Below are 144,179 nucleotides of genomic sequence, written 5' to 3'. Positions count from 1 at the left end.
TGGCATGGGCTTTTTGAAACCCCAGAGCCCCCCCCACCCCCAGTGACACACTTCATTCAACAAGGCCACAACTCCTAATCCTTTCAAATAGTGCCACTCTCTCCTGACCAAGTATTTGAATCTATGAGCCCATGGGAACTATTTTCATTCAAACCACCACCAGATTTATTCAAGAGTACACAGTGGTTGAGCTGCTTCCTGACTCCATTGCACATGTAGTTAACAGAAAGGGTTCCAACCTTCCATTCAAGTTACAGTTCCACAGGATTTCGTCATAATTTTTTTTTTTACTTATTCTTGCCTCTAAAATCAGCTTACTGATAGTAACACCTATTCACAGTATTTTAAGGGAGTCATTTATGTATTTAAGAATTTGAAAAAGGTTAGAAAGTGGAAATATATAAATGTTTCCTCATGATTTGAGGGGGCATATTAAATTCTAAATTATTATACTTGGGTCCTTTAACGTTCTTGGACTTCAGACCAAGAATTCGTAGCAATGACATAATCTTCCATAGATCTTAAATCTACCTGAATCCCAGCTGCAGCCTGTGTTTTGTGTAGTGTGTTAAGTGCAGTGTGAGTTAGCTCCTCAGATTAGTGGCAGTGCAGAATTTTGCACCGTGCCTCTAAGACTCTGTGCTATTACAACTGGAACAATTTCCATGTGTATTACTCTTGATTTTTATTTCTGTCATTAAGCAGAATGTCTGGTGTCATAAAAACTGTAGAAGGATCACAACTCATGGAGAAAAAGGAACAATCCTAAGATGAGGACACAACCCACGAACATTGCTATAAAAGAAGAAAAATCTTGGTCAAGTCATTTCATTTCCCTGGCTCTAGTTTCTGAGTGATAATCACAGCTATTGATATCAGGCTGTGTGCTGGCTCCATGCTTAACAGATGTATTAGCTGTAATCTTTCTGGTAGTCCAATGGTAAAACTTTTGTCAGAAGAAAACAGATTCAGTGGGGTGGAGAACAGTTGAGTCCAACTGAAGCTCCAAATTTACTTTCCTACTTGTGGTTCCACAAAGCTTACTGTGTAAAATAAGAAGCCAGGGCTCTGGCATCTCAGACAGTCTAGGATTGTGTAAGAAGACACTGGGAGCTTTGTTGACTAGTAACTTTTCTAGATCATTTTCTTTACAACTTTAAAATAGTTTTACTTATATAAATGAGATATAATGAATTGCCAGTCTCAAGGTGTACTTGGTTTCACTGTAGACTAGTTTATACTTTCTCGAATTAAGAAAAAAGGTAGTCTCTTATTATGATCCCCCCCAATGAATGATAATATTTAGCTGTTGTGGGATATTTGTACACATTAATCTGTATTGCTGTGCCTGGTATAATAAAAAGCTGAATGGTTAATAGCTAGGCAGGAGAGATTGGTGGAACTTCCAGACAGAGTTGGTGTGTTCTCGTATCCAATTTTCAAGTATTTTGTTGAGATTTTGTATGCATGTTCATAATAGGTATTGGTAGGTAGGGGATTTCTTTGGTTGATTTTTTTTACTTATCACCATAATTTCTGGCTTCATAAAATGAATTGGGAAGTGTTCTTTAAGTTTCTATCTCATGGTATAATTTAAGGGATATTGATGTTAGTTCTTCTTTGAGAGAATTCTCTCCTCAACACAATTCCCCCTGACACATTTTTAGTAGGGAACATTTTTAGTTACTGCTACTATTTTACTAGATATAGGTCTCTTAAACATTTTTTTGCTTCATCTTGGTTTAACTTTTGAAGGTAATATATATCTAGAATTCTATCCAGTTCTTTTAGGTTTTCTACTTTTGTGGGATGTGCAACATTTGATGGAACATTCTATGGTGTGTGTTTTTGTGGTCCTCCTATGGGTACTTTTTCATAACCTCTTTGAGATCCTAGGAGATTTTATATATATATATATATATATATATATATATATGTGCTATATGTGCTATTTTTAACTCATTGTCTTGTACGTCAGCTAAATTGCCTTTCTCAGGGAATATTACAATAGGGTTGCTTGCTGGTTTTTCATGTTGTTTGTCATTTTGAGTTGGAATATGAGTATCTGTAATTCTGATATTAATGTTGCTTCTGGACTTGTGCTTGTTGAGTGAGTGTTTGGGTCTTTTCTTGCTGTTACATAACTTGTCAGGCTGTGGAATAGCTGACATACCTCAATATATTAAAGGTACTTTACAAGACCATAGCCAACATCAACTTAAATGAAGAGAAACTCAAAGGAATTCCACTAAACTTCGGAATAAGACAAGTTTTCCATTCTCTCCATACCTATTAAATATAGTACTTGGAGACATAGAAGAGCAATATGACAAGTGATAGAGACCAATGGGACAAAAATTGGAAAGGAAGAAATCAAAGTATCTTTATTTTCAGACGATGTGATTATATTATATATAAGGACCCAAAAAATTCCACAGGAAATGATTACAGCTGATAGAGGTGATGGAAGATGTCCTTCTGTATATGTATTTATCATTTTGGTTGGTGAATAAAATACTGTTCAGACAATGCGGCAGGAAGATAGGTGGGACTAGGAGATGAAGATACTTCTGGGAAGGGAGGCAGGAGAGCGCACCAGAGATGAGACTACATGTAGACCACAAAAGAGTAACAAGTCCGGGCATTCTTCAGTAAGCCAAGACCATGTGGAAATACACAGATCAATAGAAATGGGTTAATAATTAAGAGAGAGCTAGACAATAAGAAGTCTAGGCATTGGCCAACAACTTACTAATTAATATGTCCTTGTGTACTTATTTGGGGCTGAGAAGGGTGGTGGGACCTGGCAATAAAAGAAAACTTCAGCAACATAAAGACTTTAGGAAATATGGCTGTTTAAAAAATTAATTCATAAACCTCACAACCCTCTTATATATAAGTGACAAATGGACTTAGAAAGAAGTCAGGAAAATAAGACATTAATGAGACACTGAAGAAAGAAATTGAAGAAGCTATGAGTAGATGGAATGATCTTCCACACCCATGAATCAGTAGGATTAACATAGTAAAAAAAAACCATCCTATCAAAGTAATCTACGGATTCAAAGGAATTCCCATCGTCATTTCAACACAACTCTTTACAGATCTAAGAAGGCATTTCTCGACAGAGCTTTCCATCCTGGCAGGAACCATGCACCCCAGATCCCAGGTCTTGTCTTCCACCAATGAGACCAGGGACCAGGGGGTCCAAGTAAACAAGGCCTCACATCCAGACATGCCTTCCAGTACCTGGGGACTCCCACAGAGCCTCCCATTCCAGCGGGAGCCAAGAACCCCAGATCCCAGGTCTTCTCTTCCACCAATGAGACCAGGGAAGCAGCAGGTCCAGTGGGACCAGAGGGACCATACCATGGGACCAGCGGGTCCAGGGGACCAATGCCTAGGGACTGCTACAGAGCCTCCAATCCAGGCAGAAGCCACACACCCCAGATCCCAGGTCTTCTCTTCCACCAAAGGGACCAGGGGACCTGGTGGGAGACTACGCACCCCAGATTGCCAGGCTTCTTATCCACCCATGGGACCAGAACTAGGAAGAGGAAGAGAAGAACTACCAGATTATTGGACTTGCTTGCACCCACCAAAAGAGAACTCTGGTCCCCTTACCATCAGACCAGTAAGAGGCTCTTTCTGCACCCACTAGAAGAAGAGATGGGAAAGAGACATACAAAAACACACCCAGCAACAGAAAAACAAATGTGACACCACCAGATTCTAGAGACTCCACACCAGAACGACTCCAACATTCCAATTCAAATGAAGCAGAAGAGAATGACCTTAAAACCACCTTCATGAAAATGATAGAGGCCCTAAAAGAGGATATAGGAAAATCCCTCAAAGAAATGGAAGAAAAAACAACCCTCAAAATGCAAGGAATGGAAGAAAAAACAATGCCAAAAACACAAGAAATGGAAGAAAAACAAACCAAAAAAGTTCATAAAATGTAACAAATGGATGAAAAGATAAACCGAAAATTGTAAGAAACAATTCAAACAGTGCAAGGGTTGAAAAATGAAATAGAGACAATAAAAAACATAATCTGAAGGAAGGCTGGAAATACAAAAGCTAGGAAAACAGTCAGGTACAACAGATACAAGCATTACCAACAGAATACAAGAGATGGAAGAGAGAATCTCAGGTGTTGAAGATACACTAGGAGAAATTGATTCATCAACCAAAGAAATCTTAAGTCCAACAAATCCCTAAGACAAAACATCCAGGAAATATGGGACACCATGAAAAGACCAAACCTAAGAATAATAGGTATAGAAGAAGGTGAAGAAAACCAGTTCAATGGGGGCAGAAAACATATTCAACAACATCATAGAAGAAAACTTTCCCAACCTAAAGAAAGACATACCAATGAAGGTACCAGAAGCTTACAGAACGCAAAATAGAGTGACCACAAAAAAGTCCCATCGCCACATAATATTCAAGACCCCAAATATACAGAATACAGAAAGAATATTAAGAGCAGCTAAGGAAAAAGGCCAAGTAACATATAAAGGCAAACCTATCAGAATTACACCTGACTTCTCCATGGAAACTCTGAAAGCCAGAAGGTCCTAGATAGATATTCTACCAACACTAAGAGACCATGGATGCCAGCCCAGACTACTATACCTGGCAAAGCTCTCAATCACTATAGATGGAGAAAACAAGATATTTCATAACAAAACTAGATTCAAACAATACATGTCCACTCACCTAGCCCTACAGAAAGTTCTGGAACAAAAACTCCAACCCAAGGAAATTAACTACAACCAGAAAAACATAGGCATTAGAGAATCCCACTCTACCAACAGTCAAAAGAATAAAGGGGTGGAATTTCAAACATAATTCCAACAACAGCAACCATTCCACATCAAAGATTAATGATCAATTAATGGTCATTAGTATCTCTCAATATTAATGGCCTTAACTCACCCATAAAAAGACACAGGCTAACAGAATGGATTTGAAGACAGAACCCATCTTTCTATTGCATAGAAGAAACATACCTCACCCTCAAAGACAGTCATTACCTCAGAGTTGAAGGTTGGGAAAATTTTTTCCAATCAAATGGACCCAAGAAACAAGTGGGGGTAGCAAACCTAATATCTACCAAATTAGACTTCAAAATAAAATCAATCAAAAGAGATGAAGGAGATCATTACATACTCATCACAGGCGAAATCCACTAAGATAAAGTTTCAATTCTGAACATCTATGCCCCCAAATGCAAAGGCATCCACGTTCGTAAAAGAAACATTACTAAAACTCAAATCACATGTAAAGTCCCACACACTTATAGTGGGAAACTTCAACACCCCACTCTCAACTCTAGACAGGAATACCAGACAGAAACTTAACAAAGAAGCAAAGGGTCTAATAGAAGTTATGACCCAATTGGGATTAACAGATATCTATACAAAATTCCATCCAAACACGAAAGAATACACCTTCTTCTCACCACCACATGGAACCTTCTAAAAAATCTACCACATACTTGGCAACATATCAAACCTCAGCAGGTACAAAAAATTGGAATAACTCCATGCATCTTATCAGACCACCATGCATTAAAATTAGAATTCAACAACAACACAAATTGTAGAAACCCTACAAACTCATGGAAATTTAATAATGCACAACTGCACCACTCCTGGGTCAAAGAAGAAATAAAAAAAAGAAATTAAAGACTTCTTAGAATTCAATGAGAATGAAGACACAATATACACAAACCTATGGTACACTTTGAATGCAGTGCTACGAGGGAAGTTCATAGCACTAAGTGCCCACATGAAGAAACTGGAGAATAGTTATACTAGAGAATTAAAAGCACAACTGAAAGTTCTGGAACAGAAAGAAGCAAACTCCCCCAGGAGGAGTAGATGCCAGGAAATAATCAAACTGAGGGCTGAAATCAATAAAGTAGAAACTAGGAAAATAATAGAAAGAATTAATGAAACATAGTGTTGGTTCTTTGAGAAAATAAACAAGATAGACAAACCTTTGTCCAAACTTACCAAACAGTACAGTGTGAACATGCAAATTAACAAAACCAGAAATGAAAAGGGGGCATAATAATGGACTCTGAGGAAATTCAGATAATCTTTGAAAACCTGTACTTCACAAAATTCGAAAATTTAAAGGAAATGAACAATTTTTTTGGATAGCTATCACCTGCCAAAATTAAATCAAGAACAGATAAGCAATTTAAATAGACCTATAACCCCTTTGGAAATAGAAGCAGTCATCAAAAGTCTCCCAACCAAAAAAAGCCCAGGGCCAGATGGCCTCAGTGCAGAATTCTACCAGAAATTCAAAGAACAGCTTACACTAATTCTTCTCAAAGTATTCCATGCAACAGAAGCAGAAGGGTCTTTGCTAAACTCTTTCTACAAGGTTTCAATAACCTTAATCCCCAACCCACACAAAGACACAACTAAGAAAGAAAACTTCAGACCAATATCCCTTATGAATACTGATGCAAATATACTCAATATATATTGGCAAATTGGATCCAGGAATGACTCAAACAATCCAGGGATGCAGGGATGGCTCAACATATGAAAATCCATTAATGTAATCCACCATATAAACAAGCTGAAAACAAAAATTGCAGGATCTTCTCACTAGATGCTGAAAAAGCCTTTGACAAAACCCAACACCATTTCATGATAAAGGTCTTGGAGAGATCTGGCATAACAGGAACATACCTAAACATAATAAAACTATATACAGCAAACCAACAGCCAACATCAAACTAAATGGACAGAAACTCAACCCAATTCTACTAAAATCAGGAATAAGACAAGGCTGTCCATTCTCTCCATAGCTTTTCAATATTGTACTTGAAGTTCTAGCTAGAGCCATGCGACAACAAAAGGAGATAAAGGGGATACAAATTGGGAAGGAAGAGGTCAAACTTTCACTATTTGCAGATGATATGATACTTTACATAAATGACCCAAAGAACTCTATCAGGGAAGTCTTACAGCTGATTAACCCCTTCAGCAAAGTGGCAGGCTACAGGATCAACTCAAAAAAATCAGTAGCCCTACTATATACAGATGATAAAAGGGCTGAGAAAGAAATCAGAGAAACATCACCCTTTATAATTTGCCACAAATAACATAAAATACCTTGGTGTTATGCTAACAAAGAAGTGAAAGACTTGTATCACAAGAACTTTGAATCTTTAAAGAAAGAAATTAAAGAAGCCCTCAGAAAATGGAAAGATTCCCCCATGCTCTTGGACAGGTAGGATCAGTGTATTGAAAATGGCAATCCTGCCAAAAGCAATCCACAGATTCAATGTAATCCTCATTAAATTCCCAGCACAATTCTTCACAGACCTTGAAAGAACAATAATCAATTTTGTATGGAAAAACAAAAGACCCAGGATAGGCAAAACAACCTTACTCAACAAAGTAACATCTGGAGCCATTACCATCCCTGACCTCAAGCTATACTATAGAGCTGTAATTCTGAAAGCATTTTGGTATTGGCACAAAAATGGAGAGGTAGACGAATCGAATCGAATTGAACACCCTGATATTAACCCATACAAGTATGAACATCTGATCTTCAGCAAAGAAGCTAAAAATACACAATGGAAAAAAGAAAGCGTTTTCAAGAAATGTTGCTGGCATAACTGGATGCTGGCATGTAGAAGAATGTGGATAGATCCATGTCTATTGCCATGCACAAAACTTATGTCCAAATGAATCAAAGACCTCAACGTAAATCCAGCCACACTGAACCTCTTAGAAGAGAAAGTGGGTGGTACCCTTGAACAAATTGGTACAGGAGATAGCTTCCTGAACTTATCACCAGTAACATAGACAGTGAGGTCAACAATTAATACATGGGACCTCCTGAAACTGAGAAGCTTCTGTAAGGCAAAGGACACTGTCAGAAAGACAACAAGGCAGCCACAGAATGGGAAAATTTATTCACTAACCCCAAATCTGACAGAGGGCTGATCTCCAAAATTTACAAAGAACTCAAGAAGTATGTCTCAAAAATACCAAAGGATCCAATTAAAAAGTGGAGTACAGCCCTAGGAGTTCCCTTGCGGAGTTTTTCAGGTCACTTATGTAAACTATCATATAATCTGCAAATAGTGAAAGTTTGACTTCTTCTTTTCCTATTTGGTATCCCCTTTATCTCCTTTTGTTGTCTTATTGCTGTAGCTAGAACTTCAAGTACAATATTGAAAAGATATGGAGAGAGTGGACAGCCTTGTCTTGTTCCTGATTTTAGAGGAATTGCTTTGAGTTTCTATCCATTTAGTTTGATGTTAGCTGTTGGTTTACTGTATATAGCTTTTATTATATCCAGGTATGTTCCTGTTATCCCTGATCTATCTAGGACCTTTATTATGAAGGGGTGATGGATTTTGTCAAAGGCTTTTTTCAGCATCTAGTGAGATGATCATGTGGTTTTTCTTTCACAGTTTGTTTATATGGTGGATTACATTGATAGATTTTCTAATGTTGAACCATCCCTGCATTCCTGGGATGAAGCCTACTTGATCATGGTGGATGATTTTTCTGATGTTATCTTGAGTCTGGTTTGTGAGTATTTTATTGCGTATTTTTGCATCGATGTTCATGAGGGAAATTGGTCTATAGTTCTCTTTCTTAGTTGTGTCTTTGTGTGGCTTGGGTATCACGGTAATTGTAGCCTCGTAAAAAGAGTTTGGCAGTGAGCCTCCTGCTTATATTGTGTGGAATACTTTGAGGAGTATTGGAATTAGCTCTTCTTTGAATTTCTGGTAGAATTCTGTACTGAAGCCATTTGGGCCTGGGCTTTTTTTGTTTGGGAGACTTTTGATGACTGCTTCTATTTCATTATGGGTTATAGGTCTGTTTAGATTGTTTATCTGGTCTTAATTTAGTTTTGGCAAGTGATATCTATCCAGGAAATTGTCCATTTCCTTTAAATTTTCGAATTTTGTGGAGTACAAATTTTCAAAGTATGCCTTCATTATTCTCTGGATTTCCTCAGAGTCCGTTGTAATATCCCCTTTTTCATTTGTGATTTTGTTAATTAGCATGCTCTCTCTCTGTCTTTGGTTAGTGTGGACACAGGTTTGTCTATTTTGTTGATTTTCTCAAAGAACCAACTCTTTGTTTCATTGATTCTTCTCAGTGATTAGTAGGATCATCATAATAAAAATGGCAATCTTGCCAAAAGCAGTCTACAGATTAATTGCAATCCCTATCAAAATTCCTTCACAATTATTCAAGGACCTGGAAAGAACAATAATCAACTTTATATGGAAAAACAAAAGGCCCAGGATACACTAAACAACCCTATACAATAAAGGAACTTCAGGAGGCATCACCATACCTGACTTCAAGTTCTATTATCGAACTACAGTCCTGAAAACACCTTGGTATTGGCACAAAAATAGGCAGGTAGACCAATGGAACCAAATTGAAAACCCTGATTTTAACCCACACACCTATAAACACTTGACTTTTGACAAAGAAGCTTAAACTATACAATGGAAAAAAGAAAGCATCTTCAACAAATGGTGCTGGCATAACTGGGTACTGGTATGCAGAAGACTGCAGATAGATTCATGTTTACTGCCTTGTACAAAACTTAAGTTCAAATGGATCAAAGATCTCAACATAAATCCAGCCACACTGAAACTTTTAGAAGAGAAAGTGGGAGATACTCTTCAACAAGTTGGTATAGGGGACCACTTCCTGAACATAACACCAGTGGCACAAACACTGATATCGACAATTAACAAATGGGACCTCCTGAAACTAAAAAGCTTCTGTAAGGCAAAGGACACAGTCAACAAGGCAAAAAGGCAGTCCACAGAATGGGAAAAGATATTCACTAACTCCACATCTGACAGAGGGCTAATCTCCAAAATTTACAAAGAACTCAAGAAGCAAGTCTCCAAAACACTAAAGGATCCAATTAAAAGGTGGGGTACAGAAATAAATAGAGAATTCTCAATAGAGGAGGCTATAATGGCCAAGAGACACTTAAGAAAGTGCTCAACATTCTTAGGCATCAGGGAAATGCAAATCAAAACAACTCTGAGATACTATCTTACTCCTGTCAGAATGGCTAAAATCAAAGACACCGAAGACAATTTATGCTGGAGAGGATGTGGAGAGAGGGGAATACTCCTCTACTGCTGGTGGGAGTGCCAACTCATACAGCCACTTTGGAAAGCAGTATGGACATTCCTCAGGAAAATGGGAATCAATCTACCACAAGACCCAGTAATTCCACTCTTAGGCATATATCCAAATGAGGCAAATTCATACGACAAGGGCATCTGCTCCACTATGTTCATAGCAGCATTATTTGTAATAGCCAGAACCTGGAAGCAATCTAGATGCCCCTCAACTGAAGAGTGGATAGAGAAAATGTGGTACATTTACACAATGGAGTATTACTCAGCAGAAAAAACAACGGAATCTTGATATTCGCAGGTAAATGGATAGCATTTGAAGAAACCATCCTGATTGAGGTAACCCAATCACAAAAAGACAAACATGGTATGTACTCACTCATATATGGATTTTAGACATAGATCTGGAGAGTGCCAGCCTACAATCCCATGACCAGAGAGTCTGGGAAACACAACCTTCATTCAATGGCTGTTGGATGCAGAGGCAGACTCCCACAGCTAAACACTGAGCTGAACTCAAGGAATCCAGTGACAGAGAGGGAGGACTGATGAGCAAAGGTGTTAAGACTGGGCTGGTTTAACCCCCAGAAACAGCTGACCTGACATGGGTTAGCTCTTGAATTCCAGACTTATGGCTGGGATTCCAGCATGGCACTGATCACGTCCCCCTGAATGTGGGTGTCAATGAGGAGACCTAGGTAATCTATTGGGCCTTGGGTAGTAGATCAGTATTTATCCAGGGTATACAAATGGACTCTGGGTGTCCTTCCAACAATGAGAGACACAGTCTCATCTTGGGCTCCCTGGGGATAGTCTAGGTCCTGCCCTGGATGAAATGACAGACTATGCACACCCCCATGAAGGGCCTCACCCTCCCTCGGGGAAATGAGGTGATATTGGATATGTTGGTGGGATGACGTGGGGGGGGAGGGAAAGGGAGTGGCACCTGGAATTGATATGTGAAGCAACCTTGTTTCTAATTTAAATTTAAAAATAAAAATAAAATAAAATCTGACCCCCCCAAAAAAAACCTTCTTTAGACAAAAGTATAATCGTAGTGGCATCTTGTCTTGTCAGTACACTTGTTGATGTGGCTACACCCTTTGGGCATGGATTTTGGCAGTTATTTACTCTTAATTGTATAAGTGATTCCCCAATAAACATCTATTTGTCATTAATCTTGGATCTGGTGAATTCATTTAGACCTCATCTTCAATATATAGACATTAGCCATGAAATATTGATAACCAACTTACAGCCAGAAGACCTAGAGAGGTTAGGTACAGAGGGTACTTGGGAGTATCCATGGATCTCACTGGGATGGGGAAGCAGAAGAGATTTTATGGGTGGACTAGATATGAGGTGGCTGAGAATCTGAGGACCATTTGGGGATGTAGAGGTAAAACAAAGAGAAAGTTGGAACTTAGGGTCTTATGAAAACTTCCTAAAATATATGATCATGATCCTAATGAGGTGTCCCAATAATAGGAAACTGGTCATTTCCTGTCACTGAATGAAGTTTCCAGTACTAGGACTTGGTTACATCCAATTGAGTTGTTGGTCTAAGGGATCCCATGGAAATCACTAGACAACCCACTCTGCTGACAATGAAATTGGGTTCTCTCTACAAATTGACAGTCAAGGACCCATTGCTGAGTACCATACTCACATACTAATTGAACGAGGAGAGCAAGAACTGCTGTCTCCATAGAACCTTCACCCCTGTGGTTTAATGCCTTTGGTATGGGAAGGAACTCAGTAGGCTACAAAAACCAGAAATATTTACATATACCCAGCAGCAGAAACCTTTGAACTGCAATGCTGCCCTGCCTGTAAAATATGCTAAGGCAATGGTGGTACAAAGGTTGTGGGCGTGAGCAATCAATGTCTGATATGACTGAAGACTCACTTCACCAGATAGAACCTATCCTGACACTGCTTCTGTGACCAAGGACCAGACTTACAGTAAAACCAAATACTGCTGGCCTTAAAAAATACTGATAAAAGACTCCTAAAGGGTCTTGACCACCCTATGTCCTTTGCTTGACATAAATGTAGGTTCTGTTTAGTCCCAACTCCCCACATCCCCTCCCTGGAGCTTCCTGGGTCTCCTCTACTTGTAGTAAACCCACTCTGGCAGCCCAGACCATCCGGAATTTGCCTGTATCACTGTCTTGCCCCACCTCCGTTTGAGGTGAGTATGGGCCCAACTCAGGTCCAACTCTCCTCATTCCCTCCTTAGAATGTCCCTCATCTACTCTGCATGTAGTGGACCCATTCCAGCAGAACAGACCATCCAGAGTCTGTCCATACTTCAATCTTGGGCCCCCCATGCCCTCTGCTTGAGATGAGTGTGGGTTTGACTCAGGCCCAACTGCCTGTATCCCCTCCCTGGAGCTTCGTGGGTCTGGTCCACATGTAGTGGACACCTCTTCAGAGCAGACCAACTACAGTCTGCCCACATCACAGTCTTGGCCCTCCTACACCCTCCATGTGAGTTGAGTGTGGGTCCTGCTTGAGCCCAGCCCCCTCCATCACCTTCTTGCAACTTCCTGGGTCTACTCAGCATGTAGTAAACCCTCCTCAGCAGTCCAGACCATCTGGAGTCTGTCCACATCCCAGTCTTGCCCTCTATACCCTCCGTGTGAGAACACCAGGAGAGGTTGGACCACCCAAATTTGCAGACGTCAAAATCTTGGCCCACCTAAACCCAAGGGAAGACAGAGAGAGAGACCCCCACCTGTACCCACTAGAAGAAGAGATGGGAAGATGACAGTAGAAGAACACATTCAACATCAGAAAGACCAATATGACTCCACCGGAATCTAGGGACTCTGTAACAGCAAGACCCAAACATCCCAACATAGAGGAAGCAGAAGATAAGGACAATAAAACAATTTTATGAAGATTATAGAGACCCTCAAAGAGGAAACAAGAAAATCCCTTTAATACATGGCAGAAAAAAAAACAAAAAGTACAGGAAACAGAGGGAAAAAAACCAAACCAAAATATTCAAGAAATAAACAAACGTCTTAAAGAAAACAAGGAAAGCCAAGAAAAAAACAACCAATCAACTGAAGGAAGCAATTAAAATAGTTAAAGGTTTGAAAGCTGAAATAGAAATAATAAAGAAAACACTGAATGAGGGAATTCTCGAAATAGAAAAACTAGGTAAATGATCAGAAACAACAGATGTAAGTATAACCAATAGAATACAAGAGATGGAAGAGAGAATCTCAGGTGTTGAAGACACACTAGAAGAAATAGAGTCATTGACCAAAGAAAATAGTAAGTTCAACAAATCCCTAATACAAAATATCCAGGAAATATGGGACACTATGAAAAGGCCAAACCTAAGAATGATAGGTATAGAGGAAAGTGAACAAATATTCTACAAACATTAAGAGACCATGGATAACAGCACAGACTACTACATCTAGCAAAGTTTTCAGTCACTGTAGATGGAGAAAACAAGATATTCCACCACAAGAGTAGATTTAGACAATATATATCCACTAATCTAGCACTACAGAAAGTACTAGAAGGAAAACTCCAACCCAAGGAAGTTGACTACACTCTCAAAAACATAGGCAATTGATAATCCCACTTTACCAAACACCAAAAGAAAAAACAGGGGGAGAGGGAATCCACACACAATACCATCACCACCAACACATCCAAAACAAACAAGAGTAAACACTTAATGGTGATTAACGTCCCTCAGTATCAATGGTCTTAACTTGCCTATTAAAAACACACATGCTAACAGAATGGACAAAAAGACAGAATCCATCCCTTCTGCTGCATACAATAAATACACCTCAATTTCAAACACAGACATTACTTCAGAGTCAAGGAATCAAATGGACCCAAGATATAAGCTGGTATAGCACTCCTAATATCTAACAAATTAGAATTCAAACTAAAATCAATCAAAAGGGACGAAGAAGGTCATTTCATATTCATCATGGGAAAAGTCCCTCAAGATGAAGTCTATGCCCAAATACAAAGGCATCCACATTCCTAAAAGAAACATTATTAACACTTAAATCACTCATAAAACCCCACTCAATTTAAATAGACCTATATCTCCTAATGAAATAGAAGCAGTCATCCAAATTCTCCCAACCAAAAAGAGCCCAGGGCCAGATGGTTTCAGTGCAGAACTCTACTGGAAATTAAAAGAAGAGCTAATATTAATAATACTCTTTAAACTGTTCCACACAATAGAAGCAGGGGGGTCAATTACCAAGGCTACAATTACCTTGGTGCCCTAGCCACACAAAGAGACAACAAAAACCAAAACAAAATGAAAGCTAGAGACCAATCTCTCTCAAGAACATTGATACACAATACTCAATTGAATACTTGCAAATAGATTCTAAGAACACATCAGAAAAATTGTCAACCATGATCAAGCAGGTTTCATCCCAGGGATGCAGGGATGGTTCAACATACAAAAATCCATCAATGTAATCCAACGCATAAAAAATGTGCAAAAGAAAAACCACGTCATCATCTCACTAGATGCTGAGAAATCCTTTGACAAAGTCCATGTCCCTTTCATGACAAAGGTCTTAGAGAGGTCAGGATTAACAAGAACATACTTAAACATAATAAAAAACAATGTACAGCAAACCAACAGCCAATATCAAAACTAAATGGAGAGAAACTCAATGTAATTCCTCAGAATCAGGAACATCACAAGACTTTCCACTCTCTCCATATCTCTTCATTATTTTACTTGAAGTTCTATTTAGAGCAGTAAGACAACAAAAGGAGATCAGGGGGATACAAATTGGAAATCAAGAAGTCAAACTTTCACTATTTGCAGATGATATGATAGTTTACATAAGTGACCCAAAAACTCTACCAGGCAACTCCTATAGCTGAAAAACACTTTCAACCAAGTGGCAGGATAGAAGATTAAGTAAAAAAAATCAGTATTCTTACTATATGCAGAAGATAAATGTGCTGAAGAAATCAGAGAAACATCACCCTTTACAGCAGTCACACAAAAAAAACCATAAAATATCTTGTGGTAACACTAACCAAAAAAGGGAAAGACCTGTATCACAAGAACTTCAAGTCTTTAAAGAAAGAAATTAAAGAAGATACCAAAAAAATGGAAAGATCTCCCATGCTCTTGGACAGGTAGGATCAACATGGTAAAAATGGCAATCTTGTCAAAAGCAGTCTACAGATTCAGTGCAATCTCCATTAAAATACTGGCATAATTCTTCACAGACCTTGAAAGAACAATTATCAACTTTATATGGAAAAACAAGAAACCCAGGATCGCAAAACCAACCCTGTACAATAAAGAAACTTCCTGAGGCATCACCATCCCTGATTTCCAGCTCTATTATAGTACTGAAAACAGCTTGATATTGGCACAAAATAGACAGGTAGACCACCTGAAGCCATTTTTAGATCCAGATATTAACTCACACATATATGAACACCTGATTTTTGACAGAGAAGCTAAAATTATGCAATGGAAAAAAGAAATCATCTTCAACAAATGGTGCTGTTATAACTGGATGCTGACACATAGAAGACTGCATGTAGATCCTTGCCTATCACAATGGACAAAACGTAAGTCTAAAACATAAATATAGTCACATGGAACCTCTTAGAAGATAAAGTGCAAGGTACCTTTGAACAAATTGGTACAGAAGACCACTCCCTGAACATAACACCAATATCACAGACACTGAGATTGACAATTAATAAATGGTACCTCCTGAAACTGAGAATCTTCTGTAAGAAAGAGTCAACAAGACAAAAAGGCAGTTCACAGAATGTGAAAGGATTTTCACCAACTCCACATCTGACAGAGGGCTGATCTCCAAAATACATAAAGAACTCAAGAAGCAAGTCTCCAAAACAGCAAATAATCCAATTAAAAATTTGAGCACTGTAAATGGAAGCCTTCCCGCCAGCCTGGTTCCAGAGCCGCATCAGTCCCAAATAAACACACAGGATACTATATTAATTATGAAGCTGTTGGCCTTGCTTGTTTCTTACTGCCTAGCTCTGACTTAAGTAATTACCCCATAATTGTTAATCTAAGTATGTTTCTTACCAGAGAAGTTTCCGGGCTTCCTACCCCATGGCGTTACATCTTGACTCTCTGTGTTTCTCCTTCCCAGAGTCCTCCTGGACTCCTAGTCCCACGTATCTTGGTTCTCTATTGGCCAACAGTGCTTTATTGACATATACACAGGACTTTCCCCATCAGAGCACAGAACTAAATAGAAAATTCTCAATAGAGTAATCTAAAATGGCTAAAAGACACTTAAGAAAGTGCTTAACATCCTTAGCCATCAGGAAAATTAAAATAAAAATGACTGTGAGATACTATCTTGCTCCTGTCAAAATAGCTAACACCAAAGACACCAATGCCAGTCTATGCTGGAGAGGATGTATAGAAAGTGGAGCAGTCCTCCATTGCTGGTGGGAGTGCAAACTGGTGCAGCCACTTAGAAAATCAGCATAGCAGTTTCTCACGAAAATGGGAATCAGTTTACCTCAAGATCTGGCATTCCATTCTTAGGCATATACCCAAAGGATGTACATTCATAAAACAAGGGCATCTGCTCAACTATGTTCATAGCAACAATGTTTGTAGTAGCCAGAACCTGGAAGCAACCTAGATGCCCCTCAACCAAAGAATGGAGTGAGAAACTGTGGTACATTTACACAATGGATTATTACTCAGTGGGAAAAACGAAATCTTGAAATTCACAGCAAATGGATCTAACTGGAAGTTAAATCCTCAGTGAGGTCACCTCGTCATAGAAAGACAAGCATGGCATTTACTCACTCATATATGAATATTAGACATAAAAAAGGACTACCAGCCTACAACCCATACCACTGGAGAAACTAATAAATAAGGAGGACCCTATGAGAGAAATACATGGTCCCAGAAGAAGGAGAGAGGGACTAGAACTCCTGAGCAAATTGGGAGCATGGTGAGGAGGGATGTATTGAAAAGAGAAATGGAGAGGAGGTGGGAGGAGAACAAGAGGGATCAGGAAGACTGAGTCAGGGGAGGAACAGAGGAGAGCAAGAAAAGAGATACCTTAATAGAGGCTTAGTAGAGCGAGCCAGTATAGATTTAAAGAGAAATCAGGCAGTAGGAAAATGTTCAGAGATCCATAAAGATGACCTCAATTAAGAATCTAGGCAGTGGTCAGAGGCTGCCTTTGATGCCCTTCCACTATAATGAGATTGATGACTACCGTTTTTTATTTCAAGTTTGCTTCACATTTCAATCCCAGCTCACTCTCCCTCTCCCTCCCCTCCTCCACTGCACCCTTACCAGCTTCCCCAGGACCCCACCCAATCCCCACTCCATTCCCCAGGGAGGATGAGACCATCCATGGGGAATCCCCAGAGTCTGCCATTTTGTCCAGGGCAGGGCTCAGGTCCTTCCCCAAGAGATCAGGCTGAGAGAGCCTCCCTCACTGTGGGAGGGGCACCCAAAGTCCATCTGTATGCCTGGAACAGACACCAATCTACCGCCCAAGGCCCCACAGATTGTGCAGGCCTCCTCATTTGCACCCACATTTAGGGGGTCTGGATCAGTCCCATGCTGGTCTGTCTCCAAGCCATCACGCAGGGGTCCAAGAGCTCCCACTTGTTCAGGGCAGCTGTTTCTCTGGGTTTCACTAGCCAGGTCGTGACCCCTTTGCAATCCTAGAGCCTTCATTCAGTAGCTGATGGAAGCAGAAGCAGGCAACCACAGCTAAGCACTGAGCCATATTTCTGGAATCCTGTTGTAGAGAGGGAGGAGGGATGAGCAAAGGAGTCAAGACCATACTGAAGAAACCTACAGAAACAGCTGACTGACTTGACCCAATGAGAGCACTGGAACCCCAGTGGTAGAGCTAGGGAACCAGCATTGGATGAAACCTAGCCCTCTCTGTATATGGGTGCCAGTTAGGAGGCCTGGGGTGTTTATGCAACCTCCAACAGTAGAATCATTGCTCGTCCCTAGTGCACAAATGGACTTTGGGAGCCCATTCCTTATTGAGGGATACTATTTCAGCCTGGATACATGGAAGAGGGCCTAGGTCCTCCCTCAAATGATGTGACAGACTTTGATGATCCCTAATGGAAGGTCTCACTATCCTTAGGGAGTGGATGGGGGGTAGATTTGGGGCATTGGAAGGTCATGGGAGAATGGGAGGGAGAGGAAGGGGAGATTGATATGTAAAATGTTTGTTTCTAAATAAAAATTACTAAGTTATTCAGAAGTCATAGAAAAAATGTGACTCCTAATATATTCTTTGATACTCATATCAGTGCCTGGTTAGTCATTATTAGAGAAGCTTTCTCTTGCATCAGATGGGAGCAAATGAAGAGACCCACAGTCAGATATATACTTGATATATATATATATATATATATATATATATATATATATATGAGAGAGAGAGAGAGAGAGAGAGAGAGAGAGAGAGAGAGAGAGAGAGAGAGAGAGAGAGAGAGAGAGAGGGTCACTTAGCCCTAAATAGGATGCTTCATTAAATTTCTCTCCTCAGAGATCAGGGAACCCTACAGAGGAGGAAGCAGAAAGATTGTAATAATCTGAGGGGATGGAAGCACCAGGATAACAAGGCTCTCTAAATCAGCTGACCAAAGTTCATATGAACTCACAGAAACTGAAGCAGCAAGAACAGGGCCTACACAGGTCTACACCTGGTCTTGTATTTATGTATTATGACTTTTAGGTTAGGGTTTTTATGGCACTCATGAATATGTAAACGAGTGTGTCTCTGATTCTTTTTTTTCATTGTTTCTGTTACTTTAATGTAACAAAACCTGGAGCAATCTTTTTTTTATCATTTCTTTAAAAATTTTAAATAGCTTGTGTCTCTGATTCTTGTGTCTTCACCTGGACTCTTTTCCTTCTGTTGGTTTGCCTGTCCAACTTCAGTGTGAGGGTGTTTGTTTTTTCTTACTATACTTTATATTTTATATTTTGTTTTCTCTTACAGGCCTGTTCTTTGCTAATGAGAGATATAAAAAACATGGATCTGGATGTGAGAGAAAATGGGAGGGTCCGAGAGGAGCAGAGGGAGGGGAAATTGTAATTGGGTTATACTGTATGAGAAAATAACCTATTTTCAATAAATAGAAAAAAAGCAAAGGAAAAACTGGCTCTGGCTCTTACCTTTGTGTTTGTTCCACTACTTGTACACATTTTCTCTGACTGATTTCAGTAGCTTTTCGTCCCTATTCTGGATGGGTCTGGTAGGTTTGTTTGTCTTTGTGGGGATTTGAGTTTTATTAATCTGTAAATTTGGAAAACAACTTCTTTAATTTTTCTATTTTATGCCCCATTTATATTTTTAAAATTTTCTTGCAGCTAGCTGTTATCCCTGTTTGTGTTGATTTTCTTTTTATAACAGCACTTCATTTTGGATAGTTTATTAGTATTTCTTTGACTTGAGCCATATTTCACTGAAGTATGTATTCTAAAACTATAAACAGTGTATTTAATATTTATCATCTTGTCTTTCTGTCTTCACTGAAACACCTGCTTTAGATTTGCTGATATATCGTATCATTATAGGACATCTTTTTTTATTGAATGCCAGTACTTATGAATTTTAACTGTTAATGGTTAGATGCTTTTCTGTTTGATAATCTAGTCTCACGTATCTTGTGATTCAATTATACTGCATGAAATTCTTCGATTCTTTTGAATTTTCATTTTTTTAAAAATTTACTCAAATGGTTTTGGAGCAGAGCTCAGCTGAGGATAATTATCCTTTACTGCTGAAGCATGGGCTTACTCTGTACTCTACTGTGCAGACTGTGAGTAGTGTGGTTTTCCTGGCTGTCTGTTGAAATAGGCATGGTTCCATTCTTGTGTAAGCTCTAAGCACTATTGATTCTAAGCCTTTAACACAGGCTTTTCATAGACAGTAGGTATATTTCTTATTCCCATTCACAGATAACATTCACTAGATACTCGGGTATTTCCCCTGCCTATCCTGTAAGCTCCATTTTTGATTGGCAAGTTATGATTATGCAAAATCAGAACGGGATAGATGTATTTCCTTTCTGAAAACGGAGAGGAAATGGAAGAGTATTTAGGCAGGAGATTTCTTAGCACACACTCTACAGACCTACAGAACTATCTAAGAGGAAACCCTCCAAGTGATTATTCCAGACTCACTGCATAAACTGGTTTCTTGTGGTATACAAGACTTCAAAGGGTAATTTTTATTGCAAGTGCTATATACATGAAACAAAACACAGATTTAGGTTTTCACTTAAATCATTAGAGACTAGAGATCTACTGGATATCTTTACAAAAGTCCTGAGGAGATGAAGATCACCCTTTAGGAAGAACTTCAGAGATTTTCATATGCATAAAGAATGGGGGAAGAAATTAGCAAGAACATTTCATGACTAAGTATGGAAGGTTGGAATAGAAATTATAGAGATGGACAAGGAATTGACAAATATTAACAAGGAAAAACAACTGGATTTGAAGATGGACTTTATATACAAGGTGAATCCTGGAATCAGTTGTAGGAGGAGGCTCAATTAACAGAATGTTGATTCCAGGAATATACATAGAAATAGCAGAGAGCTTATTTCAGAGTGAAGATGACAAATTTATTTTTAGATGTTTGAGTCTTGAAATGACAATAGTACATTAAAGCACATATGTACATCTGTTGGATGATAATATTGAAGTGTAATCTGCAGAGTTCAGAGCTAATGGCAGAAAGTGTGTGTGTGTGGGTGATTGACAGGAAAGCCACCTAAAAAATTAGGTACAACTAATTTACCAAGTTATTAATATCAATAGTTTGTCAGAAGCTGACCTTGGCATTGGTATTGAAAGCACAGATGTGTGGCTCCTACCCTCAAAGAAGTGGGCAAACCAGCCAGACACTACATTACAGTCCCAGAAGGCCTATAATAGTATTATCTGTGATAGAGTGAGGTAAGCATGGTAGTGTGGTAGAGAAAGTGGCAGAAGCTGTCTAAGAAAGCTTCCTGAAGAGATTTGATCTGGGTGGTGTCTTAAGACACTATGTGCCAACCAATAAGAGAAATAGGCCGAGTATCAGAGGCAGAATGAAGAGTATGTACAACTAAAATGCAAGGCAAGAGAACATGGCATATTCAAAGTCTACTTTGGATAGATGTATGTAAGGAGAGAAAAGACAAAGTTGGAGAAAGACGAAGACCTAAAACTGAGCATCTTGAGAGATGTACAATGATGTTTTAAGAAATCTGAATGGAGATTCCCTAAGGCAATGAGCTGCGGTAATAAAATTAATGCAGTTTCATTGGCAACTGAGAAAGACATGGGTAGTTGTGTAATGCTTCATTTGGGAGCTAAAGGCTGAACTCAGGGGAATTAGATATAGTGCTACTTTGTCTTTGTAGCCATAATGAAAAAAGCTGGAATGAAAACAGGATTAGTAGGAATGAAGAGAAAGACATTCCCCCAATGACCAAGGAATTATAATAGGTAGAATTCTGTGACAGATTGGACATAGGAAACATGAAGTTGATTTTTTTCATTAAACAAGTGATATTTGAGTGATTTGAAGGGAGAATGGTTCTAATACATGTGATAATGTCTATCTAGGCTGACAACTCAGATTCCCCCAAGTTATGGATTTTATGTGATTTGGTGGATTCTCTGAGAAAGAAGCTATGAAGACAGATCTGGAATCAGAATAATGGGACCATATTAATACCAATACTTAAATAGGATTAAAGAAGAAATGAGCTGACAGAAGAAAGTATAGAAAGAAAGCAGGATGGAATTTAGTCTCAGTGGAGAATGCATTATTAAGAATACTCCCAGAATAATGGTCCTAAAAGTTTGTCCCCTTTGGGGCATTAGTAAGGTCAAGGTGTTGCAGTAGAATTTTTAGGAAGCAAAATGAGTAACACTGATTAAAGTATGTGTGGAGGAAAAAAACTAATTATACAATGTTGAGACTAATATGTTAGTTATGAAACTTATACCAGAATCTCTTATTGTAAGTTTACTTTTAATTGATATTTATTTAGTTTGTTTTCTAGTTAGTATATAAATAACAGGCTTTTCTTACAGCAGTTTTCATGCCTGCTGGGTTTAAGTTGATACTCCCTCTCCTGATTCATATATTCCTCTCACCGACTGTCTCCTTGACTCCCTTCTCCTTGCTCTGTGTAAATTTCCACCCCAGGATTCTCCTTTCTAATTTCATGTCATATGTGTTCTAGTCCCTTCCCTTCCCTTCTTGAAAGCACCAATTTAACTCTTTTATGGACCCTTTTCTAACTTTCTGGCCCCTACCACACTCACTCCTTCATAAACATGTATGTATTAAAAAAAGAACCCAGAAACTAGGATTCTCAAATGAGAAAGAACATTTGTATTTTCAAGGAGTATTTATCATTCTGTACTTGGTTTAACTCACTTAATACAGCATTTTTCATTTGTATCTATTTTTCCATGTATTTGATAATTTTGTGTTTTTATGACTGAATAAAGTGATAAGTTAGGAAATAAGACCAACAATCAATACTGTAGTAGAATAAGAACATGATGGTGTTTCTTAGAAGCAAAAATATTTCATGGGAAAATTATAAAAATGTTAAATCCTATCAAAGGACCAAAGACAGCTTAACTCAGATCTTGCTCCATAAGCTTTCCTTTCTGACTTATTGTGGACCATAGTTCCTGTTACTTTTAGTAATACAGTTTAGCATCTAAGGCCATGGGATTTCTTAAATTGAGAAAATACTTCTGTGATTTTCATCATGATAATTAATTTCCTGAATCATTGAGAAGCATGCTACTGTTACGAAAAGCAGCAAGTAACAGAATTAGAGGCTGATGAAAGGCAGGAGGGAGGTACAATTGGAAGTTATGGCTGTGGCACAATATCATAGGTTGGAAGGCCATTCGAACCCTTGGATGATGCCAGACCAAACACTGAAAAGAGCTTCTTCTGTAGTCCTTAGGTACAAGGAGACTTCTTGGCTCATAAAGTTTCTTTGAATTCTATTCTTTCATTTAGTCTCATATTTTGGTATTATTAATGTGAATTAGTCGAGAATTTTCTTTCTTTTTTTGATACTTAATTTTTTTCTTTAGAAACAATCATTATACATGCAAATGCCCTCATTTCCTCTCCCTTCCATCCTCCCATGCCCCCTATCAATCCTGCAAGCCACCCCCCAACAACTTCTCAAGGATGGTGAGGTCATCCATGGGAGAATCATCAAAATCTTTCACATCATTTGGGGGAGGACCTAGGCCCACTTCCATGTATCTGGACTGAAATAGTATCCCTCCATAGGGAATGGGATCCCAAAGTCCATTTGTGAACTAGGGATAAATACTGGTTCCACGGTTAGAGGTCCAGTAGACAGCCCAGACCTCCTAACTGGCACTTACATTCAGAGGGGTTGGTTCAGTCCAATGCTGGTTCCCCAGCTTTACCACTGATGTCTCTGTGCTCTCACTAGGTCTGGTCAGCTGGTTCTGTAGGTTTCTCCAGCATGATCTTGACTCCTTTGCTCATTCTTCCTCCATCTCTATGACTGGATCCAGGAGTATGGCTCACTGCTTAGCCGTGGGTGCCTGCTTCTGCTTCTATCAGCTCCTGGATAAAGGCTCTAGGATGGCAATTAAGGTAGTCATCACTCTCGTTATAGGGGCAGGGCATCAAAGGCAGCCTCTCTACCACTGCTTAGATAATTAGTTGGGGTCATCTTTGTGGATCTCTGGACATTTCCTTTGTGCCAGATTTCTCTTTAAACCTTTACTGGCTCCCTCTATTATGTTATCTATTTCTTGTGCTCCTCTATTTCTTCCCTGATTCAGTCTTCCTGATCCTTCCTGTTCTCCTCCCCTACCTCTTCTCCCCTTCTCTTTTTCCTACCTCCATCCCTTCTCTCCCCACACTCCCAATTTTCTCAGGAGTTCCTGAACCTTTCCCATTCTTTGGGAGACCATGTATTTCTCTCCTAGGGTCCTCCTTGTTTCCTAGTTTCTCCGGTGGTGTGGATTGTAGGCTGGTAGTCCTTTGTTCTGTGCCTCGCATGTGTACTCATGAGTGAGTACATACCATGCTTGTCTTTCTGTGTCTGGGTTACCTCATTCAGGATGGTTCCTTCCAGTTCTATCCTTTTGCCGGCAGATTTAAAGATTCCATTGTTTTTTTTTTTCATTGAAAATCCATTGTGTCAATGTACCACATTTTCTCCATACATTCTTCAGTTGAGGGGCAACTAGGTTGCGTCCAGGTTCTGGCTATTACAAACAATGCTGCTATGAACATATGTCCTTTTTGTATGAATGTGCAAACTTTGTGTATATGCACAAGAGTGGAATTGCTGGGTCCAAGGGCAGACTGATTCCCATTTTTCTGAGAAACCATCAAACTGATTTCCAAAGTGGCCCCACAAGTTTGTACTCCCACCAACAATGGAGGAGGGTTTCCCTTTCTCCACATCCTTTCCAGCCCAGACTATCATTGCTGTTTTTGATTTTTAGCCATTCTGGACAGTGTAAGATGGTATCTTAGAGTTATTTTGATTTGCATTAGCCTGATGGCTAAGGATATTGAACATTTTCTAAAGGGTCTTTTAGCCATTTTAAATTGCTCTATTGAGAATTCTCTAGTTCTGAACCCCACTTTTAATTGAATTGTTTGGTGTTTTGGTCACGAGCTTCTTACGTTCTTTGTACATTTTTGAAATCAGCCCTCTGTCAGATGTGGGATTGGTGAAGATCTTTGCCCAATCTGTGGGATGCAGCTTTGTCTTGTTGACTGTGTCCTATGCCTGACAGAAGCTTCTCAGTTTTAGGAGGTCTCATTTATTAATTGTCGATATCAGTGACTGTGCTAGTGGAATTACATTCAGGAAGCTGTCTCCTGTACCAATTCGTTCAAAGGTACCTCCCTCTTTCTCTTCTAAGAGGGTAAGTTTGGCTGGATTTATGCTGAGGTCTTTGATCCATTTGTACTTAAGTTTTATGAATGGATATAGATATGGATCTATCTGCAGTCTTCTACATATTTGCATCCAGTTATACCAGCACCATTTGTTGAAGATGATTTCTTTTTTCCATTGTATAATTTTAGCGTCTTTGTCCAAAATCTTGTGCTCATAGGTGTGTGGGTTAATGTCAGGGTCTTCAATTCTATTCTCTTGGTATACCTGTCTATTTTTGTGCCAATACCAAGCAGTTTTCATTACCATAGCTCTATAGTAGAGCTTGAAGTTAGGGATGCTAATGCCTCCAAAAGTTTCCTTATTGTACAAGGTTTTTTTTTCCTATCCTGTTTTTTTCCATATAAAGTTTAGTATTTTTCTTTTGAGATTTGTGAAGAATTGTGCTGGTACTGTGATGGGGATCAAACTGAATCTGTAGATTGCTTTTGGCAAGATTGTGATTCTTACTATGTTGATATTACCTATCCAACAGCATGGGAGATCTTTCCATTTTCTGGTATATTTTAAAAATTTTGTTTAAAGACTCAAAGCTATTATTATACAGGTCTTTTCCTTGTTTGGTTAGCATTTCCCCAAGACATTTTTTTTGTGGCTATTGTAAAGGGTGATATTTATCTGATTCTTTCTCAGCCCATTTGTTATCTGTATATAGTAGGGTTACTGATTTCTTTTGAATTAATCTTGTATCCTGCCATTTGGCTGAAGGTGTTTATCAGCTGTAAGAGTTTCCTGGTAGAGTTTTTTGGGTCACTTATGTAAACTATCATATCATCTGCAAATAGTGGAACTTTGACTTCCTTCTTTCCAATTTATATCCCCTTGATCTCCATGTGTTGTCATATTGCTCTAGTTAGAACTTCAAGAACAACATTGAAGCAATATGGAGAGAGTGGACAGCTTGTATTGTTCCCGATTTTAGAGGAATTGCATTGAGTTTCTCTCCATTTAGTTTGATGTTGTTTGTTCCTTTGCTGTACATTGCCTTTATTATATTTTGGTATGTTCCTGTTATCCCTGATCTCTCCATGACCTTCATCATGAAGGGGTGTTGGATTTTGTCAAAGGAGTTTTCAGCATCTAGTGAGATGATCATGTGGTTTTTGTTTCTCAACTTGTTTATATGGTGGGTTACATTTATGGATTTTTGTATATTGAACCATGCCTGCATCCCTGGAACAATGCCTACTTGATCATGGTAAATGATTTTTCTGACGTGTTCTTGGCTTTGACTTGCCAACATTTTATTGAATATTTTTGCATCAATGTTCATGAGAGAGGTTGGTCTGTAGTTCTCTTTCTTAGGTGTGTCTTTTTGTGCCTTGCATACCATGATAATTGTAGCCTCTTAAAAGACTTTGGCAATGACACTTCTGTTTCTATTGTGTGGAACACTTTGAGGAGTATTGGCATTATTTGTTCTTTGATTTTCTGGCCCTGGGATTGTTTTTTGGTTGGGAAACTTTTGATGCCTACTTTTGTTACATCAAGGAGTTACAGGTCTATTTATATTGCTTATCTGTTCTTGATTTAATTTCGGTAAGAGATATCTATCCAAAAAATTGTTCATTTCCTTTAAATTTTTGAAATTTGTGGAGTACAGATTTTCAAAATATGCCCCAAAAATCTCTGGATCTCCTCAATTACTATTGTTATGGCCCGTTTTCATTTCTGATGTTAACTTGCATGCTCTCTGTCTTTTGTTTAGTTTGGATAAAGGTTTGTCTAGCTTATTTATTTTCTCTAAGAACCAGCTGTTTGTTACCTTGATTCTTTCTATTGTTGTTTCTACTTTATCAATTTCTGCCCTTAATTTTTTTATTTCCTGGTATCTCTCTAGTGTGACTGTTCTCCAGTTTCTTCATGTGGACACTTAGTGCTATGGACTTTCTTCTTAACATTACTTTCAAAGTGTCATGTTAGTTTGGAAATGCTGTGTCTTCATTTTCATTGAATTCTAGGAAGTCTTTAATTTCTTTTTTATTTAATCATTGACCCAGGAAGGGTGCAATTGTGCCTCGTTCAATTTCCACAATTTGTAGGGTTTCTGCAATTTGTGTTGTTGTTGAATTCTAACTTTAAACCATGGTGATCTGATAGGATATAGGAGGTTATTCCAATATTTTTGGTATCTGTTGATATTTTCAATGTTGCTGAGTATGTGATCAATATTAGACAAGGTTCCATGTGGCACCGAGAAGAGGGTACATTCTTTTGTGTTTGGATAGAATGCTCTATAGATGTCTTTTAATCCAATCGGGTTATAACTTCCCTTAGTTCCTTTGTTTCTTTGTTAAGTTTCTTTTTCTGGTGGTCCTTCTAGCAGTGAGAGTGGGGTGTTGAAGTCACTCACTATACTTGTGTGAGATTTTATGAGTGATTTAAGTTTTAGCAATGTTTCTTTTATGAATGTATGTGCCTTTATATTTGGGGCACAGATGTTCAGAATTGAGACTGCATTTTGATGGACTTTTCCTATGATGAATATGAAATGATCTTCTTCATCTCTTTTGATTAATTTTGGTTTGAAGTCTAATTCATTATATATTAAGATTGCTACAGCAGCTTCTGTCTTGGGTCCATTTGATTGGAAAATCTTTTCCCAACCCTTTACTCTGAAGTAACATCTGTCTTTGAAGCTGAGGTGTGTTTATTGTATCAGCAGAAGGATGGATTCTGTCTTTGTATCCATTCTGTTAGCCTGTGTCTTTTCATAGGCAAGGTAAGACCATTGACATTCAAGCATATTAATGACCATTGATTGTTAATTCTACTTTGTTTTGGATTTGTTGTTGCTGGTGGTATCAGGTGTGAATTTTCCTCCTTTCACTTTTTGTAGTTGGTGAAGTGGAATTATCTATTGCCTGTGTTTTTGTGAGTGTAGTTAACTTCCTTGGGTTGGAGTTTTCCTTCCAGTACTTTCTGTAGGGCTGTAATAGTGGGTATGTATTGTTCAAGTCTAGTTTTATCATGGAATATCTTGTTTTCTCTATTTATAGTGATTGAAAGCTTTATTGGGTATAGTGGTCTGCCCTGGCATCTGTGGTCTCTTAGGGTTGGTAGAATATCTATCTAGGACCTTCTATCTTTCAGAGTTTCCATGGAGAAATTAGGTGTAATTTTCATAGGTCTGCCTTTATATGTTACTTTGTCTTTCTCCATCGGTAGTCTTAATATTTTTTCTTTATTCTGTAAGTTTGGTGTCTTGATTATTGTGTGCTGAGGGAACTTTTTTTTCATGTTCCTGTCTATTTGGTGTTCTGTATGCTTCTTGTACTTTCATAGGCATATGCTTCTTCAAGTTGGTAATGTTTTCTTCTGTGATTTTGTTGAATATGTTTTCTGTACCCTTGAGCTGTATTTCTTTGCCTTCCTCTTATACTTAAGTTTGGGATTATTCATATTCATATATCCAGGAATAATGCATATTTCCTGGATATTTTGTGTTAGGGTTTTGTTGCACTTAAGGTTTTCTTTGTTCAATAACTCTATTTTCTCTCGTGTGTGTTCAATACCTGAGATTCTCTCTTCTATCTTTTGTATTCTGTTAGTTATGCTTGCATCTGTAGTTCCTGATCATTTACCCAGATTTTCTTTTTCCAGCATTTCCTCATTCTGTGTTTTCTTTATTGTTTCTATTTTAGCTTTCAACCCTTGAACTGTTTGAATTTTTTTTTTGCTTTCTTGCTTTCTTTAAGAGATTTGGGTTTGTTTCTTTCTTCCATTTCTTTAAGGGATTTTCTCATTTCATCTTTGAGGGTCTGTAACATCTTCATAAAGTTGTTTTTAATGTCCTTGTCTTCTGCTTCATCTGTGTTGGGATGTTCAGGTCTTGGTGCTGTATGGTCCCTAAATTCTGGTATCATATTAGTCTTTCTGTTGTTGAATATGTTCTTATGCTGTTGTCTTCCCATCCCTTCTTCCAGTGGGTGCAGGTTATGTCTCTCCCTCTTCTCTTGTCTCCTGGGAGTGTAGGTGGCCCAAGACTTTGATGTTGGTAACTCTGATGGACCAGTCTCTCCTGGTGTTCTCCTCATGTAGAGCATATGAGAGGGGTAGAATTGTCAAGCTCAAGCTCAAGTTGAGGGTGTGGATGGGGCAAGGCTTCGATGCGAGCAGACTCTGGATTTTCTGGGCTGCCAGGGTGGATCCACTACATATGGATCAGACCCAGGAAGGTCCAAGGAGGGATGGGGGAGTTGGGCCTATGCGTAACCCTGACTCACCTCAACCTGAGGGTAAAGGAGGGCAATACTGTGATGTGGGTAGACTCCACAGAGTCTGACCTCCTGGTGTGTGTTTACTACCTGCCAAGCAGACCCAACATGATCAGGAAGAGGAGACTGACCTGGATGGAACCCAGATTTACCTTAAGTAGTTGGTGTATGGGGTCCAAGACTGTGATGTGGGCAGAGGCTGGATAGTCTGGGCTGCTGAGGTGGATCCACTGAGTGGAGCAGATCCAGTAAGTTCCAAAGAGGGGATGGGGGGAGTTGGGCTTGAGTGGAACTCAGACTTACCACAAGCAGAGGGTATATGGGGGAGTAAGACCTAAAAATATTTTCACTTTAATATTTTTCCATATCATTTTCTTTTGTCTTCAAGAATAAACCCATAATGAAAACACTAGGTGCTGAAGATGTGGCTGTCTTTCTATTTTTGCAAAGGACATGGATTTGGTTCCCAGCACCCATTTTGTGGCTCATAGCCACATGTAACATTATTTCCAGATAATCTATCACTTTCTTCTCATCTTCACAGGCAACAAGAAGGTAAATACTACATAGGTATACTTGAAGACAAAACACTCATGCACACAAAATAAAAGGAAATAAATTAGAAATCAAATTATAATGCACAAGTGGAAATATATAAGATGAAAAAGAACAAATGATTATTTGTTTTTATTATGATAATTCATTAAGAAATTTCTGACTAAAGCATATTATTTGACTCTAGTACTGGGCTAACAATAGTGATTGAAAAAGAACACATTGAATCTGGCTAAGGAATCACGGAGGCTAACTGCAGATCTTTATCTCTCCTTCCATTGCCTCAAGGCAATCTCCTAGTCTCATTCCTAGCCCTGAAGCAGACCACATTCTCTGACCATCCACTCCTCTCTGATGTATTCTCTAATGCATCATATAGACCTTTTCTTCTCACTCATTGCTTTATCTCAGTCCTGAAATCCATGAGGCAACCCATAGGCTAGTCCTGACAGGAAAGCAGGTAGATCTAACTGCAGATCTTCACTTCTTCCTTAGTTTTTCCAAATCCAATTCCCCAGTCTTATCCCCAGCTTTGTAGAAGGTCACCTGTTACAGTATCCCTTTCCTTCTTTTCCTTATATCTAACTGATCACACAGATCTTTCCCTTCAACCTTTGTTCTCCCAGGCATCACTTTATCTTATTCCCAAACTCCAGAAGGAATTCTCTGGAAACCCACCAGACAAGCCTGACAGAGAAGCAAGTAGAGTGGCAAAGTAGGTGTGAAAGCTTCAAATCCTCACTTTTCCTCCTCTTCTCCCCATCCAATCCTCCAGCACCATTCCAAACTCTGTAGCAAATGACCTGTTGTGGTCCCTCTTCACTCTCTGCCCCAATTACCAGAGGACTAAGCAGATCCTGGTTGAACAACCAGTTTTTCTCCCTCCTGTGGACTCCCTCAGCCCCCTTAAGTGTCAGCACCTGATATGTATAACCAAATTTTACCTTGGATACCCAGTGCCTACATGCCTGCACCTATTAGGATTCCAGAACTTCCTACCAGGCAAAACATGGCCACTACACTCTCATAAACACCAGAAAGAACAGCAGAAAACAAGGAACAAAACCCTCATCCAACAAAGAAAACATCAGATATCAGTACCTAGAATTTCAATCTTCCCAAACCCAAAGATCTAGATGTCAGTGTGAAGATGCCACCAATAACAACCAAGATGGATGTTACCACCAGAGCCCAACAACCCAACCACAGTAGGCTCTGATTAAAACAACTATGGATAGCAACTATGGGAGTCCACTTTTCCTCTCATGCCAAGAGGGGAAGTAGGCAGAAGGGGTGACACAAAGCTTTGTTTGTGGCCTTTGAGCATGGAGGGAGGAGGCTTCTGGGAGACAGACTTCAGTAAATTAGCTCAAATTTATTCCAGAATATAAGGAACATAAAGGATTGGGGATCCTGGGGACAAACCCTAATTTGTATTAAGTGGCAAGCTCCTATCACAAGGGTTAGTATGTGGCAGCAGGATTCTACAGTAGAGCTCCTTGCACAAATCTTAACAGGGATCTATGATGAGGGTGAAGCTACTGATGAATCAGGTATCTGGTTTAGAGACAGTTTTTAGAATAGGTCAGTTTTCCAGGGACATTCTCCAGATAAGGGTAGGTAGAGAGCAGGTTTTAGATTGGCAAGCTGATAGAGAAAGCTACTAGGCTATGTCAGACTGTGACCTCTAAACCAGCTAGCAATGTATTCCTACAAGCGACATAACTGAAGCAAAAGCAAAAGACCTTAGAATATATTTACAAATATGAAAGAGGTGCTTAAAGAGGAAAATCATAAATAAGTTAAAAAAATCTATGAATGCACACACACACACACACACACACACACACACACCTAGTGGAAGAAAATGAATAAAATAGTTTAAGACTTGCTAGGGAAGACCTGCCCCACTGGAAAGGATCACACTGAGTCTGGCCACACCACAACCTTCAGTCCCCTATAGCCCCTGCCCTATGCTTGATTCTTGAGTCCCCTCCAGTCTCCACCTGTGCTAGAGAGTTTCTCAGACACACCTGCACCCATCATGAGATCCATTGGAGTATGAGACCTGCTTGAACACACTGGAAGAGATCCTTAGACACAAACACACCAGGAGAGGAAAAGACCAATTGAGCTCCCACTGAAAGAATGGATGGGAAGATGACAATATAGAAACACTGACAACAACAGAAGAACCAGTATGACACCACCAGAGTCTAGAAACTCTACAGCAACAAGACCTGCACATCCCAACACAGATGAAACAGAAAAGAATGACCTTCAAAACAACCTCATGAAAATGATAGAGGTCCTCAAAGAGGATATAAAAAATCCCTTAAAAATAGAAGAAAAAAACAAACCAAAAATGCAAGAAATCAACAAATCTCTTAAGAAAGGCCAAAAAACAACAACAACAATCAAACAGATGAAGGAAACAATTCAAACAGTTCAAGACCAGAAAACTGAAATGGAGCCAAAAAAAAACCCCACAACTGAGGTAGTGCTTAAAATAGAAAAGCTGAGTAAACATTCAGGACCTACAGATGCAAGCATAACTAACAGAATACAAGAGATGGAATACAATTTCATGCACTGAAGATAAACTAAAGAAATAGATTCGTCGACAAAAAAGTCTTAAATCCAACAAATCCTTAACAAAAAATATCTAGGAAATATGGGATACTGTGAAAAGGCCAAACCTAAGAATAATAGGTATAGAAGAAGGTGAAGAAACCCAGCTCAATGGTGCAGAAAATATATTATTCAACAAAATCACAGAAGAAAACTTTCCCAACCTGAAGAAGGCGATGCCTCTGAAAGTACAAGATGCTTACCGAACACCAAATAGACTGTACCAAAAAATGATGTCCCCTTGTCACATAATAATCAAAACACCAAGCATACGGAATACAGAAAGAATATTAAGAGCAGCAAAGGAAAAAGGCCAAGTAACAGATAAAGGCAAACCTATCAGAATTACACCTGATTTCTCCATGGAAACTCTGAAAGCCAGAAGGTCCTGGATAGATGTTCTACAAAAACTAAGAAACCACAGATTCCATCCCAGACTACTATTCCCATCAAAACTCTCAATCACTATAAAGGGAGAAAACAATATATTCCATGACAAAACCAGATTTACACAATACATATCCACAAATCCAGCCCTATAGAAAGTTCTAGAAGAAAAATTCCAACCCAAGGAAGTAAACTACACTCAAAATAACAAGGGCAACAGATAATCTTACTTTACCTGAAGTCAGAAATAGGGTAAAAACTCACTCACAAAACCACCACCAAAAACGGATTCAAAGCAAACAAAAATCAACAATCGATGGTCATTAATATCCCTGAATATCAATGGTATTAACTCACCTATAAAAGGACACAGGCTAACACCACCACTCTTCGGCTGCATACAAGAAACACACCTCAGCTTCAAAGACATGACTAGATGGCTTCAGTGCAGAATTCTACCAAAAATTCAAGGAAGAGCTAATACAAATACTCTTCAAATTATTCCACACAATAGAAGCAGAAGGATCACTGTCAAACTCTTTTTATGAGGTTACAATCACCTTAGTAACCAAACCACACAAAGATACAACCAAGATAGGGAATTAAAGACCAATCTCCCTCATGACATCAATGCAAAAATACTCAATAAAATACTTACAAATCGAATCCAAGAACACCTCAGAAAAATCATATACCATGACCAAGTAGGCTTCATCCCAGGGATGCAGACACGGTTCAACATACAAAATCCAGCAATGTAATCCACCATATAAACATTCTGCAAAGGAAAAACCAAATCATCATCTCACTCGATGCTGATAAAGCATTTGACAAAGTTCAACAACCCTTCATGATAAAGGTCTTGGAGAGATCAGGGATAACAGGAACATACCTAAACACAATAACAGCAATATACAGCAAATTGACAGTCAACATCAAACTAAATGGAGAGAAACTCAAGGTGATTCCCCCCAAATCAGGAGCAAAACAAGGATGTCCACTCTCTTCAATATTGTACTTGATGTGCTTGCTAGAACCATAAGACAACAAAAGGAGATCAAGGGGATAACAATTGGAAAGGAAGAAGTCAAACTTTCACTATTCTCAGATAGTCTATATAAGTGACCCAAAGAATTCTAGCAGGGAACTCCTATATCTGATAAATATCTTTAGCAAAGTGGCAGGATACAAAATTAACAAAAAAAATCAGTAGCCCTACCTACTATATATACAAAAAAGGGGGATGAGAGAGAAATCAGAGTAATATCACCCTTTACAATAGTCATAAACAACATAAAACATCTTAGGGTAACTCTAACCAAACAGGTAAAAGACCTGTATAATAACTTTGAGTCTTTAAAGAAAAAAAATAAAGAAGATACAAGAAAAATGGAAGCATTCCCCATGCTATTGGATAGTATCATGGCAATCTTACCAAAAGCAATCTACAGATTCAATGCAATCCCTATCAACAAATGATGCTGGAATAACTGAATGCTGGCATGTAAAAGACAACAGATAGATCCATATCTATCACTATGCACAAAACTTAAGTCCAAATGGGTCAAAGACCTCAACATCAATCCAGCCTCACTGAACCTCTTAGAAGAGAAAGTGGGAGGTACTCTTGAATGAATTGGTACAGGAGACAGCTTCCTGAATATAACACCAGTAGCACAGACACTGAGATCAATAATTAATAAATGGAGCCTCCTGAAACTGAGAAGCTTCTGTAAGGCAAAGGACACAGTCAGCAAGACAAAAAGGCAGCCCACAGAATGGGAAAAGATAATCACTAACCCCACATCTGACAGAGGGCTGATCTCCAAAATTTACAAAGAACTCAAGAAGCAAGTCTCTAAAACACCAAATAATCCAATTAAAAAGTAGGATACAGAACTAAATAGAGAATTCTCATTGGAGGAGTCTAAAATGGGAAAGCGCTCAACTTCCTTAGCCATCAGGGAAATACAAATCAAAACAACTCTGAGATGCCATCTCATTCCTGTCAGAATGGCTAAAATCAAAAACACTGATGACAATTTATGCTGGAGAGGATATGGAGAGAGGGGAACACTCCTCTACTGCTGGTGGGAGTGTCAACTCGTACAGCCACTTTGGAAAGCAGTATGGAGATTCCTCAGGAAAATGGGAATCAATCTACCACAATACCCAGCAATTCCACTCCTAGGCATATTTCCAAAGGAGTCAAATTCATACAACAAGGGCATCAATTCCACTATGTTCATAGCAGCATTATTTGTAATAGCCAGAACCTGGAAGCAACCTAGATGCCCCTCAACCGAAGAGTGGATAGAGAAAATGTGGTACATTTACACAATGGAGTATAACTCAGCAGAAAAAACAATGGAATCTTGAAATTCGCAGGGAAATGGATAGCACTGGAAGAAACCATCCTGAGTGAGGTAACCTAGTCACAAAAAGACAAACATGGTATGTACTCACTCATATATGGATTTTAGACATGGATCAGGAGAGTGTCAGTCTGTACTTCCACTGACAGAGAGTCTGGGAAACAGGAAAGAACCTAAAAGATATGCATGGTACCCAAGAGAAGAGAAATGAGGCAAGATCCTCTGAACAGATGGGGAACACAGCGAGGGGTGGGGGGGAGGGGGACCTGGGAAATAGAGAGGGGGAGAAGTGGAAGAGAGAGTAGGTTGTGGAGGAACAGGAAGGTTGACTGGGAGGGTAGGATAGGGGGAAGAGGGAATCATAGGATCGAATACAGATCAGGCACCAGAGCGACCTCAAGTGATCTAAAGGGATAACACCAATTGGCAAGCTAAGCAATAGTGGAGAGACCACCTCGAATGCCCATTCCTGATAGTGAACTTGATGTCTATCACCATCCTGGAGCCTTCATCCAGTGACTGATGGAAGCAGAGGCAAACACCCACAGTTAAATACTTAAGAGAACCCAAAGAACCCAGAGACAGAGAGAGAGGAGCGGTAAGCAAATTGGCAAAGAATGGGCTGGGAAAACAAGCAGAGACAGCTGATCCAAACAGGGGAGAGCTCTTGGACCCCAGACCGACATCTGGGAGGCCAGCATGGGACTGATCCGGACCCCTGAATGTGAGTGTCAGTGAGGAGGTTTGGGCTACCTATGGGGTCCTGAGCAGTGGATCCGTGTTTATCCCTCGAATACTAACAGACATCGTGTGTCCATAACACAAAGAGGGTTGCTCTCTCTGCCTGGACTCTTAGGGAAGTGCCTGGACCCTACCCTGAGTGAAATGATAGACTCTAGATATCCCCCATGAGGAAGGAATTGACAATAGGGTGGGAGGATGGGGGGGGATGGTGGGGGGTACGGGAGGAGGGGAGGGAGAGGGAACTAGGATTGACATGGAAAACAAGCTATTTAAGATTAAAATAAAAAATTAAAAAAGTAGGATGCAGAAGTAAATAGAGAATTCTCAATAGAGGAGTCTAAAATGGCTGAGAGTTACTTAAGAAAGTGCTCAAAATCCCTAGTCATCAGGGAACTGCAAATCAAAACAACTCTGAGATATCATCTTACCCCTGTCAGAATGGCTAAAATCAAAAGCACTAATGGCAGTTTATGCTGGAGAGGATGTGGAGAAAGGGGAACAGTCCTATGCTGCTTGTGGGAGTGCCAATTCTTACAGCTACTTTGGAAATTATTATGAAGATTCCTCAGAAAATTGGGAATCAGCCTACCACAAGACCCAGCAATTTCACTGTTAGTCATATATCCAAAGGGTGCACATTCATACAAGGACATCTCTTCCACTATGTTTATAGCAGCATTATTTGTAAGAGTCAGAAGTTGGAAGCAACCTAGATGCCCCTCAACTGAAGAGTGGATAAAGGAAATGTGGAACATTTACACAATGGAGTACTATTCAGCAGAAAAAAGCAATGGAATCCTGAAATTTGCAGGCAAATGGATGACACTAAAAGAAACCATCCTGAGTGAGATAACCCAGTCACAAAGAGACAAGCATGGTATGTACTCTCATATATGGATTTTAGACATAGATATGGGGAGTGCCAACCTACAACCCCACAGTCAGAGAGTCTGGGAAACAGAACCTTCATCCAATGACTAATGGAAGCAGAGGCTAACTCCTACAAGTAAACAATGAGATGAACTCAAAGAACCCAGTGACAGAGAGAGAGGACTAATGAACAAAGGGATTAAGTCTGTGCTTTTTTAACCCCAGAAACAGCTGACCTGAACAAGGGGGAACACTTGAATCCCAGACTGATGGCTGGGGATCCAGCATGGGACTGATCAAACCCACTGAATGTGGGTGTCAGTGAGGAGGCCTAGGCAATCTATGGGACCTTGTGTACTAGATCAGTATTTAACCCTGGCATACAAATAGACTTTGGGTGCTCATCAAACAATGAGAGATGCACTCTCACCTGGACTCTCAGGGGATGGTCTAGGTCCTACTCTGGATGAAATGACAGACTATGGGCACCCCCATGGAGGGTCTCACCCTCCCTGGGGGAAGGAGGAAGTATTGAGGGGGTTTGGTGGGAGGGTGAGGGAGGAGGGGAGGGAAAGGGAGAGGGACCTGGGATTGACATGTCAAGCAACCTTGTTTCTAATTTAAACGTAAATTTAAAAATAAAATACAAAAACAAAACAAACAAAAAACCTAGTGGTAGACAGGGAACTTCACTCCCTCTAGAGGCTGCTGTGCCAGCTTGCTAGACGGGGTCCCTGTCGTGCTTGGATTATCAAATAAAACCTTGATTTTGAAGTTTAAAAAAAAAAAAAACAAACCCTTCCTGACCCAAAAAAAGAAAAAGACAGAGAAAACTTAGCCTTCATGATGCCTACTTATAATAATTTTTAGCTTTTTATGAGATATCAATAGATGACTCTTCTATGGGAAATGTTAAATAGCCTCACCCTGTGCCAATATTTTGTATGATAGCCATTGGAGATGATATGTAAGAAATTTCCTCAATCTATAATTTACCATTACATGGATGACATCTTTCTAGCCAATTAAAATGTAGATAGTTCAGAAACAATGTTTGAGGGAGTAAAGAAATTTTTGCCCTGTTGTGGATTGCAAATTGCTCCTGAAAAAGTACAAAGAGGAGATGGCAATACCACAAGCAATGGAAGAGTGTTCCTCTTTCACCACAACCTCTCCAGCATAAATAGTCATTGGTGCTTTTAATTTTAGCCATTCTGACAGGAGTAAGATGATATCTCAAAGTTGTTTTCATTTGCAGTTCCCTGATGGCTAGGGATTTTGAGCACTTTCTTAAGTACCTCTCAGCCATTTTAGACTCCTCCCATGAAGAGTCAACAAAGTCTGTCACATTAATTTGAGGCAAGACAAAGCCCCTCCCTCCTCCATTAAGGCTGGGTATGCATTCCCCTCATAGGGAATGGGCTCCAACAATCTAGCTCATGCACTAGGGATAGATCCTGGTCCTACTGCCAGGGGCTCCTCAGATAGCCCAAGCTTCACAACTGTCTCCCACATGTGGAGGTCCTATTTTTGTTCCATGGAGGCTCCATAGTTGTCTCTCCAGTGTTCATGAGTTTCTGTTTCCATGAGATTTGTTCATCTGTATCTATAGATTTCTCCATTATGATCTTGACCCCCCCTTACTCATGTATTCCCTAAACCCCTCTCTTTGACTGGATTCCCAGAGCTCAGCTTAGTGTTGGGTTGTGAATCTCTACATCTGGTTCCATCAATTACTAGATGAAGGTTCTATGATAATAGTTGGGTTATTCACCAATCTGATTAGGGGGGAAGGCCAGATCAAGTTGTCTACATTCTATACTGATGCAAATAAATCAGGAAAGTCAGGTTACAAATCAGAAAATTCAAGTAAAGCAGCTCAAAGCCCTTATGGTTTTGTCCAAAAATCAGAATTATATGCTATTCTCATGATATTAATGAGATTTATGGAACCTCTTAATATAGTGTTTTCAATATGCAGAAAGAGTTGTTTTGCATATTGTAAGTACTGAATTTATACCAGATAATACAGAATTGACTTTATTAATTTTTTTGAGTTACAAGAAATTATCAGGAATAGAATCATTCCATATATATAAAACATATATCAGATCCTATATGGGTCTTCCAGGCCCTCTATCACAAGGTAATGATGACATTGATCAAATATTGATAGGAAATGTGCTGGAGGTCTCAGAATTTCATAAAAATATCATGTCAATAACAAAAGTTAAAAAAGACTTTTCCTTTTCTTGTTCTTTATACAACCAAACTCCAGTATTGGCAGGAAATAACCCAAAGAGTACCCAAAGGAATGAAATTTGGCAGATGGATGTGTTCCATTTTGCAGAATTTGGAAAATTAAAATATGTACGCCACATCATTGATAAATATTCAGGATTTCAATGGACAACTGCTTTAATTTATAAAAAGTCTGATTCTGTAATCACGCATTTGCTAGAAGTTACAATTGTCATGGGTATACATTTGCAATTTAAAACTGACAATGCTTCAGCATATGTCTCTAGTAAAATGACACAATTTTTTGCTTATTACAATATAAAGAATATTACAGATATAACACACTTTCCTGCAGGGTAAGAAGTTACAGAAAGATAAAATTGAACTCTAAAGAATATTCTGAATAAAGAGGAAGTGGTAATAAAGACCACCAAAAATCAATTTCATAATGCTTCATTAACTTTGAATTTTCTAAGTGCTCATGAGAGACACTGTATAATAGAAAAACCACAGAATTTAAATCAGCTTATATACTCTAAAGATGTGCTGAACTCAGAATGGAAACCAAGATACGTGTTTCATTGGGGAAGGGATTTTGCTTTTATTTCCATGGGATAAGAAATGCTAAAGATACCAGCAAAATTGATATAAATTCTATTTGAAGAAGAGAGGTCTCTTAATTAGAAGAGATGATACTTCATCAAACAGTATGGCTGTTCAATCTAAACCAACTTATAAAACTAAAACGTGATTTCATTTGATCAGATATAACTTGTCAAAAGGGAACCTCCCTAAAATTAGGGTTAGGGAAAGGTTTTGTCTTTGTCTTTTCAGCAGAATGAAGGCATCCAGCTAAGGAATCTGAAGATAACTGGACAATGAGACATGTGGAGAAAAAGACAAATATTCAGAAAATGTGTCCCAAGAAAGAGAGTAAACTGGCCTATTAGTACATCACATTTCCAACAGGATAAGCTTTCATAAATCTTCCCAAATATTTGTTTCTGCTTTTCTCTATAGATATATAATGCAAATTGTTTTTTTTGTAGTCTCAGTACAATTAAAGATGAAAGCTGGATTTGGAGTTGGAGTGTGAATCTCTCCCTCTGTAAACCAAGGCATGCTTGTTAAAGCAAAATCCAAAATCTCTGTCTCATGCCAGAAGAGCCACCTGATATGGGACCGAAGAAAAATTATTGTATTACCACTGATCTCATAAACCTTTGGTTTTCTTATGACTCTTTGAAGCTTTGTTAAGGTATCAATATTATATTCAATTTGTAAGACTAATATTATATATATGTTAAACTTTTTGTCATGATATTAATGGTTATATAGAGTACTAACTAATTGTAGCTTCATCTCGCTTTTGGCATATAATTAAAGGTTTGAGTCTCTTATCAGTAACTAGGAATTAATTTTTTGTACTCTGGATGTAGATAACAAATACTGTTCAGTTAGCCCTATTAAGATCTGCTGCATGTGACATTAAAATGCTTAAGTTTTCTGCAGGGAACATGACCATGACTAACTGTAACCTTTGAATTCTCCAAAAGGATGATGGGGTCTCACAGCGATGATTCCGCCATGACTGTGATAATGCCACTAAGCTGAAAAACATAACCTGAAGATCAGCTTTGGACTACAAACTTCTTAGGACAATTTTGAAGTGGCTAGCTGAGATGATCCTTTCTCACAGACTGCTCTTGCCAGGACTTGAGACAAGCCAAGCATTTTCCCATTATACAGAGAGTGGATAACAAATGATACAGGTACCTTTCCTAGGATGTGACAATTAACCCCCAAATTTTCTTTTCAGGATCTGTTAAAGATACCATTGCCCTAAGACAACAGGACATAAATTAGGAACATGACTCACACCTGCCCAAGAGGTGGGGGGGTGGTTTTGTTTGTTCACTGAATTATGGATATTTGTTATCATTTAGGGTTGTTGGTTACAAGTGGTAATTGATAGTGGTGAGGAAAAAAGTTGAAGAAAGGAGATTAGATTCAAATTTCTTGTTCTGAAAAGAAAAAAGGGAGATATAGATATGATAGGATAGATGGGTAGATTACTAAATCTACTCTGAAAAGATAAAGGGAGATATAGAAATAGGATAAAAGGGTAGATTATTGAATCTGCTTTAAAACCAGAAACTCAACTACTGGCTTTAAGTATTTTACATTGATATGGATTTTTGTATAATGATACAATTTTTTTAAAAAATCAGATACAAATGAGAAACTGGAAGTATGCACATACTTCATATTGTAGAAAGTTTATCTATAATGATACAAATTTAATATTATTTTTGTTAGAAAATACTGTGTATGCATTTCTAATCTCATTCAAGGTATTGTATCTATGCAACTCATTTAACAATGCAATGCAAATGTTTAGCTCTTGAAATTTGTTATTACCAATTATTTGGGATAATAAGGAAATACAGGTTAGCAATTAGTCACCTATTACAATTTAGCTTGTAGCCATATTATGTATGTTTTCAGCATCAAACAGATATATTTTAGATAGATTGACTTAAAATACTTCAGAGATCTACAGAATATGACATTTAACATGTTTTAGTGACATAGTTTCTTTTTTATGACAATGAGAGGTGTCTCTTTCTGGCAGCACCAATCTACTTCACAGAAGATGATGGGCATCAAAAAAAACTCCACATGGAGTTTACTTTGTTTATAGCAAAAGTAGGCCACTGGGCAAGAAAGTGTTCTTGCCTCGACTAATGATAGTATGCTGTCTAAACTGAACAAGCAGGGCACAAATGAAAGTGACTGCCAAACTTTGCCAAGACAAGATAGGACAACTCTTCAGAATATCCTGCTCACAGACAAGCCTGTCAGATACTCTAGGCCTATAGGCTGAAGATGGATGCCCCAGTGTTGCAGAGGAATCTTGGATTACTGTCCAGGTAGTCAGCTGTTTCTGTCATTTCACACATTTTTTGGAAGTTGCTTGCTTGAACTTCCTACTTACTCATTTAATATTTCCTTTTGGGGCTTCTGATGGAGTTGATGACTATATAAGTATAGTTACAGCATTCCTTGTTACAAGATTCAGAAAGGAAATTCACTAAAGAGGTGTAAAGTATATAAAGTTAAGAGACATTAAAAGATATAGGTAATGCAAGTTAGATTAGAAAGTGAATTAGGTACAGCATTTTAGACCCACCAATGTAGGACAGATATGGAGTATTTTCTCTGAATTTGTGAAATGCTAATAGACTAGACATTGTTGATGTATTTATTGTCTGTTTATATTGCATATAGTTATTTTACTTATTGTGTATAATTTTTTCTTATGTTAGCTATAACCTTTGTGTTTTAGATAAAAAAGGAGGAATGTGTAATCTTGTTTGTACTCTAACAAATAAAGCTTGCCTGAAGATCAGAGGTCAAGAGCTAGCTAGTAGTTAACTATCGAGGTCTGGAGGTCTACAGAAAGAAAGACAGGAAGTAATATGGCTTTATAGAGAGAGGAATATTAAGCAGGAGGAGACTGGACCTCGGTCTCTTTTTGGCCTGGATATTTTGTAGAAATGAGAACTCTAGTGGCTATCTGCTCTGTTTCTGTGATCTTTAGGCTTTTGCCCCTAATATCTGACTCTGGGATTTCATTATACAGATCAATTATAACTCATGCTCTCTCTCTCTCTCTCTCTCTCTCTCTCTCTCTCTCTCTCTCTCTCTCTCTCTGTGTGTGTGTGTGTGTGTGTGTGTGTGCCTATGTACCACAGTTTACACATGGAGACCAGAGGATTATATGATTATATGTAGGAAGTGTTTCTCTCCCATTACCATGTGACTCCTGGTGATCCAACTCAGCATTAGTTTTTGCAGCGAGGGCTTTCACCCACTGAGTCATCATGCTGGTCCTGCTGAACCCTTTTAAAAACAGTTTAAAGTTTTTATGTTATTTTATATTATATCAGTTTTTGAGAAAGAGATGGATGTAGACAGAAAATAGGGTGCCATAAGAAGGGATTGTAGGATGGCAGCCTGATCAGTGTGATATTCAGAGGGTAGAGTGGAACTTGTTCTTCGGTAGTTTAAAAATAAAACCCTTATGAAGGGTGTTCATCTTTATCACCTTTACATTTTTCCAGGTCAATATTTTTTCTGGTAGGATTGCAAATATTCTGCTGGAAGGAGAAATACTTTTTGGTACAGCATTCATCTCTGAAAATTCCCTTGTGCTTAGATGCAACCAAGAAAATAGGGGTCTGTGATTCATTTGTGGCTTTGGAGTCAATACCCGGCTTTGTCAGTTTACAGAGTTGCGATCCCAGCAAGCTCTTTATCCTCATCCAACTTCTGTTTCTTGTCTGTAAATGGATATGGCAATGGAAAAAACATCATGTGACTGTAGGCAGTGCTGGTGGGATAAAAGTTAAGGTCCCCGCTCACTAAACAGTCCCACTGATATAATGACAACAGTGTAGATTCCTCATTCCCATTACATTGTCAATCCCCTCCTTTACCAAAGATATTTTCTATGACTTTAAAATCAAATATATTTCTTTGCACAGCACTGTGATATTAGCAAAAAGATTCGGACAGCCACAGGTGAAAATACATGGACAGAGAGGACTATTTAGGGAAGAATATTTATTAAGTCACACAAATTGTTGCCATTTTCTGTTTTTCAATTAGCTTTAATTCTTGACTCTTCCACCCTTGACTATAGAAGGATTTTCAATGGTCCATTGGGCTGTGGGATTAAGTTATACTTAAGTTACTTATATGCAGAAATAAACTTGTCCTTTTCCTTTTTCTTCCTGTACGATGGCACATCTACTAATTACATAATTCACAGGGTACTCTGGAGAGCAGGTAGAAGCAATGTTACAGGACATAGGTTTTTCTGCTTTGTTGGCCACTGTTATCCATAGCCTCACGCTGCAGTTGAGCAAACAGTCCAGACCAAATGCAGGGATCGCCAATTGCATGAAAGTCTGAATTTGATTAGAGTGCCATTTCCCTGCCCTTTCCTCTGTGCTCATAAGAAAGAAACAGCTCCAACCCCCCTTAGAGAGACTTCTTGATTTAAGCCCTGTGAAACTCTAACCAAAAGGTAATAGAAAGGAGAAACCAAGCTCATCAAATGTCCTCGGGAGCACTGGTCTGTGTCAGCGGTGGTAATTGGTGGAGTTCAAGTCTGCACTTTGAAGGGCTGCTGGAAGCAGCTGGAAAGAAACAGTGGTAAATAATAAAGAGCTTCCGAGAAAAACCATTTATGCACTGTCGTACTAATTTAAATGATAGTGAAGACGAGTGTGGAAATACACAGGTGAATCTGTAAATTGAGCTGAATTTGGGGGAAGTAATAGCTATTGGTTAATGATGAGGAGATTCTTGTGCTATAAGTTTTAATTGGATGAAGGACACTGTATGAACTGAAATTTGGTTTCCAATAGAGGAGGAAACCAACAGCAAAGGATTGTCTTCTCTCTCAGACACAGATATTAATCTATTAGAACATTTTGTAAGAAACAAAGGAGAAGAGAATCTCACAGGTGTCCTTTTAATTTAATCACTGCACTTGGGGGCTGTGGCCCAAACTGCTCCAGCTGCAGGGCCTTCTCCTAAAAGAGCACTGCACAGAGCCACCCTCTGGAAAGCTGTCAGCAACAAAGCTGCTTATGGCATAACTAGGGAGGTGGATCTTAAATAGCTTACTCTGAAAATCTGATATTTAAAATAAGAAGAGCCATTAGAGCGTTTCAGGGGTATCTGACAGTGACACACCAGTCCAGGTCAGCTTTTCCAAGCTTGATGTTCATCTGCACAGAGTAGCCCACTATGGCTGGATGAGTCTTAACGAAATTGGAAATTGGAGACAGTTGAGGATAATTTGATTCTTAGAAAGGATCAAAAGATCAAGCCCCATGTATTTCTCATAGCCAGAAACACCCTGACTAGTCCATGAGGATGAAATGGAGGGTAAGGATAAGGAAACCATGAACATGTATGAATAATGGCAAATGTACTCACCAACAGCTGCCTCTTGGACCACATTTGTCAAGGGGAAAATGCTTCTCTTGTGCAGTAAATTCAGTTTTCTGTTCTTTTATTTTCTATGAAGCACAAGCTGTACTTCATATCAAAGGAAAAATATTCTAGGAGTCAGTTTCAATTCATTGTTGCATCTACTGAGTACCTATGGACAGGGCAGATGAGAGATGTATCTGGACACTCAATGAACAGTAGATGAAAATGTAAAGAGGAAGCCATTCTTTTATTTTGGAAGGGAAAAATAAACCCATGTTTCAGAAAACTTACCAGTTCCATTTCTGAGGTATCTTTGCCATATGTGGCATTTGAGAATAACAAATGAGCTTTATTTCACAAATTATACTATTTCTCTGACTTGTGTTGATTTAGGCGTCGCTGAAGAGTCCCTCTGACAACAGCTAGTAAACTGTTGTATCATTTTCAATCTCAGGATATTATTTTCCTTCATCACTATAAGTGGTGCTTGGAAGAATTGGGATGTCTGGAAAAGCACCAGAGTGTTTTGAAGAATGCCAGATTCTTCTATCTCCCAGGTTACACTGTGGGAAGGTATGAGTTCCACAACCAGAAGGTCTGACTATTTTCAGCTGCAGTGACATTAGAGTTCCTGTAAAGTCTGGGAGAGAGTGCTCAGGATAGCAGAGACACAGGAGGAAACAGTAGCCTCTAGGGTTTATAGACTTTTGAAAGTTCACCAGTGTTTATTTGTTGAAAGTTTCCATTCTTTAGGTGTGAACAAGGCTAGTTAGGGGCCTGATAAGCCTGTGATGAAAAACTGGTAATAGAAGTTTTGAGAATTATTGTTATTTTGGGGGGGGGCTTGCTTTCAGCTATGTCTCATGCCAAACCTTTGGGTAGACCCTTTCTTTCTCAGTGATATTTGATCACCCTCTCTATGTAAGTTGTAGTAAATGTCCCGGAAAGGCACTAGGATCAGATCTTTGTTGCTGAGCGAGAATGTATATAACAGTTTTTACCTGGGAGGATGCATGAACAACAAACTTAACGCTGGAATCCAGAGAGCTTAGAGGACAATCCCTACACTTCATGAATTATACCATTATCCAGACACTTAGTAGATAATCTCTGTACTGTTACTTGCTTGGAGAAGGCTTCTTTTCCATTCATGAAAGCAATACAGAAAATGTGAAAATTCTAAGGTAACACTGGAAAAAAGTTACATTCTCTATAGTACAGAAATAAACTATTTTTATTATGTAAGAGAGTCTCATGTTAGTATTTATAGCTTTATTCTTGGAATAAATTTTACTTTGTTGATGTATACATGTTAACTTGACAGAAATTCAACTGAACAATGTGGACTACTAGGTAAGCTATGCGATGTTCTGTTAATCAACAAGTAAAGATATTAATTTCTTTGGATAGCCTTAGAGTATTCTCTCATGTGCATAGATGATATTTGGCAAAGACTACCATCATTGGTGAGTAGTTGGGTTGTTTTAAGTTGAATTTTTTTGCCTTTATATGTGCACAGCTCTGGTGTGCATCCTTCCACTTATACTTTTTGCACTTGAACTTTCCTTTTTGATAAACTCTTAGTGACACAATTTCTGGGTCAATGTATGAGAGTTTATAAAGGCTTGAAATAAATACTGTAAGTTATGGAAAACTGCACCAGTCTATTCTGCCAACAGTCTAAACACCAAGCCTTCCTTGCAGTTCTGAGCAAGCATTGCCCCATTCTGGGAAAAACTAAGTCACTGATAACTCTTATCTCTGCTACTGGGTATGCGGGTATGCTTATTTCATATCCACTCATTACATATGATATTGAAGGTTTTATCAATTTTTTATTTGTTCTAACCCCTTCCAAATATGTGTTGAATGCTTAACATATGCTAGACATTTGCTATGACCTGGAGAAAAGCTTGTGAGAAATGTGGTGGTTTGAAAGAAAATGCTACTTGAATGGAGTGACACTATTAGGAGCTATGACCTTTATAGAGGTGGGCTTTGAGGGCTGATATATATATATATATATATATATATATATATATATATATATATGCTGAAGCCATGCTCAATGAGACAGACCACTTCCTGTTGCCTGCAAGTCAAGTTGTAGGACACTCAGCTACTTCTCCAGCACTATGTCTGCCTATATGCCAACATGTTGCACTATGATGATAATGGAGTAAACATTGAAAGTGTAAACAATTCCAGTTAAATTTTTTTCTTTATAAGAATTGCTAAGGTCATGGTGTCTCTTAATGGGAATAGAAATTCTGAGACACTAGTTATTGGGAGCTGACAGTAAAGAATGGGAATGGGTGAGGAAGGGTGTGCTGAGAGGGTCTACAGGAGAGAGGAAAGGAGTATATTCCACCAGATTGACTTAGTAATATGAAAATGTGATTAGAGAGTGAGGAGAGGCTACAGCAGTTAGTCTACTAGAGAGCTGTGGATGAGACTAGGGGATAGGACTTGGATGATTAAAGGGAGAGGTAAAAATGTGCAGTTAGCCTACTTGCTTCTCTCTTTTGAGTAGTCTGTGCATTCTCAAGAAATGCCTTTTGGAATTGGGCCAGAGCATAGATTTGTGTAATCCATTAGAGATGTGGGCAGCTAGGGAGGATCCTGGGTGCAGGTAGTTTTCTACGGAGCTGGGAATATGACTGGAGAATTGTTTTTGAAGGATCAGTGGAGAAGTGAAGATCTGCATTTAGCTTAACTGATTTCCTGGTTAGAATGACCTGTGGGTTCCCTGGGAATGCCTAGTTTTGGAAGAGCTGAAGAAGAGGTGATCTGCCAACTGGAAAACTAAATAAAAGCAGAGAGACTACATTAGTAGCCCCTACCTGATGATAAGGTTGATGACTACATGATATGAGATCCTAGAACCTTTATCCAGTGACTGATGGAAGCAGAGGCAGATATTCATAGATAAACACTGAACTGACCCCCTGGAACCCAGTGACAGAGATGGAGGAGTGATGAGCAAAGGGGTCAAGACCATGCTGGTGAAATCCACAAAGACAGCTGACTGGACAAGGGGGAGCTCTTGAATCCCAGACTGATGGCTAAGAGGCCAAACTCCATGAATGGAGTGTCAGTGAGGAGGCCTCAGAAATCTCTGGGGCCTTGGGTAGTAGACACAGTGAACAAAACAAATGACAGCTCACAGAATGGGAAAAGATATTCACAAACCCCATATCTGATAGAGGGCTGATCTCCAAAATTTATAAAGAACTCAAGAAGCAAGTCTCTAGAACACCAAAGGATCCAATTAAAAAATGGGGTACAGAACTAAATAGAGAATTCTCAATAGAGGAGTCCAAAATGCCTAAGAAACACTTGAGAAAGTGTTCAACATCTTTAGCCATTAGGGACATGCAAATCAAAACAACTCTGAGATACCATCTCACTCCTGTCTGAATGGCTAAAATCAAAAACACTAATGACAGTTTTTGCTGGAGAGGATATGGAGAAAGGGATAAACTCCTCCACTGCTGGTGGGAATGCCAACTTGTGCAGCCACTTTGGAGATCAGTATGGAGATTCCTCAGAAAAATGGAAATCAGTTTATCACAAGACCCAGCAATTCCACTCTTAGGCATATACCAAAATGGTGTATCCTCATACAATAAGGACATCTGCTCAACTATGTTCATAGCAGCATTATTTGTAATAGCCAGAACCTGGTAAGAACCTAGATGCCCCTCAACTGAAGAGTGAATAGAGAGTGCTATTCAGCAGAAAAAAATGGAAACTTGAAATTTGCAGGCAAATGGATGGCACTAGAAAAAAACATGCTGAGTGAGGTAACCCAGTCACAAAAAGACAAGCATGGTATGTACTCACTCATATGTGGATTTTAGACATGGAGCAGGGCATTGCCAGCCCACAATCCCACCGACAGAAAGTCTGGGGTGCAGGGAGGACCCTTAGAGAGATATGCATGGTAACCGGGAGAAGGGTTATGGGATGCGATCTCCTAATTGGATTGGGGGGAGGGAAGGGAATGGCAGAAGGAGATGGGAGAAAGAGAGGGAGAAAAGAGAAGGGGAGAGGAGGACATGGGAGAGCAGGAAGGTTGAGCCAGGATAAGAATAGAGGAGAAAAGGTTGAGAGATACCATAAAAGAAGGAGCCAGTATAAGTTGGAGGAGAGATCTAACATTAGTAAGATCATCACAGATCTACAAGAATGACACCAACTGGCATTAAGGCTACTTTAAATGCCCTCCCATGATAATGGGAATGATGACTAATTTATATGCCATCCTAGAACTCTCATCCAGTGGCTGATGGAGGCAGAGGCAGACACCCACAGGTGTGAACCGAATTGAACTCCTGGAACCCAGTTGTAAAGAGGAGTGATGACCAAAGGAATCAAGATCAGGCTGGCGAAATCCACAGAGGCAGCTGACCTAAACAAGGGGGGAGCACATGGACCCCAGACTGAGGGGCCAGCATGGGACTGATCCAGACATCCTTCCCACCAAACCTGGGTGACAGAGAGGAGGCCTTGGAAATCTGTGGGACCTTAAAGAGTGGAGCAGTATTTATTCCTGGCATAGAGAGGGACCCTGGGAAACCATACCACGTGGAGGGTCGTTCTCTCAGCCTGGACTCATGGTGAAGAACCTAGGCCCTTCCCGTGATGATATGATAGACTCTGAAAAACCCTCATGGAAGCCCTTGCCCTCCCTGGGGAGTGGAGGGGCGATGGAGTGGGGATGAGGTGTTGGGAGGATTGGGGGATGGGGGGAGGGGAGGGAGAGGGAACTGAAAAATGACATGCTTAAAAAGTTAAATAAAAAATATGGAAAGGAAGAAAAAGAAAGTCACAGTGCAAATAGAATCCAAAATAAAAAATTCTACATCTTTCAAAAAAAAAAAAAAAGAAAAGATTTGTCTGGCTTGCTGATTTTCTCAAAGAACCAACTGTTTGTGTCATTGATTCTTTGTATTGTTTTCTTCATTTCTACTTTATTGATTTTAGCCCTCAATTTGATTATTTCCTGGCATTGACTCCTCTAGGCTGAGTTTGTTTCTTCTAGTTCTAGAACTTTCCGGTGTTCTGTTAATTCTCTAGTGTGGCTTTTCTTTAGTTTCTTCATGTGGGCTCTTATTGCTATGAACTTTCCTTTTAGAACTGCTTTCAGAGTGTCTCATAGGTTTGGGTTTATTGTGCTTCATTTTCATTGAATTCTAGGAAGTCTTTGATTTCTTTCTTTATTTCTTCCTTTACCCAGGAGTGATGTAACTGAGCATTGTTCAGTTTCCATGACATTGTAGGGTTTCTGCAATTTGTGTTGTTGAATTCTAATTTTAAGCCATGATGGTCCAATAAGATATAGGGGGTACTCCAGTTTTTTTTAATCTATTGAGGTTTGCTTTATTGCCAAGTGTGTGGTTGGCTTTAGAGAAGATTCCATGTGGTGCTGAGAAGAAGTAATATTCTTTTGAGTTTGGATGGAATATTCTACAGATGTCTGTTAAACCCAGTTTCGTCACAACATCTGTTAGTTCCTTTGTTTCTTTGTTTAGTTTCTCTCTGGAAGTCCTGTCCAGAGAGTGGGGTTTTGAAGTTTCCCACTATAAGTGTGTCAGGTTTAATGTGTGATTTGAGTTTTAGTAATGTTTCTTTTATGAACATGGGTGCCTTTGTATTTGGGGCATAGATGTTCAGAATTGAGACTTCTTCCTGATGGATTTTGACTGTGATGAATATGAAATGACCTTCTTTGTCTCTTTTGATGGATTTTAGTTTGAAGTTTAATTTGTTAGATATTAGAATAGCTACACCAGCTTGTTTCTTGGGTACATTTGATTGTTAAATCTTATACCAACCCTTTACTCTAAGGCAAAGTCTCTCTTTGAAGTTGAGGTGTGTTTGTTGTATGCAGCAGAGGAATGGATTCTGTCTTCATATCCATCCTGTTAGCCTGTGTCTTTTTATAGACAAGTCAAGCCATTAAACTCAGGGAAATTAAGGACCTTTGAGTGTTAATTGTTAATTCTTGTTTGTTTTGAATTAGTTGTTGTTGGTGGTATTGTGTGTGGATTTACCCTGGTTTTATTTATTTATTTTTGGTTTTTGATTTTTGGTAAAGTGAAATTATCTATTGCCTGTTTTTGTGAATGTAGGTAACTTCCCTGGGTTGGAATTCTCCTTCCAGAAATTTTTGTAGGGCTGGATTAGTGGATATATATTGTATAAATCTGGTTTTGTCATAGAATATCTTGTTTTCTCCATCTATAGTGATTGAGAATTTTGCTGGGTATAGTAGTCTGGGCTGGAATCTGTGGTCTTTTAGTTTTTGTAGAATATCTATCCAGGACCTTCTGGCTTTCAGAGTTTCTTTGGAGAAGTCAGGTGTAATTCTGATAGGTCTGCCTTTATATGTTACATGGCTGTTTTCCTTCACTGCTCTTAGTATTCTTTCTTTATTCAATATGTTTGACATTTTGATTATTATGTGGCAAGGGGAATTTTTTTAGTCCAGTTTATATGGTGTTCAGTAAGCTTCTTGTACTTCATAGGCATGTCCTTCTTCAGGTTGGGAAAGCTTTCTTCTATAATTTTGTTGAATATGTTTTCTGCCCCTTTGAGATAGGCTTCTTTGATTTCTTCTATACCAATTTTTCTTACATTTGGTGTTTTCATGGTGTCCCATAATTCCTGGTTATTTTGTTATGGATTTGTGGATTTAAGATTTTCTTTGGTTGATAAATCTATTTCCTCTATTTTACCTTCAGCCCCTAAAAGTCTGTCTTCCATCTCTTGTATTCTGTTGGTCATGATTGCATCTGCAATTCCTGATCATTTGCTAATCTTTTCTATTTCCAGCATTCCCTCAGCTTCTGTTTTCTTTATTATATCTATGTCAGTTTTCAGGTCTTGAACTGTTTGAATTGTTTCCTTCATCTGTTTGATTGTTTTTCTTCTTTGCTTTCCTTGATTTCTTTAAGAGACGTATTGATTTCTTGTATCTTTTTGTTTGCTTTTTCTTCCATTTCTTTAAGGAATTTTCTCATATCATATTTGAGGTCCTCTATCATTTTCATGAGGGTTTTTAGTGTCATTCTCTTCTGTTTCATCTGTGTTGGGATGTTCAGGTCTTGCTGGTGTAGAGTCCCTAGACTCTGGTTGTGTCATATAAATCTTTCTGTTGTTGGATGTGTTCTTATACTTTCATCTTCCCATCTCTTCTTCCAATGGGTAAAGGTGGGGTCTCTCCCTCTCCTGATGGGTATGGTTTCAAGACTCTGTCATCTCCCTCCCCCCTCTCTCTCACACACACAGTTAGTGGAGGTGCAAGACCAGAATGGTGGCCGATGATGCTGGCTGCTTTGAACTGCCTCCGGGTCCTTCTGGGGGATTTGGTGTCAGGAGGGTTCTGGCAGTTGAAGGTCAGGGGACTTGAATAGCCGAGAAGTGGGCTAGAAGAGCATCTTGAAATCACCCCTGTACAGGAGGGTAGATGGGCAATTCCAGAATTGGGGCTATGAAACTGGTTGCTTTGTTCAGCCTCTGGGTCCCCCTAGGATCTGGCAGGAAGGGTCTTGCGGCCACAGGTCAGAGGTCTTGAAGACGGGAAGGTGAGCTAGAAGAGCCCCTGGGACTCAGCTCTCAACCGGAGGTTGGAGGGGCAAGACTGGAATCTTATGTAGTCATTTCTATGAGAGACTGTTTCACAGCAGAGTTTCTGGTATTCCTGTTCTTACAATATTTCAATTAGATTCAGTGGGTGTGATTTAGATATTTCCATCAGGACTGAAGGCACCATGAGTCAATGATGTGATCCCTTGATTGTGTCCAGTTTTTTACTGTGATAGTCCCCTTTTGTTGTAAAGAAAGGCAGCTGTGGTGAGGGTAAGGGGTGCACTTATCTGTGGATATACAGATAATATTTAAATGTGGTTAGAATTATGCTGGTGTAGCAAAATGGCAGTGGAAGATTCTTTTTTTTTTTTTTTCGATACAGGGTTTCTCTGTATTGTTTGAGAGCCTGTCCTGGCACTCACTCCATAGACCAGGCTGTCCTTGAAATCACAGAGATCTACCTGCCTCTGCCTCCCAAGTGCTGGGATTACCGGTGTGCGCTACCATTGTCCAGCAGTGGAAGATTCTTTTTGAGATCCATGACCTCACTAGCCCTGGATACTTGGCTAGATTTCCAGTAGCAAGTATGGTTTTTCTTTGGTTAATTGGTCATTAAGCCCATGTAGTTGTAGGTTATCATCAATATGCAAATGTCACTTATTGCACATTTATGGATATCATGCCATGGTGGTAATGATTGTGGTTTATAAGTGTCACATGTAGACAGGACTGTTAATTTTGTCCTTTCTTTGGAAGCTTGTATTGTAGTTTCTGGTACTATGGAAGCTGAACAACAGGAAAGAATCTTTCAGGTCAAATCCAGCTACTTAATTCAAGGCCCTTGGCTTAAGTGTGTGGTGTCTTTAGCAATAGTGCCTACCTTAGTCCTTGAGAGGCAGCCAAGGGGAGCATTCACAGTTTATTTTGTTTAGAGGAGTCACTTGAACTACTCTGACCAATCCTCCTGAAGATTTTCTTACCTGGTAATGAAGGCTTTTGTCAATGGCTTTCATGGATGCTGCTGTTAATCATTGGACTTCCAATTCCTTTGCCTACTACATGGCAAATGGCCCTGGGGGCTCTCCTGCCTACCTATCCCAGAATTCTCCTCCACTCCTAGTCCCTCCTATCTTCTTGCATCATTGGCTGTTGGTCAAGCAGTGTTTGATTCATCAACCAATAAGAGAAACATATATATATATATATATATATATATATATATATAAGATTCTCTTCCATTCTGTGTATTTCTCCTCATTTAAGGGTATGTTTCCTTAGGTGTATAGAAAAATTTTTAGTTTTATGAGGTCCCACTTGTCAATTGTTGATCATAATTCCATAAAGTGCTTACCTTGGCCTCATAGGTTACTGTCTACATTTTCATCTATCAGTTTTATCGTTTTAGGTTTCAAATTGCAGTCTTTGATCCACTCTGAGATTTTTTAAATGAAGGAAAATAGACATGGATTTAATTAAATTCTTCTGTATGCAGACATTTAGTTTTACCAGCATTATTTGTTGAAGATGCTTTATTTTCTCAGATGTATGTTTTTACCTTGTTGTCAAATATCAGATGGTTTTAGTTACGAGTCATCATGTTTTGTTCCATCAGTCTATATGTCTGTGTTTGTGACAGTATGTACTAATTTTGCTGCTGCAGCTTTGTGATAGAGCTTTAAATCTGGAATGGCAATCCTTTTGGTATTTTCATTTTTTTCTCAGGATTGCTCTTTCATGTTCCACATGAATTTTGGACCTTTTCTAATTATATGAAGAATTTTGTGAGTAGTTTAATCAGGATTACCTTGGATCTATAAATTGCTTTTTTGTGGGAATGACTTTACTGATCCATGGATGTAGTATGTCTTTCCATTTTCTAATATTTGTGTTAATCCCTTTCTTCTGAGATTCAACTTTTTCATAACAGAGGTTTTCATCTTCTTGGCTAGGTTTATTCTAAGATATTTTGTTGTCTTTGATGCTACTGTAAATAGGAGTGTATCCATGATATTTTTCTCAGTGTGTGTTGTTTGAGTATAGAAAGGCTATTGATCTTTTTAAGTTGATTTTGTATTCTGCACTAAGGAATAGAGAGAGGTGAACCTGCAATCAGGATATATTATTTGAGAAAAGAATATTCAATAAAATGACACAAAAGAAGCACAATGTTTCCGGCAGATGAAAGCCTATTTAATATATTCCACTCCTGTTTATGAATAGGATTTCCATAACGCAAGGCAACAGCAAGATTACCAAGAGGAGTCCAGTGAGGACCCAGTATCCATAGTGTAGCAGAAACCAGAGGCCTTGAACTAGACCAATGACTCTTTGGACACTTGCAAGTAAAGACACACAGACACAAGGTTTTACTGCGTGACTCACCATATATGTCACACTACATCTTCCACGATCAAAATTTTTTCTTTCCCTTTTCTTTCTTTTTTCTTTTTTTCTCTCAAATTCTATTGAGGAAGGGCTGCAAGGACATGTCGGGACAGGAAATGAATGGGATAGAGACATACGATGTGAAAACACAGAGTATAAATGAACCAAAGTAGCAATATGTGAATGGAAAGTGTGTGTCTTTAATTATCTAGATTTGCAATTGATGAGGCAGCCTGCATTCTTATATCCTCCAGGATCACCAGCCCAGGGATGAAATTGCTTACATTGAGTTTGGCCATGCCATATTAATCATCAATGAAGAAATGCCCACAGGCTAATCTGGTGGGGGCATTTTCTCAGCTTAGGTCCCCCTGTCCCCAGTGTTCCTGTCATATTCTGTCATAACTAGGAGCACATTGCATAATGCCTGTGTTAAAGAATCTGTCACTGCTGCTGAGTGGAATGAATATTGCTGTGTTTGGGTAGAATATACTGTCCATATTTGTTAAGTCCATTTGATATAGGATATCATTTAATTCTGGAGTTTCTCTGTTTACTTTTTGTCTAGGTGACCTATCTATTGGGGAAAATGGGGTGTTACTTCGGTGTTAGACTGTATCTTTCATTACATTAAAATGTTTTTTGTTTTACTTTTTTATGAAATGGGATGCACCAGAGACTGGTACATATATGTTTAGTATCATGATTTTTTAAAATTAATCAATCTATTGGTTAGTATTGTTTCTCATTGTCTCTTTCGATTAGTTTTAATTTGATGTTTATTTGGATGGCAATACCTGCTTTATTCCTGATTCCATTTGCTTAATATACTTCTCCCCCTAACTTTTACTTTAAGGTGGTACTTATATTGCTGTTGCTTTGTTTAAGTTGTTTGTATCCTGGAAAGTTTTCATTCTTCTTCAACCGTAGCAGATAGTTTCTTTGAGTACAGTAGTCTGCATTCATGGTTATACTCTTCCGGAACTTGCAGGGCATTGTTGTATGTTCTTCTGATATTCAAAAATTTCACTGAGAAATCCGATGTTATTTTAATGGATTTTCCTTTATATGTGACTTGTGTGTGTGTGTGTGTGTGTGTGTGTGTGTTTGTTTTCTTGCAGCTTTCAGTATTTTTTTTGTTCTGCATATTTATGTACATATCTGGTTTTTAACTAAGAATTATCATGGAGATATTTCATTTCTGGTCTTGTATAGTTGGGCTTCTGTGTGCTTCTTATATCTTTATGGGCATGTCTTCCCTTAATTTGGAGAAGTTTTCTTTTATAATATTGTTAGTGATCTAGTCTCTGTAATTGAGCCAGGATTATTTTCCCCCTCCACATGTATGCCTATAAGTCACATATTCGGCATTTGATGATTTCCAGATCTCCTATGTATTTATTTTTGTGTTTTAAAAATTTTCTGTATTATTTGCTTATTTCCTCTCAATTCTTTGCTTTATCTTTTGTCATGGTACTCTATATTCTGCTTGGTTCACTCTATTTATAAGGCTTTTCTCTGAATTTACTAAGATGTTGAGCTTTTCAATTTCAGTTTTATTTTAGCTTGAGTTCTCTTCAATTTTTTAAGTCTCTTTATTGAATTCAACTTTCAAATACTGAATAATCATCATTTCATTCATTTGTATATTTGTACCTTTTTGATCATTACTGAAGATCTTATTAATATCCCTCTAAGCTCGGTGAAGTGTTTGTTCATGTTTTCTTTAAATTCCATGATTATTTGATAAAATTTAAGATTGCTCTTTTAAATTTTGTGTCCTTGGGTTCATTTAGGTACTTCTTATTAGACAACACTTCTATAGGCTTAGTGGCTTTGGGGAGAGACGTGCTATCTTGGTCATACATGTTGTTTAGTGTTTCTGATTTGACCTGGGCATGTGGACTTCTTTCTTTGATTATGCATGATGTTAGTTTGATCCAGTACAGGAGCTGTGTGTCCTGAGCTAGGCTTAGGGAAGCTGGTAGATGAGCTATTTAACTGAACTCCCAAACTACATGTCTGGAGCTAGGTTTGTGGATGCAGATGGCAGTAAGTGGAGAGAAAAGTAGTGTCTCACCAGACAAAGGTGACATTTGAACAAAGGAAGTTCAAAGACCACTGATCTGGACCTAGGCTTGTTGAGATGGCTGCAGATGGAGGATAAAGTGGGGAGACAATGAGGAGATGGGAAAGGGAATAAAGGATGACCAAGCAATGGTGGCTCATAATTAAATATGACTCAAGAACCTTAGGTCTATGAGTTTGCAGATGGCAGTAGGTTCTGTGAAGACAGTTTATAAATATGTCTTTCTTGTAGTTTCATTTCCAAGTTCTTATAGTTCATGAAATGTGTCTCTCATAGCTTGCCAGCCAGAACAGGGCCAACTAGCCTAGAGGACTTTTCAGAAAGTGCCTCTTGATGGTGAATATCATGTGGCATTGGTTATAGAAGGCAGTGCTTTCTTTTTGATTCCATGTTTGGTGAGACTTTTGTTTTAGTTGTCAGTGGTACACTGTGACTGAGGTGGCTGGATTAGGTTTTATCTATAAGTCGTTGGTGCCTTCATTGTTAGTTGGTGGTGAACTCAGGGGATTCCCGGAGGACTAGGCCTGTCAAATAATCAACATTAGGAATCCAGATCTTGTGACAGCACAAATACCTAATCATTATATCCTTGCAAGTCTGTGGAACTTCCCACCTTAGGGAAATGGTCTGTCATTTCTATCACTGTCTCACAGAGGTCAGGGACTAATAGATGATAAGGAACCATTGCTTTTTGCTCCCAATGCTGGGTAATTGGCTTGTTACCAGTAAGTTGTGAGGGCACCATTGCTCTCTTGACTCTGCTCCTGAGCTTGGCTGCTCTGGAAGGAGAGAGGAAACTCAGACTAGAGGTAAAGGGCTCTTTGTGCAGAAATTCTAAGATGGCTTTGGAGGCTAGTGTGTCCTCAGTTGTTGGCTTTGTTCTAGCCCTTGTCTTATTGTGGTAGTTTGAATAAGAATGGTCTCCATAGGCTCAAATATTTGAATACTTGGTCTTTAGGGAGTGGCACAACTTGACAGGGATTAGGAGGTATGGCCTTGTTGGAGTAGGTGTGCGTTTGTTGGAAGAAGTGTGTTACTAGATAGGCTTTGTGGCTTCAAATGCTTAAGCCAGGCCTATTGTCACTCTCTGTTATTGCTGCATGCTGATCTGGATATAGAAAATTCAACTACCTTTCTAGAACCATGTCTGCCTGTGTGTTGCTATTCTTCCCACCATGATGAATGGACTAAACAATCTCTGAAAATATAAGCCAGCCCCAATTTGATGTTTCCTTTTATAAGGGTTATTGGGGTCATGGTGTCTTTTCACATCAATAGAACATTGACGAAGACACTTACCGCAAAGATTTGTACAGGGTTCAGGGAGAGAGGTTTAAGAAGCAGTCCATGGCTAGGTTTCTAATTTTTTGTTCCTTATTTTTCTTCACTTCTTGGCATAATCTGAGTATTATTATTTTTTAATTCTTTTGTGTGTGTATGTTTAAAATATGTCCCCTTGGGTTAGGCTGTAGTTGTGTGAGTGCAATATGTTTTTTATTTTGTTCATCTTCCTGAAAAATAGTATTTGGTACATGGTCCTTAGTAAAAAATGTATATATATGTCTTAACTAATAATTGAAAAAATAAAGTTGAAGTTTTGACAGTACTGAACATATTGACTTAACTAAAATCTTGAAAAAGCCAGAAGTCAAACTAGTGTTGATATGTCCTATTACACTAGTGCTGCACCTGAATACATATGTAGGACATGTGGTGACCTGAAACTGAGAAGACAGAGCTCACAATTTTTATGCATTTTTTCCAAACATGTTCCCAAGATATTTCAGTTCGTTATGTGGACATAAAATATACATATACAGATAATTAATTGATACTAAAACATACAGCTTATTTTAATCCGATAGTATTCAAGTGGTGATTAGCATTCATAGTTATGAAAGTCATGGGGTAGCAAACACAGTAATTACTATCCAATAAACAAACCTCTTGATAATTCAGAATCTTGGTCATGACTAGTAGTTGGTGTTCTGTGGAATGAAGAACTTCTCACCTTTCTTCTTATAATTAAAACTTTTTGATTATTTGGTCTTTAAATTTCATTAAGGTCTGTATCTGAAGTAAGGTGACTGTGCCTATGTGAGTGGGGAAGAGGGAAGAAAACGAGATGGCACTGAACATGATTTTCCTGAGAAACTTTAATGCTAGACACTCTGGCTGAATGTCCTAACATGAAAGCCAAGGTGAGTGGAGGTGGTTTAGCCAGAAGTAATGTAGTCAGAGGAAATAAGCACTAAATTATAAGTAAAAATGAGATGGATAATTTTCTTGTGGTGAATGTCCTATGTAGAAAAACTGAGACAACAGTCACTTCTCCAAAACTAACCCAATGACATTTGATTTGGGAGTGCCTAGAAATAAGACTGACATAAATGCTGTGGCCATGCTTTCTGATCTAGAAATCAAGACACATGGTTCAACACATGATCTGACAGATGGATGAAATATTTTGGATTACCACTACCCTAGAAAAACATTTTACAGATGGTATAGGTATAGCACACCGATATGGACAGGTAATTTGAGGAGCCTGGAGGAAATGCCATGACCTTCTTCAAAATGTCATTTCCAGTGTGGCACCTTCCACTATTAGAGCTTTATTTCTGTGTTCTTTAGAGGAGTTCAGATATTCCAACTTGCCTTTTGTGAATGGAGATATTGTTGGTATTTAAGATCATAAACTAGCTTTTAGGGGATCTGGATCTGAAAGAAAGAATGAAGAATTAGGAAATTATTGGAAAAGAAGCATTGTAGGAGGTAAACAGAAGCAATGTCATATTGATCATAGAGCTAGTTTGAACTGCAAGAATATCCAGAGGGTGTCACAAATACTCAGGACTTGAAAATCTTTTTCTTATAGACTTGAAAAATGAGATGTACACAATTAATCCCAGTACTCAGGAAGCAGAGGCAGGTGGATCTTTGTGAGTTTGAGGCCAGTGTGGTCAACAGGGTGAATTCCAGGACAGCCAGAGATGTTACACAGAGAAACCTTGTCTCAGAAAAAAAAAGATTACTGGCTAAGAAGCAGCCCACTTGGTAAGCCTGAACTTAAAGAATGTTGTCCACCTCTCAGTTGAACAACAGCTGTTTGGCATTAGACCCTTTCCATGCCATGCATACCCACTTTTGTTAGTCACAAAGAAAATGCTTGAGAGCATTATTACCGTAAAGCAAGTCCTGTCCTCCAAATCAGTAGGACTTCATGCAGCAAGATAGTGAGGTAGATCATGACAGATTTTCACATTTTGTTCATTTGTAACCCAGTATTTTTAACAGCCTAGTATTCTGAGACCTCAGTCATGGAGGTGTACACTTATTGGTGTACACATTATCTCAGCAGACATTTCTCAAAAACTTGTGTAACATCTCTCTTTGTTGTATGACAATCACTGCTGTCAGGAAGTGAAGAAATGGACGGCATGCAGAGATTAAAGGTACTAGAGTAGCAGCTTTACTGAGTGATAAGCTTAAAGAAAGGCTCAAGCGTTTTTGTGTTCTGTATCTTCCCACAACCATAGTTAGTATGTCTTGTCCTTATATTTTCATTAAAGAATGCAATTAAAACTTAACTAAATTAAATGTGACCTTTCATGCTTCTGTTAGGAATATTTCTGCCTAGCTAAATAAGCTTTCTTAAAAGTTTATCAGGCTGCTGTCAGTATGGCATGGCAGATGATGCACAACACTGCTCTCTGGGCTTCCTGAACCTGCTTATGAAGATAGTGAAGAGTCGATCAGATCCCATTTTTATCTTCCCCTTCTTTTCATCTCTACTAGATTTGAGAATAGACATAATGGTCTTTCCTCTATTTCTCTATTCTTTGTGTGGAGAGAAAATTAAACTTGCCTGCTTTTGCAAAAATGAGTATGTAGAGTTCTATAATATTTAATTGTTTTGTAGAAACATGGCCCTTTGCCTTCCATTTTAAAATAAAAACTGAAAATTATGCATATGTGTGAGAGTGTATGGGTTTCATATATGTAGACATATGTGTTCAGGTTAACATTGTGCCAATGAACCCAGAGACCATAGAAAGAGTTTGCCTCTTGCCAGGTGCTATTCCTAAAGCAGATGCTGCTTAGTGATCTGTGAGATGATCATACAGACACTGAGAGAAGATATCAGATGTATCTCTTGCAGTTGAGTGTGGTTAAAACATCCAAGTTTACTGTGTTATATAGAAGTGTGTGTTCAAAATAATGGAGAGGTGAAAACAGAGGACGAACAGCTGCTTCTATCTTCCTTCTTTCCTTGCTTCCTTCCCTTCCTTCCTTCCCTTCTCCCCACCCTCTCTCTCTCCTTCTCTTTCCCCTTCCTCCTCTTCTTTATTTGGTTTCTTTCTGAATTTCCATTTTGCTTTTTAAACATTTACAATATGACAAGCACTGCCACAATGGGTACAGGGTAGTTAAAAAGTCACTATAGAGTTTGTGAATATTTTCAAAAGTAATTTTTTGAGAAAGACACACCTCAATTTTGAGTGAGTGAAAATTGTGAAGATTTGAACAATTTTATTTAGTTCATGTGCATAGTTGTACACACACATACACACACACACACACACACATACACAAACACACACACACAGGCGCGCACGCATGCACACCCCACACCCCTTAATGTCTAAGGACCCAAATGGATACTGGCTAGAAAATTGCTTCTTATTTTTATTAAATAATTATGATTTATTCTTTTCTTATATAAATTAATACTTCAGTACATAGAGGGGTGATGAATTATTCTCAAAAGTAGGCCATAATAGTTATCTACAAGACATCAAGAGAAATTTAGAAATAGGACTACCTAAGATAATGAGAGGCAAGAGGGAATTTGGGAGAGTAGAGAATTTGACATATGGAAGTAATTATTATGGATTTTAAATATTTACTAAGTATAGCAATGTTGACATGGTTTTGCTAGTCAACTTAGAATTTTTTCTTAAGAGAGAATATCAAAATGTAGAACAACTACAGGTATTTTGTATTCTGAAGGAGAAAAATCCTGTAAGCTCTTGAGAAACCCTCAGTCTGCTGTTAGGTGGACTCATTGCTGCCTGTTTTGATGTTTCTTGGTTCACTGTTCAAGAAAAATTAAACTAAACCTTATATATAAGCTGGATGATGTGGTATGTTTTGGTGTATAATTCTTTGCCTTATGCTTTCTTGTTTTCCTTAAAAAAAGAAGTATATCTGTGTGCTGTTTACAAAGACTTTAGGGTACCGCTTACCATTTCAGCTACTAACACAAACAACCTTGACAATCATAATGTGTTTTTTTAAAATCCCATTTCACCCAGACAAGTAAGCAGTCATCAATTACTGGCTCTCACGTGCAATACAAATTTTAGCACCATAGAAATGAAAACTAAAGCAATTTGTACCTTTACTGTTCCAAAGGGAATCATTCTTGGTCTGTTTACTGTGAAATATTCTCTCTATTGTATCCTCTTCTAAGTTATGTCAATGTCATTGACCATAACCTGAATCATAATGAGTAGATGACATCCTCGCATGACTAGAACCATGCCATCATTATTAGATGACTTAGTTAGCATATGTGGTTATAAAAGCTATTATATTTTATTTATTGACTTATTCAGAATGGCACAGGTTATATGCTGACTGGGAGCCTATTGTGTTCTAAGGAAAGAACATAATGTTTTATTTTTTTAACTCACATCTGCTAACCATATAGTGACAACCATGCTTCCTTAAAATATTTCTTTACAAACCATATTTTCCCTCTATGACTTTTATTATCAACATCCATGGAAAATATATAAGCATGTACAAAAATGTGATAGAAATGTTTCAAAGCATAAGTAGATATTCTGTGAATCTCTAATCAGAAAGGATGCCAGTGAGAGAAGAAAACCTGCATCCTTGACCCAGTGGAGGTCCAGGGGAGGGGGTGCATAGATTTGTGTTCCTCAAACAAGTTTCCTTATAATCCTGTCAAGGTCAGAAATCTTAGGTGCATTTTACCCTTCTCTTAAAAATTCTAATATATAAAGGAAGAAAGACACATTTGTCTTTAAAATGATGCTAGAATATGGATCCTTACTCTGATTCTTCCACTGCTCGCAGTTTTATTTGTCATTCAATCATCACTTTGCATCGCTGTAGTTTCTCAACTCCAAGTCTTCCTGCTCCTAGGAATGACCAACATACTTATTCTTTCACTTTGGGAGGAACATACTGTCTTCTTCTCTGACTTCTCTGATGTTTGGTTTCTTTTCCGACTCTATCAAAATATACATTGTTATGTAATTATTCTTTAGAACTCATTGAGTCCTATCACTTTATAAACTGGCATGATTTATTTTCTAGCATCCAAAAAGTAGAATAGATTTACAAAATTATACAACACACCTGATAAGCAATACAACATACTTTCTTTAAAAAATATTCTTGTGACAAACAGTAATTAAGGAATTTGATTGTGGAAGGAAACTGTGAGGCTTTCTTCTTTTTTTAATATTTCTGTATGTGATGGCCATCTACTTCTCAAACTGGGGCCTGTCCCTAAGAGTGGTTTGTATGTCCAGGGGGATTCTGTTGGAGAAAATTGAGTTTTCAATTGTGAGTGGTTATCTATTGGAGGTTGTTTGCAGGTTAAGGATGGAGGGTTAATTTTCATTTGTGAATGGTTATCTATTGGAGGTTGTTTGTGGGTTAGTGATGGAGACCTAAGTCCACTTCCTCTGTTAGCACTGGGACCCCATCTGTTTCAGATCTGTGTGGAGCCTGTGCATGCTGTGGGTGTGGATTTGGTTGGGTGGGAAAGTTGGAAGGACCTGGGAGGAGTTGGGTGAGGGTAAGCTGTGATCAGAACATTGGATAAATAAAAACATAAATCTTATATTAAAAAAATAAAATTTTGTTTTTGATTTTAAAATTATAGTTTTACTTCATACATAGATAACTTTTATGTTTACCAAATTCCTTCTGACATCCCCAACTTCAGACACATCCTTCTTTGACATTATGTCCTTCCTTCTATAATCTACCTGCTGTCTATGATCTATCTATCTATCTATCATCTATCTATCTATCTATCTATCTACCTATCTATCTTTCTATCATCTATCTATCATCTATCTATTGTTTAATCTAACCTGTCTATGTATATACAATGTATGTATCTGTGTATGTCTATAATGAGTCAAATTAGTCAGCATAAGCAACTTATCAGAGGGCCCACCCTTGAAGTAAACCTGATTTTCTTTTCTCATCAGATAAGAAAGTGTCTGTAGCTCATCAGCTATGACTGGGGCCTCGTGAGGTCCCTATTTTCTGTGGGGAATATTTTCTAGATTGATCCTATGCACATCCTGTGTTACAACGACAGGTATTGGAAGGTCATGAATTGACCTGTCATATCTAGAAGACACCACCCCCCACCTCTGGTTCTTGAAACCTTCCATATTCTCTTCCATGGTGTTCCTGAGCATGAGGAGGAAGCATTTGTGAGTTAGACATGCCATTTTGGGACCAAAATACCATAGTACCTTATTCTCTGCAGTTTGGTAATCTGTGTTACCACATTTGATCATGCCATGATAACTCTGTCCACAGTGGGGGTGGGAGAGAAGCTCCTTTGATGCTTATTGAGAGCTGGACTAATCTACTGGTCTAAGAATAAGTATTTATAAGGCAGTTTAGATACCATATCAATTTATCAAGATGACAGTAGTAGATTCGCCCATCTGGTCCATGACTTCTAAACATGGGTTCTTGGTTTACACACATGAATTCACTTCTGTTGAGTGGAATTTTACCCAATCAGACAGCTGCTGATTATCTCCCAAAATGTTCATACCCACAATTATACCAATGGACATATATTGCTCAGCTGGTTACTACTGTATTTCACAGGATGTACAACTGATAAAGACTTGACAGTGGTTCTCTGCTTGCAGCTTTCTTAGAACTGTGTATCATTATGACAGCTGGCCATGAAGGAGGAAGCATCTTGTTCAGTAGCAGCATTATTTCTCCAAATCCTTTGGCCAAAGTATGGTATCTTCAGCAATAGGGTGTTAACCACAGTCTTAGTGGAAAATTCAGTATTAATAGAAATAATGAATAAAAAAATCAGTCTTATGAATTGGTTATGTGAACCTCTGTATTCTACATGCCACCTGTTTTCCCTACATTAAATTTAATGTTTTATATTTAATCAAAGAAATAGCCTGTTTTTCTTTGGGGATCTCTTGAATCCTCCTGACCTGCAACTTGAAGGGAGATAGCCCATGTTTAGCATTGATTGGGCTTTTGTTTGATAGCCTATAGTTTCTGTGAGGGGATGTTCTATATGTAATACAAAGTCAATGATTCTACAAATTCATTATCATCTACTTGATGGTCATGACAGATTAGTGCATGGTGGTGATACAGTGGAGAATTACTTGATAACCTAAAGAAAAATTGGTTAAGACATCTTCACACGGTTTGCATTTTCTTTACAGACCTCAGCTATAAGTAACAATAGCTAATGAGAGTGTAAATGAGTAGCATTTCTGAAAGTAAGGAGACAATGCATCTACTATAAATTAAATTAATTCAATTTTTAGTTCTACTATTCAGTTAAACAAAAAATCTTTACCTTTTGAATCACCACTTTTATTGTAATAACTAATATCTCTTAAGTCTTTTGTCAGTCATTCACTCATTCATTCATTTGTTCATTTGTTTGCTTGTTTTAAGATATAGCTTTCACATAAAGGTCAGGCTGGCCTTAAACTCCATGTGTAGCTTAAGCTAACCTCATGATTTCTGTCCTCCCACCTCAACTTCCTAATTGCTGTAGTTACAGGCATGTGTCATGATGCTTGGCTTACAAGTAACCCTTAGTTAAAATGCCATTATTTTATATTTTTGATTGAAAACTAATCTTCAGTAATATGAATAATTTTTCATCAACAATGATCTAGAAATTTTTATTTCCCCTTTCTTCTAATTCTTCTTAGAATTCTTGGCTATTGTTGTTATAAAGAGTAACAATATTTGGGGGTCTGTGTTTGTGTTGATTAATGCAAAATCAGAGGCAAGCTGATTACAAATGTAATAACACAATTTTATTCACAGCTGTATGTGAATATATATTATACATAGATGCATATATGTATAATATATATTTTATATTTTTTATTTTTAAATTTAAATTTCAATTAGAAACAAGGTTGCTTCACTTGTCAATTCCAGGTCCCTTTCCCTTTCCCTCCCCTGCTCCTACAAACCCCTCCAATATCCCCTCATTTCCCCAGGGAGCACGAGGCCCTCCATGGGGGTGTCCATAGTCAGTCATTTCATCCAGGGCAGGGTCTAGACCCTCTCCCAAGAGTCCTGGGTGAGAGTACATCTCTCATTGTTGGATGGGTGCCCAAACTCCATTTGTATGTCTGGGATAAATACTGATCTATTACCTAAGGCCCAGTAAATTGCCTTGGCCTCCTCACTGACACCCACATTCAGGGGGTCTTGATCAGTCCCATGCTGGATTCCCAGCCATCAGTCTGGAATTCAAGAGCTAACCCGTGTGAGGTCAGCCAAGTCTTAACCCCTTTGCTCATCAGTCCTCCCTCTGTTTCACTGGATTCCTTGAGTTCAGCTCAGTGCTTAGCTGTGGGAGTCTGCCTCTGCTTCCATCAACCATTGAAAGAAGGTTCTGTTTCGCAGACTCTCTGGCCATGAGATTGTAGGCTGGCACTACCCAGATCTATTTCTAAAATCCATATATGAGAGAGTACATGCCATGTTTCTCTTTTTGTGACTGGGTTACCTCACTCAGGATGGTTTCTTCTAGTGCCATCCATTTGCCTGCAAATTTCAGGATTCCATTGTTTTTTGTTGTTGTTGTTGTTGTTTTTTGCTGAATAGTACTCCATTGTGTAAATGTACCACATTTTCTCTATCCACTCTTTGGTTGAGGGGCATCTAGGTTGCTTCCAAGTTCTGGCTATTACAAATAATGCTGCTATGAACAAAGTGGAACAGACATCCTTGTTGTATGAATGGGCATCTTTTGGATATATGCCTAAGAGTAGAGTTGCTGGGTCTTGTGGCAGGTTTATTCCCTAAAAATCTTTCCATCCTCTAGTCCTCAATTTTCCCTGAACCTCATGTTCAGGAGTTTGTTGTGGATATACTCATTGGGACTGGGCTTCCAACAGCCCATTGTTCTCTGCTTTATGATAAATTTTGGTTTTCGGGAATGATCTCTAACATAAAGAGAAAGATAAGAGCAGCGAGAATTCCACATATCTGTGTGCCAGTACAAGGATAAGTTTTAGAATGTATTCGGGGATTGTTCTGGTCTCGTAAACAAGTCCTGAATGGTTGACAAGGCTTCTAGAACCAAGTACGATTTCTCTCCTATTGGATGGGTTAAAGGCTGACTTTGCTTTCTGAATCCTCAGGCAAGGAGGATTTATTTATTATTTATGGTAATAAATAATAAATAAATCATCGCAGTTTTGTCTCAGTATTGGTTTAAATTTAACATCTTCTTTGAATGTTGTGTTTATTTCTTTTAACATATCTCCAGTGCCTGAGATTTATCTTCTATCTCCTGCATTCTGTGTGTGAAGCATGCCTCTGTAGTTCCTGCTCAAATTCCTCAATTTTTCATTTCCAATATTCCGTCAATTTGTGTTTTCTTTATTGATTCTATTTCCATTTTTGGGTCTTCAACAATTTTATTTCTTTCCACTATTTACATTTTCTTGGATTCCTTTATGGGATTTATTGATTTACTCTTTATGGATTTCTAACCTGCCCATAAAGTCTGTTATAAGGTCTTATTCTGTACTTCAGCTATGTTGGAATATTCAAGGCCTGCTGTGGTTACCTTGCTGTGTATCAGAGGAGACATTTCATTCCTGCTGCTATTGAATTTGTTTTTTTTTTCAGAGCAGCCCATTCTTTTTTATTTAAATTAGAAACAAGCTTGCTTCACATGTCAATCCCAGCTTCCTCTCCCTCCCCTCTTACCCCTTTCCTCCCCCTATGAGCCCCCCTGAGTAGAGCAGCCCATTCTTTGGAGGTAAAGATTCATTTCATCACTAAGATACAGAATTTTTGCATATGACATTTAACAGATAAAAATGAGCTGTACTTTAACAAGGGATTATGTGCATAGGTATAATATAAAGGGACTGTATGACTTGAACCAAGATTGTGATTACCAGTTGGGTGTTAAAAAGCATTATTTTTTATCTTTATTTTATTATTTTAATTTTAAATAGCTTGTTTCACATGTCAATTGTTTTTATGCTAGCATGTAGGCATCTGGAAATAGGATGATATAGATCTAGTATTCCTGCATGGCCTCCTGCATCCAGGCTCCCACCCTGTTTCAGTTACTATCCTGGCTTCCTTCAGTGAAGAACAGTGAAAGGAAAATGTAAGCCTAATGAACCCTTTCCTTTCCAAGTTGCTTTTGTTCATAGTATTTTATCACAGATATAACCCTAACTAGGACACCCTACAATATTATGTCCTCTTTGCTTTTTTAAATAATCCATATTAAGTATGAGCTGCCCCTATAATTCCAGTTGACTTACCAGTGACCACATTCTTAAAGAAAATTGACTCGTCTTCTTCCATAAACCATCATCTGTCATTTGCTCCACAACTAGTTTTGTACATAGTAAAAAGCACCCACCTCTATGCTAGAATGTTGATTGGCTCATTATTATGTAGGTCTTGTGCAGACAACCACTGACAACACTGAATCCATAAGTGGTAAAGTCCTGTCATGTATAGATGATACTGTCTCACTGTGTCCTTTCCTGATCTTTGGCTCTTAGACTCATTTTTCCCCCTCCTCAACGATGGTCCCTGAGCTTTGGGGTGAATGGGTCAGAAAATGTCAAATTTGTGGCTTAACACTCTTTTGGCATTTATTATTTGCACTTTGACCTCTTGTGAATTTCTGCATTAGCTACTGTGCTTTGCAAAATGAAACTTCTCTGGTGGATTCTAGTGCTTCAGTAATCTATACGGATAAAGCTACATCTTTTGAAAGTTTTCTGATATTAACTCTATTTAACAAAATAATAGTAGTAGATTCATTCCTTGCTCTGTGACCTCCTTCACCATGGAATCTTGGTGAGATTTACAGTTTTAGGCATGCATTCCTCCTGTGGAGAGGGCTTTAAAAACAGTCAAAAAGTATGTGGTTACATTCATAACATTTATGCCTCTATTGCTCATGTGAATATATCTTTCCATAACAATCATTCTTGTGGTTCACAGTTTTTCTTTATATTAACATGTTCTCTAGTCATATCTCTTATCATGAGTCACAAATGATGCCATCTGGGTCTTCCTGTCCAGTGACACAGATTTCTAAAACCCATGAGATATACTTTCACATTAACCCAGTATAGATATTACCATTATAGTCCTTTGCCAGCAATTCTAAGTAAAAACAGTTTAAATTGGGTCATTAAAAGATGGTAAAAAATACCATTATCGTACATTCATGCAAAAATTAGTACTTCATTATTAAATCAGAACCTACATTCTTCTTTGGAGCAACAGGGTAGAAACAATTCTTATCACACACAATGAAGTTTGACTACTGTCCATGAAATTCTTTCCTTGTCATACAATATTGTGATATAGGCCTTTGAAGATTGGGACATTCTATCTGTGTCCCTTTGCATTATAATAGTACTGCTTCTAGAGTGGTTGCGTTTATCTCTGTGCCTGTTGAGACTTGTGATTTGCTTTGACCAATGGAGTTAAACCAATGTGACAGGTATATTGTTTTCAGCACTTCAAGGCACTTTGAAGGTTCTTTCTTCACATTCTTTCCAGTTTATGTCCACCATTCTGTGGAAAGCCCTAAAATCATATGGGTAGAATGTTTAGGTATATCAGCAAACAGCTTATGTTAACTTCAAGAGAGGACACTAAGTGAGGCCTTTTGGAATTTCTAATTGGAATTTTCAACCCAGAGTAGTGAACACCTTGTTTTGGCTATCCAAATAAGTCCAGTCAAGACAGCAGAAAAGCTATACCATGAACCCATATATTGATGTATATGACACTTGACAATGTTTTGATATAAGATTCTAAACATAGGGGTTAGTAAAACCTGCAATACCAATAGAATATTAACCATTGAATTAGATGTATTTCAGTCATGAGTCATTTTCCAAAGAACAGTCTCAACTTGTATTACGCTGGCTAACCCAAAACCATTTGGTTTATCGAGAACTTCAATATTTCATAAAGAATCCTTGAAGCTTGATTTTATAGAGAACATCATAGGAATCTATTTCTTTATTGGTTTCTTGGGTACACAATGGTATGTGATATGCTGAAGCTTCTGAGAATATCCAGTGTAACCCAAATTACTTCACAAAGGAATGTACCAGAGGACATATTCTTTACAGGACAAAAAGAACAATTATGCAATGTCTCTCATCCCATTTAGGATTGTAGTGCTTTCTTAGCAAGTGGAGGTATGAAGAAAAAGAAGAGTAATGAATGAGAACTAGATCACAGATGTACAGAGAAACTAATATAGTAATTATTGTAGTGTCTCAGTATTATCAGGACCTTCTAACCAGAAACGTAGTGCAATATCTGTACTGTAGGCTTAACAGATATTCCATGTTCTAGAGTAGGCAAATCTGAGGACCATGTTGTTCTAATTAGCACATTTTCTAATTATCCTTCAAAAATCACAATCTATGTCTTTTAGATATTATTTTCATATTGGGCTTTCTCTTTAATTATTTCCTTAAAGTTTTATCATGGCTTCGTATCTTTAAAGGTACTTGGCATAAACTGGAGTACCTGATTTTAAAATAGTAGCATCTTTCAGTAGATAGTAGAGACAATGTACTATGGTAGCAGATACAGGGAGATTTATTGATAGCAAGGCACCAATACAAGTTTGCTACCTAGAGAAGAGGAACAGAGGGCTGGGGCACATCTCATTAGTTACTATGTTTCTTCACCATATTAAATGGGCTTGAGTTTGATTCCTAGGACTACTACAACAATAAAAATTATCCAGTTTTCATCAAGAAAATGCAAGTTAAAACCACTTTGAGGTTCTATCTCACTTCAGTTAGAATGACTATTGAGAAGAATGCGCCAGGTAGCCAATGTTGGAAAGAATGTAGAAAAGGAGAAATCCTTATCAACTGCTGGTGGAAATGTAAAATTGTACAGTCACTGTGAAAATTCAATATGGAAGTGTCTTAGAGAAGTAAAAATGGAACTACCTTCTGATTCAGCTAAATCACTTTTGAGTACCTACCCAAAGACTCCAAATCTGCATACCACAGAGTTTTCATAGCTGTGTTTGTAGCTACACTATTCACAATAGATAATAAATGTAAGCAGCCTAGGTATTTATCAGCAGATGAATGAATGAAGAAAGTGTGGTATGTATAAGTAATGGAGTTTTATTAAACAATAATGAAATATAGAGTAATGACATTTACATAAAAATGAATGGAACTCTAAGTTATTAAGCTATATGAAACAAGTCAGATTTAGAAAGACAATATATCATATTTCTAAGTGGAAGTAGCTTAAAAATTCTATATATATTTCTATATATGTGTATACATATATATATATACATACATATGCTGTATTTGTCTGTGTGTGTGATAATATGAGGGGGGATGTAATCTCTTATTTATCTATTATTTAATTAATTCATTATTTCACAGACCAACCATAGTTTTCCCTCCCTTCTCTCCCCAAATTCCCTCCCACACTTCACTTTTACTCACCCTCCCCTCATCCACTTGTCCTCCATCTCCATTCCAAAGAGGTAAGGTCTTCCATGGGAGTCAACAAAGCATGCCATATCAATTTGAGGCAGGAGCAAGTTCCTACCCCTTGCATGAAGCCTGAACAAGGCATCCCAACATAGGCAATAGGTTCCAGTGAACCAGCTCATGCATCAGGGACAGCTCCTGGTCCCACTGATAGAGGCCACACAAAAGACCAAACTATACAACTGTCGCCCATATGCAGAAGGCCTATATTGGTTCCATGCTGGCTCCCTAGTTGTCTGTCTCTGAGCTCCCATAAGCTCAGGTCAGCTGTGTCTGTGGGTTTCCTTACCTTGATCTTGACTTTTCCCCTCCACACACACTGCTTCTCTTATAATTACTCTTCTCTCTCTTCAACTGGACTCCAGGAACTGGATCCAGTGCTTGGCTGTGGATCTCTGCATTGGCTTCCATCAGTTACTGGATAAAGGGTCTATGATGACAATTAGGGTAATCACCAATCTGAATAGAGGGGGAGGCTACTTCAGGCACCCTCTCGACCCTTGCTAGAAGTCTTAGCTGGGGTCGTCCTCGTGGGTTCCTGGGAGTTTCCCTGGCACCAGGTTTCTCCCTAACCCCATGATGGCTGACTTTATCAATATATCTCTTTCATTACTCTCCCCTTCTGTCCAGCTCCAGGGATTGACTATCCTGATCCCTCATGTTCCCATCCTCCCATTCCCTCCCTTTGCCTCCCTCATTGGCTCCCAGTTTACCCAGGACACCTCATCTAATACCAGGAGGAGGTAATCTTAAGGGAGGTGGTGCAGAAGAGCATCAGTGTGGAGAAATGATAATGGCAACCAGATGAAGGTGACAGAGAAGATGAAGGTGGTAGAAGGAAACAAATGTGAAGAGACTATAAAGACACATGTATGAAGTTACCAAAGAAAAATCCATACTTTGTATGCTAGTGTCAAATAAATAATAAATAGGTAATAAATAAGTAAACAACAGAATGTTCCAAGTTGAAAGGAAACAATTAGACATGGATTATATAGAAAATTCAAGATGCCTCCTATGAGTGATTGGGTTTGAGTTTTTTACAGTCAAGGTTTTGCGGGCCATGAAACTTGGAGGCAGACTGCAATTGTGAAGAGACTTTCAGTTTAATGAGGAAGAAAAAAAGTGTTTGATCATCTTTAATGATCATACAACAATAACTTGACCTCTGGTTATTGTATCCAATGCCTTTCTTTTTAGGAGGGTCTGCTTCATTATGTACAATGTTCAGGTAATATATGCGTAATTCATTGACATGAAATTATTTGTGGCTCCATTATATTAAATCATGATAGTAAGTATTGAAGAATTTGGCTTTAAAAAAACCTGAAACTTAAATAGTTAAACTGCTACATAACATAGGCAACAAATTAAAAAGTTGTAATGAATAGGTCTGACACTAGCGTTAATTAAGGTCAATTATGGAACAGGGTGTCACTATTGAAATAAGGAACTGAGGTACCCCTATGAATAATTGACACTCAGCCTCCTTGTTGACCTAAATTACCTGAAGATTTGGGCTTTAATGATGTAATTAATTGTCTCCAAGCCCCACTTTGCCTGTATACCACTACACAACACCACCATCACTACCAAAATGGGAACGCAGTTCTCAGCAAAGAGCTATGTAAGGCCCTAACTCAAACTAACAAACAAAAAAAAGAAAAGAAAAGAAAAAAATGCAGGTTAACTCCTATCAAGTTAAGATAAAAATTACTGTAAGAAAAACTAAACATTTTAATTATGCTTAAATGATTGTAGATTTTTAAAATTGCTCCAAGTCAAATGAGAACAGACTTCTTACTTTCTGCTTCTAAAATGACTGTGTAGCAACATTATTCCTATGAAAGTTGTTTTTGCTTGAAAAATGGAGTTCTGCTATAGGTTACAAAGGGGTCCACATTGTTTTGTGAAGTCTGGGTGGGAGGCCTTGATCACAGGAATCTTATCTAAATTATTGAACAAAACCAGGATGATTTAAAACAGCTATCAGATGTTTACAATTCACAACAGACATTATACCCATGTGTACATACTATACATATTTGTATTTTAAAGATACCTGCCGCCGGGCAGTGGTGGCACACGCCTTTAATCCCAGCACTCGGGAGGCAGAGGCAGGCAGATCGATGTGAGTTCGAGGCCGGGCTGGACCGACAGCCTCCAAAACAATACAGAAAAACTATGTCTCCTAAAAACCAAAAAAAAAAAGATACCTGCCATTAAGAGGTGTAGCAAAAGGAATGCTCTTCATACATATTCTTTGTCCTGATGTGTCAAAGTTTAAAACCAAATCGATGTTATTTCAGGATGAGATAGTGGTGACAGCATGAAGACATCAGAGCAATTAAAAAGCTGATGAGTTCCTCCACACTCACCTCAGGCCTTGCCCTTCACTTGGTCCCATTGGCATCTGTCTGCCACACCCACTCAGGCTCGATGCTTTCTGAGTGTTATTTTCTTCTTCTGCCCTATTCATACCTCAAATCCTTTTACTGTGACTTGTATTTTTGTGCCCAGGCTAATGAAAACCAGGCTGCCAAGGGCAGACTAAGCACTTCGTCCAGCTCCACTAGTATCATGTAGCCATTACAGGGTTGTAACAACATTCATGGCAGGTTTTCAACTTAGAAAACCCTCAGTAGGTGGAGTATCAGGGACAAAGGGAGGAAACAGGTAATGTTGGTGGTCAAGCTTCGTGTAGAAAATCCAGGGGAAGGAAGGAGTCAGTCTGAAATGTGCTTAAAGCCGCAACATGGAGGTAGAGAAGTGACTAGGTCAGAGAAGTGGTGAGAAGTGATACTGGTTTGATACTGGAGAGAAGAAAAGGAGAGAGCTGGGATTGGTACTGGGACCTAGGCTAGAATAGACTGGCCAATGGGGCTCCTCCACGAGCTGAACAAAGAGGAGGCTGTCCCCAAACACTGCTCAGCATCTTCCTGCGTTTGTTTCTCTCTCATTGAAGTTATGCACTGAGCATGTAAAATTTGGCCTTTGTAGAAATGAAAATACAAATAAACCAAGTAAAGGACTCTCCCCTTAACATTTTGCTGTTTGGCTTTTCTGTGAATGTCTATTTGTGAATATGTGTATAGGTGTGTACATATTTAACATGTATAGTCTTGTAACACATTCCCTTAACATATTGTCAATATGTGGACAAAGATGGATTTGTGCTTTATTTTAAATATAATAAATAGGAAGCTTATTGTTTTTTTAAAGCTGATAAACACAGTGTTTATCCCTGGCATACAAATGGACTTAATGTGTCCACAACACAAACAGGGATGCTCTCTCAGCCGGGACTCTTAGCAGAGTGCCTGGACCCTGCCCTGAGTGAAATGACAGACTCTAGATATTTCATATGTGGAAGGAATTGGCAATAGGGTGGGAGGCTGGGGGGGGATGATGGGGGGGTGCGGGAGGAGTGGAGGGAGAGGGAACAGGGATTGACATGTGAAGCAAGCTATTTAAAATTCAAATAATAATACTAGTAATAATAATAATAATAAAGCTGATGAGTTAACTTGCTAAGATATAATTCAGCCATAGTCAGTAGCTATTTTTTAGGTAATGGATTTACACCCAAGTATCCCCAGGCATGTATGAGGAGTATGAAATGATTGAGTTTCAGTTATAATTGTATGTAGTGAGTTTCAGTTACAAGTTCTACTGTAGCTTGTTACAGTCATATTATTCCATAGCTCTCCAACTTTCAAAATTGGAGGGAAAGAACACTGCTGTTTTACTGATTCTAAAAAAAAATCGATTCATAGATTCCCCACCCCCAACACTACAGTGATTGGAAGTTCCCTGATTCAACTCAGAATTCCTGCTGTTTCTGGAACTTAAGACAGGCGCCTGCGCAAGAAAAAAAAATAACTTGTAGAAAACAACAATAAACTTTGGAAGATTTTTGATAAGGTGTACCCAGACTCTTCAGGCAGCTTTTCACCGATAATTTAATACCTAATGAGACCTTGCTACCTGCTCACGACTTTTATGATGCACTTCAGAAAGACGAAGGTGTGCACACAAACACCGGAGTTGGAAATAGGTTTCAGTTCCAGCATCAATCCCAATAGACTGTTAGTGGCGTGCTGGTTGAGACGATCAGCAGGAAAAAGTGGCACAATTCATTAGCGCTGCCTTCCATGCATGCAGAAGCTGAGGGGACTGCAGCTATCCTTGCTGCCTCATTAGAACAGGCTTTTAGGAAAGCAGTTCAAAGGGAGGCTTGAGATTCGCATCATTTTGTCTTTCTTCTCGTCATCAGGAGCCAACTTCTTCTATTTTACCTACAACGCCTACAATAATTCTTTGAAGATGGAGATACATGGCAAACACTCCTTTGATCACTTCGGAGTGTTAAAGTAGAAACAATATCCTTGTCATTGATTTGCCATAAATGCCGCAGGCTCTGAATGAGCAATATCTGTAATGTTATATTAAATCCTTTAATTTCAGAATGTCTAGATTCTTATGGCCGGGGTGTTCATACACTTAAGTCAGTGGAAGAAAACATGTTTTCCCAAGCATAAAATACTGATAGTTACATTTTATATACTTATTTTCTTATTCTGTTGTATATATAAAAAGTTTTATAATTAGCTCTCAGAACCTACCAAGTCATCTTGGAAATATTCTAATAAGCTAACTTTCGTTACCACTTTCATCTAAAAAGCTGAAAGCCCTCAGACAGAAGGTCTCTAGGCTGGTTCCAGCTTAATGTCTAAAGTGTGTAGTGTCTTCAGCATTAAGTTATTTCCTTCACTGGGTGGTGGTAGCAAAAGGGGGATCTCTGTGAGTTCGAGATCAGCCTGGTCTACAAGAGCGAGTTCCAGGACCGCCTCCAAAGCTACAGAAAAACCCTGTCTGGAAAAGCCAAGAAAAAAAGATATTGCCTTCAAATAATGGGAGGGAACCAAGGGCAATTGGCAATAACTTACATTTTTCTGGGACTCTCTTGTCCACCCCTGACCAACAATTTGGGAGTGAGTTCCCATACGTGGAACATTTTTTGTTGCTGTTGTTTTTTGCTTGTGCCAAAATATGAAACTCAATTTAAATTATGTGTGTATGTGTATATACATGCACATATATTATATTTGTATATTTAAGTAATCTTATACAATAGTATGTTTCCCTATGGCTTTTGCAAGTATCTTTAGTATTATCTCTCCTTCATTCCTTCCTCCATGTTACTTCCCCATCCCCCTTCACAATGAAAACACCCTTGTTCTCCACTTCCCCCGTCATGGGATGTGTATTGCTGTTTTCCTGTCTAGAATTCCTCTTCTCTCAAATCCATGGTCTTTTTCTATGTTCTCTGTTCTAGGCTTCTATAGCTACTTGAGTTCCTATTTTCAAATCAAAACACGAGGAACTAGGATCTACAAATAACAAAGAACTTTTGACTTTAGTTGTTCCAGAAAAAACTAATCAGTATAATATTTTTCAGTTCCATTCATTTATCTGCAAAGCTCATTATTTCATTTTTCTTGACATCTGAATATGACTCCACTGAGTTCCATTTTCATTTTTCACTCATTGGTTGAATGATATTTAGGTTGTTTCCATTCACCAGCTATTGTGAATACAGAAGCAATGAACATAGCTCAGCAAGTATCAGTGGAGCAGGATGTCTGGTCGTTTGGGTATATGTCAAGAAGCAGTATCATTGGGTCACAAGGCAGATCTACTTTAATATTTTCCAGGATCCCTGACTGATTTCCAGGATGGCTACACTGACTTGCAGTTCCATCAGTACTGAATGAGGGCTACCTTTCTCCACATCTTTACCATCATTTGTTGTCAGCTTTTTTTTCAGTCCTAGGCTCTGTCTGGAATAAGATAAAAACTCAAAATAACGTTAATTGGCATTTTTTTCTAATTGTTAAGAATGTCTTAGGGTCTTGAGATATCAGCTCAGCATTTAAGGGCACTTGCTAATCTTTCAGGTTTCATTCTCCATATCCAGCAACTCACAATCACCCACCACTACAGTTCCTTGGGACCTGAATCCCACTTCTGAACTCCTTGGGCACCAGGCATGCACACTATGCATGTGCTTTCATGCAGGCAAAACAGTCAATCATCTAAAATATATAAATTTTAAAAATTACAAGATCTACTTCTTAGTCATTGTTTGTTTTTTCTCCTGGACAGGGTTTCTCTGTGTAGTTTCATAGTTATGAGGCCATGTTTCAAGTCTCAGTAGCTACAGATAGCTAAAGTTGAGCTTCTGGGGCATTATGAAGTTACAGAATACTTTTTTTCTCCTGGGGGTGTCTATTTTATAGAGCCCCCTTAGTTAAGTATGGAGGTGGTTTAATTCCTGCTCTATCCCCTCTCACATGTCCACGCTGCAGAGTTGAGGTCACAGGCAAATTTTCTCAATGGATCCAGCCTACAGGTCTGTCTTTTCTGGACTTACAGACATTCTCAGGATCATCCTCCTGTTTTAAGTCTGATTTGTGACCTCCTTTTGTGTCACACTGATGTTTGTACCTGACCAATGAAACTGAGCTAACAAAAGCAAGGGGGTTTGATGGAAACATCTTAGTCTTCTTATTCCATTTCCTTCTCAGGCTTTGTGACAAATTGTCACGTTCTGCATAGAACAGTTTTTACAACTAAAAACCTGAAGTTATGTAGCAATATGACTATATCAAAGTTTAATATATAGCAGACCATGGTAAACTACTAACAACTGACAATAAAATATACCAATTATTGCCTTAAATGTTATGTGAATGTGGTCTTTCTCAAAATATTTTACTGTATTGTATTCACCCTTTATCTTGTGATATGAGATAAGACAATGCTCCTATAATGAGGAGAAGTAAGGCCAATGGCAGAAGCTTTGTGACAGCATGAAAGTCGTTCCACACTGTAGTACTTGGCAGTCCATCTCATGCCTGTGTACTTGAGTAACTAATACATCCTTGGTGGATACAACATGGATACTTCAGGCTAGAGGCAGGACAGAGGAAGACAAGGAGAGATTACGTCATGTTGCTCAAAATGGTATGTAACTTAGGTTGACTATGGTTAATAATAATGAACATAATGTATGTTTCAAGAAAGTTAGATGTGATTATATTTCCACCAAAAACAAATGATAATTTATTAGGTGGATATTATCATTTACACTGATTTAAAACACAGTTTCAATATGTATGAGGGACTCAACTGGAATGCTTTAAATGTTCAATTTTTTATGTGTTGATAAAGAAAAATTGGCATTTTCTGGAGTTTTTTCAGTTAATATACCGCTTTAGATGCTCTGTGATCTGGATGAATGGACCTGATAAATGAGGTGGACTAAAGTCTCATGCAATAGTCAACATTATTCAGAGAATCAGACAATTTATACTCTGAGGGCTAAAAGGAGTCACATGAGTAAAGTGCACAGTCACAAGAGCAAGCTGCATGAGGTAAACATGTTTTTCCATAGCATCATGTTAACAATTAACAATAGCTACGTTAAATGAATAGTCTAGAGTAAAGTCACTCTGATCTATGACACCTGGGAGGGATGGAGAATCATGATCCCAGACAATTCCATGATTTTGAAGAGACAGAAGCCACAAGACACTTGTCCAGTTTTCTTGCAATTTTCTCACAAGCACTCAGAATTCTTCTCATAGGAGTCCATCTTGGACCATGTTCAGACAGTTGACCATGAAACCAACTGCAAAACATAAAGCCTCAGACGAGGAGAGATTAATATGTTAAAACTGTAGTAGCTTTCACACACACACACACACACACACACACACACACAAAACACACGCCATTTTTTGCACGTGTGTAGGCATTTGTGTACAAGAAGGTTTAGAGTACAAACTATGGTGTCCCACTCTGCCTCCTACTTATGAAAGACAGGTTGTGACTGTTGATTGCAGCTGCATGCATCAGGCCAGCTGGCCCTCAAGTATCTGGGGGATCCCCTGCATTCACCTCCCATATTTCACCAGGAGTGCTGGAATTCCAATTGACTGATACTCTACCTAGCTATGATTTGGTTCTGGAGATCAGAACCAAGGTCCTCATGCCTCTGTGGCAAGAAATTTACCTGAGCCATCTTCCCAGACCTTAAAAATACGCATCTAAAGTGTAATAATATTCTAGGGCATAGTGTTGAAAAGCCTGATTATGAGCATAAAGAATAAAAACACTTTGAGGAGATATCTTCTTATGTTTCATAGGATAATGAATGCCTATAATATTTTGCATGCCTTTTGGGCAATAAATCTGGCGAAACAGTACAATAAGGTCATCATGTACACTGTAACTATAGCTTAACTTGAACAACTTAATAGTGAAATGAGTGAAAGAGAAGAAGCAATTCTTCTAAATGGTGTGTGTGTGTGTATGTGTGTGTATCTGTGTAAGATTCTAGTCCTGTTTAACAAAATCTAAAACAAAATAAAGTGAAGCAAAACAAAAAGATAAGTTAAAATTTAAGTTCATGAGGGACTGAAAATATTTGTGCCAGGAAAGAACTGCTCATTCACAACACCAAGGAAAATTATAAAAATGTTTTATCCGTAATCATTAATGGAATCATGGTTGTTTGTCTGTTTGTTATAGTTCATTTTGTATGTGAATCATTTTGGGCCCAAGGAGCAGACCCTGTGTGGACCTGGCCTCTGCTTATGATGGCACATGTGCTTGACTTATCCCTTGATTGGAAACTAATGTGAGGTCTGCTGATTAGCAGCAGCCAAGAAGTCAAGGGCTGAAAAGATGGTTGACTGACTCGGTGAATAAAGTTCTGGACATTACATTACCCCTGGCTTGGAGCATATGGAATCAGTCCTGTGGCTCCCAAAGGGGTGGAGAAAGAAACTTGCACAGCTTGGCATGGCCAGTCTGTGTGTGCTGAACCAAAAAACAAATGAAACAAAGACATCTAAATTTATAGCTCCAACTGAAGCGCTGAGCGAGGTTAATCCAGTATCCAGAAAGTTCACTTCAAATTGTTGTCCATCCTATATTTCAGCACCTGCTTATTCCAGGGATGTGAAAAGATTTAATATTAATTCTTCATGTCTATGTCTACATCTATGAATCTATATATTTCTATCTATGCATCTTTATATCTGTATCTAAAGTAATTCTTTTTCATCCAACTGCAGCTGGTCTCGAAAACTTCTTTCAAAAATATGGTTATTAATAACTTAATTAACACTGTTTCTTAATAGACCCTTTAAAATTACATGATGCTTTTAAATAAAAATTCATATTTGTTTTTATGGCAAGCAGTTTTCTCTCACAAGAACATTGAACTTTCAGTGCTTAAATTGCCAGTCACTGTATCATGTAAATATGAAGTCATGGTTTTTTATAGTTTCTCTCCTTTGTCTTATACAATGTTATGTAGAAACAAGAGACTGCTGGGAAGTTGCTAATGTATTTGAAATTAAATTCCAGTGAGTTAAGTATTAAGGGTGTGTGTGTGATATAAACAGCAATGATAAGTGGGAACTGTGGATGAAGACGGCTGGTGTTTATTTTAGTGAAGAATGTCAACCAAAGGACTGGGTCTCAGTACCCTGACTCCCTCACATGTAAGCCCAGGTGATGACATCATGTGTCTGGGAGAGTTTCTTTTACTGAGATAACCTGTGAAAACTTTAGAACAGTGCAGGGCCTAGCACAATTTAAGTGTTGGCTACTTATTTACTATTACAGGCTAAATATTTTTAAATCCTCATATCATTGTTGAAACACAGGCATCGCCACATTTCAGGAAATGAATACTATCCTCCCACTCTCAGAAAATTTGCCAGAGTTCAGTTTGCTTTCTTAGAGAACACATAAGGGTTTTCCAAAAATTCTTCACGAGAAAAAAAAAAGAAGCCTCTAGGAGTTTAGATTAAATGGATGCAATTGGTATATGGTGATTTAAAATGATGCACTTTTTTCACCTTTTAACTTTCTAAATGTGCATCATTTTACATTTGTAAATAAAATTTTTCGTAATTTTTATTTGAGCTGAATTTCATATTTTATGTAATATTTTAAAAATGTATAATATCGTATCTTGAAAGGTTAACTACATTTAAATGCATTTTCCTTTTAAATGCACACCTTCCACTTGACACATTTTTTCACATAACCTTTATTTTGACACTTGTTATGTAACTGTTATTTGTTTATTGTGGAATCTTTGGAAAAATAAAGTTAAAAAAATGAAATGAAAATCACCTTAACGCCAGTGCCCAGAGATGACAAATTTTCAACTTTTAGTGTTTATTGCTACCTTTTGCTCCATGGATATGTGTGAATCAAGGTATGTGTCTTTTCACTAGAAAAAATGGCTGAGGTATTATTGTACACCCTTCTGCAGGTATTAATACAGGGAGGCAAAGGTAGCCACAGAGGACAGTGGGAAATCAACACACTGAGTTCAGATCTTGGTTCTCTAATCGTTAATGGTCCAACCAAAGGACCAAAGAAATCACTGATCCTTCCCAGTGTCTTCTCCCTTCATCTCACACAGAAACAATAACACTGAGTAGCTGTAAGACTTACATAAGTTTCCTCAGTCATACATTTTAAGAATATTAGACCATGTGTGATGATGCACACCTTTAATCCCAGCACTCTGGGAGGCAGAGGCAGGTAGATTTCTGAGTTCGAGGCCAGCCTGGACTACATTGTGAGTCCAAGACAGCCAGAACTACACAGAAACACTCTGTCTCCAAACAGAAAAAAAAAACAAAAAGTTTTGGTAGTATATTATATATTATTAAATAGTGTTTGAAACAGATTTTAAGGGAATCACAGACATTTTAGGATTAAGTAATAAATCATTTAACTATTTGTTTCAGTTAGTATGCTTTTGAGTCTAGATGACAAAAAAGCCAAGTGGCTTTAATAAGAATTCTTCACATACCAAGCAATGTAAAGGTGAGCTAGCCTAGCATCTCCACTGTGAATTCAGGGACCATTGATGATGCTTTCTCTCTTTCCTTGGTTCAGCATACTGGTTTCCTGCATAGGTGTGGTGTCACGACTGGCCTTCTGGTTCCTGGCTTCTGACTCCTTTGGGTATTTGAGGGAACATGCATGCTGATAAGAAGCCAACAGAAAATCCCTGACTACTGTTCTTGATAAGACCAACATAAACATTACCGGAGGTTGAAGTGCCTTCATAATTTACTGGCCAGATGGGTGCCAAAAGCTCATATTTTGAAACTGCCAGTATAACTAATAACATTCTGACACGTTTCTTAAATTCTGGCTAGACAGGGTTTATTTTCACTGAAGTTCTTTCTTTGAAGAACAAAGAAAGTCATAAATTAAAATATTTTTCAAATGCACTGGTGGAAACAGCAGGTAGGTAGGCTATCGGCCTCAGCTGCTATTTAAGGACAGTCTTAGCCAGTGGGTTGGTGGAAATTAGTGGTCTGTTAAGTCAATAAAATTTGCAGGGTTTCAGATGATAGTCACATGAACACTAGAACACTAGGCAGACTACAGGTGGACAGTGGATGGGTACCAAGTGGGCCAGAACTACACCCATAACATTACAAGCTCTCTATAACCATTGAAGCGTCAATCAGCGTAGTGTGCCACTTCTCTTCACAGACTTTAGCTTACGTATATATCAATGTTCTTACATGCCAGCTGACACACACACACACACACACACACACACACACACATATATATACATATATATATGTCTTTGTCACGTAAAAAGTATTACTTATTTTTATTAATCTGCATTAATGGCATGTTCCCTTGCTGAACTCTGTATTTCTAATACGTTGGCTACAAATTTTAAAAATGGTTTCTGTTTGGATAACAATACATACTAACATGTTCCATTCTCTCTTTCCATTCTTTTCTCATTCATATAATGCCCTTGTACATGTTGGTTAATACCTCCAGGATACTGTTGAGAAGGTGAAAATTACAGATATTTTTGTTTTATTCATGACTTCTAAAGAAAATGCATCTAATATTCAATGTTTGTAGGTTCTTTTTTATCTTTCAAAGCTTAATTACAAGAGAATTCTCAGTACTGTAGTAAAGATTTCTTATGGCTAAAATAAGGAATTGAAACAGATCAGTTACCTTTATAGCACTCATCTGATGACTGTGTTTTTTGTTTTATAGCGCGATTTGATGATGAGTGATAGTTATCAATTTTCTAGTGGTGTTCTTGAAATAATTCCACTTTTCATTATGTTGAATCAGTATCCTGATATTTTTTGCTATGTGTAAAATGGCCTCTGTGAGTCTCTCACAGTACGGGGAGAAAACCCAAAGCATCTGGATTGTCCCTGTAGGGAGTGAGGTCAAGCCACAAATGAGAACTACAATTTGTTGCTAAGGTTATAATCTTGCATGCATTCTTGGTGTAGGGTGGGATATGGGCTGCAAACCTGACAAAACATTAAGGCTACACCCTTCCGTTTTATACTCAATAATATTTACTTTAACAAAATTCTCTTAGTCGTCACAAGATTCAGTTAGTTTTGTAATTATATGCCTCCTGCAACAAATGTGGCAGAAAAGAAGCAGTTATCTCAGTATTGGAAGCAATGTAAACTCTCTGTGCTCTAGGGGAACCTTATTCAAGCGGACTGACTGATTACCTGTGCTTAGAGTTGAAGGGTCATTCCTCTGTCACATGAGGGCATTCCAATCCCAAATCTATGTGGTTTGAATAATACAATAATGAGAAAATATCAATATAACAGTTTTACTGAAGGGCTAATTGGTAATTGTTTCCTGAGATGGCAGGCCACTGTTTCTTGGCAGTGAAGGATAGTGAGAAGGAGAAAAGTCTGTTTGAGTACCAATTTGGAATAAAGATCAGCTAAAAACAACGAGGAAGAACCAAGGAGGCACAGTTAATAGTCACCAAGTACCTATTATGCTCTAGGAAATATATGTCATATTTGATCAAAAATTATCATGTGATGATATCTTCATAGAGGAAGAAACTGAAGACCAAGGAAATGAAACATCGTTCTAAAAACTTCATAACTGGTAAGGGTTTGAGTTGGAATCATATGAAATCATGTCACCGATAAAACCTGGGACACTTTCCGCATTGCCTTCAGAGGGCATTTTAAAGGAACAGTCAAAAGTTACTGGTTTATGTCACTAGAAAGAATATGCCAAAATGAAAAATTACAGAAAATAACTTTTGACATTTTCAGCAATTCTATACCTAGAAATCAGTTCTAATGATACCGTTATGAATATGACCAAATATATGGATAAAAAGTATTCACTATAGTATTGATAGTCTTGATACAACTATTATTTAAATTAGAAACAAGCCTGCTTCACTTGTCACTCCCAGATCCCTCTCCCTCCCCTCCTTCCCTGCCCCCCACTAGCCCTGCAATCCCCCACCCAATCCCCACTCTACTCTCCAGGGAGGGTGAGGCCATTCATGGTGGATTTCCAAAGTCTGTCATATCATCCAAGGCAGGGCCTAGGCCCTCCCCCATGTGTCCAGGCTGAGAGAACATCCCTCCATGTGGAATGGACTCCCAATAAATTTGATATAACAACACAAAATAAGCATTAATATTAGTCATGAACTATTATGGAATCACTGAACAGGAAATTATTGTAGAAAATCTAAGTGATACTTTTTGTGTTTGCCAATGGGCAATTAATGAAAAGAAAAGGATATTCTGGACCTAACTAAACTTATATGGTATGTGCAAATTGAATTTCTATATTTAGTTATATATAAATTTAGGAATATATAAATGCAACCTGCTCAGTTGCATTCAACTGCACTTAGACATACATACAGACACACACATACATTCACACACACATGTGCATGCACACACATACATGAACCCATTCCTATGTATACATATGTAAAAACAATTAAGGAAAACATGGCCATGAATTTGAAAGAGAATAAGATGGGGCACATGGCAGGGTTTGGTGGGAGGAAAGGAAAGAGGAAATTAAGTAATTATATTATATTATCAAAAATTGGTAGAGATGGTTTTCCCTACGGAGGAGCAGCACACCAGTTGGTTGTCCAACGCCAAATGATCAGCCCTGAAAGCATACATACGTGTAACATTATATAGCCTCACTAAGTTATATTTAAGAATGCATACGCATAAACATAAGCATATATTTATAAAATACCAATTAATAAAAAGTCATGGCACAGATTTGAAGGAGAATGGGGAGGGTATACAGGAGGGTTTGGAGAATTGAAAGAGAAAGAAGGAATATTGTAGCTAAATTATAACCTCAAAAATACAAAATACCAAAAAAAGGAAGGACAAGAGTATCTTACTTGAAATAAATAGTGTGCAACTAAAGATAATCATATTAGGTGAATTAAGCCAGTCTTGCAAATATAGCATGATTTATATGTGGCTTTACATTTCATACAGATACATGAAATCATGAACATGTGTATGTAAAAAGGGGGTCACGATGCATGAGTTGGGTGTGCTCAACATACAATGAATACAAGAAAGATATCTTAAATAAATAATAAAATTTAAATTATTTCTAAGTAAAAACTATTTACATGGAGTCAATATATAATGGCAGACAAAATTCCCCATTTACACATCTTATGTTACCAAGTAAAATCTCTAGTGCCAGGAATGGGTTGTAATTTTCTTAGTCATTGGCTAAAGGGATCTCATTGGTAGCCCCCCAAAATATCATATCAGAGTTTTTATTACTCTCGATAGCCTGAAAGTAAGACTCTATGGCTGAAGACATAGTTTACATCATTAAGTATGGAGAATTTGAGTTGGCGGCCAGCTAATAGCTTTATCCCTACACAATAGCTCTCATCATGCTTTAAGTACTTTGCACAGTACCAGAGGAAAAAAGTTTGTATCAATATCACCAACAAACCATATTGACTACAACAGTTACTTGCTTGCAAGATTCACTGGTGTAATAGTTGCCTCAGATTTGAACTAAGATACCCTTCAAAGGATAAATGGATTAACAGTTGCAGATTTTGAGCTCACAGTGAAACATGGAACACAAGTAAATTCCAATTCCTAATGAATGAAAGTAGTCAGAAATGCTACATGCATCCAGCTTCATGGCCTTCTGAAAATAGTGAAACTATAATGCAGTAAAAAGCTGAAGGATGAGATGTATAAAACAATAAAGAATACATACGACCGAGGTTATGCTCCTGGCAGTAAACCTAATGTATGATACTTTTTAAAAGAATGTATAACATTACTCATTTGGTGACGTGGATAGAATTCTGCAAAAACAGAGAAAAGGTGATCCTAAATGTAAACTACAGATCTTGTAAAAACAATAATGTATTAATCTTGGTCTAACTATTTTACTAAATGTAGTTCACAAATGAAAGATAGTAACAGGGGAAATGGTGCTTAGGAGGAATCATGTAGAATTTCCTATTTTCTGCAAGTTGAAAGCTTAAAAAATTTAAGTAAAATTTAATTTTACAGGTTAAATATTTTTAAATTGAAGTAGAATTGCATCATTTTACATCACCTTTTCCTTTTTCCACTCCCTCCCAGGTGCTCTTCTTACAAACACTCCCATATCTCCCCTTATTCTTTGATGTTATTGTTACTATATATGGGTGTATATGTATGTACAGATATATAAATTCAACTGTCTGAGCCCATTTTTATTCTTTGTGTGCATACAGTGTCAGGGCTGACAGTGAACTGAATGAAACACCAAAAGAGGGCTCATCCTTTGATAGGGCAAATTTTCATTCTCCTAAGTAGTTATTATTTGTTTGTAGCTCTTTGTATTGGGGTGGGACCTCACAAAATTTTCCCCATTCAGTACTAATATGTTCATTGATATTGTTACTTTTCTAGTCTTGGTTTTGCAGCCATTTCAAGGTCTCTGTTTCACAAATGACTTCTTGATATTCTGGCTCTTACAATATTTCTGTATCCCACATAAACAGCTGACTTGAACACGGAGGAGTACATGAACCCCAGACTGATATCTGGGAAATCAGCATAGGACTGTTCCAGATTCCCCTGAATGAGGATGTCAGTTTGGAGTTCTGGTTAATCTATGTGGCCTCTGGTAGTGGATCAGTATTTATCCCTAGTGCACAAATGGAGTTTGGGAGCTCATTCCACATAGAGGGATACTCTCTCAGCCTAGACAGTTGGGGGAGGGTCTAGGCTCTGCCCGAAATAATATAACAGACTTTGAAGATCCTCCATGGAAGGTCTCACCCTCCCTGGGGAGCAGAAAAGGGATGGGATAGGGGATTGGCTGGGACAGGGCAGGAGGGGAGGAAGAGGGTACTGAGATTGACATGTAAAGCCAGTTTGTTTCTAATTTAAATAAAAATTCTTTTTGTATCCTCTTCTTCAGTGTTCACTGAGCCATAGATGCAATTGTTGTTATGTGGATGTATCCATTTCGGTTGGACTACCAATGGGTTGTTCTTTGCATTTTGTCCAGTTGTGGTTTTCTGTGGTGGTCTTCATTTGCTTTAAAGAAAAGCTTCTTTAATGAGCAGTGGTATCTGCACTTATTTTTGAAAGCTTGGTCATGGTAGTCCCAGTGACTACTTAAATACATAGATGACTGACACAGCTAGCTCTTGGTTGCCTCTCAAGGGTTGCAGGAGGGTCCCTATTGCTGAGGATACTGCATACTTAGAACACAGGACTGTAATAACTGTTCTGGATGTGACAGGAATTCCTCCTCCTTTCTTTGATCTAGCTTCTCTGGTACTAGACAATATTATGTAGACTGCCATGGGAGGGAAACAGACTATATTGCCCAGCGGCAATAAGTGTGAAACACAACAGTAACTAGGGCGGCCAGATGTCTCTTATAGGTGGAGTAAGTGGTACTCATATGATGGAGATAACTGACAGCTGTTGAATTTGACATATGACCCACACAGCATAAGGTAATTTATGCTTGGTCAGGAAATCTAGTCAGCTTCTCTTCTAATGAGATTATGGATCTTAGAAAACAATCTACTGCTGCCACTTTACTAGGCCAGAATAACTCTTTCCTACATCCCAGTTCTTATCATTAGATCTTCAAACAAGTATACTTTTTGACAATTTCATACTTGGATATGATACAATGTGACAATACTCACAATGGTCTTCTCTTATACTGTCACTCCTGCTGATTTTCACTTTTCCAGCTAGTCTGCCTTCTGTTTTCATATTCCTTGTTTTTGAATTTAGGTATTATAGAGGATCTTCCTAAGTTAATGATTGTAATGACCATGACCGTATCATATTCAAGAGATATTATTTGATAACACCCCCAACCTTCCACCTCTTTCAGTTTTTCCAACCCCTCTTCTGTGAAATCAAAACATTTTAAATCATCAGTTAATTATATCAACAATATATATTTGAAAATTCTCTGATAGCTCTGCTGTCTAAGGATTAAGGATCATGTTACAGTTGACTATACACATCTTTCCTTGATTAGTTTCATTTACTAGTATTTATTTCCTAGGATAGTCATGTTTCTCCCCAATCATTCCTTTACAAGGTGCCTTTGATTTTTTACTACATGATGTGCATGACTATCTGAACCTCCACTTCTTACTTTAAACTTTCCTTGTAACTTAACTTCTCCATTTGCAATATCCATGACTCCTGAGTTCCCATTTTTCTCCAAGAATTTAATCAGTCCTTTGAAACGTTTTCTGTTTTATTTTATTTCCATGAGAATCCATCCATTTCCTTTTTACTTCTTTAGAACTGTGCTGAGATTCCATTACAGCTTTTTTGTCATCTTTTTTTTGTGTCCTCTTATGTGAGAGATGCCTGCATGACTTTGTATCTGTATACCAAAATATCCCTTAGGATATAGACTATGCTTTTGTGTCACCTAAAATACACCAAGGCCAGTTCTTTGCATAATGAATGGCTGCTAATTTGAATTGGTTAAATTATATTAGATGCCATTTGAAAGTGCTAGCAAAACACCATAAATAGTGTGGGTGTGAGACACTTTAACATGTGAGGACAAATACATAAATACCAACATGCTCTGCAGTGAAGATTATCAAACATCAGCTTCCTTGACTGGAAATGTGATTAGAATAAATGATCTGTAAATTAAGGACAAATGTGCTATTCTTATCTGCACCAAGATCAGAAGGCAAAATCATAATATCAGTGTTAAGAGAGAAATAATGGGGGCACTTTTTAAGATGAAGTGATTTGGGATCACTTTATTTGGGAGAAGGTGCATATGTTTCCACAATGCAGAGCTGAGAAAGAAGCAGAGGTAACGTATGATTTTTCTCTGTTTCTTGCTCTGGAGACTCAATCTGGAAGGCAGATGTTCTCTGGATTGAAAAATGCTCTAAAAATGACTTTTTAATCATGAAAATATGAAAGGACATATAAAATGTGTTTTGACATTGCTTCAGGAAAAAAACTCATCTTAGTTCTTTGTGAATTTATGAAGGATTTTAATTAAAACTAGTTTAAAATTCATTAGTAATAGAACAAACATCAAGGGAAGTTGTTTATGATGCATTTTTAAGAACCCAGTATTATTTGGTGTCCCAGTATAAACCCAAGACACTGTCCATGGTCCTTATGATCAGATAACACCAGAGCTGCAAAAGCCTATACATAAAAGAGCCCCAAGAGGAATACTTTCCTATGCAGCACTTTCTAATAATTATTTAATTTTCCACTCTATTCAAGAAGGAATATTCTGCTTAATTTCTTATTTGTTCATTTACATATAAAATTGTGGCCTATATAGACTGCAAACCAATGATCCCTTTTATACTAGCTGCTTAATGTCATATATATTTCAGTCTAGTTTTATATCACTGAAAAATAAGCTTTGTATGATTGTAAAACAATGAAACAATTCATTAACTCTTCAGAAGAGCATAATAGCTTGAGAAACATGTCATATACTTGTGTGTGCATGTGTGTGTGTGTGTGTGTGTGTGTGTGTGTGCATGTGCATGTGAGTGTGCTTGCACCGGGGGGAGGGAGGGGGAGGGAGGAAGGGGAGGAAACAGTATTTTTAATGGGTTCAGATAGATTCTTATTCTATTCTATATGGTGAGGTAATGAATGGAAATTTCAATAAAGGGCTTTTTCATGGGACATGCATGGAAATTGTTGGCTTCTTTAGACAGATAGCTAACTCCTTTTAGGATTCAGAGGAAAACCAAAGTCTTCTAGTCTATAATTATGGAGAAATGCAGACTGCCATTAAGATCTATTGTTTTTACTCCCATTCTCGCATGAATCTTGATAAAATTCTTCAAAACAACAATAGCAACACAAGCAAAGGAAAGAACTTTAAGTGCAGGAAGTAGATTCAGGATTTAATTTGTTTCTCTGTGATCTGATATTCAGACTGAGATTGGACTAGACAGGTGACATAGTGCAGAAAGCACTAAAATTTAGAGGCATGATAAGAGCAGTGATAAGTGTGCTACTTTTGGTTTGAACCATTTCTATTTATCATTTTGTGTCACACCTGAAATACTACTCAAATCCTGTGTGTAATTCATATATGTGGTAATCTAAGTTTATAGCAAATAATCTATGATCCTCCTTTACTATCAAGATGTAACACTAGTGATTAAATTACAGATGACACACCACATCAATTCTTATTAGAATTGTGCAGGTAGTAAATGTTTGCATTTCACTAGATGATTTGCCTTACTCTCTCCCTTATTTCTCATTATATTAAACTTGATCAAATAATACATTTGGCATCTTATTTAGATTAAATTTTTCTATATTTACAGGCTAGTTTTTTCTATATGTTTCTAAATTATACGAATATTTTATTTTAAAATATTAGGCTTATTTATAATATAATATTACAATATTTGTATATATTAAAGTCCTATAGAGTAGGATGGGACATCATATTTGTGCAGCAAATATTTACTTAGCACTTTTTATGTTTTGACTGTTCTGATAGGTACTGTTGATGAATTTATAGAAAATATTCTTGTCTTCATGAAGCTTACAGTCTAGTGAGGGGAGGGGGCCATCATAGAAGCTTCATCCAGTAACTGGTGGAAGCAGATGCAGAGATTCACATCCAAGCACCTGGCTGTGCTACAGGAGTGTAGGGAGAGGTCTATGTATCCGGAGTGCTGACCACGCCCATTTGGGTGTGTTCTCAGGTATGTAGAATATACTGGGCGTGAAAAGAGCTAGAAGGATGAAACTCTCTCTCTTTGGGTTCCGGTTGCAGCCTGGAGAGCAGCGTGCCGATCTTTGGTTCTTGGCTTTCTTGGCTTCTCACGTAAGTTATTTATCTCTCAATAAAATATCATAGGATATCCCTAGTTAATGTATCTTAGTATTTTCACACTACAGGAGTTCAGTTGAAGAGAAGGAGCAAAGGGGCGGGGGGGTTCAATATCATGATGGAGAAACCCACAGAGACAGTTGATCCTAACTTACATGAACTCAGGAATCCTAGACCAACAGCTGGCCTTCTGCATGTAGGTGACAGTTTTGCAGCCCGATCCGTTCCTAGTGTATGAGCCCTTGATGTGGGTGGAAGGGAGGCTTGGTCCTACCTCAACTGAATGTGCCAGGCTTCCTTGATTCCCAATGGGAGACCTTACACATTCTGAGGGAGTGGGGTGGGTTGGGGTAGCTGTGGGTAGGAGGAGAAGGGAATGGAGGAGAACTGTGGTTGGTCCATAAAATGAATTAAGGAAAGATGCTGTATAGAGAGTGCTGAGGGGGAATATTTAAAGATAAAACGGAAAATAAGTGAAGCCCTGGTAAGAATCTTACATTCAGACAAAGAATAAGTTCAGTTCAGGCTCTTGAATGTGTTTGAGGATCATCTTAGTTATGATAGACTGCAGCCAGCAGTAACTATAAGGAGAAGAGTAAAAAGCAGAATGAGGCACTTGAGGGGCCACTGAGGGCATAGGATTGAGGTGGCGGACATGGGAACATTCATACTTGGGAATGCTACAACTTTAGCCACTGCAATATGGGAAGCAGTAACAATGCCACTCTGAAGATCCCATGTGTGCCTGGCCTTGGTTTCTTTACCCTGAACCACAACGGATAATATCATAGTTGGTGGCTCCTACAATAGTCCAAGTTTTTAGGTTTTCAAGGTGACATGGTGTGGAAATGAACACTTTTTTATCTGTGTGAGAAAAGCAATGTTAATAAAAAGCTTGTGAGTTGTTTGTCACTGGGGTTTGGGTTCCATTTTTAGGACAGCCTAAAGGAGTCCTTGATTTGTACAGTAAGTTACTGAGGATGTTTGAGGACAGGAGTCACATAATCAGACCTTATTTTATCAAGCAGGTTATTCCAGTATGTGATAAATAAGTCCATTGAGAATAAGGACAGATATAAGAGAAATGTAAGAGATGAGTCAAACTAAGGCCAAGGAAATTGTGGGTTTGTTGGATACGGCCTATGGATGGGAGAAAGAACTTAGAGCTTTTGGCCTAACCAGTGGAAAGAATGAAGATGTCATTTACTGAAATGAGAATGCCCATGAAAACACATTTTGAGTGGTAGAATCTGAAGTGCAAATTGCATTTAAAATGTGGGTTAGCTATCTCACTGAAGCTGTGACAATGATGAAATGTGGATTACATATCTCACTGAAAATCTGAAGATGAAGTTTGCACTGTGTATGAAAACCCAAGAGCAACTCATATTCATGATATTGTTTCCTAGAAGTGAACCCTTCCTGCTACAAAGGCATATTTCAAGACATATAGTTCTCAGAGTTGAAAGAGTGCCCAAAGTAAAGTGACTAAAGAAATTAGGTCACTTCTAGAAAGTTCTCAACACTTGCAAGCTTTAGTACCTCCAAGATTTTACTGCACCAGCCAAGTTCTTCAGTCATAAAACAATTAACTTCTGAATTTTATTTGGTTTTCATAGATGTTCATGATGTAAATATACACAAACCCATTCATAAGTGTAATTGTTCAAATAATGTTTAAATCTGAGACTAACTAAATACCAAAGGGTATAAATGAAGTAGAAAGAGAGTTGAGTACAGGTACCTGGATCATTATAAACTTGAAAGATATCCTTCAACATTAACAGAAAAATATATATGGTAATGAAATGTTATTAAAATCATATCTTATCATTTCATTTTCTATTATCCACTTGGTCATATTGTCAATGTTTATTATTGTATTTCCAAGATGCTAACTCATTTGTTAATTTTACTATGGAACACAGTTGCAAATCTTACTCTAGGATTCTAGTAATTTCTCATCTTTTTCTACAAAGAAAGATTTAAGAAGGTAATTTCATCGATGCTACTTTTTATGGATTAAAGGCAACTAAAATTTAAACATCAATGAAGTAGTAAAAGCTTTGCAGACCAGTAATTCAGTCTCTTAGAACTATTTTGACGACTGACATAGTAGCCATGAGATGGGATAGCAGAACTGAGAAGACCCAGGGAGTTTTATATGAGTAAGCAGTTTATAAAAAGAAGGTAGAGAAAACACAAAGACTGCTGTTATGATGATGGGGGATGTCCTTATGTATATATGTTTCTCTCATTGGTTGATGAATTAAACAATGATTGGCCAGAGGCCAGGCAGGAATTACAGGTGGGTTTATCAGAGGAGGAGAATACTGGGCAAGGAGACAGAAAGAGGCTGCTGGGAGATGCCATGTACAAGTAGAAGGAGTAACATGCTGGGGCATAACCAGTTAAGCCAAAACCACGTGGGAATGCTTAGATTAATAGAGATGGGTTAACAATTAAGAGAGACCTAGCCAGTAAGAACACTAGCCTTTGGCCAAACCATTTATAATTAATACAAGTCTTTTTGTGTTTATTTGGAGGCTAATTGGCTGTGGGATCAGGAGGAACAGAAACTTTCATGTACATTATATGGGGGAGGTGGATTTTGGGGCCAGGTAAAAATGTGGCACAAAGAGATTTACCAGGAATCTACAAGGATGAGGCCAGAAAAGACTCCTGGCAATAGAAGATACATAGCCTGTATTGGGCATCTCCTGTGACTAAGCAAGACTTAAAGTGGAGGGAGTGGGAAAGTATCCTAGCCACATAACCTTCAGCCTACAATCTGTCTTGCTTATGTAATGTTCTGTGATTAGTGTCTAGTCCAGGTGTTATCAGAGGTTCTTCATTCAGCAATTGATAGAAACAGATGCAAACCCACAGTCAAATACTAGGTGGAGTTCAGGAATCCTGCAGAATAGGAGGATAAAGGATTATAGGAGCCAGAGGTATCAAGCACATCACAAGAAAATCCACAGAATAAACTAACTTGGGTTTATAGAGACTCACTGAAACTGAAATCATGGATGCTGGGACTGATTAGGCCTTCTTCATGTATGTTACAGTTGTGTAGTTTGGACCTCTTGTGGGACTCCTAACAGTGGAAACAGGGGCTGTATCTGAATCTTTTATTGACTTTTGGGACTCTACTCCTCCTACTGGGTCACCTTGTTCAGTCTTAATACATGGGGAGGTTCTAAGTCTTACTGCAACTTTACTCGTGGTGTTTTTTCAATACTCATAGGTAACCTGCCATTTCCAGAACAGAAATGGAGGAGTGTATGGGATTGGGTGGAAACAGTGGGAGATGTTGTTGAGGGACTGTGAGGAGAGGAAACTGTGGTTGGGGTGATAAAAATGACAGGAAAAACAAGCAAAGAAAACATGAGTAATCATTTGCCTTGGGGTGGCAATAGGAGGGAGCAGGTATTAGAACTGGATACTACTAGGGCCAGGTGTCAAGGGTACCCAAGTTTACTCCATAGGGAGGTAGTGAATCTCCCTTCAGTCTTGTTTTTTTTTTTTAAGAAAAACTTTAGCCGGGCGGTGGTGGTGCATGCCTTTAATCCCAGCACTCAGGAGGCAGAGGCAGGCGGATCTCTGTGAGTTCGAGGCCAGGCTGGCCCGCCAGCCTCCAAAACAATGCAGAGAAACCCTGTCTCGTAAAAAACCAAAAAAAAACCCAGAAAACAAAAAACTTCAAACATGATCAATGCACACATGTTACTCTTACCTCTCCCTTTTTCAACTCTTCTTACATCTCTCCTATCTTTCCTAATATGGTCTCTTCTTTCTGGAATTTTCACATACACATGTGAACATATAACCTACAAAGTCTATTTAATATTATTAGTATGCATGGATGTTTAGTGTTGTCTATTGGGATTAGCTAATCTATTCAGAAGCTAACTCCACTTTGGAATGTCATGTGGTGTTGTCATTATCAGGTCATGTTTAAGGCAACCAAGTTGTTGAGATTTCATGGGTACAGCTTCAGTATGTCTAAAAGATACTATCCTGCAAATGGTGCTCTGGTCTTTCATTTCCTACAGTTTTCTGCTCCTTATCTTTTACTTTTTCTGGAGCTTTTGGTATAGGTGTTGAGTTGCAAATGTATTAATTGGGGTTAGGCACCTCACAGGCTCTTATTTTCTGCATTTTTAAAAATTGTGGATCTCTGTAACTCTCTCTGTTATCTCCTGCAAAAGAAGCTTCTTTGCTGAGAGATTATACTATAGTTATCTGTGTATATAATGACAAGTATTTACAATATAGTTAGAGATTACATTTATTCAGAAAAATGGCATTACTAGGCTCTCCTCAAGAGTCTATAACCACTCCAGCCACAAGTGGTTGGGTATTTCTGTATTGTAAAGCATGAATTCTCTCACACTGACTGGAAGTTAAATCCAATTGTGTAGCTATTGATTACCCCCAGGATAAAATTGCAACTATTTTATCCTTCAGGATATCTTTACAGGATGGTCATTGTTGCTTATCTGTTACTGGAGTTTCTCATGTCCTGCCAGGTCCCATTGCCACTTTCAGCCCCAAATAAACACACAGAAACTTATATTATCTGTTGGCCAATGACTGGGGCTTCTTCTTGGCTAGCTCTGTCTTAATTATTAACCTATAACTACTAATCTATGTATTTCTATATGACCTTAAATTACCAGAGAATACCTGGCATGTCCTATCTTCCGAGTCTCTACACCTCTTCGCCTCTCTCATCAGCATTCCCCTAGTCTCCTAGCCCTACCTATCTTTCTTCCTTTACTGTGTATTAGCCCAACAGGGTGTTATTCATCAACCAGTAAGAGAAAGAATTTCCCCATAACTCTTCATAGGCTTTAACAGCTGTGTAGGACTATTCCTGCTCTCCCTTGACAGCTTTGCATAGCATCTTGTGATATCACTGGAGCCAGTTCTCATGAAGGAAGCTTCCAAGTTACATTCAGATAGATCCCTCCACATTGTGTGTAAAACATGTGGAATCTTTTAGAATACTACCTTCACATTCTTGGAGACAACCAAGGAGAACAACAGTAGCCAATTTTGTTTGCGAGTCTTTTTGACTGTCAACAACTCAAAGGATTCCCGTGATTCACCTTGAATTTTTGATGATGTTTATGATTGCTTTCTAAATTCTGTTTTCTGAGGTCCATTTAGGTAATTATTCCTGAAGAACATTTATACAGAACTGTCTTGGCCTTCCATATTTTCTGTGTTTTTGCTATGTGACTTGTGTGGGTGGACTGTTTTGTTTGATTTTTTTGATTGATTCTAGATGGTTTTAGGAAGTTTGGTTCTGTTTTTGCTATTGTCTAAGCTTGGTTGATTTCAGAACACATATTAAGAGTTGTTGGGTCAATCCTTCAGATACTCAGGATTGAATAGTTTTGGAGGAAGGGATAAGTATGAATCCAGTTCATTGATAGTCATGTGGTGTATGTATGTGTGTGTGTGTGTGTGTGTGTGTGTGTGTGTATGTGTATGTGTGTGTATGTCTGTGTGTGTTTCTGTCTGTGTGGGCTGGTATGTAAGTTGAGATACCTCTAGTAGGTTTGTAAGTGTGAGAATTGCATTGATGAACTCAGCCTTTGCTACCAGAGCTAGGTTTGGCAGTTTTAGTGATGTGATTATGTGAAGTTCTGGGGAACTCTTCTACCTTAAATCTTTAACTTAGGGTTTCCATTGGGAAGACAGAAAAAAAGTTTGCCTACTGAAACATTCTTAAAGGCCACCATGAGACACAATGCTGATCTTTCCCAGTGTAGATCCTTTCTCAGAACTTACAAATAGCTACAGAATGAACATGCTCACCCTACTTCTGAGACCAGGAAGAATATAGCATGCCTTCAGTATTGCTTATATCTTTGTAAATTCATTAGTTGATAAGACTTTAAATATACTAATTGAAGTTAGCAATGTACTTATGATTCTATAAGCTATATAGACTTCTTTTATTTTATAGGCTTAGTTCATGTCATCATAATATATCCTGACATGTAGCATTCATACAGAAAAAATACTTGGAACAGTTTTCTGAATATCTGAACAGCAGAAAGTTAAGTGGCATAGAAAGTCATGAGCCAACTTGTTTAACTTCAGTCCCTGGCACAGGACCTAGCATCTGTGTCTTCCTATCTAGTCCCTTAAAGGACAATATTTTTCTCTTTACTTTCGTTTTGAACATAAAATTTTAGCAGATAATAATCTCATCTTACTCTGCATATGCAATTGACATGATAACGTGATTCCACTGCAAAAGTGTTGATAAAGCAGTTATGGCAATGCTGATGGACTCATAAGCTGTGCTATGTATCTTAATTTAGAGAAATATCACGGTTTCTTAATTTACTTTGTAAAGTCCTGAAAGCAGCCCAGAATACTTAGAATGTTGGAAGAGTTTCTAAGTTCAGTCTTTGAAATTACCATTTCTACTGAATTTTTTTCCTCATCAAAATGTTGCAATATTCAATGAGTTAGAGACAAAACACTGCAATGATGGTATTTATTCACTCATTCATTTAATAATCATTTGTGATATTCTGGAGGTAAAGACAAATGAGACCATGGGAGTCTCATGAATATTCTTTGTTTGTAAGATATGAGGTTAGAAAATGCAATTTTGTAAGATTTCGAACAGATCTTTGCTCAGACAATGTTCAATATCCAAAGAATCCTGTGTGTGTCCATATAGTCCAGGCAGAGGGTGCTTTATCTGTCAAATACAGACTACATTATTTGATCTTTGAAATGTTTCATGAAACCCATCTTTCTTTTTTTTTATGACTGTAACTGCCCTAGTTGAGCACTTGTAATAGTGTCCTACCCTCTAATTTCGTCTACTAACAACTCTCTCTAACAATTATTGCCACATTATTTCTTCATGCTCCACCTAATACTTGACCTCTGCACTACTCCTTAGCTCTGAGCTATACTCTTGAGCATTTCTTTGTATTGCTTTGTCCTGAGTGTTCTCTCTTGCCAAGTCACAATTTCCATGCTCCAAAGTCTTGCCATTTGCCTGGATCCCACTAAAGGTGAATACTCTTCCTTTTTAAACTGCTTTTGGAGTTTTCACTGTACTTCTGATGATCTGCCTTGCTTTGTTTTTATACTTTACATATCTTGCTAGATTGTAAGTTTTTGGAGAGATTGATCCATCACTGGTGTGACACCTTTATACATGAAGAAAAAGAGATATATTTTAATATTATGCAAACTTTCTATAAATATCATATCATACTAGACATAAAGTCTAGCTGGAACTGGTATTAACACATTTGATGCCAGGTTGAGTATCTCTGGAAAGGCATTGGACTTTCTATTTAATAAGTTCAGTAATTTAAAGCACATTGTAGTGAAAGAAACAGAAGTTGCAAATTCATACATGTTAAATAAATATAATTCTCATACCATTAAAATATTTAATGGCCTTATATGTTTTCCAAATGATCAATAAATTCTGTACTAAATTTGGACTTTTGAAGTTTAGATGTTGTTTTTGTAGTCTCAATGAAAGTTACTTTACTTTTTAATTATTTGAAATTTAATAGTTTTATTTTCATGTAAAATAACAATGTGAAGTATATTATAAAAAGCATCCTCCTTACCTTACAAACAATCCATTTCTTCACTATATTGTGCTGACAGCCAGAAGGAGAGATTTGGTAAACTACATGTCACTATCAGCCATTTGTTCAGAATCCAAAGGCTAAACCAAGCCTCATGCTGCTCTATGTCAGATACAATTGGTCCACAGTCAAAGTTTTACAGCTCAGACAAGGCACACTTTATCCTTCAGCCTGCTACTTAAGATAGCCATGACCCTGAGGAGAACCAGTCAACAAAACAGACAGACAAGAGGATGTGATTTGTATGCATCCCTGAGCCAGTTCACATCACCCCTGACCTATCGGTCAGGCTGCAAATGACAGCAGGGTGCACGCACCTGACCAGACAGAATATTCTCATTATAAACCCTGGGAAGAAGGAGAGAATCCTCTGTGTTTACTCAGGATACAGATGCCATGCACTCAAGGAACAAGAAAGAAATAATCGTAACCCAGTAAGAAAAATGACCAACATTAAAGTACTTTGCATAAAATTTTAAACCAAATCTCCACCCTGACAAATTCACATGAACACAAAATGATTACCCAGAGGAAAGCTTATCAAACGGAGAATCAGTTTCTTTAATCAAAGAGCCCATTCAAATAAAATGAACCTGAAATGAGTAATCTTGGCAGAACTAAACTAGGGACACAATTCTATATATGTTTTTCTTTTTTCTTTTTCTTTTTAGAAAATAATTTGCTCAAGAATGGTCCTAAAATTGGGTTCAATTTTATTAATGTCTTGGGGGGATTCAAAACAGGGTTTCTCTGTGTAGTTTTGGAGCCTTCTCTGGCATTTGCTGTGTAGACCAGGCTGGCCAACTTGAACTCACAGAGATCCACCTATCTCTGTCTCCAGAGTGCTGCAATTAAATGCATCCACCACTGCCTGGCCTAATGTTATGTTTTTTAAAGTTTTAGATGAAGTGAAAACTCTCACATTTTAGCAATAAATCTATATTTAAATAATTATCTTCACTAGTATGAAGATTACTGTGCAGTAGATAGGCCAGATCATTTAGTCTGTTTACTCTGAGAAACAGGGGAGAGAATCTCTGACTTGTATTATCAGAGGGAACTTTGCTAGAGTCTAGCAGAAATGCAGGAGTAATATTTCTAGGCCTCCAAGAGAGTTGTGATCCCTGATTCTTAAACACGTCAAAGATTCATCGTGCAAAATTCCCTGATGCACATGAATTGTGTTACTGTAGAAATTGTAATGATTATATTTTAAAAAGTCCACCATCACCACAGATGGTCTTTAAGTGTGTATTACTCCTTCTTCTGAAATACTTGAGCAAGTATTTCATACTATAAAATATGTTTATGTCAATTGTATCTCTTTATAAATACATATATAGTTCTTTAACTCTGTCCCTATAGATGTACCAAGATGATTAGTAAAATCAGAGAGGCAGGACCTTTAGGCAAATTAAATGTAACACTCGTCAACCCTGTGACATTCATGTCTCATTAGTAACATTTAGTGGAAATGTTGGCTAATTCAACTTTCCTTCCAAAAAACACAATCTTCCTCTTTAAAAATTGTTCCTAGTAAGACAATGTCTTATATGCTTTCCCACATTAAATATATATTTTAATGTTCATTGACTCTGAAAAAGATCTAAAGCCTAAGGGATGCAAGTGATCAGTTAATAAGCCCTGACCCCATATATACATATAGGCGTTTATTTTTTTAACCTTTAAAATTTAGTTTCAGTGCTGAAGAGATAGCTCAGCACTAAGCAATCATGATGGTGGGAGTTCATATTCTAGCACCCACTTAACAAGGCAGATCTTCCATGAATGTTTTTAACTCTAGCTCCAATGGATACAATGGTCTCTTCTGGTTTCTGAGCACATATAGACACATACCACACACATGTGTGTACATATACTCATTCCCATAAACATTAAGAACAGTAAAGTAAAATTAAGTTTGTCCCTTTAAGTTTCTTCTTGGCTAGATTCACCATTTGGTTATAAGTTTTCATTTCAGAGCCTAAGACATTGAGATATAGAAAGTTCATGACGATAAAGAAAAACACACAAGTGAGAATATGATTTAACATTTAAAATTATAGAACTGTCATGAGTCATTTTTATAAAACTAGAAATATAACATTGATTAGGCACAACTCATATATTGATGTATGTGTTAAATATGGTAAATTATTTTTAAATATTAAATCCTTCTAAATATGAACTATACTATTAATTTTTCTCTACCCTTTGGGGAATTTTATAATATCAAGGTCTTAAAAACGGTATGTACTCATTTATAAGTGGATATTAACTGCAAAGTAAAGGATAACCATGGGAAACTCCACAGACCAAAAGAAGCTAGGTAAAAAGAGGGTACACATGCATCTCCCTGAGAAGGAGAAATAGAAGATTTTTGTGGATGGATTAGGGGCAGGTGGGGCTGAGAACATGCAGGATCAGGCTAGGAGTTGCATAGAGGGGGAGAGAATTGAAAAAGACGACTGCAAAGGGGATCATTTCAGGATCAGGCAGATACCCGGTGCAAAGAAATCTCCCAAGAATCTACAAGGTTGACCTCACCTAAGACTCCTAGCAATAGTGAATATATATCCTGAACTGCCATCCCTAGTGACCAAGCAAAACTCCCAGTGGTGAGTTTGGGACACCAACCCAGCCACATAACCTTTGACCTACAATATGTCTTGCTTATGGGATGTGCTGGGTGGACGCTGATAGAGAGATTGTGGGAATGAATGGCCAACCAATCTGACTGGTCCAACCTGATAACCATGAGAGTGAGTTCACCTCTGACAGTGCCTAGAGTGCTAGGACCCAGAGGCTGTGTGGTCCAGAGATAAAGAATAGAACCAAAAGTTACTAGAGGACAAAAAGTTAATGCCTAACAATATTGTGCTATACTTAGATTGATGCCTTGAACAATTTTCATCAGAGAGATTTCATCTAGTAATAATGGAAACCTACTTGTCATACAGATTGCTTTACCCAGCCTTACTACAAGGACAGACGCTTTGTCTTACTGCAACTTGATGTGTCATGTTTTGTTGATACTATTGGATGCCTGCCTTCTTCATAACAGTAACTAAATGGAGGAAGACTGGGTTAGGGTGGAGCAGAGGAGAAGTCGGGGGAAAGAAATGGGAGGAGAGGAAGGTGAGGAAAATGAGATTGGGGTGTAAAAATAAATAAATAATTAAAATTTAAAAATCTACATTTAATCTGGGACTTATGCTTTCAGAGGGTGAGAGTACATGAAGGCAGAGCAAAGGCTTGCTGGCAGGAACAGCTAAGAGATTACATACTTATCTTGACTGGAAGGCTGGAGACAGTGATGGGAGAGAGAGGGAGACAGAGAGACAGAGACAGAGAGAGTGAGATTGGCAAGAGTATTTTGAAACTTCAAGACCAGCCATCAGTGGCACATTTATTCTAACAAGACTATACCTCCTAATCCTTCTCAAATTATTCTACCATCTGTGGACCAAGCATTCAACTATATGAGTCTATGGAAACCACTGTCATTCAAATCACACACTAGTATGTAGTCGTTTATTTTGTTTTTACTCACTGTTTTATTGCTGTCAAGAGACCCCATAAACAAGGCAACTCTTATAAAGGAAAAGACTTAATTGGGGGGGGGCTTGCTCAAGTGCTTAATCCATTATCATCATGTCAGGAATCATAGATTCAGGCAGGCATCATGTTGGAGGACTATCTAAGAGCTACACCCTGATCTATAGGCAGAGAGAGAGAGAGAGAGAGAGAGAGAGAGAGAGAGAGAGAGAGAGAGAGAGAGAGAATTGTGTGGGCTTGAAACCAAAAGCATACCCTCAGTGAGATACATCCTCCAACAAGGCCACACTTCTCATCATTCTCAAGTAATGCAATTCCCTGATGACTAAGCATTCAAAGATGTGGGGCTCTGGGAGCCATTTTTATTCAAACCACCACATCTCAGCTTCTACTTTTAGGTGGAAAGACATGGCAAATGTTCACATTCAATATAGCTACTCAAATAGGCTCCCAAAGTCCTTGTATGTTACTACCAGAAATTACTAGAGTCCTTCTGGCTGAATGCGGGTATGCATGCATGTACACATGTACACATGAATACACACACACACACAGACACACACACACATCTAGATCTTATAGCTAGATAGGAAACTTTAACCTGGTAGTATAATATGTTCAATAATAATGTAACCTGTATGTTACACATGACATAGTATAATGATAAATAACAGGAAATAGAATAACAAAAATGAGACCATGCCCTGAGGCATAGGATTGATTAGTATCAAATATGAAAACATAGTTTAATATTAATCACATATAAACAATGAATTTTACAAGGAAGCCCTTTGTCTGAAAACTATTCTTTAGAATGACCAACAAACAATCTCAAGTCTTTTTAAAATTATTTATTATGCACCTGATCTCATTATAGATTGTTGTGAGCCACCATGTGGTTCCTGGGAATTGAACTTAGGAACTCTGGAGGAAGAGTCAGTGCTCTTAAACTCTGAGCCACCTTTCCAGACCCCAATCTAAAGCCTTGATTCTCTTAGTAAAGCATCTTACTTATAAAATTTCCCTTCCAACTCCCCTGTTACTATTTAATCTCAATTTTCTGATTATATAGGCATTAGCATAATCAATATCAAAACCTGTAGTAAAAATAGAAGCAAGAAAAAAATGATTGAAAGTGTTTTATTTTACCAAACTATTCCTTTCTTTTAACAGTCACTTTGTTAGTAGATATCACAGAAAAAATAACTTGGTGACAGCCAGCAAAACCTAACCATCCCAACATAGATAAAGCAGAAGAGAACAACCTTAAAAACAACTGTATGAAGATGATAGAGACCCTCAAAAAGGAAATGAGAAAACCACTTAAAGAAATGGAAGAGAAAACAAATAAAAATTCAAGTAATTGGGAAAAAGACAAACAAAAAATGCAAAAAATAAACAAATGTCATAAAGAAAGCAAGAAAACTCAAGAAAAAACAGCTAAACAAGTGAACAAAACAACTCAAACAGTTCAAGAATTGAAATTTGAAATAAAGACAACTTAAAAAAGTCTGAGGGAATGCTGGAATTAGAAAAGCTGGGTAAATGATCCGGAACTACAGATGCAAGCATAACCAACAGAATACAAGAGGTGGAAGAGAGAATCCCATGTGTTGAATATCTAAGAATCTAAGAGAAATCGATTCATCAACCAAAGAAAATCTTAGGTCCAATAAATCCCCAATACAAACGATCCAGGAAATGTGGGACACAGCAAAAAGGCCAAACATAAGAATAATAAGAATAAAAGAAGCTGAAGAAACCCAACACAAAGATGCAGAAAACATATTTAACAAAATCATAGAAGAAAACTTACCCAACCTAAAGAAAGACATGCAAATGAAAGTACAGGAAGCTTGGAGAACACCAAATAGAGAGCACCACAAAAAAGTCCCCTTGCCACACAATAATCAAAACACCAAACATACAGAATAAGGAACTAATATTAAGAGCAGTGAAGGAAAACGGACAAGTAACATATAAAGGTAGACCTATCAGAATTATACCGGACTTCTGCATGTAAACCCCGAACGCCAGAAGGTCCTAGATAGATGTGCTACAAACACTAAGATACCAGGGATGTCAGCCCAGACTACTACACCAAGCAAAGCTTTCAATCACTATAGATGGAGAAAACAAGATTTTCTATGACAAATCCAGATTTAAATAATACAAATCCATTAATCCATACCTACAGAAAGTACTGGAAGGAAAACATCAACTCAAGGAAGTTAACTACACTCAAAAAACATAAGAAATCAATAATCTCGCTTTACCAAAAACCAAAAAGGGGTAAATCCACATACAATACCACCACCAACCACAAGTCCAAAACAAACAAAAATTATCAATCAATGTTCATTAATATTCCTCAATATCAATGGTCTTAACTCACCTATAAAAAGACACAGACTAACAGAATGGATATGAACACAGATCTATCCTTCTGCTGCATTCAAGTCATACATGTGAACTTCAAAGACAGATGTTCCCTCAAAGTTAAGGGTTGGGAAAAGATTTTCCAATCAAATGAATCCAAGAAACAAGTGTTTGTAGCAATCCTAATATTGAACAAATTGAACTTTAAACTAAAAATCAATCAAAAGAGATGAAGAATGTCATTTCATATTCATCACATGAAAAGTCCATCAATATGAAGTCTCAGTTCTGAACATCTATGCCCCAAATAAAGAGGCACTCACATTCATAAAAGAAACATTATTAAAACTCAGATCACACAACACATAAAACCTCATACACTTATATTTGGAGACTTCAACACCCCATTGTCACCACTAGATAGGACCACCAGAAAGAAACCTAAAAAAAGGACAAAAGAACTAACAGAAGTTATATCCCAATTGGGTTTAACAGACATCTATAGAACATTCCAGCCAAACACAGAAGAATATATCTTCTCAGTGTCACATGGATCCTTCTCTAATGTGGACCACATACTTGGCAACATAGCAAACCTCAAGAGATACAAAAAATAGGAATAACTCCCTGTATATTATCAGATCACCATGGTTTAAAATGTCCAGAGATCTACAAGGATGTCCCCAACTAACAACCTAAATAATAATGGAGAGGCTATGTTAAATGCCCTTCCCTTATGAGATTGATGACTATGTTATATACCATTCTAGAGCCTTTATCCGGTAGCTAATGGAAGTAGAAGCAAACACCCACAGTTAAACACTGAGCTGAACTCCTGGAATCTAGTTGCAGAGAGGGAGGAGTGATAAGCAAAAGGGTCAAGACCAGGCTGAAGAAACCCACAGAAACAGCTCACCTGAACAAGTGGGAGCTCATAGACCCCAGACTGACAGCTGGGAAACTACCATAGGACCAACACAGACCTCCTGAATGTGGGTGTTAGTTAGGAGACCTGGGCAATCTATGGGGTCTCTGGCCGTGGATCAGCATTTGTCCTGAGTATATGAAGGGACTTTGGGAGCCCATTCCACATAGAGGGATACTCTCTCAGTCTAGACTCTCATGGGAGGGCCTAGGCTTCAAATGATATGAAAGACTTTGAAGATCCCCCATGGAAGGCCTCACACTTCCTGGGGAGCAGAAATGGAATGGGATAGGGTTTCAGTAGGGGGTCAGAGGAGGAGGGGAGAGAGAGGGAACTGGAATTGGCATGTAAAACAAGCTTGATTCTAATTTAAATTTAAAAAGAAAAATCCATAATAAGAAGTATTCAATAAAGTTATAGTTGAAAAAAATAAAAAAAAGAGTTAGATTTACATAAGTAATAGAACAAGAAAAGCCTGGAGGCAAAAGCTAGATGGGCTAACTTAAGCCACAGAAAGCTCTCCTAAAACAAGCCAAGTTATGGCCACATATTCATAACTTAGAATAAGCCTCCATGAGTGATCCATTTGGGAGTTGGGTTGCTTGTCCCCCAAAGGATAAAAAATACCTGATACTATTAAGACCAATCTGAATACATACTACAATAGTTTCCATAGTGACTACCCTCTCTCCTACTACCTGTTAAGGAGGATTCTCCCTTTCCCATATTCTTTACAGCATTTGATGCCAGTACCTTTTTTCAATTTTAGCTAATTCTGGTAAGATAAAAAGTTTAAAGTAGCCAGGTGATGATGGTGCATGACTTTAATCCCAGGACTTGAGACGTAGAGGAGGCAAATCTCTGTGAGTTCATTGCCAGTCTGGCTTACAGAGTGAATGCCAGGAAAGGCTCCAAAGCCACACAGAGAAACCCTGTCTCAAAAAAACATAATTTAAAGTAGTTTAAATTTTTATTTCCATGATTGTTAAAGATATTAAATGCATTTGATGATATTTCTTAGCCACTTGTATTTCATCTCTCAGAATGCTCAGATTTAGAAAAAAAGTGGGTCATTTCTTTTCATGAGTTGTTTATTTCGAATTCTAGCCCTTTATCAGATTTTATTAGTTACATTTCCATTGATGTTATAAGACACAATAAAGTGACTTATAAAAGGAGAGTTTTATTTGAGCACATGGTTTTTTTAGAGAGTTAAGAGTCCACGATATCAGTAGATAGAAGGCTGAGAGCTTGAGACTTCCTGATTCAAACCAAAGAACAGACACAGAGATGGAAAAGATTTTTACTCTATGGACTTCTTTCACATTCAGCTGATCTGCTTTTAAGTTTCTGTGTGTGTGTGTGTGTGTGTGTGTGTGTGTGTGTGTCTGTGTGTGCACATGCGCACGTTCATGCATGCAAGCATGGAGCTAGATATGGTTTACTTTCATTCTTCTACATGTGGATACCAAGTTTTCCCAGAACATTTTTTAAAACTATCTTTCCTCTAGTGTGTATGTTTTTTTTTTCCATCTTTGCAAATATCAGACGGCAAAAACCATGTCCACTCCAGTTTAGGTCTTTTATTTTGTTCCATTGGTCTACACACCAATTTTTCTGCCAATTCCACATTACTTTTTTAAATAACACCTCTACATTGTAGAACACAGGACTAGCATCCCATGGATGGCTCTGTCCACCATGAGTTGGGCTTTCCCTCACTGATCACTAAATAATAGAATGCTTTACATTTGGATCTCCAGGAGGCATTTCCTCAGCTGAGGCTCTTTCCTCTGATGACTCTAGCTTGTGTCCAGTTGATGGACAAAATCACCCAGTACAGTTCACTACTCCATCCCACCCCCAATGCACCAACAAAATCTTCTTTCCCCTTCTGACTGTCCTTTCCGAGTGTCCCTGCTTTGAGTCCTCCTTGTTACCCAACCTTTACATATAATATACACATAAGTGAGTATGTTCCATATTTGTCTTTTTGAGTCTGGGTTACATCACTCAGGATGATTTTTTTCTAGTCCCATCCATTTCCTCACAAACTACATGATGTCATTGATTTTTTATATTCGAGTAGTACTCTATTGTAAAAATGTACCACTAGTTCATTATCCATTTTCAATTGAGGTGCATCTAAGTTGCTTCCATGTTCTGGATTTATGTATAAAGCTGCTATGAACATAATTGAGCAAGTGTCCTTGTGGTAGGATTGAGCATCCTTTGGGCATATGCCCAAGAGTGGTATAGCTCTGTCTTGAAGAAATTCCCAATTTTCTGAGGAACAACCATATTTATTTCCAAAGTAACTACACAAGTTTGTGCTTCCACCAGTAGTGAAGGAGTGTTCTCTTTGCTCCACATTTTCTCCATCAAGACTTACCACTTGTGTTTCTATGTTAGTCATTCTGACAGATGTAAGAACAATCTCAGAGTCATTTTAATTTTCATTTCCTTGATGTTTAAGGATGCTGCACATTTCTTTAAGTGTTTCTCATCTTTTTGAAATTCTTCAGTTGAGAATTCTCTTTAGATCTGTACCACATTTTTAAATTGGATTTTTGGGGTTTTTGATGTCTAGTTTTCTTAAGTTCTTTATATACTTTGGAGGTTAGCCTTCTGTCAAATGTGCATTGGTGAAGATTATTTTCCCATTTAGTAGGTTGCCATTTTGTACTATGCCTGTGTCTTTTGTCTTACAGAAGCATTTCATGAGATATCATTTATTAATGGTCCATCTTAGTGTCTGTGCTATTGGTGTTTTATTCAAGAAGTTTTCTCCCACACCAATACATTCAAGGCAATATTCCACTTTCTGTTCTATAAAGTTCAGTTTATCTGCATTTTTTGAGGTCTTTGATCCTCTTGGAATTGAGTTTTCTGTGTGTGATAGATATGTATCTATTTGCATTCTTCTACATGCTGATAGCCAATTATGCAAGCACCATTTGTAGAAGATGCTTCCTTTGTTCTATTGTATAATTTTGATTTCTTTATTGAAATCAGATATCCATAGGTGTGGGGATTTACATCTGGGTCTTCACTTCTATTCCATTGATTTACCTGTATGTTTTTATGTCAATACCATGCTGTTTTTAGAGCTTGAAATCAGGGATGGTGATAACTCCAGAAGTTCTTTTATTGTTAAGGACTGTTTTAGGTGTCCTGTGATTTTTCCTTTTGCATATGAAATTAATATTGTTCTTTTCAAAGTCTGTAAAGAATCGTGTTGTAGTTTTAGTAGGGATTGCAGTGAATCTGTATAATGTTTTTGTTTAGATGGCCATTTTTACTATGTTAATCCTACTGTTTGCTGAGCATGGGAGATCTTTCTATCTTTTGATATTCACTCCAGTTTCTTTCTTCAAAGACTTGATGTTTTTGTCATACAGGTCTTTCACTTGGTTCAATAGAGTTACACCAAGGTATTGTATGTTACTTGTTACTATTGTGAATGGTGTTGTTTCCCTTAATTCTTCCTCAGCCTATTAATAATTTGTACATAGCAGGGCTACAAATATTTTTGAGATAATCTTGTATTCATCCATTTCAGTAAAGGTGTTTGTCAGCTGTAGGAATTTCTTGGTAGATTTTTGGGGTCGGTTATGTATACAATCAAATCATCTGCAAATAGGGAAAGTTTGGACTATTCTTTTTAAACTTTCATTCCTTTGATCTCCTTTTAGTTGTCTTACTACACTAGCTAGAACTTCAGGTACTATTTTGAATAGATATGAAGAGAGTGGGCAGCCTTGTCTTATTCCTAATTTTAGTGGAATTGCTTTGAGTTTCTCTTCATTTATTTTGATGTTGGCTGTCAGCTTGTTTTATATTGCTTTTATTGTGTTTATGTATGTCCCTTATATTCCTGATCTCTCCAAGGCTTTTATCATGAAGAGGTTTTGTATTTTCTTAAAGACGTTTTCAGCATCTAATGAGATGAGCATGTCCTTTTTCCCCTTTCTATTTGTTTATATGGTGGATTACACTGACAGATATTTTAATGTTGAATAATCCCTGTATCTCTGGAATAATGATCATGATGGATCGTCTTTTTTATGTGTTCTTGGATTCAGTTAGCATCAATGTTCACGAGCAAAACTGGCATGTAATTTTCTTTCTTTGTTGAGTCTTTTTGTGTTTTGGGTATCAGGGTGACTGTAGGCTCATAAAATAATTGGGCAAAGTTCCTTATGTTTCTGTTTTGTGGAATTATGTGAGGAGCATTGGTATTAGCTCTTCTTTTAAAATCTGTAGAATTATGTGCTAAAGCTATGTGTAACTACTCCAGTATCTAAAAAAATTAGACTTCTTACCAAAATTGATCAAATGAGATGGAGGAGGACATTTATGGTCATTAAAGAAAAAAATTCACCAGCTTCTTAGGTCCACATGGAAAATCTTTTTCCAACCCTTTACTCTGAAGCGACGTCTATCTTTGAAGTTGAGGTATGTTTCTTGTATACAGCAGAATGATATATCCTGTTTTCATATCCATTCTGTAAACTTGTGTCTTTTAATTGACAAACTTTGTCCATTGATATTAAGAGTTATTAATGAGCAGTGCTTGTTAATTCCTGTTACTTCTTTTGTTGATTTGGTGGTGGTAGTGTGTGTGTGTGTGTGTGTGTGTGTGTGTGTGTGTGTGTGTGTGTCCTTTCTTTTGGTTTTTCTGGTGTTAGATTACTTATTACTGTGATTTCCTGAATGTAGTTCACCTCTTTGGATTGGAGTTTTCATTCAAATAACCTTCTGTAGGGCTGGATTTGTGGATAGATATTGTTTGAATTTGATTTTGTCTGAAATATCTTGTTTTCTCCATCTATGGTAGTTGAAAGTTTTGCTGGGTATGTTAGTCTGGACTGGCAACAGTGGTCTCTTAGGATCTGCAGTCCAAGCTCTCCTGGTTTTTAGAGTCTCTGTTGCAAATGCAGGTGTGTTTTTAACGGGTCTGTCTTTTTATGTTACTTGGACTTTTTCCCTTGGAGCCTTTACTTTCTTTCTTTGTTCTGTAAATTTAGAGTTTTGATTATTATGCAGTGCATGGATTTTCTTTTCTGATTCCATCTATTTGGTGTTCTGTAAGTTTCTTGTACCTTTATAGGCATGTTCTTCCTTAGGTGGGGAAATTTTTTTCTATGATTTTGTTGAACATATTCTCTGGGTTTTTGAGCTAGGATACTTCTTCTAATACTATTATTTTTAAGGCTGGTCTTTTCATAGTGTTCCAGATTTCCTGGCTGTTTTGTGTTAAGAGCTTATTAGATTTACCATTTTCTTTGACCAATGAATCAATTTCTTCTGTTGTATCTTCAACTCCAGAGATTCTTTCTTCTATATCTTGTATTCTATTGCTGATGTTCATATCTGTAGTCCCTGTTTTATTACCTGGATTTTCAATTTCCAGAAGTCCAGTATTTTGTATTTTCTTTATTGCTTCAATTTGACCTTCAAGTCTTGAATAATTACCTTCACATGTTTGCTTGTTGTTTCTTGGTTTTCTTGGCATTCTTTAAAGGGAATTTTTTATTTCCTCCAATTTTTTTTGCCTTTTCCTCAATTTCTTTAAGGGAGTTTTTCATTTCCTCTTTTAGGGCATCTATCACCTTCATAGAGTTGTTTTCTTGTGGTTAAGTTTTGGAATATTCGGGTCTTGCTGTGGCAGGATAGTTGGAGTCTGGTGGTACCATCTTGCCCTGTCTGTTGTTGATTTTGTTTTTATGTGGGTATTTAGGCATCTAGTTTTGGGTTGATTATCGGTCTTGTTCCTGATTTCTGAGTTTTGTCTTTGTTGGATAAATGCTTTTTCTTTAGTTTTTGTTTCCTTTTTGTCCTCTTGTCTTTGTGGCCTAGATTTCTAATCACCTGTGTGATCTTTAATCTAGTAGGAAGTCTTTGCCCAAATGCAGAGCTGGCCCTCCAGTGGTTGGCTTGGATTTGGTCTCTGTTCTTCTTACTGTTGTGATCTGCACCTGTGCTTCCTGCTGGTATGGAAGCCACTGAAGTAAGATCCTCAGACTAGTGTTTGCAGTGGAGCAGTGGTATTGCACTGGAGCTGGGGACAGGGCAGAGCAGAGGTGCTGTTCTTCCTACTGGTGTGGACTGAGTACATGAAATCTGTTTTTCTCACTGGTGTGAATTGTACCTGAGCTGATGATGTCTTTCAGGAATTCAGGTTTTGTGTAAGAATAGCTGGCACTCTTAACTGCTGAGCCATCTTTCCCAGTGCTTTTTTTTAAGGTTTGATGTTATTTTCTTGAGTCCCCTAATTCCCATAATTTATCTCCACTTCTTGTTTTTCTAGTTTCTACTTGACCCAATCAAATCAATCTAATGGTAAGGCTTTCCTCTGTGCTCTTTTCTTTTCTCATTTTATTTTTGCTTAGACTTTTGAGGTTTAAAATCATGTCTTCATTTCTCCCTAAATTCTCGACAATATTCTGTCTTAAGTGAATTCAATATTCAAATCTTGAATAGCCTTCATGATCTTATTTAGCTTTGTGTTTGTGTTTTCTTGGATGTCACACAGGCATTTAAGTTTATTGACTGCTCCTTCATGTCTTCCTAAAGCTCATTGAATTCTCTGATAAATTTCATGATTGTTCTTTAAAATTCTTTGTTCTGAGCATGGTCTAGGTTATTCATATTGAGGAACATTTCTTTAGGACTAGTAGATTTGTGAGGTGGGGTATGGGCATAGTGTCTTTTATATTGTTTGTATCCTGCAAGGTGATCATGGCATGTAGACTTCTCTCTTTGGTTAAGTATCTGATGTGAAATTCTAGATGACCTTAGGTTTAATTGGTATAAGAGCCATGTGACTAGGGTTGGGCCAGGAGTAGCTGGTATAGAAAGTGATCAACTGGAGCAAGGCTTGCAAGTATAGAATTAGTGCATTGTGGGAGAGGTTAAAGGCAGCTTACTGGTAAAAGTTGGTGCAGAAGCAAATGAGATTTTGCTAGAACTGATGGGAGTCAGGTGAACTCAGCAGGTAAAGGTGCTGTGTTAGCCTATCAGAATGACTAAGATCAAAATTCCTGAAAACAGCTTATGTTGGAGAGAATGTAGAGTCAAGGGAACACTTGCTGGTGGGAGAGCAAATTTGTACAGCCACTTTGGAAATCAGTATGGTGGTTTCTCAGAATATTGGGAATCGATCTATCTTAAGAGCCAGCAATACAATTCTTGGGCATATACCCAAAGGATGCACAATCATAACACAAAGTCACTTGTTCAATAATGTCCATAGCAGAATTATTAGCAGCAGTCAAACCTGGGAACAACCTAGATGCCCATCAACTGAAGAATGAATAAAGAAAATGTGGTACATTTACACAAGAGAGTATTACTCAGCTGTAAAAATCAATGACATGAAATTTGCAGGCAAATGGATGGAACTAGAAAAAAAAACATTCTGGTTGATGTAACTCAGAGTCAGAAAGACAAACATGGTATGTATTCACTCATAACTGTATATTAGATGTAAAGCAAATGATAACCAGACTATAATCTACTGCTACAGAGAAGTTAGGCAACAAGAAGGACACATGGATCTCCCTGGGAAGGGGAACTAGATGAGATCTCCTGTGTAACCCAGTCACAGAAAGACAAACATGGTATGTACTCACTCATATATAGATTTTAGACATGGATCAGGGGAGTGCCAGCATACAATTCCACTGCCAGAGAGTCTGAGGAACAGAACCTTCAACCAATGACTGATGAAAGTAGAGGGAGACACCCACAGCTAAACACTGAGCTGAACTCAAGGAACCCAGAGACATAGGGGTAGGAGTGATGAGCAAAGGGGTCAAGACTGGGCTTGTTTAACCCACAGAAGCAGCTGACCCAAACAAGGCAGAGCTCTTGAACCCCAGACTGATGGCTTGGAATCCAGCACGGAACTATCCAGACCCCCTGAATGTGGGTGTCAGTGAGAAGGCCTAGGCAATCTATGGAACCTTGGGTAGTAGATCAGTATTTATCCCTTGCATACAAATGGATTTTGGGTGACCATCCCACAATAAGAGATTCTCTCTCAGTCTGGACTCTTGGGGGAGGGCCTAGGCCCTACCCTGGATGAAATGACAGACTGTGGACACCCCCATGGAGGACCTCACCCTCCCTGTGGAAAGGAGTAGAGATTGGAGGAGGATGGATGAGGCAGTTGGTGGAGGTCATGGGAGGAGGGGAAGGAGAGGGAGGGGTCCTGAGATTGATATGTAAAGCAAGCTTGTTTCTAATTTAAATTTTAAAATTAAAAATATCAATTCCTAAAAAATTAATTTTTTTAAAAAGTTGGTGTCTTAGTTGCGCATCATAAGCTGAGTTTCTGAGTGTGAAGATGGTACAGGTGCCAGGATAACCCAAAGAAATCTATGAAATCAAAATAAATAAGAACAACATCAATTATTATAGTGGTTTTATCTTCTAGGAATATTGCAAAGAACTAACTCAATACAACTTTTATAAGTGAAATAACAAGTTGAGGGAAGTAAATAAGACTTAATAACAGAATATTTGTAGAAATGTTATTCCACATAGTACGACTTTGTACAATAGTCTCAGGAAATGACAGGAAAAATATGTGACTCAGATACTAATGTTTAGACTGTCCTTCAAGTTCTGTTGAAAAAGCTTATCCTTGAAGGTACTGCAAATGTCTTCTAGAGTTTTGTCAGAAGGGTTTCAGTTGCATGTGTTATAGATTTGTCCTGTTCATGCCCAGTTATATTAGTCTCCTGCTCAGAGTTGGTACTCTAATGTCTAATTGTTAGTGCAGAAAACTAAATGTGAATAAAGCTTTGCCCAAAAGATTCCAATTAATTTATAGGTTGAATTCTAAGAAGTTTCCAGTTTCAAAGGTGAGTAACCACAGACTATAAAAAGAATGATGTCTTATTTTAATACAGATTTTAAAAACTGGGTGTAATATATTTTGTATAGTCCTATAACATGGAAAATTAACTTATGCTTTTAAAGTTAGAGGACTCATTTGCCAAAAGAAATTTTAAGTTTCAATTTGAAGATCACTTGTCTCATCTTCATGAGGTGAGGCAGGCAAACATAAGGTATAGTTTATCCATCTGGGATTCAATTTGGCTTGGGTTGTCTCTGAACAATACACTTAGCAAGGTGTTTTCAACCTAAGACATATACTTGGTTCAAGACACTGTTGTACCTGTTTTAAGCAATATAAACAAGTTAATTCCCTTCTTAAACCTTTGATAGTGTCTGCTTCTATTGAAGTATTGTAGTGACCAGCCTCCCCGTTTCAGCAGCCATGACAGGCTACCATGTGCTTGCATGATCTTGCAGCTCCTGTCCTGGTCACTAGGAGGTCAGATGCCCTCCGCGTGGCAAGGAGCCAATCAAAAAGTTATCTGGCCGGGCTGTGTGTGCTTTACATTACAGACAGTGCACAACAGTTATATGCAGAACATAGCAACCACCCTGGGAGGGCCTATGAGCCATAACACCCAGCTGACCAATCAACACAGGTCAGGTCAGGTCATCCAAACTTAGAAGCACACCAATCCTGAGACTGTTTCATACCCATAGATACTCCCCTTATGCTGCCCTTTAAGATCCCTGCCTCCAGGTGGCTTGGAGTCTTTTCTCCAGCCATATGCCATGGTGGCAGGGTGAAGGACCTGAGCTAATGGGTTTAGCTCGTTAAACAACTTTAATAAAGGACTCTTTGCTTTTACATCAAAATGGGCCTCTTGGTGATTTTGGGATTCAGAATTTGGGCACAACAGTATAATGAGACTGGCTTTGGTCACGTGGTTATTGAGGCATGTGCCTATAGATTTTTAGGTGTGTATATGGTTAAAATCAGATACCTTCTGGGAAAGCACACACATAGTGAACAGGAGCTTATATAATCAAAGCCTCTTAATCCATATGGAGAACCATGCACCCCCCTTAATTAGTAACCAGGTCCTCTGTTAGTTTCCAGACAACATGCAGTAACCTGAGGTCCCTTATTACTCTTACTCACATGGCCTGCTGGCATTCCTGACAGTGTACTTCTGGTCTGCTTTGCTTTGAATGAAATTTCCTTAATGATTCATAGTCTCTGATTTCACTTGTGAGTAAGGAACCCCAAATCTGTATATACCTAACCCTAACCCAAAATCTGACCCCTGGTAACAGCTAGACATTATAGTAATAATGAGAAACATTTAAATGGACGTTCTAGGTAACGTTCAGCTTCCCTGTTAGGATTTTGTTCTTATATTAAATGCATAGTCTTGAAAAAAAATCAAATTTTGTTTAAATATATGTGGCCATTGACTAATTATTTTACTATCTTATAATCTTAATCTTTACTCCTTGCTAGCAATATCGTTAAATTCATATGTGACTGTGTTGTGATCATTAATATGTGACTCAATATTTTTCCTCTCTTTGGGGCCATTGTAACTTTTTTTGATCAGGAGCTTCCCAGTCAGAGAACTAGCCTCTTGGTACTCTCCTCCCTCCCCATCTTCCTTTGGCAAAACTATATAGAATCAAATTTGACTCTTTAAAAGAGAACCTTTTGAATTTCAGCTGGAGATATGAGGAGTAAGGTAATTAAGACAATTGCCAGCAATTAAAACAAATAAAGCAACACTGGAGTTACTTTCTGGCACAATGACAGCTACAGGAATGGTTTTAGTGTTTGCAAAATTGTGCTTTGGGTTTAAGGTTTCATCATTTCCTTTCATTCATCTGAAATGAGTGAATACATATGTAAATAAAACATCTACTGGAATTCTTATGTAAATAAAAATATAGCATTCAGAGAAAGAAAAGAGCAGTTGATACAGGAGACCCAGTGCCGTGGGGCTTTGTGAACAAGGGAGGGAAGGATTTCTTTGTGCCACAACAAAACATAACCCTGCTTGTGAAAGAAAGGAGACAGAAGGCTAGAGTTTGCTGAAAGCTGGGCTGCTTGTAACTGATCCAGTGGAGGAAATCCTGGTTCTATCTGGAGAGCTCGCTCCTTAGTTGTATAACATGGATCCTGTGAGCATGCAGGGTACCTGCTGCACCAAGGCTCAGCACTGGGATGTGTTTGGAAAACAAAAGGAAAACCAACCCCAGCCAGCAGAACTGTATCTGAAGTTCTTCCTGAGTTCTGTCATGGTTTAAAAATGAAGTGAGGCAAATAAACAAACCCTGCCTCTAACAAGTTCTTAGTCTTTGTTCTAATGCCTCTGGTTGCATGCTCCTCTCCCCTCCCTCATCTGATTACTGCATTAGAGTTTAAATGCATCCATCTAAGTTCCCCCAAAGAGACGAGCATTTGAAAGGGTGAACAAAACCAGGGCCACTTGAACAAATATTTATCAATCACCTTCTAGAAGTACCAGCATCTCACAATATGGTTTAATGGGCTATTACCTTACCTATGACATGCCACTCCCACATTATACCCTGATCAATAACACACAGGGAGTAGGAATATATTAAATATGCACAAGAATAAAGGCAATAATAGCAAATCATGCATATTGATGGCTTGCTAGGGCGTCATAGTAGTAAAGACAGATAATCACCATCTTGTATATTTTATAAAATCTCAAGCTGAATCATAAACATATCGCTTCCTTCTATTTCTGCATTGTTACTTAGTACACAACAACTGTTAGACTTCAGATATCTGAGAGGAGAGGCTTCTGTCAGAATTGTCAGATACTTGGTTGAAAACGTGATCCATATGTCTAATACTGATTCTTCTCTTACCATAAGAGTTTCATGACCCAAAAGCTAAACACACTTGCATAAATATATTAAGATTGGAAAAATAACTATGGTATTATATCTTCATAGTAACTCTGCAACTTTACTTGAGTGTTTTGTTTTTCAACCACAGTTGGGAACAAGAAAATATGAAACTTTTTATTTGACTTGAGATCTCCGAAAATCAATAAGCCATTTAGATGTGTCATGAAAAATCTGTCATTCGTTTTAAAATAATTAAATGAAATGTTAGTGAAAATCAACAGCTAAAAAGAGTTGCTTTACCCAAAGTGGAAACAATAGGATAAAACAAATCCCACAAAGGGCCAATATGTTAGAGCTAGCTATCACTCAGCTCACACAAAAGATGTAAGTATTTCAAGATGCTGTTGAGTCCTCCTCTATCTCTAGTATGACTGCTGCCTGTGCTTTTTGAGATGGTAACTTTCAGTATGGATCTCGGTAACAGGGTAACAGCTTTCATGTCTTCTTGCTGTAACTCAGTTAATCGAAAAGGCGTCCTGCTTTCTAAACATCACACCTGCAACCGGCTGCTCTTGGGAATCATTCAGTTCATTGGTAAACACTGCATACATACATCAAAAGTTTCCACTTTTCCCAGTTCTTTTTAACACCAAGGTCCCTCCCCTCTCCCCAGGCTCCTTGCAGCTATCTAGGGAATCTTTCACTTTTTGTCCTTTCCCGACCCTCTGGACCACATTCTCTCTTCTTATTCAGGCCATCTGCTCTCAAGGAAGGTAAAACTTCTGTTAGGGAAACAATCAGCGTCCCTAGCAATTAATTGCTTTTGTGAAACACCCTTTCAGCCATTGCCTAGGAAGACACACATTGTGCAACCACGATTCAAAGTACGGTAGTAGTTTAAAAATAGTTTGCAATTGATACATTTCTGACCGCAGCCTCCCCCCTTGCTCTGCTAGTGGTACAACCTTCTTGTTCCCAACAGAAGTCTTTCTAAATGCCTGCTCAAGCCTCACTGAGCAGCTGTGAGTTAGGTCATTTTCCCAGGAGTTTTACATGTGGAAAACTGGGCATTAGTAAGGCCTCAAAAAAGGACACCATCTGGCCCTAGTGAAAAAAGGGATCATGACACTTCCTGTGGTACCAACAGACCCTGATGAACCAGAAAGGAATTCAGCCCTGGACTGTGATCCAATAGAGACCAGCCCCACAATCACCTCCCTGACAGCCAACTCCATTCATCTTAGCAGTTATCTCATAGCACAATGGACTTTTGTGCCATGCTGTTTACTGAAGGCGGAGTAAAATCCATTTTGATTTTTGTGTTTAGTCTCAGCGCCTGTCCTCTTTCCTGGAACACACACCACATCAGGAGAGAGGGAGCCACACAAAGAGGCTTCTGTCAGCTCCCATTCAAACTGCTCAGTGTCCCTCCCACTGTACATGGAACACAAGAATAAAATGCTAGATTCCTGAGGCACCCGCAAAGACAATCCCCTGGCCAACATGAAGAGCTGTCGTTCGCACTTTTGACAAAAAAAATTAGCTATTCAGACCAATAGTGTTCCTTTTTCTTTGATTTTAGAGGTAAAATTGGAGTTTAAATAGATAAGGAAAACTTTCTTGGATATGCTCCGGATTCTCTACCTCTGTCAATGTGTTGAAAGATTCTGCTAAAAACCAGGGAAACTGTTAATGCTAAAGTAGCCTCCACCCCATAACTGAATCATGTAACAAAAGCCACCAGGAAATTGATGCTGTAGTAATCTCAGATTGTTTTAAGGATCTCTCTCTCTTCTTCCCTATAGTCTTTATGTTTCTAAAATCAGAATATGAAAATTGAGACGTATGACTCAAAAACAATCATGAATTTTTACTTTTATCTTTTCTTTGATCAAATGTATTACACAAACAAAGCATAGACCCATCTTAAGTGACTTGTCAGCATGTGTCTGTTTCCTCTGTACACATCAAATATCATTCCAGATTACTGAGAGTGAACATCTTGGACCATTGTCACTAGGAATAAACAGGGACTTTCGAAGACTTTTATGTCCTTTGCAAGTGCTGGGTGTGAGGGAGATGCTGTATGAGACCTCAGAGCTCCCATCAGTTCTAACCAGATTCATCTTAATTATTCCCCCTCCATTGTTTTCTTTGATTCTTGTAAAATATAGCTTACTAAATTTCATCTTGTCTTCCACTTAGGCACATCATGTGTTCAGAGCTCCTTAACTCTTCCTCACTCTTGGAACCTTCTACAGAAAGCCACATTCTACACAAAGGGACTCTGGGGTCAAAGGCAATGATTCCAGTGATTAAGACACATTTTTTCTCATTCTAAGAATTTAGCTTGGAGGGGTGGAGGGAGACGGCCATTATTGAAAATATATCTCCAGGCTTTGTTTTGAAAAATTAAAAAGCTAACACAGGATAAGTGGCATACACAGGATGAGTAGAATTTAATGAAAGAAAATATTTCTCTGAGCTGTTACTCTGAAGAAAATAGGTAAGTTCTATTGTGGGAGACATAACTGTTCCTCATTTATTAACAATGTGCTCAATATCTAATAATGCATATATTCTTTTAACATATATTTGTCACTATTAGTGTGAGTCACAATGTACTAGGTGAGAGAAGCTCAAACCACAACCCTTACCTTTACCTTCACCATCAACAAATTGTTCCTGGGATCCATCCATACTGATTGACAACCATCATAATGACAAAACCGATATTTTAGTGTATTAGGCTGTCATGAAAATACCTTTGAGGAGTGAATGGATTAGCCTGGGCCGAGGAAAGAGGAAGGGCATGAGGGAGGGAGGGATTTTGATTTGAAAAGCCAATAAACAAGATATGAAACATCTGGCACTTCCTGGCTTCGATGTTTACATATGTATATCCAAGCTCATCTACTTACAATGGCTTACATAAGAAAGCTATCAGGAAAACTTTGAGCCAAGGAGCAACAGTAAGAGAGACAGGCAACATGGTCTAATGTTGGCTATGGAGACTAGGGTACTTGAACCAGGGGAAGAGCACAAGCTTCAAGAGACTTGGAAGGTACATTTTATGAGGCAAACACCATTGCTAAGAAGGGAGAAGAGGGGAAGTAAGATCAAGAGTGACTGGAGAACCAGAAAGAGGAGGCAAGGTCACCCTAGTGCTGAATATAAAATGCTCCTCTGCTACTGAAAAGAGTGTGAGAAATCCAGCCTGTATCACATGGAAGTGTCTGATAATGTGGGACACAGGCTCATTCTTTACTTCAAGAGCATTGATTGTGTGTAAGGGTAACAGAAAGCTTTGTTTTTTTTTCCTTTTCAAACAGAAGAACAATTGAAAACTTGTGGGTCACAAAACAACTATCTTACCTATTATGTCATCTGATGCTTTTCTCAGCATCCATGTTGCAGCCTCAAAATATTTAGCCAGTGCTAAATGACTTTTAAAGAATTCAAAAGTTAATTAAAAAATACAGCTGACATCTCAGTTGCCGGCAAAGCATTTGGGATATTGTTTTAACTGTTGCCTTGTGCACCTTATGGACCGCTGCATCCCAAAAGAAATTCTGTTTGAGACAAGAGTTCTCTAAGAAGAAAATGACGATTTGCTCCTTTCATGGTTAGAAAATGCTTACGGTTGAAACCTCACAAAAGTGGTGTTATGTCCTTCAGCATTCTGAAGATTATTGTTAATGGGATCAATTTTTGTGTGCCATTCAACTAGATAATTCATAGACCTTCAGAACTGCATTTTAGTAGAGGGACAGCGAGGTTATTGGGGGTGGGGAATCGGGTGGTGAGGAAAGCCCAACGAATTCCATGCGATCAGCTCAGCCGCAATAATCTCTTTTCTCCTTTTTGACGAAGCCACACATGAGAGCACTCTGGTGTCTTTCATCATTATTTGTCACCCTTTTGTGTGTAGCAACTTATATCCACCGCCATAGCAGCAATTAAAATGAAAAAGAATCAAACAGTGTTCTTAGTGAATACGCCGAGGCCAATGCCACCAAGCGTCGACCATCTATTGACTGTGGGCATCTAATGCCATTAACACTCTGTAAGCATCTGCTGAAAAAAACAAGAAAAGCAAAATAGTTGCAGGCAGAATGTGGGGATGGTTTAAGAAGATAAAATTGCTTTCGCAGTAGCTACGGTGCCTGTGGCAAACTCCTCCTTCAGGATAACGTGGAGAAGAGCAGAGCAAATGACAGAGTTAAGACTCATTTGAAAGATCAAGAACACTGAATTTTTGCAGATGAGTAGTCTAAAAGGAAAGCCAATCCAATTAGAATAAGTCAGTCTTGTTTCTGTTCAAAGTATTTTGAAAGTTACCGATTATTATCTGATTATTTAGCTACTTCTCTTGAACTTGAATATGTTACTGCATTGTCGAGGAGACTTTTACATTCCTTCTCCTCAAGAAGAGCAAACTGAAGGAAAGTAATAATAAACCAGATTGTTTCAGATCACACATAGAGGGGCTTGGGATTCATCTACATTTGGTAAGTGACCCCAAGTTTACTTTAGGGTCAAGTGCTCCAAAAAATGAGGACCCTAGAAGTTGCTTCCCTTTGTATGTGAAAACTGTTTTTATATGATTTCCATCACAAAATGCTGAGGTCACTATGAGATCAACAGTTTTGAATACATGCATTTGTTCTTCCACCCAGAGTGTAGGTTTCAGAAAACACTGCTGAGAAAGTTCTTTGGGATATGAAGGGTCTACTTCTTACGCACGATTATACAAACTACCAGTAAATGTTTGTACTATATTGTAATTTTGTAGGGAAAAGTTATTTTTCAAAAGGCGGTTGACATTTAAAGTAGCATTCTGCTGGAATTCTGAGGAGATATTAATAATTTGACCAGATAAAAAGAGCCTTCTAGAAAATGTCCCAATACTTAAAGGAAGAAAGCAAGATCCTGGGAGATCAGAGTAGGAGAGGTGTGTCTGAAATGTTAAGAACTATGAAAATGTAGTTGAAACTTAATACAGGATATATCCACATGTGTGCAGCAGCATCTAGAACATTCTTCATGCTCCTATTGAAAATTGGATGCTCAATAATATTAGTTTCAACCTGTTCTATGGTGGAGCCTGGATTCCTGATTTTACCTTCATGTAGTGACAACACTGAAGAATTGTCAGTAGTTTAGGTTGTCTTTTTCTGACTTGTGAGGCAATGGTCACATGCCTGAGTTCAGAGGAGGGCACACAGTATAGTCTTATGTTATAGACATGAGAATGATTGGCAGTCTCGTCTGAGAGAAAATTTCCGGGAAGAGTTGTTCTCCCAGAGATTCTGAATAATACCTTAGGACTCCCTAGAGCACAGTATGCGGCTGGGTAACAGGGCTGACCAGGTTGCTGGCCAGAAAAGCACTTTCATGTAACACGCTGAGAATTCATTGTGATTGAGCAATACAGTAGAAAAATAATGTTTCTTCCTTTACCTAAGCTAGGATTTAGTATCAATCTCTTTTTAACTCCTCAAGAATGGAAAACCCTGAGAATTGGAGCCAGAATGGAACTGGGTGAATGGCCTTTCCTATATAGCACTTTCCACTGTAATCTCATAAAGCAAGATGTGTGGATATCCATTGTAGCTTTCACAAATCTCCTTAAAATAAATATACAATGTCTTAGAAGAAAAGCAAGAATCTCAGATGCAGCCCTATTAAGGTTCTCCAAAATGTCTTTGTTTCTGACAATAACAGCACCACCAGCTAAGAATCTGAATAACTTGCATAGCCAGCCAGGGTTGATCCAGGTAGTTTTGCTGCTGAATAATGATTGGGACTGTTTCTTTAAAGTAATCATATTTACTTGGTGCAATTTTTGGCAAAATATGTGATGTCAGGCAGTGACAGGCAATTTGGATTTAAATTTTGCAAACTTTCTTGAATGCCCCCTTGTTTGCTAAGATGTCAGCTGCAAGATTAGTGGAGCTGGGTGGGGGAGAGCCATGCATTCACATTGGCCCTATGTCTATTTCTACTGTGAAAGGAACTGGCTGGAGAGTGTTGCAAACACTTGAAGCTATGCGTTCTGCATTACAATGAAATGTGCTGTATTGCACAATACCCGTAGCTTTCCTCATCTCCCTTTAAGGGCACCATAACCAGACCCCCTGGCAGGAATTCTAGAGCAGCAAATGACAACTATTAGGATATGCCAAGCATTAGAAAAATTACATTAAAATGGACTTCTTGAAGTCTGAATCTTCTCAAACTTTACTTGGTAATTAATTTGTAAGACTGAAGACTACACACATTTTAAAAACACAAAAAGGAAAATTTATCACAATTAAAACAACAGAAACCCAACACATGCCTATGTCAAAAGCACACTGCCGGATAATACCAAACAATTTAAATATGCAAAGGTCCAGTGGCTTCAAGATAGGGCCATTTAATTTACTTTGGATCTACCTGAGGGCAAGCAATATTCATAGTTAAATTTCTTTACTGAGTGTTGTAGTTAATACAAATATGGGACCATTTGGCTGTGCTGCAGAGACTGCTGAAAGCCTCATAACACCTTTCAGCAAATCTATTTTCCAAAACCCAGCAAATATTATTCATTGAAGGACAAATAAAATAGATCAAAATTACTTAGCATTTTAGAAACAAATAAGGTTTAGTGGTCATTAATAAAGGGGAGTCCTATTCATACAACAAGGATGTTTGTTCTAATATGTTCATAGAAGCATTATTTGTAATAGCCAGAATCTGGAAGCAACCTAGATGCCCCTTGACTGAAGAGTGGATAGAGAAAATGTGGTACATTTACACAATGGAGTACTACTCAGCAGAAGAAAAACAATGGAATATTGAAATTTGCGGGCAAATGGATGGCATTAGAAGAAACCATCCTGAGTGAGGTAACCCAGTCACAAACAAACAAACAAACAGTGTATGTACTCACTCCTATATGGATTTTAGACATGGAACAGAGGAGTGCTAGCCTACAATCTCACTGCCAGAGAGTCTGAGAAACAGGGAGAACCCTAAGAGAGATATGCATGGTACCCCAGAGAAAGGGAATGGGACAGAATCTCCTGAGTGGGTTGGGAGCATGGGGGGAGGGGAAAGGGAGCTGAGAAAAAGAGTGGAGCAGAAGAGAGGAGGACATGGGGGAGCAGGAAGGTTGAGTCTGGCAAAGAATAGAGAAGAGCAAGACGAGAGATGACATAACAGAAGGAGTCATTATAGGTTTGAGGAGAAATCTGGCCCTAGTGAGATTTCCAGAGATCTACAAGGATGACACCAACCGGCAATCTAAGCAATAGTGGAGATGCTACCTTAAATGCCCTTCCCAGATAATGAGATTGATGACTAGCTTATGTGCCATCCTAGAGCCTTCATCCAGTGGCTGATGGAGACAGAGGCAGACACCTACAGCTAAACACTGAACAGAACTTCCAGAACCCAGTTGCAAAGAGGGAGGAGTGATGAGGAAAGGGGTCCAGACTGGGATGGTGAAACCCACAGTAACTGCTGACCTGAACAAAGGGGAGCTCATGGACCCCCAGAATGATGACTGAGAGGCCAGCATGGGACTGATCCAGACCCCTTAAATTTGGGTGTCAGTGTGGAGGCCTCAGCAATCTATGGGGCCTTGGGTAGTAGATCAGCATTTACCCCTGACAAAACAAATGGGCTTTGGGAACCCATTCTACATGGAGGGATGCTCTGTCAGCCTGAACACATGGGGGAGGGCCTAGGCCCTGCCCGGGATGATATGACAGACTTTGGAGATCCCCCATGGAGGACCTCACCCTCCCTGTGGAGTGGAGTGAGGATTGAGTGGGGTCTTGGTGGCACTGGATGGCAGAGGAGGGGAGGGTGAGGGAACTGGGAATGACATGTGAAGCCAGCTTGTTTCTAATTTAAATAAAAAAGATAACCCTTCTTAAAAAATAAATAAATAAATAAATAAGGGTGAGTCCTTTTTTCATGTGATTTGATCTTAAATTCCAAATTGACTGAGAAGTTTTTTTCTCTCTCTCGCTGAAGTATTTTAAAGAAAGTGAAATATACGTAGAGCATATTTCAATGTTTATAGAGTTTGATGGCAAATTATTTCTTACTTGGCTCCTAGCGTGTACAAATGTGTTTTCTTCTGGCTTCAGTAATACTACCCTAAGGCACTTGGTAATCACTATACTTTATGATACTTTGTATATATTTTTTGTTTATAGGGAAGTTTAACTTTTCAAGAATCACCTACACTGAGCTTGGCAAGTAAAAGTACACTAAATGTCTGTAGGATAAAGGAAAGGAAACTTGGGTGCCATGTATGTACTCTTGAATGAAAGGAGCTGCTGCACTATGGAAAGTAGAGGAGATATGGAGATTTGCCTTCTGCTACCTTGATTTTGCTATCTAGTAACCTTCTACTATGGAACCTGTACTGTAGTGACAGTGTCCACTTGGTAGGATCTGTACTATAGTGGCAGTGCACATCTGTACAGTAGCAATTGCATACATCTGTTCAGCAGCAACAGTGCACATTTGTACTGCAGGAATGGTGACTCTTGGGAGAAGCAATAGGTGCTATGACAAGAAGTCTCTAGAGAGGAAACAAATGAAAAGAGGTAGAACAAGCAACAGGAAAAGTTAGAGCAGAAAGCCAAATTCAATTCTTTACATTTTCTCCCTTGCATTCCCCATAACTCTCCCCTTATTTTCATAAAAGGTAAGATAGAAGGTATGAAAAGAGGGAAATTCAACAAGTAGCAGTGATCATATTGTGAGTATCTTTGTGACAACAATTTATAATTTAACATATGGGCTGCTGACACATAGCTTCCCAATTTATAGACAGTAATTTTAGACTATAATTTTGCATTCTAAAGTAATTGAGAAATTAGAATTTTTTAGAAATAAGGAAGTTATTGTTAAACCTTGAGAAATTATACTTTTCCTAAATGAACACAGTTAAAAGGTCTCAAACTCTCAATGTGATACATTTGGCAAAGAATAGGCCTTGTCATGGAACCTCAATGTGGGTTTGCCCATTATGAAACTGCTTCCAGGGCAGATCTTTGGGGATTTTAATGAATGGCCCTTAATTGCCTGAGGCTGACCCATTTACCCAGAATCCATTCACCAAATATATTTTTTCAAGACTTGTCATTTCTCCCACATCTGCAATAAAGATGTTAACACACACACACACACACACACACACAAACACACGCACACACACACACACACGTTCTTATGTGTCAAAAACTAAATATGAATGGAAAGACTAATTATTGAATTTAAAATGACTGGTTGGCAATCAATAGAATCTATACCTGAAATACAGTCATCATTGATGTTTAAAGCCTTGTTAGCATAGAAGAAATAAATTCAGATGAACTTAAAACTCAGAAAACTAGCACTTTGCCTTTTATTGTTAAAAATATACAACTCAAGAATGGACACTGTAGTCTTGCATGTTCAGGGATCCCATGGAGGTCAAGGACAGGATTCCTTTGTCCACCTGACACTGATATTTAAAATCCCATCCGGTCATGGGTGGTTATTTCCCAGTGCCCTATCTCAGGAGCTTCAGCAATGCCAAGAACACATTTCAGTTCTTTCCCAGTGCTGAGGTGGGCTACAGAGCAGAGCATAAGAGAGGAGCTGAGGGTTGAAGAGAACATGAGAACACATTGCTTATCATCATCACATTCAGCAGGGATCTGCTAGAAATTCCAGTGCTCCTTTGTCTGTCTTCCAAAACCATTGAGAGTCTTGTCAGAACAACAATTATGTTACTATTTCTTTGCTAAATTTTGTGGGGTGGGGCCTCATATAAAATATTTGAAAGTTTTAAGAAAGTAATCAGTAGGTGAGTGAATCATGTATTTATAATAATGGCTATCATTACTTGAGACTGATCTTTGGGAAAGGGAACATGACTTCATACTGTAACAAGTATAAGTAAAATGAAAATTCAGTGCCTTGGCTTTAGTGCCTTTTTCATGATCAAAGTCCTCTCCGGGTAAGTGGTGTTCCCCTGTTGCAACTTAATTGCCATTCCCAAATCCAACCCTTCTGGAAGACAACACTGATTCTGAGACAAATGACACTCCCTCAGAAGGAAGGCATGGGGGTACATGTGTGAGAGTTAGATTTCAAGGTGCACAGTGGTGGAGGATAACAAGGTTGAGAGAAAGGAAGGTAGAAGAAAGAAAAGGCTAGATGACAGTAAGAGAGAATCCATTTAAATCAAGGCTGGATCACATTATTACCTGACAATCCAGTGTTGTGAAAGATTTTACATACAAATGAGCCACATACAATCATTTTGGTTAGAAAAGGGAAAAGATCAAGGGGATTTCCTCAAGCAGGGAAAGGTGGCATAAATATAGAAATAAAGTAAATATTGGCTAAGTGGGTTTTTCATTCAACTTGCTGATGATTGAACATGATTTCTTCTGACTCAGCTCCTGTATGGAGTTAGTGGCAACCCTCTCAGATCCTGCGGCCGAACTGACATTGTTGGAACAAACACCAAGCTTCAGAACTTGAATGGAACACAATCAGGTAACTGTTGACTGCACCATATTATTGTCAAAATTTTAGAAAACATACCTTATCCTTTATAGATGTCTGTAGTCCAGGCAAAGATAAAAGGGAGTAACTAGTGTCAGATGTCTATGGGTGAAGAGGAAACAGTGAAGAATTGAGAGGCAGCGGGGTACGGGGCAGCTACTAATGAAGAAGAAGGAACTCAGAGTATTGTTCAGGGGTCAGAAACAGCAGAAAAAGAAGACTCTTACAACAAAATGTAGTGACATAACCTGACTTCATGGCTATGGTAAAAATGGGAAGTAGACTTTGCACCTGGTAGCTCAATACAGGCTTGTCTGTTACTTTTCTTTCTCCTAAAATGTCACATCGCTTTTACTATTTTTTTAATTCTTTGCCTATAGACAGACAATTGGCCAAGAAGATGGAGAACAAGAAATTTTCTTAGAACATCCTGGTTATGATTTGTAAGCTTCTGATCTTGACTCTCATGGAGAACAGGAGCCAGGGAAGTGCTCTGATGGAATAAAATACCTTCATTCCCATTGAAATCCTCAGAACCTAGTCATCTCTAAAACATGTGGTCACAAAATAACAACACTTAAACTTCTTAACTATTATGTTTGTAATATAACTAATAGTTCAGTTAAAATTCTCATTTCTAAGTAAGTCAAATTGTTACACTTTTGCATCTATTTTATTTATATTCAAAACAGAAGATGATCAGCTTCCTTGTGAATTAAGTTAACTGATAATTTTCAAATTTATATGTGTAGATATTTTGTTTGCTTGTATGTCTTTGAACTACCTGTCTGCCTGATCCCAGCAGATGACTGAAGAGATTGTCAGATCCCCTGGAACTAGTGTTTCAGATGGTTCTTAGCCATCATGTAGGTGCTGGGAATACAACTGGGTTCTGTGGAAGGAAATTCAATTATCTGAATCACTGAGCAATCTCTCTATGATCCATTAATTAATCTTGAGACTTGCTTTCAGTCTATAGTACAATCTTGCCTGGAAGTCACTTTATAGCTCTGTCACTTTGGACTTACGGCAATCCCTGTGTCTTAGCCTCCTAACTGCTGAGATTCTAGGCTTGAGCTACCATGAACAGTGTTGCTTTGTTATTTTAGGATGAAATGAAATGAATGTCAATTATAACACAAAGCAGTACCAAGATAACACAATGAAAAAAATTATCAGTATTTTTCCATAACATTTTTTTTATTTTTATTATTGTTAATTGTTATTATTTTCTTTATTTATTTTCATCCTGACCACAATTTCTCTTCTCTCCTCTCCTCTCAGTCAGTCCTTCCCCACACCTCTCTCTGGTCCCCAATCCTTTCTTACTCCATTTGTATTCAAAAAAGTGCAGGCCTCCCATGAATCTCAGCAAAACATACATCATGCTGCCACAAGACTAAGAAACTCTCTTACCCCTTTTATTAAGGCTGGACAAGGCAATCCAATATAAGGAAGGAGGTCCCAAAAGTTGGCAAAAGACTCAAAGACAGCCCTGCTCCAACTGTTAGGAGTCCCACAAGAAAACCAAGTGACACAACTGTCCCATATATGCAGAGGGCCTGGGTCCATCCCACCCAGGCTCCCTTGTTATTGGTTCAATTTCAGTGAGCTACTATGAGCTTTGTTAGTTGATTCTGTGAGTTTTCTTGCGGTGCCCTTAACCCTTCTGGCTCCTACACTTCTTCCTCCCTCTCTTCGGCAGGATTCTATTAGCTCTGCCTAATGTTTGGCTGTGCGTCTCTACATCTGTTTCCATCAGTTGCTGGATGAAACTTCCATAGCATTTTCAATGTATGATAGGTGTACAACTTCCTATTTATATAAGCATGGACAGACATGTCTATGAATGCACATTTTTGGGTTCTGTGAAACTGATAGCACATTATGCAAATTTTTTGACATGTGGTTTTATTTTAATGTAATAGTAACAAGCCATGAACCATGGTTAGAAATAGACATAGCACATGTGTTGTAGAATATTAGTTTAAGATGTGTTGCATTAGTTTATGCTGTGGAAAACTTGTTTAATGATGCAAAGGATGTTATTTTATGTTGCATTTGTTTAATTCTGTGAAACTGTGTTACTTTGCCTGTCTAAAACACCTGTTGGTATAATAAAGAGCTGAACATCCAATAGTAAGGCAGGAGAAAGGATTGGCAGGGTTGTCAGATAGAATAAATAGGAGGAGAAAACTAGGGAAAGAGAAGGAGAGGAAGACATAAGGGGGGCAGCAACCCAGCCACACAACAGCCATGGAGTAAGAAGGAAAGAAAGATTTTATATATATGCATATATATACACACACATATATATATGGTAAAAAAACAAGAAGTAAAATGTAATTAAAGAGAATCAGGATAATTTTAAATTAGAAATGTTGACTAGAAACAAGTCAAGGTAAGGCCTGACATTCACAAGTAGTAATAAGTCTACATGTATTTATTTGGGAACTTAGTGTAGGGTTCCCAAAGAAAAAGCAAAACTACACACATGACACTCATAAAGGCAAAATAAATAATATTTTACAGATAGATGAACCATCTATTAAACCATTTTCCAACTGTGTAGTCAGATTTTCTGTCATTATGACTAATATACCCACCCTTCCAACAACAGCAACAGCAAAAAACTTAGAATAAAGGTTTATTCTGGTCATTGCTTTCTGTAGTTCCAATGTATCATTGCAGACGTAGTGTGGCATAGCCCAGTGATTCATATAATGACATCAGAAAAGTAAAATGTGCGGATATCCATATCGCCAGGTTTTCCCGATTTCCCCTTTTTACTCTATCCAGGTCTCAGTCTAGGGTTGGTGCCTTTGGAATTCAACACAGGTCTCATCATCTTAGATAATCCTCTGTGTAAAGGTCCTCAGTGAGATAACCAGGGGTGTAACATGAATAATAAAATCCCAGGGACTGATATTGGGGTTCAAGCTGAAAATCAGAGAAGCAAAGCAACTGGCCACTGTCTCTTACCTCTACTTCAGGCTGAAAGGGCTATCCTGTCCTCAGCATGGCAGGAGAATAAATGTCTGAGACTGAATACTGAATGCCCTACTCCTATTTTATATTCCCCTTTAGAGCTGGGATTAAAGGCGTGGGATCCCAAGTACTGAAATATCCTTTGTGTGAGCTCTTTCTCTTTTGGACTGATTCACTCTAATGTGAGCCTGGGTGGTCTTTAATTTACAGGAATCTGTCTTTGTCTCCTGAGTCCTGGAATGAAAGGTGTGTACTACCACCAACTGACTTCTATGACTAATTAATGTGGGTGCTGGGATAAAAGGTGTGTATCAACACTGCCTGGCTCTATGACTGTGGCTAGCTATGCATTTTGATCTCTAATTGTTTTATTAAATCATAGACAATATATCACCACATAAGGGCATGTTTAGTTTACTTCCTGTCCATCTCCCAATCTTGGTGAAAATCTCTATGTTAGCAATCAGAATAAACCATCATTCTCTGATATGAATATTTAAAGATTTCAAAGCTTTCTATAAAAGTGATATGCGAATCCTCTGCAAATATTTTCAGCTTTTTTCTGCTACCTATTGGATTTAAATAAAAAAGTAACCTCAATAGATATGGTAGTATGAGTGTATAAAGTAGGATGTTGGTTTTGACATTCTGTTGTAAAATAAAGTATAAACTGAAAATATACATTATTGAAGAATCATTTGTGGAGACATAGACCTACTGTATAAAATTTGGCAGGTAAGCAAAATATTGGACTTTTGTAGTTCAAGTTCACTAATAAAGCCAGGTGCATTGGAGCTAAGTTAGCTGTCATGGATTGGAAATGCAGCTTCTTGTCTATCACGGATAGTGGGGAATGAATAATGGAATCTAAGTCTTCTTATATAATAGAAAGGCACGCACTGTATTATAGTCTGAATATGAAACCCTTTCCACAGGCTCATATGTGTGAACAAATAGTTCCTGATATTGGTGCTATTTGGGGAGGCTGTGGAATCTTTTGAAGTGGGGAATTAGCTGGAAGAAATGGATCAGTAGCTGGACCGAGACTTAGGGTTGTAGCTCTGGTTCTAAACATGAGCTCTCTGCTTCTTAGTTTGCTAAGATTCAAGGAATCCCAGGCACAAGGTTTTGCAACCACAAATGTTGCCATGTCTTCCTCCCCACCATGGACTACAACCTGTCATATTGTGAGCCAAAATAAATAATTCCTTCTTTAAGATGTGTTAGTGACAAGAAAAGCAACTATTATGCTCTGATTGCTGAACACTCAAAAGCCCACATTTTTAACATAGGCAAAGAGGACCCATGAGGAAATGATTCATATATAATATGGGTCCTTATATTTTAATGGACTTCAGACTTAATGTCCAAGAATACATACATAGAAACCTTTCAGAAGCAAAGCCTCAAGAACCAGTACATATGGATTAGAGATTTATTCCTAGATTTGACACCTCAGCAGCCACACACATTCAAAACGAACAGCTAGCAATATAGACTCCTCATCTCCTTAATATCCTGTATTCTGTAAGGAAAAAACTCTGAAAGTTAATTAGAAAGTTAATTAGAACAGAGAACCAACTGGAGGTAAAGTGAGACATATATTCACTCTGCATTACAGATCTGCTATGATAAAATACTATGTTTCTGAAAAAGAAAAACACCCAAAGTGGCAAATTACTCAGTGATAACAGTAGTAGTTGGTATTCAATGTTGTCTTTTGGTTGATGATCTCATTTCTAATGTATTTTCTTCTTTGTTTTCCTGAACTCAATAAGTAGGAGTAGGTGGCATTTATTAACATCTCTCTTTCTGTACCATGGTAAAAAAATGTGATGACAAATCTTTTTCCCCCCGCTTAATATTATTTTATTTAAATTGAATACAATCTTATTTTACATATCAATACCAGTTCCTTCTCTCTCCAATCCACCCATGCCTCCCTAAAACCTCCTCTACATGCCCCCATATTCTATTCATTCCCCAAGGAGAGTGAGGCCTCTCCTGGGGGATCATCAAAATCTGTCACATGTTTTGGGGCAGGGCCTAGACCCTTCTCAGTGTATTTAGGTTGAGAGAGTATCCCTCCTTAGAGGAATGGAATTCCAAAGTCTGTTTGTGCACAAGGACTAAATACTGGTTCTACTGCAAGAGGCCCCATAGACTGCCCAGGCCTCCTATCTGTCACCCAAATTCAAGAGTCCTTGTTTGGTCCTATGCTGGTTTCCCAGCTATCTTGCTGGGGTCCATGAGCTCCCAATTGCTCAGGTCATCTGTTGTTGTGGGTTTCCCCAGCATAGTCTTGACCCCTTTGCTCATCACTCCTCCATCTCTAGAATTGGATTCCAGTGCTAAGCTCAGTGCTTAGCTGTGAATTTCTGCTTCTGCTTCCATCAGCTACTGGGTGAAGGCCCTAGGATGGCATTTAAGGTTAACAATCTTATTATAGGGAAAGGGCATTTAAGGTAGCCCCTCCACTATTGCTTAGATTCTTATTTGGGGGTCATCTTTGTGGATTTCTGAACCTTCCCATAGCGCCTAATTTATCTTTAAACATATAATGGCTCTCTCTATTAAGGGATTTCTTTTCTTGCTCTCCTTTATTCATCCCCAGGCTCAATCTTCCTGATCACTCACTGTCTCCTCTCCTTTCCCCTTCTCCCCTCCCTCCTTCCCTCCTTCTGCCTACTCTTTTCCCCTCCCCTTGTGTTTCCAGTTTGTTCAGGATATCTTGTCACTTTCCCCTTCTCTGGGGGAATATATATTTTGTTCTTAGGGTCCTCTTTGTTTCTTAGCTTCTCTGGAAGTGTGGATTGTAGGCAGGTACTTCTTTGCTCTATGGCTAATATCCATATATGAGTGAGTACATACCACATTTGACTTTTTGTGACTGGGTTACATCATTCAGGATGGTTTCCTCTTGATCCATCCATTTGCCTGTGAATTTCAACATTTCATTGTTTTTATCCACAATTCCATTGTGTAAACATACCACATTTTCTTTATCCATTCTTCAGTTGAGGGGCATCTAGGTTTTTTTCAGGTTCTACTATTACAAATATTGCTGCTATGAACATAGTTGAACAGATGTCCTTGCTGTATGAATGTGCAACCTTTGGGTATATGTCTAAGAATGGAAATGCTGAATCATGAGGCATATTGATTTTCATTTTTCTGAGAAACCGTGATACTGATTTCAAAGTGGCTGTACAAGTTTTCACTACCACCAGCAAAGGAGGAATGCTCCCCTTTCTCACATCATCTCCAGCATAAACAGTCATTGGTGTTTTTTATTTTAGCCATTCTGACAGGTGTGAGATGGTATCTCAGAGTTGTTTTGATTTGCATTTCCCTGATGGGTAAGAATGTTGAGCAATTTTTTAAGTGTCTTCAGCCCTTTTAGATAATTCTATTGAGAAATCTCTATTTAGTTCTGTACCCCACTTTTTAATTGGATTATTTGGTGTTTTGGTGACTGGCTTCTTGAGTTCTTTGTATATTTTGGAAACCAGCCTTCTGTCAAATGTGGGGTTGGTGAAGATCATTTGTTGACTGTGTCCTTTACCTTACAGAAGTTGCTTAGTTTCAGGAAGTGCATTTATTAATTGTTCATCTCAGTGTCTGTGCTAATGGAGTTATGTTCACAGGAGTTAGTCTCCTATACCAATTCCTTCAAGGTAGCTCCCACTTTCTCTTCTAGGAGGTTAATTATGGCTGGATTTATGTTGAGTTCTTTGATTCATTTGAACTTAGTTTTGCGCATGGTGATAGACATGGACCTATTTGCAATCTTCTACATGTTAGCATCTAGGTATGCCACCCCCATTTGTTTAAAATGCTTTCTATACTTTTAGCTTCTTTGTAAAAAATCAGGTTTTCGTAGGTGCATAGATTAATATCAGGGCTTTCAATCGGATTCCACTGGTCTGCCTGTCTGTTTTTGTGTCAATACCAAGCTGTTTTCAGTACTATAGTTTGATGTCTGGAATGATGATGCCTCTGCAAGTTCAGGGTTGTTTTGGCTATCCTAGGTCTTTTGTTTTTCCATATAAAGGTGAGTATTGTTCTTTAAAAGTCTGTAAAGAATTGTGTTGGGATTTTGATGGGGATTTCATTGAATCTGTAGATTGCTTTTGGTAAGATTGCCATTTTTAATATGTTGATCCTACCTATCCAGGAGTATGGGAGATCTTTCCATTTTCTGGTATCTTCTTTAATTTCTTTCTTTAAATACTCAAAGTTCTTACTATATAGGTCTTTAACTTGTTTCATTAGTGTTACTCCAATATATTTTATGTTGTTTGTGGTAACTTATGTTGGAGGGGATGTGGAGTCAGGGGAACACTCCTTCTTTGCTGGTGGGAGTGCAAACTTATACAGCCACTTTGGAAATCAATATGGTGATTTCTCAGAAAATTGACAATCCGTCTAACTGAAGACCTAGTTATACCACTCTTAGACATATACCCAAAGGATGCACAATCATAACATAATGCTACTTGGTAAACTATTTTCATAGTATCATTATTTGCAATAGCCAGAACCTGGAAACAACCTAGATATCCATAAACTGAAGAATGAATAATGAAAATATGGTACATTTGCACAATGGATTATTCGTCAAATGTAAAAAACAATGATATCTTGGAATTTGATGCAAATGGATGGAACTAGAAAAAGCTATCCTGAGTGAGGTAACTCAGACCCAGAAAGACAAACATGATATGTATTCACTCATAAGTGAATATTAGATGTAAGCAAAGGATAACCAGCCTATAATCCACAACCCTTGGGAAGACAGGTAATGAGGACCCTATGGAGGACATACATTGAAGGTCCTAGGAAAGGAATTTAGTTAAGATCTCCTGGAAAAATTTGGAGTAGGGTATAAGGGAGGGAATGGGGCATGGAAACATGAGTGATCAAGAAAATGGAGTTGAAGGAGGGGGAGAGCAATGACAACAACTTTTTTGTTGTTGTTGTTTTTGAGACAGGGGTTTCTATGTAGCTTTGGAGCCTGTCCTGGCACTGGCAATGGAGACCAGGAAGATCCTGCCCCAAATGATATGACAGAATTTGATGATGTCCCATGGGAGGCCTCACCCTCTCTGGGGAGTAGATAGGGGGTGGGGTGTGAAAGGGAACATGGATTGATATGTAAAATAAGATTGTTTTTAATTTAAATAAAATTTAATTTAAAAATCTAAGAGATTTCTTGGTATCATATATTTAAGAAGTTTTTGGGCTTCCCTTGCCTTTTAAAAAAAAATCCCAGAATTTTAACAGAAAATGCCAAGTACATACTTATTATCTGAAGAGAATCTATTTGAACTCTTAAAATGGACATATTCAATATTCACTATGTATGTATTAATGCAGATTGGACTAAATTTTTTGTTACTGCTCAAGTTGAAAAAAGGTGAAAATAGAATTTTGCAAATTCACATATTAAATATACAGAATGGAAAACATTCTTTTTTTTATTCTTTTTTTTAAAATTTAGATAAGAAACAAGGTTGCTTCACAAGTCAGTTCCAGGTCCCTCTCCCTTTCCCTCCTCTCCTCCCGTGCCCTCCCCCTATCACCCCCCCGTTAGCCCCTCGTTCCCCCAGGGAGGGTGAGGCCCTCCATGGGGGTGTCCATAGTCTGTCATTTCATATAGGGCAGGGCCTAGACCCTTCCCCAAGAGTTCAGGGTGAGAGTGCACCTCACATTGTTCTATGGGAGTCCAAAGTCTGTGTGTATACTTGGGATGGGTACTGATCTGCTGCCCAAGGCTCAATAGATTACCTAGGCCTCCTCACTGACACCCAGATTCAGGGGGTCTTGATCAGTCCCATGCTGGATTCCCAGGCTGATGCCTGGGATTCAAGAGTTAACCTTTGTCTGGTCAGCTGTTTCTGGAGGTTAAACCAGCCCAGTCTTAATCCCTTTGATCATCAGTCCTCCCTCTCTGATACTGGCTTTCTTGAGTTCAACTCAGTACTTAACCAGCCACTAAATGTAGTTTCTGTTTCCCAGACTGTCTGGCCATAGGATTGTAGGCTGGGACTCCCCAGATCTATGTCTAAAATCCATATATGAGAGAGTACATGCCATGTTTCTCTTTTTGTGACTGGGTTACCTCACTCAGGATGGTTTCTTCTAGTGTCATCCATTTGCCTGCGAATCTCATGATTCCATTATTTTTTTCTGCTGAATAGTACTCCATTGTGTATATGTACCACATTTTCTCTATCCACTCTTCGGGTGAGGGACATCTAGGTTGCTTCCAAGTTCTGGCTATTACAAATAAAGCTGCTATGAACATAGTGGAACAGACATCTTTGTTGTATGAATGGGCATCTTTTGGGTATATGCCTAAGAGTGGAGTTGCTGGGTCTTGTGGTAGGTTTATTTCCATTTTTCTGAGGAATCTCCATACTGCTTTCCAAAGTGGCTGAACCAGTTGGCACTCCCACCAGCAATGGAGGAGTGTCCCCCTTTCACCACATCCTCTCCAGCATAAATTGTCATTGGTGTTTTTGATTTTAGCCATTCTGATAGGAGTGAGATGGTATCTCAGAGTTGTTTTGATTTGCATTTCCCGGATGGCTAAGGATGTTGAGCACTTTCTCAAGTGCCTCTCAGCCATTTTAGACTCCTCTATTGAAAACTCTCTATTTAGTTCTGCAACCCACTTTTTAATTGGGTCCTTTGCTGTTTTGGAGACTTGCTTCTTGAGTTCTTTGTAAATTTTGGAGATCAACCCTCTGTCAGATGTGGGATTAGTGAATATTTTTCCCATTCTGTGGGCTGCCTTTTTGTCTTGCTGACTGTGTCCTTTGCCTTACAGAAGCTTCTCAGTTTCAGTAGGTCCCATTTATTAATTGTTGATCTCACTGTCTGTGCTACTGGTGTTATGTTCAGGAAGCTGTCTCCTGTACCAACTCGTTCAAGGGTACCACCCACTTTCTCTTCTATGAGGTTCAGAGTGGCTGGATTTATGTTGAGGTCTTTGATCCATTTGGACTTAAGTTTTGTGCATGGCGATAAACATGGATCGATCCGCATTCTTCTGCATGCCAGTCTCCAATTATGCCAGCACCATTTGTTGAAGATGCTTTCTTTATTCCATTGTATATTTTTAGCTTCTTTGTCAAAGATCAGATGTTCGTACGTGTGTGGGTTAATACCCGGATTTTCAATTCGATTCCATTGGTCTACCTGTCTATTTTTGTGCCAATACCAAGCTGTTTTCAGGACTATAGCTCTATAATAGAGCTTGAGGTCAGGGATGGTGATGCCTCCGGACGTTGCCTTGTTGAACAGGGTTGTTTTGGCTATCCTGGGTCTTTTGTTTTTCCATACAAAATTGATTATTGTTCTTTCAAGGTCTGTGAAGAATTGTGCTGGGATTTTAATGTGGATTGCATTGAATCTGTAGATTGCTTTTGGCAGGTTTGCCATTTTTACTACATTGATCCTACCTATCCAAGAGCATGGGAGATCTTTCCATTTTCTGAGGGCTTCTTTAATTTCTTTCTTTAAAGATTCAAAGTTCTTACGATACAGGTCTTTCACTTGTTTGGTTACCGTTACCCCAAGGTATTTTATGTTGTTTGTGGCAATTGTAAAGGGTGAAGTTTCTCTGATTTCTCTTTCAGTCCTTTTATCATCTGTATATAGAATGGCTAATGATTTTCTTGAGTTGATCTTGTAGCCTGCCACTTTGCTGAAGGTGTTAATCAGCTATAAGAGTTCCCTGGAAGAGTTCTTTGGGTCATTGATGTAAACTATCATATCGTCTGCAAACAGTGAAAGTTTGACCTCTTCCTTCCCAATTTGCATCCCCTTGATCCCCCTTTGTTGTTGTATGGCAATAGCTAGAACATCAAGTACCATGTTGAAAAGGTATGGAGAGAGTGGACAGCCTTGTTTTGTTCCTGATTTTAGAGGAATTGCGTTGAGTCTCTGTCCATTTAGTTTGATGTTGGCTGTTGGTTTACTGTATATAGCTTTTATTATGTTTAAGTATGTCCCTGTTATCCCAGATCTCTCCAAGACCTTTATCATGAAGTGGTGTTGGAATTTGTCAAAGGCTTTTTCAGCATCTAGTGAGATGATCATGTGATTTTTGTTTTTCAGCTTGTTTATATGATGGATTACGTTGATGGATTTTCATATGTTGAACCATCCCTGCATCCCTGGGATGAAACCTACTTGATCGTGGTGAATGATTGTTTTGATGTGTTCTTGGATCCGATTTGCCAGTATTTTATTGAGTATTTTTGCATCAATGTTCATGAGGGATATTGGTCTGAAGTTCTCTTTCTTGGTTGTATCTTTGTGTGGCTTGGGGATCAAGGTTATTGAAGCCTCACAGAAAGAGTTTGGCAAAGACCCTTCTGCTTCTATTGTGTGGAACACTTTGAGAAGAATTGGTATAAGCTGTTCTTTGAATTTGTGGTAGAATTCTGCACTGAGGCCATCTGGACCTGGACTTTTTTTGGTTGGGAGACTTTTGATGACAGCTTCTATTTCCATAGGGGTTATAGGTCTATTTAAATTGCTTATCTGTTCTTGATTTAGTTTTGGCTAATGATAGCTGTCCAGGAAGTCATCCATTTCCTTTACATTTTCGAATTTTGTGGAGTACAGGTTTTCAAAGTATGACCTAATGATTCTCTGGATTTCCTCAGAGTCTGTTGTTATGTCCCCCTTTTCATTTCTGATTTTGTTAATTTGTGTGTTCACTCTCTGCTGTTTGGTAAGTTTGGACAAAGGTTTGTCTATCTTGTTGATTTTCTCAAAGAACCAACTCTTCGTTGCATTGATTCTTTGTATTGTTTTCCTGGTTTCTACTTTGTTGATTTCAGCCCTCAATTTGATTATTTCTTGGTGTCTACTCCTCCTGGGGGAGTTTGCTTCTTTGTGTTCTAGAGCTTTTAGCTGTGATGTTAAATCTCTGGTATAACTGTTTTCCTGTTTCTTCATGTGAGCACTTAGTGCTATGAACTTCCCCCGTAGTACTGCTTTCAAAGTGTCCCATAGGTTTGGGTATGTTGTGTCTTCATTCTCATTGAATTCGAGGAAGTCTTTAATTTCTTTTTTTATTTCCTCTTTGACCCAGGGATGGTGCAGTTGAGCATTATTCAATTTCCATGAGTTTGTAGGTTTTCTGCAGTTTGTGTTGTTGTTGAATTCTAATTTTAAGGCATGGTGGTCTGATAAGATGCATGGAGTTATTCCAATTTTTTTGTAGCTGCTGAGGTTTGATATGTTGCCAAGTATGTGGTCGATTTTTGAGAAGGTTCCATGTGGTGGTGAGAAGAAGGTATATTCTTTTTTATGTGGATGAAATGTTCTATAGATATCTGTTAATCCCAGTTGGGTCATTACTTCTATTAGACCCTTTGCTTCTTTGTTGAGTTTCTGTCTGGTATTCTTGTCTAGTGGTGAGAGTGGTGTGTTGAAATCTCCCACTATAACTGTGTGGGGCTTTAGATGAGATTTAAGTTCTAATAATGTTTCTTTAAGGAATGTGGATGCCTTTGTGTTGGGGGCATAGATGTTCAGGATAGACACTTCATCTTGGTGGGTTTCACCTGTGATGAGTATGTAATGACCTCCTTTATCTCTTTTGATTGATTTTATTTTAAAGTCTAGTTTGTTAGATATTAGGATTGCTACCCCTGCTTGTTTCTTGGGTCCATTTGATTGAAAAATTTTTTCCCAACCTTTAACTCTCAGGTAATGTCTGTCTTTGAGGGTGAGGTGTGTTTCTTGTATGCAGAAGAAGGAAGGGTTCTGTCTTCGAATCCAGTCTGCTAGTCTGTGTCTTTTTATGGGTGAGTTAAGGCCGTTAATATTGAGGGATATTAATGACCATTGATTGCTCATCCTTCTTCGATTTGCGATGGTTGTTGTTGGTGGAATTATGGGTGGAATTTCACCCCTTTGTTCTTTTGGCTGTTGGTAGAGAGGGATTCTCTAATGCTTATGTTTTTCTGGTTGTAGTTAGCTTCCTTGGGTTGGAGTTTTCCTTCCAAAATTTTCTGTAGGGCTGGGTTAGTGGACACATATTGCTTGAATCTAGTTTTGTCATGGAATATCTTGTTTTCTCCGTCTATAGTGATTGAGAGCTTTGCCGGGTATAGTAGTCTGGGCTGGCACCCATGGTCTCTTAGTGTAGGTAGAATATCTATCCAGGACCTTCTGGCTTTCAGAGTTTCCATGGAGAAATCAGGTGTAATTCTGATAGGTCTGCCTTTATATGTTACTTGACCTTTTTCCTTAGCTGCTCTTAATATTCTTTCTTTATTCTGTATGTTTGGGGTCTTGATTATTATGTGGCAAGGGGATTATTTTTTGTGGTCCACTCTATTTGGTGTTCTGTAGGCTTCTTGTAATTTCATTGGCATGTCTTTCTTAAGGTTGGGAAAGTTTTCTTCTATGATTTTGTTGAATATGCCTTCTGCCCCTTTGAGGTGGATTTCTTCTCCTTCTTCTATACCTATTATTCTTAGGTTTGGTCTTTTCATGGTGTCCCATAATTTCTGGATGTTTTGTGTTAAGGATTTGTTGGATTTAAGGTTTTCTTTGGTTGATAAATCCATTTCTCCTAGTGTATATTCAACACTTGAGATTCTCTCTTCCATCTCTTCTATTCTGTTGGTAATGCTTGTATTGGTAGTGCCTGACTGTTTGTCCAGCTTTTCTATTTTCTGCCTTTCTTCAGATTGTGTTTTTTTTTAATGTCTCTATTTCAGTTTTCAACCCTTGCAGCGTTTGCATTGCTTCTTGCAATTTTCTGTTTATCTGTTCGTCTGTTTGTTGCCTTTTATGAACTTTTTGGTTTGTTCTTTCTTCCATTTCTTCCATTTTTTGGTTTGCTTTATGTTCCATTTCTTGGATTTTGTGCTTTGTTTCTTCTTCCATTTCCTGCCTTTTTTGGTTTGTTTCTTCTTCCATTTTTTTCATTTTTTGCTTTGTTTTTTCTACCATTTCTTGCATTTTTTGCTTTGTTTCTTCTTCCATTTCCTGCCTTTTTTGGTATGTTTCTTCTTCTAATTCTTGCATTTTTTGCTTTGTTTTTTCTTCCATTTCTTGCATTTTTTTTGCTTCATTTCTTCTTCCATTTCGTGCCTTTTTTGGTTTGTTTTTTCTTCCAATTCTTGCATTTTTTGGTTTGTTTTTTCTTCCATTTCTTGCATTTTTTGGTTTGTTTTTTCTTCCAATTCTTGCATTTTTTGGTTTGTTTTTTCTTCCATTTCTTGCATTTTTTGGTTTGTTTTTTCTTCCATTTCTTTGAGGGATTTTCCAATATCCTCTTTTAGGGCCTCTATCATTTTCATGAAAGTGCTTTTAAGGTCATTCTCTTCTGCTTCCTTCCCATTGGAGTGTTGGGGTCTTGCTGGTGTGGAGTCTCTAGAATCTGGCGGTGTCATATTTGTTTTTCTGTTGCTGACTGTGTTTTTGTATTGTCTCTTTCCCATCTCTTCTTCTAGTGGGTGCAGAAAGAGCCCCTTACTGGTCTGGGGACCAGAGTTCCCTTTGGTGGGTGCTAGCAAGTCCAATAATCTGTTGGTTCTTCTATACCTTGTCCAAATGGTGGTCCGTGGGTGGAGAAGAAGAACAGGAATCTGGGGCGCTTAGCCTCCTACCTGGTCCCCTGGACCCTATGCTGGGTCCTGTTGTACCTGATCCAGATAGCTACTCCCCTGGTCTCCCTGGCTCCTCTAGTTTCCTGGTCTCGTTGGTGGGAGAGAAGATCTGGAGTCTGGGGTGCTTGGCTCCTGCCGGGATTGGGAGCTCTGTGCAGTTGCCAGGTGATCTGCAGGCTCTGGAACACAGGCCGGGAAGCCGGCCTGTTTACCTGATGCTGCCAGAGGGACAGCTACTTCCCTGTACTCCCAGCCTCCTCTAGTTTCCTGGTCTCATTGGTGGAATAGAAGATCTGGAGTCTGGGGTGCTTGGCTCCCGCCGGGATTGGGAGCTCTGTGCAGTTCCCAGGCGATCTGCAGG

At 38.3% G+C, this 144,179-nt stretch overlaps 1 long non-coding RNA gene across 1 annotated transcript; it reads left to right on the top strand.

Moving 5' to 3' along the window:
- The first annotated feature begins 40,242 nt into the window (after positions 1-40,242).
- Positions 40,243-131,206, top strand: LOC121138950. The gene is made up of 4 exons (XR_005875813.1): positions 40,243-40,449; positions 40,748-40,963; positions 129,077-129,176; positions 129,566-131,206. It is a non-coding gene; the product is annotated as an uncharacterized LOC121138950 (long non-coding RNA).
- Positions 131,207-144,179: the final 12,973 nt, after the last annotated feature.

Source organism: Mesocricetus auratus, unplaced genomic scaffold (assembly GCF_017639785.1).
Source record: "Mesocricetus auratus isolate SY011 unplaced genomic scaffold, BCM_Maur_2.0 Super-Scaffold_6730, whole genome shotgun sequence".
NCBI classification, from domain to species: Eukaryota; Metazoa; Chordata; class Mammalia; order Rodentia; family Cricetidae; genus Mesocricetus; species Mesocricetus auratus.
The sequence above is the reverse complement of the archived record's forward strand: the minus strand, read 5'-3'. Positions and strand labels throughout refer to the sequence as shown.